The following is a 121,896-nucleotide window of genomic DNA, read 5'->3' on the forward strand; positions in this document are numbered from 1 at the left end:
AAATATGCACTATTTTATTGTTTTTCATGCAAATGAGCATATCTGCTATGACTCCTGCATTATTCAACACACTTGGTGTCTTGGCCCAAAATGTAAAAAGAATCACAAAGTGCAGAGGAAGACATTTTAGCTGGAGAACAGAATGTTTTCACTTGTGCCTCATAATCCTTTTGTGTTATATTTGACAGATAACACCGCCAGTAATACTGAAGATCAGGATGAAGTACTGGATCTGTTGTATGATCCCTGTTTGAATTGTTACTTTGATCCAAAAACAGGAAAATACTATGAACTGGCATGAGTCAAAGATTGAGGCCTTTGAAGCATGTTGCATGGCAACTGTTTGAATTTTTCTAAGACTGCAAGAGCATATTGCTTCAAAGAAAACCCTGGCAGTCATCATAAAATAGGAATACTCCAATCCAAAAGAAGGCTGAATGATGCAGAAATGAATGTATTCATCATCTGAGGTCTGCAGCAGCATTTCAGCATAAAAAAGTAAAGATTACCCTTTTTAATTACCAAACATTGTAACTGGACAGATTTCACAGTTCCATATGTTTCTTTTTCTAAATATGTTCTCAAATGCACGTTTATGTTTATGCATGCATGTGCCATGTAGTATGAACCATGTCTTATTTTGAAACCTATGAAATATAATTAGCATTTAAGAGGTACTGCATTATAACTAAATGTCAAATTTAAAAATTAACTTTGCAGATATTACTAGGGATAGAGAACTTTGAATCTTGTGTTTACAGTTGGTCAAACTCACATTGATACAGTACATGCATTGAATAAAGTACCTAACGTGGATTGTATGCTGTACTGGAGGGTGGTAACCTGATATATATGTGTATGAGAAATTGAGGATAACTTGTTGAACATTGAGTGTTTGAGGTTCATTCATATATATCTCAGCAAAAACTAATTTTTGGTGAATTGTGATGGTTCTTGGATATATATTTTACATCACTTTTTAAAGGAGAACTTTAAGTTGGCAAAACTATAAATTGAACCAAGAGAATTTTCCTCTAGATGGCGAAGTGTAAAATTAATTGGTTTTAATAATTACTTATATTTAGAAAAGGCCCACAAAAGAACTGGGTGGTGTATTAAACTGGAACACTGCCCCAGTTTTCCTCCTCGTGCTTAGTGGGCAAATACATCCTAAGATTAACCTCAGCCAAGGTTCCTCAGCCAAGGTTCCAGCTCTAGTCCAGTTACCCCTGCTGTAAAGCTTCCATGTGTAAACATAGGGGCTGTGAAACTGGCTTTAGTGTTGGAAACCGCTGCAAAATGGACATTGCCAAGTGAACAAACTTCCGATGACGTCTCCCGAGGCCCATTCAAAATTGGGCCTTCGGCCTCATCTGCATAAAACCAGCATGCTGCAGACACCAATTGGGTGCTTAGATGCAGCTCACTGGTCGGGGCCTGAAGAGATTTGGCGGACGCTGATGCTAAGCCATGTCCTGGAGGGAGAGGTGTATCAGAGAGGGTAAGCCCGGCCGACAGCTTCTCCAGACTCCATGGAAATTAAACTATAAAAAAGTTCACTTCCCTATTTGGGGTGGCCTCGAGCAGTGCCTTTAACGCCCGCTGGTTAGGTTGCTGAAGACCCAGATTAACTGGGTGGAGCATATGGGGTCCTAAAACAGGCACAAGGACCCTAATTTTCAAATTCAAGGTGCCTAGTTCCCAATTTAGGTCGTCACCCTGGACACTTGGAAGTCACCTGCCTCATAAAGCTTCTGCTACACTGCCCAACATTGCACCTAACACCAGTGTCAGGAAAGCAATCCTCACCATATCAGCGCTATCTTTCCACATCTTATAATGTGGTCTTAAGTAAGACTGCCAATTTAAATATGGATTTATGCAGAAATTTGAGCTGTTTTCTGTTGTGAACACTGGCAAAGAATACTGATTCAGAGCTGTCTAAACTCATTTCACTCAGGAGCCTTACAGCCCAGACAGAAGATAATTTCCCCATCAGTCTAAGTTAGATCTGAACTCAAGGCCCAGAGGTGAAAGGAAAGTGATTTTCCTCCTTTCGCCTGAAAGCTCCTACTTAGACTGGGATAGAATTACATGGATGCAATTCTTCAGTTGTGAGCCCAAACAGTGAGTATTAGCAGGTGTTCTGTGGCTGAAGCTGATCCTGTTGGTACCCTGGGAGACAAATTGGAGCTCATCGTGCCCACCTTTTGGGCAAAAAAGTGTTGGGAGGGAGGCAAATTTTTCTCTGGGAACTGCGCCGGCTGTCAAATTGGACAGCAAACTAGCTGCAAAAATTAAACACTCCTCCATTTTCTAGCACTGATTGGCATCCTTCATATTGTTAGGCAATAAAAAATGATAATTATTTTCTTTTCATTTTTTCTCCTTCATAGCCACTCGTTAGTAAGAAATATTATTTTCTATTGAAATTATGAGATCCATGAATGAGTTTGTTAGAGTTTCTATCCCACTGAATTCCCTTGCTCAGCAATTGCACTGTGGAAAAGCACTGATTGAAGCCATATACTTGGAATTAGAGGGTGAATGATTTAGAACTACATTAGTACGCCTACTTGTGACCAGTTCAGAGAATTAATTCATGCATCTCATCTAACAGCCAGAGGCCTGGGAGTAAAGATAGAAACATAGAAGATAGGAGCAGGAGTAGGCCATTCGGCCCCTCGAGTCTGTTCCGCCATTTAATGAGATCATGGCTGATCATCCAAATTCAGTACCCTGTCCCTGCATTCTCCCCATATCCCTTAATCCCTTTAGCCTTAAGAAATATATCTAACTCCTTCTTGAATATATTTAATGAATTGGCCTCAACTGCCTTCTGTGGTAGAGAATTCCACAGTTCACCACTCTCTGGGTGAAGAAATTCCTCCTCATCTCTGTCCTAAATGGCTTACCACTTATCTTTAGACTGTGACCCCTGGTTCTGGACTCCCCTGCCATTGGGAACATCCTTCCTGCATCTAGTCTGTCTAGTCCTGTTAGAATTTTATAAGTTTCAATGAGATGCCCTCTCATTCTTCTAAACTCCAGTGAGTATAAGCCCATTCGACCCAATCTCTCCTCATACGTCATTCCTGCCATCCCCGGTATCAGTCTGGTGAATCTTCGCTGCATTCCCTCCATGGCAAGTACATCCTTCCTCAGATAAGGCGATCAATACTGCACACAATACTCAAGGTGTGGTCTCACCAAGGCCCTGTACAACTGCAGCAAGACATTCTTGCTCCTGTACTCGAATCCTCTCACTACGAAGGCCAGCATACCATTTGCCTTCTTAACCGCCTGCTGCACCTACATGCTTACCTTCAGCGACTAGTGTACAAGGAGACCCAGGTCTCGTTGCACTTCCCCTTCTCCCAATCTATTGCCGTTCAGATAATAATCTGCCTTCCAGTTTTTTCCACCAATGTGGATAACTTCGCATTTATCCACATTGGCCCAGAAATTCGGGTCGGGGGCTTCCCGTGGGTGTAAACCCCCGATCTGCACTTACCTTGCGCGCCGGCCGTTGAGCTGTGGGCCCGCATGGGATTCCGATCCTGGGCCTGCTCCAGCATCCGGCACGCAGTGCTTGTGTATCCCAGGGGCGCAGTTAGTTCGATGCGTCCCCTGGGATCACGTGGGCCATGGGGAGCCAATCAGAGCAGGGAATGCTCTGCTCCATTCATAAGTTTGACAGGAAGAGCTGTCAAAACTTAGAAATACTACAGCCCCAAAACATCACTAAATCTTCAAATAATTTTTTTTTTAAATCACATTTTTAAAATAAACTATAAATTACATGAAATAACTATTTTAAACAATAATTTAAATTTAAAAAAATAATTATTTTATTTTCTAACGGGGCTAAAAATAAACTTACCTTTCTTTAAAGTATTTAAAATTATAAACCTGTGGAAAAAATGTTTTAATTTTATTAATTCACCACTTACCTTGTAAAAAGCAGGCCTTACACCTGCTTTTTAAATGTGTAACTGCTGCAGACTTACCCTCCTGGGAAAACCTGCAAAAAAAACGCAAGTTCGATGCGCACGCGCAGCCTCTCCTGTGCACGCGTTCGAACTCTGAACCCCTTCTTTCAGGGGAACGGAAGTGCCGGTTTCCCGCGCATGCGCAGTGCATGCAGGAAACCGGCACTTCCATTGGGCCTATGGGTGAGTACCCCGTGCGTACTCACCCGTGAGACCCGAATTTCTGCCCCAATATACTGCATTTGCCATGCATCTGCCCAATCACCCAACCTGTCCAAATCATACTGGAGTTTCTCGGCATCCTCCTCACAGCACACATGCCCACCCAGCTTTGTGTCATCTGCAAACTTGGAGATATTACATCTAGTTCCCTCGTCTAGATCATTTATATATATTGTGAATAGCTGGGGTCCTAGCACTGATCCCTGCGGTACCACACTAGTCACTGCCTGCTACTCGGAAAAAGACCCGTTTATTCCAACTCTTTGCTTCCTGTCTGCCAACCAGTTCTCTATCCAAGTCAGTACCTTACCCCCAATCCCATGTGCTTTAACTTTACATGCTGATCTCTCATGCGGGACCTTATCGAAAGCCTTCTGAAAGTCCAAATACACCACATCCACTGGTTCTCCCTTATCTATTCTACCAGTTACATCCTCAAAAATTTCCAGTAGATTAGTCAAGCATGATTTAGCTTTTGTAAATCCATGTTGACTTTGTCCGATCCTGTCACTGTTTTCCAATTACATCTTTTATAATGGACTCTAGCATTTTCCCCACTACCGATGTCAGCCTTACCGGACAGAACCAAAGTATGTATTTAATTGGTCTGCCATTTCTTTGTTCCCCATTATAAATTCCCCTGATTCTGACTGCAAGGGACCTATGCTTGACTTCACCAATCTTTTTCTCTTCACATACCTATAGAAGCTTTTACAGTCAGTTTTTATGTTCCCTGAAAGCTTACTCTCATACTCTATTTTCCCCCTCTTAATTAATCCCTTTGTCCTCCTTTGCTGAATCCTAAACTGCTCCCAATCCTCAGGTTTGCTGCTTTTTCTGGCCAAATTATATGTCCTCTCCTTGTATCTTATGCTATCCCTAATTTCCCTTGTTAACCATGGTTGAATCACCTTTTTTGTTTTATTTTTATGCCAAACAGGGAGGAACAAATTCTGTAGTTCATCCATGCGATCTTTAAATGTTTGCCATTGCCTATCCACCGTCAACCCTTTAAGTACCGTTCCCCAATCCATCCTAGCCAACTCGCGCCTCATACCATCATAGTTTCCTTTATTTAAATTCAGGACCCTAGTCTCTGAGTCAAATACTTTACTCGCCATCTTAATTCAAGAATTCTATCATATTATGATCGCTCCGCCCCAAGGGGCCTCGCACAACAAGATTGCTAATTAATCCTTTCACATTACATAATACCCAGTCTAAGATGGCCTGATCTCTGGTTGGTTCCTCGACATATTGGTCCAGGAAACCATCCCGTATACACTCCAGGAATTCCTCCTCGACAGTATTGTTACTAATTTGGTCAGCACAATCTATATGTTGATTAAAGTCACTCATGATAACTGCTGTGCCCTTATTGCGTCTCTAATTTCCCGTTTAATGCCATCCCCAACCTCAGCATTACTGTTTGGGGGTCTGTATACAACTCCCACTAACGTTTTCTGCCCCATGGTATTTCTCAGCTCTACCCATACAGATTCCACATCATCAAAGCTAATATCCTTCCTTACTATTGTGTTAATCTCTTCTTTAACCAGCAATGCTACCCCACCTCCTTTTCCTTTTTGCCTGTCTTTCCTGAATATTGAATACCCCTGGATGTTGAGTTCCCAGCCTTGGTCACCCTGGAGCCATGTCTCCGTAATCCCAATCATATCATATCCATTTACATCTATTTGCATCTATGAGTAGGTCATTTGCCAACGCTCTCGGCTCCAGTTAGTGTGTAGCTTATAGAAACCACAGAACAATTAGAAAAATTAAAGCTTTTCTTCCATCATGTCAAAAAAGTATCATTTATATAATGAAAGTATCACTTTCATTTTTCATATTTTTAATTCATTTTCTTGCTCCTTTTTTGGTTGTCGAGCATTGCTGCCTGACTGACATGCTGGGCAGGAAGCCTACTCGTAGGCTTAGACCATTCAGCCGCCAGCATTAGCAGATCTGTTAAGAGTACAATGGAATGATTTGCCCACGTGGAAGAGTCATGCCTCCTTTCAGCCGCTCAGTACTTATTGGTACGTGTACATGCTGTGCAACCCCACTGCTCAAAGCACTAGCTCTTTTATAAATGTCTTTTTTGTCTTTATAACCTTTCAGCTTCATATATTTCAGCTCTTTCAACTTCCTTGAAACCAATTCAGAATTTAATATTTGTTATTATGTTAATAACTCATGTCTTCTTCCTCAGTATATTTTTTAATTTGGCTTCCTTTCTATCTGTGTATTTGTTCATTCTTCCTCTCTTAGTATAAAAATGGCCTTCAGAAGGCAAAGCAGTCTTGCTATAAAGGAATGTCTTTTAATACAGAGTTAAGTGGCCTGTCTGGAAAATGTAGAGCCACCTGGAAGATTGCATTTATTTTATCACTTAAGCTTTATCCTTGTAATGCTCCACTTATTTCATGGTGATGTACTAAAACCAAATATTTCTACAGTTGGTGCAGACAGTTGGTTAAATTCAGTGCTATAAAAGAGCAGACCTGCTGATGTCAGAGCTGACGTTTTGTATCATTTGCTGCAGAAAATCTGAAACATAATTTGTGTTGAAAATGCTCCCAATATGGTTTCATGTAGTTTTGATTTATGATTTGAAATTAGAAGTTTTACTGTTGTAATCTGTTTTTTATAGTTCCTGGGGAAAAGTATACTGATTGTAGTATTCAATAAAGTCTTTTTATCCTTGTTAAAATGTGTTAAAGTTTTCTCTAAGGTTAGGGAAGGGTGGTTAGGACTTAGTATTGGTATGGATTTGATTGTCGTTAAATAACAGTCGTTATAGACCAGCAACAGTAATACCTCCATCTAATCCATTCTTTCTGATAGTTTTGATGATATCAGCCATTTTTTTCATTTGCTTAGCAAAAAATGCTGAGCACAGCTGATCAGGAAACACAATATCTATCAGTATGTGTGCAATTGCAGCATCCAATTCAGTCACAGCAGTCCTGTCGACACTTTATCCGTAGAGTAGCTTAGCCAACCCAATTTTGCCCTTCAATGTGCTATAAATTACATCTGAAAATTGGTGATAGTAAAGCTGGAAAACAGCAGTAAAACTTCAGTTTTCAATCACAGTACTATGTGAATTGTTTTTTGTATTGCTGAGATGCTAATAATTTTTTGCCAGAAGTAATTCAAAGTGCATGAGTTTTTCTTTATCATATTTGCTACAATGTGAACTTATTTGGAGCTAAAAGACTAGTTTCAATGTGAACATATTTCAGTCTATACCAAATGTCAACATTTGTTTTTTGAGTAAATTAACAAGTTACAGGCTAAAGATAATTAAATGACCTGAGATGGCAAATAAAATCTTCCAATAACTGCAATGTTTAATTTTTTTCTCTCCCATAAGAGTTTTATAACCGTCAAAACCTGATTTAATAGATTGATTTGATGGCTTGATTCTCATAATATAGTAAGCATCAAATATAAATGTGTCCTTAAATGATGCAGCAACAAGCTGCTGACAAACGATGGCAAACTCGTTAGCTGTCAGAGGGTATATACAAAAGGAAAAATGGATATTTACTATTATGTTGGCCTGCTACAAGGTAATAAATGGTAGATGCATTTTGAACAGTTTCACTTTTATGGCACAACAGGGTGCAGTGAAGGTGACTGTAATGAGGACAGATCTGTTACAAATTTGACCGATGGTTGCTGACCATCTAGAAAGACTTGGCAAATCAATAGTTTTGATGTCAACAGGAAACCCAGAGATTTCTATAGCTCAATGTGTGCTCCAACAACCCCAGTTTAGTAAGTTAACCCTGTTTTTAATGCTGTGTATAAGTAATAGATGATGCTGTGTGAAGAATAGGTCCACAGGCAGGAGACATGGTTGTGGTGTATGTGCCTTTAAGAGCAATTGTGGTGTATGTGCCTTTAAGAGCCCCAGGTGTGAGTAATGCCGGTAATTGCCACTTGGGCTACATAAGCCTGTGTATTGTGTATATCCTTTAGAACCCCCCCCCCAGACTTGCTTAGTAAATACCTATGAACCAACTCCTGTCTTCAGTGTCTTTATCTACACACGGACACTACAGTGGCGACGAAGTGGAAACGGACTTACCTGCAATTCGGCAGCACCTCAAGGACATCGATTCCTCCAGCGTCCAGAAGACTCAAGGAAGTAATAGAAACTGTGGTTTCACCAGCTGGCCAAGCTGGTGGCAGGTACTGCGCTAATCCTTCCTGGGCGTCAGGCTGGGGCTCCAGCGGCGAGCTCTGCAGCTGAGACAGGCAGCGAAATCGGAGGCAAGCAATAATGGACTGGGAGGGTGCACTCGGGAGACGGCCGGCGCGGCAAGCAGGTCAACGTTTAGACCTCCGTCGGGAATGAGTCTCCAACAGTGAATAAACGGAAACCACAGTAAAACAGCGTTGTTATCGATAGCAGCGGCGGGAAGCGCCATATCGTTGCTACAGAGAGAAAAAAAAAGCGCGGAAAGCGCCATATCTTTTTTTTTGAAATGCCTAAGTCTGGCAATATTGATGCTTTTGATAACGAAACAGAGCCTAACTTTGGCAATATTGATGTTTTTGATAACAACATAGAGGATTGGACCACATATGTAGAAAGAGTGGAGGTGTTTTGCACCGCAAATGGAATAGAAGATGAAAAAAAAGCTTCAGTGCTTCTGGATCTAATGGGCGCAGAAACATACAAGCTGTTACGCAACTTAATCACTCCAGCCGAACCGATGGACAAGAATTTTGAAGAGATTGTTGATACCCTACACTGCCAATTCGAGGCAGGACTGGCAGATTCTCTGCAAGACAAATTCATCTGCAATCCCCTAAGTGTAGAAACACTTCTGGAAAAGATTTAACACTGGACAAGGCTTTCAGTGCAATAGGAGCGGCAAAGATACAGCAAAGGCCACAGGACTTCGGCACCCATGAAATGACACGGGGTTTCGAGAGATGTTATCGCTGCGGCAGATCCAACCATGACCAGAGGGATTGCTGGTTCAAAGAAAAAGCATGCAGGCGATGCGGAAAGATGGGACACATTCCACGTGTATGCCGATCTGAAAATAAAAAATCCACTAACGGGAAAAGAATCAATAAGGAAAAGCACAGAAAGGTACAAATGATGACGGACAGTAGCTCCAAAGACCAGAAGAGCGATAGCGACTCCGGGAACAAGAGACTAAGCTCTCTCAAATTACATAATGTAATTGCCAATGAAGATTACCAGACCATTTGGGTTACCCTCATAATAGCAGGGTCCCCAGTTAAAATGGAGCTAGATACAGGATCAGCTCTAACCGTAATAAATCGACGAGATTACGAGAGGCTATTTTCGCATATACCTCTAAAAGACACATCCATTATCTTAAAAACATATACGGGGCAGAAAGTATACCCCAAAGGAAAAATAAAGGTGCCTGTGGTATACAACGGCAAAGAAATACAAAAGTTGTATTTATACATTCTACAAGATGGTGGTCCACCGTTGTTGGGACGTGAATGGATAAGGAAGATACGTTTAGACTGGCACTCCATTCAGGCACTGACGGTGACCAAGAAGGAAAAAAACAATGATGACATCATACCTGAACGATTAAAAGACATCTTGGCCAACGCCAAAGAAGTGTTTCAAGAGAAACTAGGAACCTTGAAAGGCATCACCGCCTCAATAAAAGTGGACGATACAGCAATTCCCAAATTTTTTAAGGCAAGACTGGTGCCATACGCAATACGTCCGGCAGTCGAGGCAGAGCTGGAGAATTTGGAAAAGTCAGGCGTATTATCCAAAATAGATTGGAGCGAATGGGCAACACTCATCGTTCCAGTCATGAAAAAAGCATTGAAAAATAACTCTGAGGAACAGAGAAAAATTCGCATCTGTGGGGACTTTAAGGTGACTGTAAACCCGGTCCTTCACACGGTACAGTATCCTCTTCCGAGGATAGAAGATATTTTCGCCTCACTATCCGGAGGGAAACGTTTCACAAAAATTGACTTGGCACAGGCATATCTACAGATGGAGGTTGAGGAGACCTCTAAAAAGTATCTCACAATAAACACACACAAAGGCCTGTACCAGTACAATCGACTGGTTTTTGGAGTAGCATCAGCTCCAGCTATCTGGCAAAGAGCTATGGAGCAAGTCCTGCAAGGGATTCCGGGGACTCAATGCTACCTAGACGACATCCTTATAACAGGAGAAAACGACAACGAGCACCTTGCCAATTTGGAGCAGGTGCTCACTAGGCTGAAAGAACGGGGCCTACGAGCAAATCGCCCCAAGTGCGAATTTTTCCAAAATCAGATATCATATTGTGGCCACATAATTAATAAGGAAGGGTTGCATAAGTCACCTGAAAAAATTGAAGCAGTTATAAAAGCCCCAGCACCTGAAAATGTTTCACAATTAAGGTCATTCCTGGGATTAATAAATTACTATCATAATTTTTTACCGAACTTATCAACTATTCTACACCCTCTTAATGATCTTCTACAGACAGGAGTGATTTGGAAATGGAACGAAGACTGTAAATGTGCCTTCCATAAATGTAAAGACTTAATCACATCCGAGAAAGTTTTGGCTCATTACAACCCATCACTACCAATCAGACTGGCGTGCGATGCATCCCCTTATGGCATAGGAGCAGTATTATCCCATAAATTCCCTGATGGCTCAGAACGGCCGATAGCTTTTGCGTCACGCTCATTAAACTCAGCTGAGCGTAACTATGCCCAAATAGACAGAGAAGCACTCAGCCTGGTATGGGGAGTGAAGAAATTCAACCATTACCTACACGGACAAAAATTTACCTTGCTGACTGACCATCAACCCCTCATCTCCATATTCAACCCTAAAAAAGGTGTTCCCGTTATGACAGCACAAAGATTACAGAGGTGGTCCCTTTTTCTAGGGGCACACCAATACAACATTGAATACAAAGGGTCAAAACAGCATGGGAATGCTGACGGTTTATCGCGCCTACCGTTGCCAACGATAGAAGAGGCACCTACAGTAGACCCAGTGGAGATATTCCACTCTACCATAGTGGAATGTCTACCGGTGACAAATTCTGCCATTGAAAGGGAGACAAGAAATGACCCTACTCTCTCACGGGTCTACGATTTAACAGTGAAGGGATGGCCAGCACATGGCGAGCCACTATTGCCAGCATTCTCGCAAAGAAGAGAACAACTGTCAGTGTGCCGAGGAACCTTGATGTGTGGATCCAGAGTGGTGATTCCACCCAAACTCCAGGATAAAGTACTAAAGGAGCTTCACGAGGGGCATCTGGGTGGAGTGAAAATGAAGAACCTAGCTAGAGCGTTTGTATGGTGGCCAGGTATCAATGGAGACATCAAAGACATGACCAAGAGCTGCCTAGGATGCCAGAAGGTCCAAAATGCTCCGCCACAGGCCCCTCTACATCCATGGGAGTGGTCCTCATCTCCCTGGCAAAGGATGCACATCGACTTTGCTGGTCCATTTATGGACTCAATGTTCTTAATCGCAGTTGATGCACACTCCAAGTGGCCGGAGGTAATAAAGATGTCCTCCATCACCACGGAAAAAACCATCACAGTATTAAGGACCATATTTGCCAGGAATGGGCTGCCGGAACAGATATGTTCTGATAATGGACCGCAATTTGTGTCCGAAGAATTCAGAAAGTTCTTAACGAACAATGGGGTAAAGCACTACACGTCCGCCCCATACCATCCCGCCACCAATGGATTGGCTGAAAGGTTTGTCCAGACCTTCAAGAAGGCCATAAAGGCCATGGGTAATGAAGACATAAAACTTCAGCACAAGGTGGATAACTTCTTATTTGCATATAGGAATGCAACACACATGGTTACCAACCAAACTCCCGCCATGATGTTCTGCAATAGAAACCTAAGATGCCGGCTGGATTTGGTCAAGCCCAACATCCGAAGGGACGTGGCGAACCGGCAGTTTCAGGGCATGAATGAAAGGCCAACTAGGGCCTTCCAGATAGGCCAACCGGTTTTGGCCCAGGACTACCGTACCGAGAAATGGCAGCCTGGAACTATCTGCACACGACTAGGACCACTGATGTATACCGTGGACATCGGAGAAAGCATAATAAGGTGCCATGCTGACCAAATCATCAAGTCATCCGAAAAGGGACAACCTACACCACCACTCTATACATCTAACGATGAAGTAGAGATACCCATATCTACCTCCGATCCGGTGATACTGGAACCCGATGAACCCGACACTGGCATTCAAGCCGAATCAGCCTTGCCAGAAGAACCTACTACACCACCAGAAACTACTACACCCCCGAGGCGTTATCCGGACCGAGTCAGGAAGCCTCCTGAGAGACTAACTTATAATTAATTAATACAGCAATGTATATTATTTTGCATATAACATGTAATTAATAATTACTTAAAAATATGATGTACTGGTTAACTAAAAGGGGAGCAATTGTGGTGTATGTGCCTTTAAGAGCCCCAGGTGTGAGTAATGCCGGTAATTGCCACTTGGGCTATATAAGCCTGTGTATTGTGTATATCCTTTAGAACCCCCCCCCCCAGACTTGCTTAGTAAATACCTATGAACCAACTCCTGTCTTCAGTGTCTTTATCTACACACGGACACTACAATGGTGGTTAAAGCTTCACTGTTGGTAATCCTTGCAGAATTTTTGGGTTGATGCAGAATGCTGAGGTGCAGCAACTTTTGTGTTTTGGCATGAATGTGGAAATCTACTTTACACACTGGTAACTCTTGTAACCTTGCTATAGTCATGTACCTGAAATTCTCGTGGGAGGTCTCCAACGGGAGATCGTCAGAGATCCTAGAGAAACAGCACAAATGGCCATTTACGCTGTTTCTCTGGAATTCCATTGATTTCCCATTGGAGTTATAGCAGGGTGTCAGGAGCATCACATGGAAATCGAAGGCAATGATGTTTTAGTGGACTGACAGGCTGACTAAATCTGTCTGATGTTGTACAGGAAGTACTCGGGCATGACTGGACTATTTCTGGTGCTAGAATTTGATTTATTTTTCCTCTGCAGCCAGCCAGAGGACTGCATTATTGCATCATAGGGTGACTACTCAATTTATAGAACACTGAAGTTGCTAAATGTGAGCATTCCCATTTTTCCGCTAGCTCTTTCATTGATTTTCACCATGTCCTTCCATAGTTTCAATCTGATTACCAATTCAAGGAAATTAATATTTGTAGAGTGCAGGTTGGTGAGAAACGTCATGATAAGTCTCTCGTGACAGTTTGTGACTTCATAGTGCTGAAGATAAAAAATGTTGTCCACAGTTCAATTTTTGCCTGTCTCTCTCCAGTTATCACTTGTCTTTCAGATTCGGAATGAACCACTTTGTAGAAGGTGGCATCATCAGCAATGAGATCATCATCACTTAAGTTTGTTGACAAATAAAATAAATCAAGCGGGGACAAGCGCACTTCCCTGAGTGACCCCTGCATAGAAATGAATATGTATTCATCAGGACCCAATGTTTGATATAATTCTCTTTCAAAGCCTCCAGAAAGGAGGGCTACTGTTCCAACTTAATACTAGTTAATGCGAGAGTCACTGGAGCTGATTTTAACCGGCCAGCAGGAGTAAGTGGGGCACTAGCAGCCTGAAAATGAAATAAAAACAGAAAATACTGGAAATACTCAGCAGGTCAGGCAGCATCTGTAGAGAGAGAGAAACAGAGTTAATGTTTCAGGTCGATGACCCTTTGTCAGAACCTGAAAATGTAATTGGGTCACTTACTGGCTTGTTTATGCAGACATTCTGACAGCCATCATCTTGATTAGGGCATTTAGATGGACAGCTGGAGTGCCTGCCTGTTTCAGACAGGAGGTCACTTTGAAATGCAATTCGGGGTCCTGTGGCAATTGAAATTTTGAGGTACAAATGGGAAGAGCATGTGGCAAAAATATTTTCATTCTTACTTTTGCGGAGCCAGGAGGAGCAGGAATAATGCTCCAACCCATACGGGCCGGCCCGAAATATCTGCCAACTTTGCGTAGGAGCTGCCGATTTCCCACCCACCCCAAATGGTGAGCTACCTCAGAGAGCCGGTTTAGCATGTATAGCTCACCAGATCCATGCAAGTGAGCTTGGGACTCATGGCTGCGACAGTGGGCAGGTGGTGGCCGAACTCTACCTGCCAACCGCCCACTTAGCACCGTGTTAAAATCGACCTCATTGTCAATCAAGAAAATTAAATTTAAAGCGTCCCACTTTGGCCAATTACACTGAGCCCATGTTAGGCCTGACTTACAACAGCAGTGATCATTTTGAAGGTTTTTGACAATGTACAGGCCTAGAAATTCGGTTGAGGCGCCAAAGTGGCGCCAAGTTCGCCTGGGCGCTGTTTTTTGCGCAGCGTTCGGAGTAATACCGCCAGAAATTCAGTTTCAGCGCCCCTAGAGGGAGACGGGGCGAGGCTCGAGGCGCTCCGCGTCCCTCTTAGGGCGTTGAAACTGAATATCGTAGCGCAAACTGCCGCAGCACCACACGCTGCGGTACTGCAGGCCTTCCTCCCATTGTTAAGGGGGAGGGGCCTGCAACAGCGCGATCCCCGATCGCGAGTGCCGGCAAAAGAGCCCGGCACCGAGGAGAAGTGCCGGGCTCTCGGGAAACAGCCGGCAATGCCACGGAGGGGGGGGATCAGGAGGCCGGGGACGGAGGTGCTGGCAGGCGGCCGCCGAAAAAAGCGGCTGCCCCGCACCTCCACCTTAACTTGTGCCACTGCCGGCACAGCAAGGCCCCGTGAACCGGGCGCGGGTAGCGAACGGCACTACAGCGGTGTTCGCTACCAAATATCATGATCGGGGCACTAATAATAATAATAATCAACTTTATTGTCATTGTTAGTGCACAAGTGCAGTACAACGAAATGTAGGCTTGCGGCTCCTGAGAGTGTACATTTAGATTAAGACATTTAAACATTCAACATTCATTTGGCTTGTAATACATTAACATAAACATAATAAAATGCATTGGCAGATGTGCAGGCTTTAGCGTTTATTTGTGGAGTTCAGTAGGATGACAGCCCTGGGAAAGAAACTGTTCCTAAATCTGGTCGTTCGGGTACGAATGCATCTGTAGCGCCTCCCAGATGGCAGGAGGGCGAACAGACTGTGGCTGGGGTGGGTAGGGTCTTTGATGATGGTCCGTGACCTCCGTAAACAGCATTTCTCGTATATGTGCTCTATGGTCGGTAGCCGGGTGCCGGTAATGCGTTGGGCAGTTTTGACGTCATCGGTGGCGGCGCAGCGCAACAGGCTAACGCCACCATTAGCGCCCCCGCTGAATATCGCGGGAGGCGCGGCCAGTGGCGCTACAGACACTGACTGCCCTCTTCAGGCGCTAACAGGTGGCGCTACATACCCAATTTCTCCCCCTATATTATGCTATTGGTTTTGCATTGATATGAAGTGGTTTTGGGTGCTCAGTGTAACTCAAGAGTCATTTGGTGTTTTTGACTCCTGAGCACACCAAAGAAAAATATGTGAGGCCACCTGCAATAAGTAGTTTCACACTGCTTGTACTGAATGTAGTGTGATTCCAGGGTAAGGAGAAGCCAATTTAAAAAAAATGATCTATTCAAACCCCCTGAGAACTTCATAAACCTACTTTTTAAACATTTTATTAAGAAACAAGCATTCCTATTGCCTAGTCTCTTAACATTAAAACATAACTGCCGAAAGAGTAGAGCTTTACACAGGTGTTTGATCATGTATATGCAAGAGATCCATTGCTTTTGAGCTCAGTGTCAGGAGTAACCGGTAGTTAACTTGCATCTGCTGGCCGTGTATTACACTATATGGATACCGATCTAAATGCAGTTACCATTTAACTGCAACCTAAAACTCAAAAAATAATTTCAGAGAAATGATGCTCCTAAACCGCATGGCAAGAGAGAAAGTGACATCAAGTGGTTCTGAAAAGAAATGCTTCTGTTTCAGTTGGCAGAAGACAGTGGATTACCTCATTACCTGTTCAAGGACAAATCCAACAACATGTTGACATCTGCATGTAGCCATGATATTTGGGGACATCTGAGATGAGGGTTTAGAAAGCTATTCAGTGATGTGGATTATACTATTTGAGCTGCTGATCACACAAAGGACATAAATCTCAAAATATGTGGCAAGAAAATGCAATAAATTCTCATGCAAATTCCTACAGTTTCATTATTTTAGAAGAGTGCTTGAAGCGCAAAAGGTCAGGATAATTACCAATTCTTCATGACCTTATTGATTCTATTATTAGCAAATAGTAAAGTAATAACTTGTGAAAAATATTGAACTGCTGAATAATAAAATTACAATCTTAAAAAGAAATTCACTGTCACCTTACATCAACTTGACAGGGAATAATAGGCCATGAGAGTGAACGAGTCCAAGTTTTATATTGCACAAAGAGTGAAAGGTTAATAGAAGTATTAGTATGCATCACTCAACAGTGAATTCTCTCAGTGAGTTTTGTTATTCCAATTTACTACTTTTAAATTATGGGTGTGTTGTGTTGCTTTTTTGATCCAATGATGTTTGGAGATATAAGCTGTGTTCTAGTTACCCTGCAACTTTGAATGCTTTGAACACCATCAAATACTTGATCCAATGCTGGATTGTAGCACCTTTTAGAATCGTGGATAATTTAGACAACATACACTCGTGGATAATTTTGATCAATATATGTATCATTGTAAACATAATTGGAAGATTATCTATTTTCTCTATTTCTAGCAAAATCTTAAAGCCATTCTTTTTTGAAGGAAAGTCATCTCCATATGTGTTAAAGTCAAAATATAAACACATAAGGAAGGAACCTTACAAAACAATCAATGGATTTAAAAAAAAAACATGGCGTATAACCCATCATATCTTAAAATGTTTATGTGTAAACTGACTGCAATTACATCACTCGCAAATAAAGCAGAAAAGGCTGAGAATACCCAGCAGGTCCATCCATATCTGTAAAGCGAAAAGCAAGTTAATGCTTTAGGTGGTGACCCTTTATCAAACCTGATTCAGTTTTTCTTTTCATCTCATAATCCGGCTTCAATTACATTTAGTGGAGAATTCTATCAATGACAACATAACATAATTCAGATATTCGCTAATGTTCAATATTTGACAGCTCATGGCTTCATACCAGATTCTGGAAGAAGAGTCATTGGGGCAGAGCTTAACTTCAGGCAGCTATTCAGCGGAGCAGGTCAGTCAGGTGCCCAAGCCAACAGGAGTCTCAGCCCATTTTCAGGGCCGGACCTCGTTCCTATATGGCCAGCGGGCTGCGGCTGACAAATGGGCACAACGGCTCCAAGATGGTGCAATATCGGGCGACCGAGAGGCCAACCTGGCCGGCATCAAGCTAGGGTGGGAGGGGGGCGAAGGCTGTTTGCAGACGGGGAATCTGGTGCAGCAGCAACCCACGTTATATTTGTCGAGCCCAAAGATGCTCTCTTGGCCCCACAAAAACAATTAAAAACACAGCTTTTTGCTTCCTTTTCGGCTGGACCACCCACCAGAATGGCTAATGGGGTTGTTTGTATGGCATAGAACCCAATCTGCAGCGTACAAGGGGCTTACCAACTGAACCAGGCTGGGATTCAAGCTGTCCTAGGTAGGTCCTTCCAAAGATTTTGTCGACTGAATCGAGAACGAGGAACAAAGCTTCTCCTCACCATTTTAGGTCTGCTAGCGCTCTAATTTCCACCCAGCGGCATCAGTGAAAATCTCCCCATCGACTCTAAACCAGAAATGAGTAAATCACAGTCGGCTGTTACCTTTGATTTTGTAACTGGAAGAACTGTCCAGATCATCCAATTCTCTCCAACTAGAGCTTGATGAAAGATTAAATAAAAGAGAGAGAATGCTCTGTGCTGGTGACATCTACAGTACCAGACTATAATCTTCTAACAGTCAACAAACGCTGTAGTAACACACAGTCGGTGTTCTTGCTCGGGCCAGCATCCCCAACATCGGGGCTTTGGCCGCGCTCAGTCGGCTCCGATGGACGCGTCACATTGTCCGCGTGCCTGATGCGAGACTCCCGGGACGGCCGCTCTGCTCGGAGCTCCGACATGGCGGGGGAGCCCCGGGTGGGTAGAGGGGGTGCTTCGGGGACATCCTCAAAACCTCCTTGAAGGGGTGTAGCATTCCCGCCAACACCTGGGAGTCCCTGGCCCAAGACCACACGGAGTGGGGCGGAAGCATTCGGGAAGGCGCCGAACACCTCGAGTCTCTTCGCCGGGAGCAAGCGGAAGCCAAGCGCAAACAGCAGAAGGAGCGCACGTCAACCCAAGCACCCCACCCACCCGCCCCTTCAACCACCGTCTGCCCCACCTGTGACAAAGACTATAGGTCCCGCATTGGACTCATCAGTCACCTCAGAACTCATTTTTAATGTGGAAGCAAGTCATCCTCGGTTCCGAGGGACTGCCTAAGAGAAGAAGGAACACACAAGCATATTGACACGTGCTTCATTGACAATATTGTCATCAAATTACGTGATCCATTCTTGAACAAATTGGACAAGAATGACATTTTATTTTAAAAGCTTTTTTATTGTTGGGTTATTCAAGCTTACATTATGGAGACTCCTTCAGAACTATTTATTATAGTGGAAAAACAAAGGTCAACATTTCCATGCAAGTCTTTAGTTTCCCTCGCTAATTGCCCTACATGACCTCTTTCTCACATTGTCAAGTTGTCTGAAGTACATTTTCTTCCAAATGATATATGATCTGATCTTTTGTTTGACCCATGTTCGCATAAGGTCCTTGCCTACCCTTTCTGGAATTCTCTTGATTTATTTCAACAAATTGCAGTTGCTGAGTGCCAGTAAAATGAAACTCATTGCTACATCAGTTCAACACTGAAATATATAGGTTGTTAATTATTCATTTGATTTTAAGTATGGTTATTGATGGTCTCAGCACACTTGTTGGCCTGTCTCTACATGTTGGGCGGCACTGACCTATTGCTAGCTGATATATTTAGAGAAAATGAAGCATATTATCATTGCAACTTCCTGCTCAGATAGTCTGGATAGTTTACTTTGATGATGAGGATTACTTTGGCATTAAACTTGTCAAGTAAGATCTGTCCTGGATCTGGACGAGTTGTGGCATTCCCACTGTTAGGCCCAGCATCCTCCCATTTACCTTCCTCTTCTGGAAGATGCTCTCAGGACTTTTAACCCCAATTTTTAACTATGGCTCTGGGGCTGTGGATGATCATCTCAGGTTGCCTAGTCCCATATGGTGATCTTATTAGACTGGGTTCTCCATATCCACCTACTCAGAATGCATTGAGTGAGGAGATGGTCTCATTTGATTTTTTGCTTTAATAATATTACTAAGTGGCTGTAATTCCTATCTTTTCTAATTTAGCCAAAAAAAAATTGAGTATGTAGTATTGAGAGAAAATGGCAACAGATCTGCTTTTGCAGATTTGGGGTGTGTCTGGTGGTACTCCTCCCTTGATTTTCTGGCATCAGGGTCATTGCCATAATTATGTCAAGCTTTGGGAACCTAGTCGCGTATCAGTGTTTGCTGACAGAACAGTGCACCTGGGCCCCCTCTGGCTTAAGCAGTGGATCAGGTCCCTGTCTACTCTTAATCTCACTACCAGCATTAATGGGTGGGATTTCTCCTTTGTAAGTTGTAACTCTTTTCAGAATAGGAGACAGGTGGAAGGAAGGGGATAGAGTGGAGATTTATTTTCAATTTGCTGTATCCACGCTCATAGGTTCTCACCCATTCAGCTAATTTGTTGCTTGTGCACCAACCACAGATGCCCTCTTTCTTAGGAGACAGCAATACATCAACTTTCTCATCGAGGCTGCCGATCTGGATGGGAGAGCTCTCGGATTTGCCCGCATCACTGGATTTCCTCAGGTGCAGGACATAATTGACTACATACACATTGCCCTGCGTTTATCCCTTCAAGAACCAGACATGTTTTATAACAGGAAAGCGTTCCACTCCCTGAATATGCAGCTGGTTTGTGTTGCTCCAGCTGGTTTGTACAGATAAGCTTAGACCTACATCCCAGCTCGTATCCTCTGCTGTTCTCTGTCTGAACTATTCTGCATGCCACACTTCCTCTGCTTAATCGGTGGCAGAGCAATCAATCGTGTAGTTCTCCACTCTGGGATTCTCCCCCTAAACCCCTCCACCTTGATTCATCTCTCCTTATCTTCAACAAGCTCCTCAAAACCAAACTCTTCAACATCATCTTTAGCTGCCCTCCCTTCTCCCAATCCCTAGTGTTCATTTTCCCTCTCTTGTGAGGTGCCTTTGGACATATCACTACATTAAAGATACTTTATTATTGTCAGTGTTGCTGTTACTTACATCTATAGACCTCTTAGGTTGTTCCTGGCACCCAATGAAACTTCTGGTCTGTAGTAACACAACTGGCTAAAATATTCAACATTTCAACATTTCGTGGACATCTTGCATTTTGAAATTCTGAGACTTCACCATAATCAAATTAAAGGCAGGAAAACACTATTTTACTGATTAGTTAATTAACTGCAAGCCAGTTAATTCTCTGTGCAATCTAGCTAAAAATGACTGAACTTTAAGAATGTAAGAACATAAGAATTAGGAGCAGGAGTAGGCCATTCGGCCCCTCACACCAGCTCCTCCATTCAATAAGATCATGGCTGAACTTCTACATCAAATCCACTTTCCCCTCCATCCCCATATCCCTCGATTCCCTTAGTGTCCAAGAAACTCAGTCTTAAATATACTCAACAACTGAGCATCCACAGCCCTCTGGGGTAGAGAAGTCCAAAGCTTCACAACCCTCTGAGTGAAGAAATTTCTCCTCATCTTAGTCCTAAAATGCCGACCCCTTATCCTGAGACTATGACCCGTAGCTCTAGATTCTCCAGCCAGGGGAAACAACCCCTCACCATCTACCCTGTCAAGCCCTCTAAGAATTTTGTACATTTCAATGACATCACCTCTCATTCTTCTAAACGCCATAGAATATCGGCCCATTCTACTCAATCTTTCCTCATAGGACACCACTCTCACCCCAGGAATCAATCTAGTGAACCTTTGTTGTACCACCTCTAAGGCAAGTATATCCTTAGGTAAAGAGACCAAAGCTTTTTTTTTATTCGTTTGAGATGTGAGCGTCGCTGGCAAGGCCAGCATTTATTGCCCTTGAGAAGCTGGTGGCGAGCCACCTTCTTGAACCGCTGCAGTCTGCGTGGTAACGGTACTCCCACAGTGCTGTTAGGGAGGGAGTTCCAGGATTTTGACCCAGCGACGATGAAGGATCGGCGATATACTTCTAAGTCAGGGTGGTGTGTGACTTGGAGGAGAAATTGGAGGTGGTGGTGTTCCCATGCACCTGCTGCCCTTGGCCTTCTAGCTGGAAGAGGTCACGGGTTTGGGAGGTGCTGCCGAAGAAGCCTTGGCGAGTTGCTGCAGTGCATCTTGTAGATGGTACACACTGCAGCCATGGTACGCCGGTGGTGGAGAGAATGAATGTTTAAGGTGGTGGATGGGGTGCCAATCAAGTGGGCTCCTTTGTCCTGGATGGTGTCGAGCTTCTTGAGTGTTGTTGGAGCTGCACTTATCCAGGCAAGTGGAGAGTATTCCATCACACTCCTTACTTGTGCCTTGTAGATGGTGGAAAGACTTTGGGGAGTCAGGAGGTAAGACATTCGCCGCAGAATACCTAGCATCTGACCTGTTCTTGTTGCCACAGAATTTATGTGGCTGGTCCAGTTAAGTTTCTGGTCAATGGTGACCCCCAGGATGTTGATGGTGGGGGATTCGGTGATGGTAATACCATTGAATATCAAGGAGAGGTGGTTAGACTCGCACTTGTTGGAGATAGTCATTGCCTGGCACTTCTGTGGCGCGAATGTTACCTGCCACTTATCAGCCCAAGCCTGAATGTTGTCCAGGTCTTGTTGCATGCGGGCATGGACTGCTTCATTATCTGAGGAGTTGTGACTGGCGCTGAACACTGAAACACATTTCTGACCTTATGTTGGAGGGAAGGTCATTGATGAAGTAGCTGAAAATGGTTGGGCCTAGGACACTGGCCTGAGAAACTCCTGCAGCGATGTCCTGAGGCTGTGATGATTGACCTTTAACCACCACAACCATCTTTCTTTGTGCTAGGTATGACTCCAGCCAGTGAAGAGTACCCCCCCCCCACCCCCGATTCCCATTGACTTCAGTTTATCTAGGGCTCCTTGATGCCAGACTCGGTCAAATGCTGCCTTGATGTCAAGGGCAGTCACTCTCACCTCACCTCTGGAATTCAGCTCCTTTGTCCATGTTTGGACCAAGGCTGTAATGAGGTTGGGAGCCGAGTGATCTTGGCGGAACCCAAACTGGGCATCAGTGAGCAGGTTATTGGTGAGTAAATGCCACTTGATAGCACTGTCAATGACACCTTCCATCACTTTGCTGATGATTGACAATAAACTGATGGGCGGTAATTGGCCAGGTTGGATTTGTCCGGTTTTTTGTGGACAGGACATACCTGGGCAGTTTTCCACATTGGCGGATAGATGCCAGTGTTGTAGCTGTACTGGAACAGCTTGGCTAGAGGCGCGGCTAGCTCTGGAGCACAAGTTTTCAACGCGATAGTCGGGATGTTGTCGGGGCCAATAGCCTTTGCTGTATCCAGTGCACTCAGCCATTTCTTGATATCACGTGGAGTGAATCAAATTGGCTGAAGACTGGCTTCTGTGATGGTGGGGACCTCAGGAGTAGGCCGATATGGATCATCCACTCGGCACTTCTGGCTGAAGATGGTTGCAAATGCTTCAACCTTGTCTTTTGCACAGTACACTGTACTCCTGGTGTGGTCTCACCAAGGCCCTATATAATTGCAGTAAGACTTCCTTATACTCCATACCCCCCTGCAATAAAGGCTAACATACCATTTGCATGTTAACTTTCTGTGATTTGTGTACAAGGACCCCCAAATCACTCTGAGTGTCAACATTTACTAGTCTCTCACCTTTTAAAAAATACTCTGCTTTTCAATTCTTCCTACCAAAGTGGATAATTTCACACTTCCCCACATTATACTCCATCTGCCATCTTCTTAATCAATGAACCAGTCTATATCCCTTTGCTATCCTCTTTGCGTCCTCCTCGTGCCACCTTTATGCATAAGGTTTAAAAAAAATCATATTAGCTAATGTTCTACTAATATGTTTTGAGGCTCAGTTTCTTGGATTTATTTTGTCTAATTTATATTTTATTGTTATTGACATCTTAGTACATGTATTAGTGATGACAATTCATAGTAATTAAATGGAGGTAAGAAGTGCAGAAATAAAGAAAATTGAACACAAATGCAGAATAGTCAAGGTAATTTTATTTCTGGAATAATTCTCAACAGGTAAACAAAGAAACAAGAGGTTTAACTATTTAGGTCAAGTCACAGTTCTGGGAATTCAAATTCATAGGTCGCGTTAACTGCCTATTTTTGCGGTGTAAATTGGGCCGCCAGTAACAAAAATGGATGAGGGTTCCATCCTACAGGAATTCTTGCCACTTTCCATCTTTGACATGGTATCTGCAGGACCAGCAGTAGTGGAAGTTCCCACCTCAACAAGTGAGTGCTCATTTAGATATTAATTTGGGGCCATGTCCATTCTGCACGTTATTCCTACTCATTCAAGCAAGTTGGTTGTTGGGTGTAAATTAAGCTCACTTTGGCAGACACTTAGTGCAAAGGCTTGTATGCCCAAAGGAAACTGGGACTGCAGACCCAATGGTAACACTAAGATGTGTGAATGCTCAACTAAGTACTTTTGGATGTACGCTGCCAGATGCTGCCAACCGTGTCTGTAGGTACATAGGAACAGGAGTAGGCCATTCAGCATTCAATGAGATCATGGCTGATCTGTGACCTAACTCCATTTATCCGTCTTTGGCCCATATCCCTTAATACCTTTGGTTAACAAAAATCTATCAATCTCAGATTTAAAATTAACAACTGACCTCGCATCAATTGCTGTTTGCAGAAGAGAGTTCCAAACTTCTACCTCCTTTTGCATGTAGAAGTGTTTCCAAACTTCACTCCTGAAAGATCTGGCTCTAATTTTAGACTATGCCCCCTAGTCCTAGACTCCCCAACCGGCGGAAATAGTTTATCTCTATCTACCCTGTCAGTTCACTTTAATATCTTGAAAACGTTGATCAAATCACCCCTTAACCTTCTAAATTCTAAGAAATACAATCCTATAGTTTGTGTAATCTCTCCTCGTAATTTAGCCCTTGGAGTCCAGGTATCATTCTGGTAAATCTACGCTGCACTCCCTCCAAGGCCAGTATATCCTTCCTAAGGTGTGGCGCCCAAAACTGCTCACAGAACTCCAGGTGTGGTTCAATCAGGGCACTGTATAGTTGTAGCTTAACTTCTACCCCCTTGTATTCTAGTCCTCTAGATATAAAGGCCAGCATTTAGGGCCTGGAATGCCTACTTTTACTGATTGTGAGAAACTGTCTTCACAGGGTCCTTGTTAGCAGAGAGCTAGATATAGAGCCATGCCATCTACTACAAGGACACTTGCAGCTACCATGCAGTTAGAGCTGACACATTTAGTGGCAGTAGTGATCAACTGTGGTCTAAAACATGGTCCGATCTCCTTGCAGATGTACCACAATGCTGACCTATAGTGATGGTGCTGTGCAGTGGCATGCAGGACCACTATCCTCTCAACCACCACATCTAGCGGCCATCAAATAAGGGGTTAGTGTTGGGCTGTTCTGTCACTTGCCTGAAGACTCATGTCTGTCCTGTGGGTTTCATTTCCCTTCATTTTTGCTTGTCATTTCATAATCCTCTGCCCCTTCAACCTTCACGAAGACTACTATTGGGCTGAGATGCCTTTTGGGGTTCTCCAAAGGCTTTCAGAATTTTTGTCACCCTATTCTGCTACTCCCCCTTAATTGCCCCCAGTCTTTTAAATTTCAGTACACGTAACTTTCTGCCACCAGAACTCGTATAATCCCACCCAAATCTGCACCTGAACAATAAAAAGCTGGCTTGGCTCAATTTAGTACAAGTAACGTATTTTAATTTGAATCTGTCTGAAACCCACCATTCAGATTTGAACTACACCAACGGTGGAATTTCTAGGTTACAATCTCTTAATTATGTTTTGTTTATTGAGCTTTAGCACAGATTGTAATTATAAAATCAGAATTTGACACCATCAGCACAGCCATCATTGTTTCAGCAAATTAAAGCAAAATCATTAACATTTAAGCTTAAGAAATATAAACATTTTGTGCGCCGCATTTAGTAAGATAATGCTTTTTTTCTTTGCAAATTACTCACTGAATAATTCACACCTCTCAGTTCTAACCATGTGGGTTTTGTCTTAATGTTTTCAATTTGGAATATTAAGCACAGTCTGGCAATTGACATGGAATTTTCACACTTCAAATATATATGTAAAGCACATCTGTGTCGGCATCCCGTTATCCGAACTTGGTATCAGCTGATGGCCACTATATTGGCAGTTCTTTATTTGAAAAAACATTCCAGTTGCTCCTATTGCTTGTGCTTTTCAGGTCAGAATGATTTTCGCCTTGCTTGCTCTGCAAAGTTTGAAAATATTATTTATCACCATAGCAAAATTCTTCTCTTTTCCCTATATAATCCTACATTTAACTGCTATCTTCAAAGACACTGGCCTCGAAGTTCGATGGCGCTGCGCCCATTTTTTGTGCCCAGTCGCCCACCCTCGCCCAGTCCCCTTTAATGACTTAACTGAGGGCCGCTGCCGACGACGCAGCGGCCCGATCTTCAATGCCTCTTCTCCGGCGAGCTGCCTGTGGATGCCTATTTGGTGTCCACAGCTCACCAGTTCAATGATAATGATGCCCAAGGCCTAATATTAGGTGTGCCTCGGGCCTATCCATTCAGGCACCCCCTGCCTGCTTGTTTTATGGTGCAAACATTTTTACTCCACTGCTCACATATAACAGATATTGTGCTTGACTCTTTGGATATGTTGCACCAGTTTTTATCCATGAGGCTCACTGACATATCTTTGTTTACTGGGAAAGCTATAAATATACCCACCAAGATATATGAGTCAAACCTGTGAAACTAAAGGAGTCATTATATGGTCTCAACTATAATCTAATTAATTTTCAGGATTCAGGAAATTTTGGGCCTCGTTTATTATTTCTTGGCAGGATAAATCTAGATTTATGATCTGGGCTTATAATGTCTCAGGATTTGTAAAATTAATTTGGAGGTTTTTTTCTAGAATTATGATGAAACCTTTCCAAAATTTTTCCATTGGGAAATTACCTTAGAAAGGTCAGAGGGTACACTCCATTTTCAAGTAACGCTAGTAGAGAGAGGTTTAAATCCTTTACTAATGGCCAGTTAAGTAATGAACTTTAGTACAATTTAATAAATTACTACCATTTCCTAATTTACTTTTCCTTACACCAGTTAGTTGGTTGACATGAACTTTTTGTGGCCTGAGCAGAACCTTGTGCACACATAAATATTCTTGTTAATAAAAATGCTTACTTCAACAAAAAAGTAATGGGTATATTGACCTGTAGTGCATTTTTGCTAATGTAAAAGGCCATGGTCAACATGACTGCACACAGAAAGCTGTCACCCAAACAAATCACTAGCAGTATTTCCATCCTAGCTGCTTTGATAGAAATGAAGTGCTGCGATATACAAAAATGCAATTCTAAGACAGTTGAGAAATGAAAGGGAGATGAGAAATGTGTTTAATCAAACTACTAAACAATGCTGACAAAATGAATACCCAATGCTAAAGAGCACTGATGTAGAAATTATTAAAAAGAAATTCTAAAATCGAAATATTTTGATAAATATAGAAAAGAGATAACGCTACTATTACAGGTATCAAGTTACGATAAGGCTCTTCTGTTAGTGTCTAACTAGCTGATCTCCAATGGCACTGCTGGCACCTACGCAGAGGCATGTCTCACTCTGCCACCGTAACCGTGGCGGAGGTTTGGCAGCTGTCCCGTTTACTTGCGTAAACAGAGTTTCGGTCGAACTTCTGCCAACCTTACGGCGATGGAGTGGGAGAAGCCCCAAAGAAATTTCCAGAGGCCATCTAGAGTTTGGAGCATGATTGATGTTTTGCTGCTAACCTGGTCTGTCCCTTTAAGACCCTGATTCAGGGACTCTGTGGCAAAGTGGTCTACATAGGTCCTGAGGTCAATCAGAGTTTAATTGCTGTTTGGTGAGGGAAGTTTGTAGAATGCTCGGTGCTTGTACATTTACAGCTCCAAGTTGGGAAAAAAACAGAATACCTTTAGTTCTCTCTCTTTTATACTTTTGACACTTCGACCTCTGGAGTGTTATGTGTGTTGTGTATGTAACCGTTCTACCTTTAAGAGAACTATTGTATGTAACCGTCCACCTTTAAGAGAACTATTTTAGGTGTTGCACTACTTTATTTTGGCAGCTGTATACTGTAATACCGGTGGTGACCACACCGGTATATAAGTGCTGTGTAATGAGTGATTGGGCAGATTCGCCCTGACCTTCGAATAGTAAAGTCCTGTTAAAGTTACTCTTGTAGTCTGTGTATTAATTCGCTATACAACACACAGACTTTACAGTGGCGACGAGTTCGATCTTACCCTGCGGCAACAATACTTCCGAAGCAGTTAACGAGCGTCGAGAAGAGGCACCCGCCCTCGTCGTTCTGCTGAGAGGAAACTCGAGTCTGCAGAGCAAGGAAGAAGGAAGAATTCAGACACGAAGCCTTCCATCAGCAACAGGCACTGATTGTCCCTTCTGCCACGGTGGTGAGTGAGCCGATCAGCACGAGAAGCAAGTCGGCCACGTTGACTGTGAGTAAGGGGAAAAATAAAAAAGAAACGGAGGAAAAGGGCGGTGAACTCGACCACGGCCAGGGGAAAGGAGCCGGACAGAAGTCGGGGCCAGAGGCGCTGAGACTGGGGCAGCGTAGGGCACGGCAGCCGCGGTGCAGGAAACGCAGCCGGTGTGAGAGACCGGACTACAAGCGGGAACGCAGCGGGTAAAAGGCCGGGCACCTACCGAGGCCGCGAGGCGCTGTGACCGGGATCATAAGGCGCAGAGGCAATAAATAAATAAATAAACCGCGAGGGACTCGGCCGCAGCCGGGGGAGGAAAGGACCGGACTGCGGGAGGTCTGGGAGAGCTGAGCGAGCGGGAGAGACGGAGCCCGAGAGAGAGAGCGAGCGAGACCGTGCCGGCGAGCGGGAGAGACAGAGCCCGAGCGAGGGGGGAGCGGGGCCGAGCGAGGTTCCGGCCAGCGGCTTACAGCGGCTGCCGTGAAGGTCCGGGAGCTGGAGCTGTCCGACGCCAACTGGTTGTCCCCAGCACCGGTTGCCCCTGCCGAAAAAGGGAACGCGATCGGCTGCCAGCGGCTTACAGCGGCTGCCGTGAAGGACCGAGAGCTGGAGCTGTCCGACGCCAACTGGTTGTCCCCAGCGCCGGTTGCCCCTGCCGAAAAAGGGAACGCGATCGGCTGTTCTCGCGCGCGCTTCAGAATAAACTGAAGCCGGCGCGCAGGCTGCAAACCCCGTAAACCAGCAGTCGTCGCCCGAGGGCAAAGCTTACCCCTCCCATCAGAGGAAGAAACGCGGGAAGCCGCCAGTTAGGCGGGGAAGAAGATCAGCGCAGGAAACCGCCATTTTAGAAAAAAAAAAGTTAAAGGAAAACTTCATTGTTGTTTCTTAGAAAGATTGGAAGATGCCTAAGCGTGGTAACATCAACGAATTCGATTCCGAGGTAGAAGATTGGGCCACGTATGTAGAACGCATCGAGATATATTGTGAGGCCAATAAAATAGAAGATGATGATAAAGCTATAACCTTACTAAACTCAATGGGGGCGAAGACATACGGGCTATTGAAGCATCTTCTATCACCGGCTAAACCGGCGGATCAGACGTTCGCTAATATTGTTGCTGTCCTGAAGGATCATTTGAACCCCACACCACTGATGTTGGCGGAACGATTCAAATTTTATGCGAGAACGCAACGGAAAGAGGAAAGCAACGCGGAATATTTGGTTGAACTACGTAGACTAGCGAAATACTGTCAGTTTGGGGAAAATCTGACAGAGGCATTGAGAGACAAGTTCGTGTGCGGGTTGTCGAAGGAAGGAACACAAAAGCGACTGCTTGAAGAGAACGATCTTACACTTGATAAGGCTGTCCTTATTGCAGCATCGCACGAAGCCGCAGCGAGAGGCATGGCGGAAATGCAGCTGAAGGCAGCGGTACTCAGCGTGGATCAAATGACTTCGGGTACAACGAAATGTTATCGTTGTGGGAAGACAACACACGACCAGAACCAATGCTGGTTTAAAAACCAGGAATGTAGAAAATGTGGCAAGATTGGTCACATAGCTAAAGTATGCCGGTCAGGCAAGAAGACCAGCAACAAAAAAAAGTCACCGCAGGAAAAGCACAGCAAGGTACACAAGGTGACTGAGAAGAGTTCAGATGAACAGAATTCGGATTCAGACTCCAACAGCCAAGAACTGGATAGTCTGAGAATTCACAATGCGAGTAAGGAAGTTGACCTACAAATTATCTGGGTCACACTCAAAATAGCCGGAGTCCCAGTGAAAATGGAATTGGACACAGGATCAGCCCTAACAGTCATAAACCGAAAGGACTACAAGAGGCTATTCTCACATATTCCCTTGAGAGATACCAAGATTGTATTGCAGACATACACGGGGCGAAGAGTATACCCCATCGGAAAGATAAAAGTCAAGGTGAGAGACAAGGGCAAAGAACACCAAGGAATGGACTTATATGTACTGCCGGAGGGGGGTCCACCACTTCTGGGACGGGAGTGGATCAGGAAAATAAATATGGACTGGCACTTCCTAAAAACCATAAAGAGTGAGAACTCGGTGAAGATAATCAGCCCAGACTCTGGAACTGATGATGGTAAGACCAACCCATGTGCAAAAGACAAGGCTAAAATGGACTTGCAGACTAATGTTGGAAAAACGAAGGAGTGCATAAATGCTTATGCTTTAGAGGAGAACAAAGTTTCAGAACAGAATTCCACTGAGCAACAACAACATAGTTTGACAGAGAATTCTGAGTCTGTTCAGCCTACAGACATGCACGCTTCTCAGGGACACCGGGCTCGAACTCAACTCCAATTCAAACTACAACAACAATTAGAACAAATGATTCGCCGTCTTGAGCAAGAGATGAATGCAACGAAAAAGTTCTTTGATACAGAGTGGGAGAATCTGGAAAGACAACAGAAGCAGCTGATGGAGAAAATGGAGCAGGAGCACACAAACCGTCTGCGCGAGGAGGCCAAACGAATCAAAGCTGATTCGGGTTCTGAAGGGGCGTGCCCTAATCTGGTGGAGCAAGATGTTCAGCAACTGAAGGCGCTTGTTAGCAGGTTGCAGGCAGAAAAGGTTGATTTGGTTGCCATGAATTCCGAGCTCCTACTGAAGTTGGGTGCAGCACCACCGAACGATTCATTTGTTGAAATTCGAATGGTGGAGGCTGCAGATGATGGAGAATTAGAAGCAGCAAAGGGACCCCAGTGCAAGGTTACCAACAGCCCTGTAGCCTATCCGTCAAAAACACAGGATGACGATACTGGGAAACGTCTGATGTCAGAAGGGTTAACGGTCAGTCAACTCCTTCATATGCTGAGGGACAAGACTCTGAAATGGGAAAAACTTGAACACGAGCTTCAATCTTCAAAGGAAAGGGTTTCGGAGCTCTCAAAAGTTATTGAAATAGCTGAGGTGACAACACAGACTGAGAAGACTGCAGCAGAGCAGCCCGTGGATGCCAAAAGTACGCTGACTCACATCAATGTAGAACAACAGAAGGCTGAAACAGCTGCTCCAGTAGAGGGATTGAATAGTCCGATCAATCAATCTCCGAATGAAGTTGAAGTATTGAAATCACAAATGAGGTCATTAGTAAAAGACTTGCAGAAAGCCCAGAAAAAGCTGGATGAAGCTGAACACATGAAGAAGTCTCTTCAGGAAAAATGTATGGATTTGGAACAAAAGCTGGCTAACGTCCAGCTGGGTATGGAGGAAATAGAAGACCCTCTCGCTGGCCTAGCTCAGGACGACACCGAATATTACCATGACCTGTTGGACGACACCGAATATTACGATGACCTGTTCTGCCCAGCTTGTGATGAAAACTCCCAAAGTGCAGAAACCATGAAGAATCACAAAAAGTCTAAGGAACACCGGGAGATGGTGGCGCTACTACGGAAAAAGGAGGAAGAGAAGGAGGAAATGTGCATGCAGCTGGCAGCTGACAGTGGAGCCCAGAGAGTCTCCAAGAAGCAGAAAAGGAAAAGTCGAAGCAGAAGATGACCATCTGAACCATTATCACCTGCCAGATCACACACGTGGTCCCTCCGAACGGAGCCAAATCAGTTCGGAAGTAGAAAAACTTTCCAAGGTACTCAAGCTTTTAGAAGTCAGCAATGCTGGTTCAGAAGTGACGGAAGTTCAAGCTGTTAAGTCCATTGAAGGACTATTGGATGACTCACTCCAGCAACGTGAACCGACTACACCACAGTGAACTGTTTCCGCAGAGACTGAATCTGTGAACTGTTTTCCGCAGAGACTACATCTGTGAACTGTTTTACATGAAGTTGGATATATGTTATGTTTAATGGGGAATAAGTATGTTGTAAGCTAAAAAGGGAGGATTGTTGTGTATGTAACCGTCCACCTTTAAGAGAACTATTTTAGGTGTTGCACTACTTTATTTTGGCAGCTGTATACTGTAATACCGGTGGTGACCACACCGGTATATAAGTGCTGTGTAATGAGTGATTGGGCAGATTCGCCCTGACCTTCGAATAGTAAAGTCCTGTTAAAGTTACTCTTGTAGTCTGTGTATTAATTCGCTATACAACACACAGACTTTACAATGTGTGCCCTCAAAATGTTATTTAGATAGACGAACAGATCACAATGAGTTAGAGGATACACTGTTTTATACCATTAGAAGTGTTGTCCCAAGTAATATACAATATATTATTAGAGTCACAGATTCATGGCAATCGAATGACATATTATTTTACATTATATGGTATTCTGGGATTTTTACTGACCTTTTGGAAAATGAATTCTGCAACTCTATACATCTTTCAGTGTAAACTGTAAAGGAGGGTCTTGATTGTTTTCTGTCCTTTTGGATGTACTCATTTTATCTCTTACCTTTGTATTAATACACAGGAAGATAGTAGGAAACATGCAGCAAACTGGAGATAGGTATATGGGATTCAGCAGAAGTCAGACTGTGGCTGGGCTCCAGGGACTGGTACCACTAAGGCAGGTACCAATTGTGGGAAAGAGGGTGGTGCAGGAGGTAGAAGTACTTGGCAGGTGGTAAAACACCGAGGAGGAGGTTCTAAATTGTGTTAAAACTGGGGGTCCAGGGTTAGCCAGCTCTAGGGCTCAATATGACTGCACTGAGGCAAAAATGAGCAGATTTCCTGTTGTGTTAGTGAATCAAGTGGGAAACCTGTGAGAAACCCACCCATAAGATTATAATGAGGCTCGGGAGTTAAAATATCCCAGGCCTGTTTTCTGCTGCAGTGGGTGAGTTTCTAAGTCATCTCGCTAGCCACCCACCATAAATTGCCTGGAGTTAAAATTAGGGCAATGGTATATTGAGTACAAAGTGCAGACTTAATAAACATTTGCACAAGTTGAGCACCTAGTGGATGCAAAGAAACAATCGAATTAATCGACTGTGGATTTGGACTTGGTAGACATTCTTCCCTTGACTGTTACAGAAAATGTTTCTAAATTAATTGGTATGAGATTGGTGAGCACAGCACATTAAAATTCGTTATGAAGCAAGCTAAGTATCTGTAGAAGTAAATCTGTCTAGTTACACGCAGAAATTTTGCTCAATAAATTTATAGTTTAGCTGTTATTTAAAATTAGATTTTTGAAGGCTTAGATAATTTCATGCAGATCTCCACAGTCATTCACAGAGATTCATTTGTTCAGCCTTCCAGTTGTCGGACATGAATTTATTAAAGCAGAAATCAGATTTATTGCTTTAGATTGGCACAGTATTAAATTATACTCAGTACTTCGAATATTCACTTTAACTTTTCAGAATATCAAGAATTGCAGTTGGTCATTCATGTGATCAATAACAATGGATCAATTATAAATTTTGTTATAATAGTTTCTAGATAATTTGGTTAAGTTTCATACTGCAAGGAAAGAATGATAGTAAATTAAAGCAGATTTTTCATTATGGTTGCATTTTATTTGACTGTTTGTATGTTGAGGCCACCACTAAAGTGTAAATTGGATATAAGCTGAAGGTTAAGTTGACATGTTCCACTGTGGAGCTCCTCTTATGAACCTTTATTATTCTAACCTTGAGCAACATTTAGATTGCTTTCCATAGAGCTAGCAGGCCGCTTACTCTCACACCAGCTTATTAAAGAACTTAGTGAAATAGTCGATCATCAGGTCAACTGGGATAAAAAGAAAAGCAAGATTCTGAACCACGAGCGCATCACGCCAGATGTGAATAGGTTCTCACTGCAAATGATTTTTAGATATTCTGACATATTGGACATTCAGATCACGTTAAGATAGCTGAAAAGGATTATAATACACTATTTGATAAGATCAGGCGGTCTTTGCTGGGTGAAATTCTCTACCACTATCTTTTTACATTACAGTATGATTGCAGTAAAATTATGTCATAGGTAAACTACCTTAACATGATTCCATTTGAGGCATTATTAATATTGTTCATAAAACATCTATTCAGTCCCTTTGATTCAGTTTGACTAAATCCCAGCAAGATAAGTGAAATGAGGATCTGAAATTACATATTGCCCTCTTATGGAACTTTGGGGATATAGGAGTAAATTCAGCATTCCAACAGGAAGCTGAGCTTGGAGGGAGAATCAGGCTATAGTGCTGTAGCTCTATCTCTACCTCCTTAATTATAGAGGTAAAAGCTCTTATTTGTAGAATTTACTATGCTCAAATTAAGAATGTGGATAGGTGCCATTTTGCTTTTGGAGTTTTCTACCCAATCGGAATTCATTAGCATTAACAAAAGGAAAAGAAGCTACAGGCGCCAATCAGGTGCCCCTCTCGGCAGTTCTGGAAGGGCGGAAAATTGGGCGGCTCCAATGCTTAGCTGGCCCAGCAGGTCAGGCCTTGGTGGGGAAGCAAACCCAGGAAGGCCTTGCATAGGCCAGCGATGTGCCAGAGGTTTTTGTGGGACTTGGAGTAAACCTCCTGACCCCACAAAAATTTCTTCAGTAGTTTTTTGCGCATCCTCCAGTGGTCCCTTTAAAGACTGGTGCAAATGGGTGGAGCATGCACAGTGCATGCTCTGCCCACTTGTACCTGAAAATTGCAATTAGATTCCTACAACCAGCATAGGGCACAGATTTCCACATTTAAGCAGCCTTCCGCCAGAAACAGGTGGGCATGCTGCTCGCCTATTTAAAGGCCCATCTGAAAATTGCATCAGTTGGGCCTTGGGTGTCAATGGTGCAGCCAAGTTGCCCCCTCCAATTTTCAATGGGCAGTCAGTAGTTGAAAGTCAGTGCCAATGTATTCAAGTCCTGGCCTGGGGCTTGAATTTTCAGCCTTCTCATTATCTTGATTTCAAGGATTTAACAGTTCTTAGCAACCAAAGTTTTTTTTGTAGGGTTACTTTCTTAAGCACATCTTAGTAGGGAAGCAAGTATGGAGTTGTGGTGAAAATCTGAAGAAAAGTCCATTCCCACTTTCTGCCAGTCTTGCTCATCAGTCTTGTTCACATGTTTTCAGTAAAATTAATGGAGAGAAAAATATGGCCTTTATTCCTCAAATTTGGTCACATATTGAGAACGTTCCTGCAATATGCCATTGACTCTCTCTGCTACCTGCATCCATGCAGCTTCACTGTAGTGTGCTCTCCAATTCCAACCAGTGCTACCCACCTTGGCTGCACCACATGCATGAACATCTTCCTGAAAAGGAATGTGTTGCTCACATTGGCCCTTGGCTTAACTTCCACAAAAGATTTCTTCAAATACATTAAAAATCACTGCTTTTTAAGAGTGAATAACAGCCTTTTAAGAGGCTGCCTTGCCAAAATTCCCACTTTACAGTCAATTGCACTTCTGTCCTTTTTCCAGGTGTTGGGAGCCTATTACAATTAGTGGGAGGGGCTACCCTCACAATTTTAAGTGAGGTCAGTCCTCTCCGCAGTTGATATGGGTGCACCCACATCTTGGGTGGTGCAGCCCCAAAATTGCCAACATTGTTGAAATGTGCTGTTGAAACAGAAATCAATTAGTCAAGGTTTCAAAGCACAAATATAAATTAGCAGTAAATAACAAGTTATCTCAACTGGAGCAAGCTCTATAAGCTGAATTTGTGTAGGCAAAATATCACAGCTGACTGATCAACTAAGATGTTGCAATCTTCAAACTGCTGATCTTACATAGAAACATAGAAGGTAGGAGCAGGAGTAGGCCATTCGGCCCCTTGAGCCTGCTCCACCATTCAATGAGATCATGGCTGATCATCCAAACTCAGTACCCTGTCCCTGCCTTCTCCCCATATCCCTTGATCCCTTTAGCCTGAAGAAATATATCTAACTCCTTCTTGAATATAATTGGCCTCAACTGCCTTCTGTGGTAGAGAATTCCACAGTTTCACCACTCTCTGGGTGAAGAAATTCCTCCTCATCTCTGTCCTAAGTGTAAGATTCGAAAATTTTCAGCAAAAATCAAGCAAGAAAACTGGATAAAATAAGACTGTTTATTGACCAAAGTAAGCTTGCACAGAAAAACCTTTGATAAAAGGGCATACAAAATGGCCGCCAGGCCCCGTGATCAGTTTCTGAACCAGTTTATTTCTGTTACTGCAAGCTAGACAGGCTTGTGGATTGAAGACAGTAAACCCGCGAAAGCCAGTATCTGGGAACCGAAACTCAGAGCAACAGCATACATATTCAATGGATTATAAGTACAGGATGGGGCCCATCAAGATATGGGCGGACAATGTAAAAACACTTATACCCATTTATTGTCCAAAGGAAAAACCGTTTAGCAGCCATCAAGGAAAATGTCCGGACCGATCAATATGCGAACCGAGCCGCGGTGACAATGCAAAGGACATTAACAGACATTATCGGCCAGGAAGGCCAGTTCAAGTTATCACCGGCTCCGTTACAAGACAAAGCGCCCCTGCAGAGATCTCTGCCCGCCAAAATTAATACAAAGACAGGACTATGATTTGGCGGGAGATAAGACTGTCCCAAAAGAGTATAACTATGGATTGAAAGTCCATCTAAGTTACTTCTTCACTGCTACGGCTTCTTGTTGGGCGACTTCAGGCTTCCATTTCTTCAAGAACTTTCTTCTACGAGGAACGAACGAAGGGCGGACGGTGCCCGGATCGGCGCCTCTTCCACTTCGGCAGATCGATGAAAACGTTTTCGTCTTTTTAAAGACGGACGGTTTCGGAAAAAGGACAACGTGGCCGGTGTTCAGCCAAACAAGGCTCGGCCACGACGAGAAGACGACAAGGGTGGCCCAGGTACTGGGGTCGGGAGATCATCGACGACCCAGGCTGACGGAGAAGAAACCCTCTGGAGAACCGGCGATCGATGCCACAAGATTCTCCCATGTGCATAACCTGCATCTAGGTCTACTCCACGAACAAAAATCCACGACAGGCCTAGTGGATCTCAACCTTGACGAGCGCTCATCGAGGCTGGGTCTACCCCACCGCCTCGAGGGAGGAGAGAATATCGACTGCGCCAGAAGCTTCCAATCCACGTGACGACGGGAAGCGGTGTCAAAAAGGCTGCGAACCCCTTTTCGCGATTTCGAGAGTGGTGAGCATGATCCCAAGTTCCCCAGGTCGAAACTTAGTTTAGGTATAGGGGAGGGAGTTAAGGGAAATCGTAATGTGTTTCCCCTTTTACGATGTGCCGTGTGTTCCCCATTTCCATAGAGTCAAGTTCATAAATTTGTGCATGATTGTAGTTACTTTAATCTGTGCCTATGACATGTATTTTGTAATGCTTCCAACTGTTCAAAAATAAAAGCATCCATTTTGTGCTATTCAGCCTGGTCTATTGAGTCCTCTTCTCTGCATTACTGTTCTCTGCATCTAAGTCCAAGGTCTAGAACCGTAGGGGGGGGTGGGTCGAACCACTCAAGGGTAATTCTTGCACGAAGCCTGGCAGGGGGCCAGAACGGGCAAGAGAGCAGGAAAAAAAAACCTACAGAAATGGCGACCGCGGCAGGACCTTGGCAGCAGGAAAGTAGTGTGTTAGATCAAGATCTGAATAAACGAAATGTGATGGATGAAAGAATAGCAGATTATGTTTTCGGAAAAGTCAACCTCACAAAACAATGGATATCTGATCTATTAAGGGATAGGCGCCCGCTAGACGCAGCCATCAGGTGGACAGCGGGTAAAGAGCATAAGAAATCTGTAGAAAAGGCGGTCTGGCTGATGTGCTACAAGAAGCAAGTCCAGCTTTTGGACCAGGTAGTTGCAGCACAGACAGTCCAGATCAACGGCTTGCTTAAAGACGTAGAGGAAAAGGTTGCGGGAGGTCAAAAACTGATTGAATCGCTTGACACGCTGAATCAGGAACGCCGCTCCGTAATTCGCTGCCACGAAACCCGGGTAGAATATTTAAAGTGTCAGGTCGTTGAGGCCAAGGCCAGTGAAGGTAGAATGAGAGAGAGGTGTTTCCGTCTAGCCAAACAAGTAGATGCCCAAGAGGAAAAGCTCCTGGGAGCCAGGGCAGCATATAAGATGGCCATGGAGGATAGATCTGAGAACACCGACCACAGCGCTTGCCGCCGGGAGCTAGAGGACCTGAGAAAGGCCCTAGCGAAGGCAAACGGGTTGGTGTGTCTCATAAATCCACCAGCGAGTCAGCTGTTGCTAGCCAAGGAATCCAAAAGACCGATTCCACAAGAGGCAGTTGGGGTACCAACCCCCGAACCCTCTGCGCCTCCTGCCTATGAGGAGTCTTGGACTCCGGGACAGGAGACGGAGGCGGTAGAGAAAGAGAGCCCTGAGGTAGAGCAACCCCAGACAGTAGAGTCGGGGCCGGCGCCGATGTGTCCAACGAGACACCGGAGGCTCGGTCCAAATGAAGAAAATGGCGATGACGGACCCCTTGAGAGTCAGATCATAATGCCTCATATAGCACGACAGCTAAGAGAGATGATAAGTCACATCCCAAAACTCTCCGAGTCAGGAGATCCCTCCGTGCATTTCAGGGACGTGGAGCAGACCGCAGCAGTCAATGACTGCGACGGGGTTGAACAGTCTAAAATGCTGCTGTTCTCCCTGGACAGTTCGCTCCTCCAGTGTCTCCCTGACGAGAGCAAGAGAGGGCACAGGGACTATGAGTTGCTACGGGATGAGATTCTGGAGATCATGGGAGAGGGGGACGGAACTCCGTTCCTCCGTTTAGAAAAGACAGTGCAGCTAGAGGGAGAACCCCCACGGGTTTTCGCCGACAGGTTGTGGCCAGTGTATCGGCGCAGCTGCCCGGGCGGGCCGGCCCGGGCCGGGCTGGATGGCGAACAAAGGGCTCACTGGCTTCGGTGCCTGGTAGCAGGTTGCCTGCCAGTAGTGAAGGAACAGGCCAAAGCATGGTTTGACCCCACTAACGCCCGCTCCACGGAGGAAGTAGTACTAGATCAGCTCACAATCAGTTATAGAAACAACAAGGGCAAGAAAACGCCTGTTGTGAAAGGAAAGGTGCATGAGGTGAGACCCGCAGCCTCTGCTAAAAAGGAATGGCGTCAGGAGGGAAATCGCCATCCCCAAGCCAATAGCAGTTGTTACGGGTGTGGGAAGGAGGGTCATTGGCGCAAGGACTGTAGGAATCCTTGGAAGGATAAGAGGGAGAGAGCGTTCGCCGCAGCCCAAGATCAAGCCCAAGCCCGAGTCGCCAACGGCCCGAGAGTTTACCCAACACCAGCACAACCACAAGTGCAGGCCGCTGCCCCAACACCAGTCCAGAACCCAACCGTAGCCTCTGCCCCGAATAAAGGGGGTGGTGCGGTTGTGGACCCCGCTGCGATCGAGTCAGTCTTGGAGACTATGCGGTCTCTGATGACCTGGCAGGGGAAGGTAGCGGTTGCTAACAGCCCTATCGCCCCCGAGACCCCAGCCGAAACACCTAAATGACTGATGCCCACGCAGCCCGTCTACTTGTGTCCGCTCCGCTATGACGCTTGGAGAAGACCTGTGGTGGAGATGGAGGTGGAGAAACAAAGGGGTAGTTACCTGTTGGATACGGGAGCTTCGTGTACCGTGATCCACACGGACAAACCTTTTGCCTCACCTCTGTCCGCCCAGGCTCCATATTTAGTAGCGGGTTTCACAGGTAGAGAACAGGCTGGCGCGTACTCCCTCCCACTCTCCATTCAGTTGGGAGCGCTCCACACCACATGGACGTGCATCCTATTGAAGTGGAATGAGGGGGGGGGGAAAGGCATCCTCGGGGCTGATTTCTTGGTGGAACACGGGATCCTCGTGGACCTGAGAAATCACTGTCTCTGGGGAGCCGAGGGCGGTTTAGGTAAGGTAGTTGTAATCCCGGGGAAGGAAGAAAAGGGGGCCCTGTGCACTATGAAGCCGTCAGGAGGTTACGATCTTGAGCTCATGGTAACAAACGTCCCAACGGACTTGCAGGCGCGTGTGTCAGAAAATCTGACCGCGTTCGCCACCCACAAGCACGACTGTGGGAGAGTCACTGGGTTTGAAGTCAGCGTAGACGGGGACCCCATGATCCGACCCCAAAAGCAGTATAATTTCCCCAAGGAGGCAGAACCCGACATGGAGACAGCAATATCTTCATTGGTACAGCAGGGCGTGTTGAGGACGATAGCCACCCACGTGAACTCCCCATTATGGCCGGTAAAGAAACCGGACAATTCGTGGAGAGCCACGGTGGACTACAGAGTCCTCAATAGTAATATCCCAGCCTGCGCGCCCACGGTAGCAGCAGTTGCAGACTTAATAGGGAGTATTCCAGCATCGGCGACCACATTCACGGTGCTGGACATCTCGAACGGTTTTTGGTCCATTCCGCTGCGGCGGGAGGACCAGTACAAGTTTGCCTTTACTTTCAAAGGGCAACAGTACACTTGGAACTGCTTACCACAGGGTTTTCACAACAGCCCCAGCATTTTCCATCAGTGCATGGCGGGGAGTTTGAAAGAGTTCAGCCAGCCCAACCAGATAGTGCAGTATGTGGACGACTTACTCCTGTTCACAGATACAAGGGAGCAGCACGGCCCACTGTTAGCCGAATTGTTGGAACTGTTAGAAAGGAAGGGTTTCAAAGTAAACCCAAAGAAAGCCCAGATCGGCCAGCAGGAAGTTAAATTCCTGGGTCTGGCCATCCGCGCTGGGGAAAGAGCCATAGATAAGGCCAGACGGGAATCTATACAAGATCTGCCGATTCCCAACACAGTAACGGGTGTAAGGTCCTTTTTGGGATTGACCGGGTACTGCAGAGATTTCAGCGAGGACTATGCTGCCACAGCGGCCCCGCTACTTCGACTCTTACACAAGGGAGTCGAGTGGTCTTGGGACGAGGGGTGCCAGGCAGCATTCGAGAAGTTGAAAAGAGATCTGCAGACCGCGCCAGCCCTAGGGGCCATAGATGGGGGAGAGGAGTTCTTTCTGGAGGTAGCCGCTAGTGGGGACAGCCTGAGCGCAGTGCTGCTCCAAGAGCGGCACGGCAAGCTAAGACCAGTAGTTTATTCCTCCAGGGTGCTCATGGATGTGGAGAGGAGTTTCTCCAATTGCGAACGGCATCTCCTGGCCACGCATTGGGCTGTGAACAGATCAGTGATCTTCACAGGGACCTCTCCCATTACGCTCCTCACCCATCACACCCCCACGAAGATGTTTCTGGACGGGAGGATTAAGGATGGGACCGTAAGCAGCGCTCGGATTGCGCGCTGGACCCTCCTCCTTTCCCAGATGGATCTCAAAGTTAAAGGCCTCTGCGCGCCAAGGCTCGCAGCCAATATGGCATATCCCGGGACAGCCCATCAATGTTCCGTAGAAGGGGTATGGGAAGTTAACATAGGTTTACGGGCCGGGATACATCCCACAGGCCGCGAGATCTACATAGACGGTTCTAGCACTGTAGCTGACGGCAAGCGACTCACAGGGTGTGGAGTTTATGACCCTGCGGCAAACATTGCCCTGGCAATTAAGCTCCCCAGCACTATGAGCGCGCAGCAGGCTGAACTGTCCGCGGTGGCGTACGTGGTTACCCACCCCGAGATTTTCCCAACCCCATACACGATTTGCTCAGACAGCATGTTCACGTGCAATTCGTGTACAGAGTACCTCGCCATCTGGTCCCGACGCGGGTACACCTCCGCGGACGGGCGGCCTTTAACAGTTAAGCCCTTGCTGGAGAAGATCCTAGCAGCTGTGGGGGAGAAAGGAGAGGTGTTCATCCATAAGGTGAAGGCTCACTCCACTACAGAACCCCGCAGTCAGGGCAACCAGCAGGCGGATGCGCTAGCCAGGGAGGGTGCCCGCAACGGCATTCTCTGGGACCCATACGAACCCGGACCCGTGGCGGCGATCCAAGGCAGGGAGGGAATTCCCGGGAACACAGGGGTGACACCGCCCCCAGACCTAAAGACCGTCCAAACCCTGGATCCCGCCCTAAAAGCAGTCCTAAAAGCCATCACAGAGGGCAAACAGGTAGAAGGTCCGTACAGTACGGCAGCCCTCACAGTCAAAGAAGGTATGCTGTTCCGAGAGGAGCGGTGGGTTGTGCCGCAGCAGCACCGAAGGGAATTCCTGCAATTGGCCCACGAGGGTCCAGGAGCGGGACACCCCGGACCTGAGGTCACCTGGCAACGGGTGGAGCAGGCGGGATGGTGGCCGGGACTTCGGGACGATGTCCGCGAGTTCTGCGCAAGCTGTCTTGTGTGTTCTGCTAACAACCCAGACCCCCACAAAAGGAAGGTGCCCATGGGGCACATCAGGAGGGTAGAGGGACCATGGCAGTCGATTCAGGTCGACTACATAGGGCCCCTGCCCGCCGCCCAGGGAGGCTATAAGTACTGCCTTGTCCTGGTAGATGTGTTCACCAAATGGGTAGAAGCCTTCCCGTGCAGAACAGCTACGGCACTGGGTACTGCTAAGATCTTGATTCGGGAAGTGTTCTCACGGTGGGGACTCCCCCGTTTTGTAGAGTCCGACCAAGGGAGTCAGTTCACCGGTCAAGTAATGCAGAACGCCCTCATGCTTTTAGGCATTGAGGGAAAGTGGCACGTAGCATACAATCCCCAGTCATCCGGGATTGTTGAGCGTATGAATCGGACCCTCAAGGAAAAGCTGAGGAAAGAGACAATGGGCTCGCCCCAGAAATGGGCGGAGGTCCTGCCTTTAGTCCTCATGGGGATCCGAGCCAGCCAGTCCAAAAGCACGGGGTATTCCCCGCACGAGTTAATGACTGGAAGGATCATGCGAACACCCACCCATGTGCTAGCCCCGGTGCTCACTGAGGGCCAGCTCCGAGAGGTGAAACGGGACAAATTCGCCCAAACCCTCTTGGAGCGCCTGAGACAGATTTATGGACAGGCGGCTGGGAACATGGGAAGACAGCACCAGGGAAATGAACTGTTGTTGGAACCTCGGAAACAACAAGAGTGGGTAGTCGGAGACCAGGTCATGGTCCGAAACTATGCCAGGGTAGGGAGTTTTGAACCACTGTACATGGGGCCATACAGCATTGTAGACAAGGCCAGCCCCATGGTTTATGCAGTGAAGACGCCCCGACGTACCAAATGGTTTCACATCAACCAGTGTAAACTGTTTAAACCGGGTACACAAGGGCCACCAAAGGGGACCAGGTCTGAGAACAAAGATCCTCAGCCTGTAACAGAGTCACAGACCACACAGGCTGGAGCAGTAGCCTGCGTGAAGGGAGAGGCCATCCCATTGGAGTGGGAGGTCTCATCTTTTGAATGGGATTTAGGCAGGGGAGAGGCCGAACAGCTCAACCTCGCTTTAGACCCAATCACGGAGGAGGAAGAGTCAGAGGACGGCAGTCCCGCCCTCGACTCAAGCTTGGGGGAGGTAGGGAGTGGGGGCGGAGACTCGTTACCTGTAGGGACAGGTGAGGTGGAGTCAGAAGCCACAGATCCCGACCCCAGGGGGGCGGAGCCTGAGGGAGGGGAGCTGGAGCCGGCAGCTGTGGAGGAACCACAGGCTGTAACGGTAACAGTCCCAACCCCCGGTCCATTGGCCCCGGGAGCCCAACCCAAAGCAGCCCCTCGTAGGTCGGCTCGAGCGCCCCAGCCCAGAAAAGTTTGGCCAGATTCTCCCCATCCTTCCCAACCACGGTTTAAAGCAGCCCCAGGAAGACATGATCCCCGTTCAGCAGTGACAGGCTGCGGGGGATCAAAGCCAAAGATCAATGCAGCCCCACCGCAGGGTGTGGCACACGACAGACCTCACAGGGATTCGGAAAGCCGCCCCACGGAGGGCGGCGCTGTACATAAGTTAAGTTAGGTAATTATGGTCATAGTTTAAGGAATGTAAAGTATATGGTGTTAAGAGTACAATTTTGAGGTCTGCCCGGTATGTGTGTTTGTTAGGGAGCGGGGTCCAGGAACCCGCGCGTCCAATTAATTTAGGCCAGCACCTATCGGGAGCCCGGCTACATCGTTTTGTTGGTTACAGAAACCTGGGATACGATGGAAAGGATTGTCGTCGCGTTCATGGCGATCGGGTGCGGGTGGGCCTACCGAGGCCGCACCAAGGACGTCATCATTTTCGGGTGCTCCGGGGACACGGCCCCCATCGCAACGGATGGGACGGGGGAGCGAGAGGTAGAGGAAACCGTCACCTACTTCCACCAAGGGAGATGGCCAGGTTGGCTGGGAACGAATTCTACGGAATATTCCATCAATTTCGGTTTTGCCTACCAAGAGACTTCATTAACGTGCCCTCGAGTGAGGATCCTAGCGCCCAGAGTCAGCGTTACCGTGGGAAAGAGGATTTGTCTGGTGTGCAATGGGAACGTACCACCAAGGCGATGGTGGTGGTTACGAAAGCTGGGAAAGGACATGAGAAACTCTACGGTCGAGTGGGAGCGACTGGGTAATAACACCCATCGGACTATTACGGGAACTCACGGACAATTACGTGTGTGTTGGGACAAATGGTGGGAACCAGATGAGGGAATATATGTCTGTATGTGGGGTTCGAGACACGTCTGCCCCAAGGGCGTGTCCATCTTCTTCCAGAGGCAGTGGCAGGATGAAGGGAAGGGGATGAGATGGGATGTTAGCACTCGAGCGTGCGGAGCCCCATACTCCCCTATTCCGGTGAACGCCACTGAACTCATCACCCGCCCACGCAAGCCCCTGCCCACGCTTCCGGTAGCACTAGCCCAGAAAGGAGGGTGCCCAACCACCACCAAGGGACCCGGGAACGGTTTAGTATTGGTACCCACCGGTCAGGTGCTGTACCAAGGGGTACACTACGCGGTGGCCTCAGTGATTTTAAATCTCACTGAGGTAAGATTGCCAGAGTGGTGTCCCAAAGAAATGGAACAATTATACCAGGTCCTGTTAACCCGTATGTTTAGACAATTTTATGAATTTGACTTTGCCGACATCGACAGAGACAAATTATACACCACACCGCCAGAAGTTTTGGATCGAGTCGGGAGGCAAAGAAGGGGTACTGTAAATGACATATTCACTGCTTTTAATACCGGGACATCTGTTGTCAACGCCCTAGATAACGTGGAGCTGCAGACACAGATCAACGGTTTAAAAGCCCAGTTAAGGAACATATTGACAGACGAAAACAAGGTAGTGGGTTCTGAGTTGCATGAGGACCAGGCCATGACACTACACTTTAAGGACATAATTGCTGAGCTGGAGAAACACGCGAGAACGGTAAATGCACTCATTAAGGAGGATCGGAATGCGTCCGATCAAGCTGCGCAAAACGAGGCCTGTGTGCTGTACGGGGCGTGGTTATTGGGCGAGGGCAGCAGTAATCTTGAGGATTTAAAACAGGGTTTGGTCCCGTCCTGGATCAGCAACAAGCACTTGCAAGCGCTCCACCCTTTTGAGAATGCATTAAGCCCGTGCCAGCTCAGGCTAGCCGCAGAAGCATACCCAGTTCCAGTGGACTGCGGACATTCGAATCACACTATTATGGGAATAGTAGTAAGAATGCCGGTGTTGGGTCCCACAGCAAAGCCCGCCCCGGTATACAGAGTAGAGAACATTGGAGTCATTCAGGGGGGCGCACACATTCGTTACGCAGTGGTCCCGCCTTACGTCATCAGATGGGAGCGTACGATGACAGGCACCGACCTCTCGGGATGTCGGAGCCGGGGAGCACACATCATCCTGTGTCCCCAGCACTTGAATGCCTTTTTGAAACCACAGTGCGGGTTCAGAACCGCTAGCGCGAAGCCGGTGAATTGCACCATGGAGGCAATGGCAGAGGACCATGTGCCCCCACAGGTAGCATATATCGGGGGTGGGACATACTGCGTCACCACTGCAGCGCCTCAGTACCGATATGGACAACACGAGTGGTGTTCGGTCGGTGATAGCAGTTTCTGTTTCAAACCCAGGGCCGAGGTTCAAGTGGCACAGCAACGAATTGTTCCCATTCCTGCGCCCTCCACCGTACACATCACTATCAAAGAGAATTTCACAGACTTACAACGATTTGTCGCGCATTTTGGTTATGTCATTCCCCCTCTTCCCGAACACCTCACCAAGATTTTAAAAGCCGTTATAATTTCGCAGAAACATTTCTACACACTGGAGCAGAAGACTTTAGAGATAGGAAAAGACATATTGGACATAACCATCCCACCATGGTGGGACTTGTTCACCAACATAGAAATCCCAGCCTGGATTAGAATAGCATCCCATATCCTAGTAGGATGTCAGGTTTTAATTGTGATATTTTTGCTCTTCGTGCATTGTAAGAGAGGCAAACGCCTCCAGAGGCACGAGAACGTGGGCGAATGGAAAGAACGCTATGTGCGAATGGGGGAAGAAGACACCCCACTTTAAGCTGCTAGTAGAAGATTAAGAGTCCATCCATTTTAAGATTTTTTTGGGGGGTTTTTGTTTCTCTTTTGAACATCCGTGTTTTCTTTTGCGTTTGGTTTGGGTTATAAGGAATTAAGTATTGTTATGTTATTAGTCGTTATTAAGTTTTGATTAATAAAAGGTGTATGCAGATGGCGCAAAAGGGTATCAACCCCTGCCCATCTGACAGGTGAAGGTGTTATAGTTTAAGATTTGCTGTCTATGATTCCAAATGTGCATGAGGTAATTTTCATTTTCTCCGGAAATGGGAACTGCATGTGTCGTGAGGGGCATAGATAGTTAAGTGCCAGGAATGTTTGGATGTGGGGAATCAGGGAAAATTTGCTCATCAAGGATTGATACTTTAAGCAAGCTATCAGTATCACAGGGGGGCCTGTAAGATTCGAAAATTTTCAGCAAAAATCAAGCAAGAAAACTGGATAAAATAAGACTGTTTATTGACCAAAGTAAGCTTGCACAGAAAAACCTTTGATAAAAGGGCATACAAAATGGCCGCCAGGCCCCGTGATCAGTTTCTGAACCAGTTTATTTCTGTTACTGCAAGCTAGACAGGCTTGTGGATTGAAGACAGTAAACCCGCGAAAGCCAGTATCTGGGAACCGAAACTCAGAGCAACAGCATACATATTCAATGGATTATAAGTACAGGATGGGGCCCATCAAGATATGGGCGGACAATGTAAAAACACTTATACCCATTTATTGTCCAAAGGAAAAACCGTTTAGCAGCCATCAAGGAAAATGTCCGGACCGATCAATATGCGAACCGAGCCGCGGTGACAATGCAAAGGACATTAACAGACATTATCGGCCAGGAAGGCCAGTTCAAGTTATCACCGGCTCCGTTACAAGACAAAGCGCCCCTGCAGAGATCTCTGCCCGCCAAAATTAATACAAAGACAGGACTATGATTTGGCGGGAGATAAGACTGTCCCAAAAGAGTATAACTATGGATTGAAAGTCCATCTAAGTTACTTCTTCACTGCTACGGCTTCTTGTTGGGCGACTTCAGGCTTCCATTTCTTCAAGAACTTTCTTCTACGAGGAACGAACGAAGGGCGGACGGTGCCCGGATCGGCGCCTCTTCCACTTCGGCAGATCGATGAAAACGTTTTCGTCTTTTTAAAGACGGACGGTTTCGGAAAAAGGACAACGTGGCCGGTGTTCAGCCAAACAAGGCTCGGCCACGACGAGAAGACGACAAGGGTGGCCCAGGTACTGGGGTCGGGAGATCATCGACGACCCAGGCCGACGGAGAAGAAACCCTCTGGAGAACCGGCGATCGATGCCACAAGATTCTCCCATGTGCATAACCTGCATCTAGGTCTACTCCACGAACAAAAATCCACGACAGGCCTAGTGGATCTCAACCTTGACGAGCGCTCATCGAGGCTGGGTCTACCCCACCGCCTCGAGGGAGGAGAGAATATCGACTGCGCCAGAAGCTTCCAATCCACGTGACGACGGGAAGCGGTGTCAAAAAGGCTGCGAACCCCTTTTCGCGATTTCGAGAGTGGTGAGCATGATCCCAAGTTCCCCAGGTCGAAACTTAGTTTAGGTATAGGGGAGGGAGTTAAGGGAAATCGTAATGTGTTTCCCCTTTTACGATGTGCCGTGTGTTCCCCATTTCCATAGAGTCAAGTTCATAAATTTGTGCATGATTGTAGTTACTTTAATCTGTGCCTATGACATGTATTTTGTAATGCTTCCAACTGTTCAAAAATAAAAAAATCCATTTCGTGCTATTCAGCCTGGTCTATTGAGTCCTCTTCTCTGCATTACTGTTCTCTGCATCTAAGTCCAAGGTCTAGAACCGTAGGGGGGGGTGGGTCGAACCACTCAAGGGTAATTCTTGCACGAAGCCTGGCAGGGGGCCAGAACGGGCAAGAGAGCAGGAAAAAAACCCCTACATAAGTGGCTTACCCCTTATCCTTAGACTGTGACCCCTGGCTCTGGACTCCCCCGCCATCGGGAACATCCTTCCTGCATCTAGTCTGTCTAGTCCTGTTAGAATTTTATAAGTTTCAATGAGATCCCCGCTCATTCTTCTAAACTCCAGTGAGTATAAGCCCAATCGACCCAATCTCTCCTCATACGTCATTCCTGCCATCCCAGGTATCAGTCTGGTGAATCTTCGCTGCACTTCCTCCATGGCAAGAACATCCTTCCTTAAATAGGGCGACCAAAACTGCACACAATACTCAAGGTGTGGTCTCACCAAGGCCCTGTACAACTGCAGCAAGACATCCTTGTTCCTGTACTTGAACCCTTTCACCAACATACCATTTGCCTTCTTAACCGCCTGCTGCACCTGCATGCTTACCTTCAGCGACTGGTGCACAAGGACACCCAGGTCTCGTTGCACTTCCCCTTCTCCCAATCTATTGCCGTTCAGATAATAATCCCCACGAGACTTATCTCTGGGCCTTGGCGTGGGTTGCAATTCCTAAGGCCCCAAAATGGCTAACTACATGCCTGATTGGTTCCCGCAGCTTACCTGATTTATTCTGATGAGGCCCGAAAATTAATTTACTTCGGGCCTCCGGCCTCTCCGTTCTAGCACTGCGTGCCACCGAAATCACGCCAGGTTTGAGATGCTAAGGAATTTAAGCCACATTATTTTTAACTTCGTATAGTGAGAAATGGATGTTGATAATTGCCTTCAGGTTAACTGGAAATCCAATTCATTTAAATGATCTGAAAATGTTGGGGGGTAAAATTCAACTTTGGCAGGGCCGGAGCAGCTGCCCGTTATACACCCCACCCGATTTTACCTTCTATTTAATGGAAAGGAAAATATGGTGGGGTGTATAACAGGCTGCCGGTCCACTACTGCCCACTTTTCACCTATGCCGAAGTTAACTTCCATCCCTGGGGGGGTGGAGAAAAAAGATTTTGAAACTGAGTTTTCATTCGCTTAAGTTCATATTCACTTATCAGTGTCAGTTGTGGCTCAGTTGGTCGCACCCTCGCCTCTGATTCAGAAGGTTGTGGGTTCAAGTCCCAGTCCATAGACTTGAGCACAAAAATCTAGGCTGACACTCCAGTGCAGTGCTGAGGGAGTGCTGCGCTGTCGGAGGTGCCGTCTTTCGGATGAGACATTAAACCGAGGCCCCGTCTGCTCTCTCAGGTGGACGTAAAAGATCCCATGGCACTATTTCGAAGAGCAGGGGAGTTATCCCTGGTGTCCTGGGCAATATTTATTCCTTAATCAACATCACTAAAACAGATTATCTGGTCATTATCACATTGTTGTTTGTGGGAGCTTGATGTATGTAAATTGGCTGCCGTGTTTCCTACATTACAACAGTGACTACACTCCAAAAGTACTTCATTGGCTGTAAAGCGCTTTATTGGCTGTAAAGTACTTCATTGGCTGTAAACGTCCGGTGATCATGAAAGGTGCTATATAAATGCAAGTCTTTTTTCTTTATCAGGTGTTCAATTAAATGGGCTTCATTGCATAATAATGTGATTCAGAAAGGCTAACTTAATTTTATAGCATCAACAATAAAAATCTTTATGCAACTAACTGGGAAATTTGATTAAATAGATCAAGATTTCACAAGACTTAACAAAAATGTTGAACAAATTGAAATGCCCTCTGTTGTTTCCCCTAAATGTTTTGCCTTGTATCTTGCAGACTAGAATTGTGAGCAATAAAATCCTAATCATTTTGTATGTAAATGATTCAGGGATTATGAGAAATATTAATACTTAACACAGTGGAAAGTAAAAAAAAAACAAGATGTTGATGTATGTAAGTGGGTTATGCACTTTCAGAAACATAATGCCAGTGCAAATTAATTGATTTTGAAGATTTAGATGCAAATTATAGTGGAGTGCAGAATAAAGATGGATTGCTAAGTGGGATCCATTGTATAATGAATGTTACAGCATGTATTATGCAGGAATACGAGACAAGGAACTGATTAAAAGCAAGTTGCAGGTAAGTGCTTTAATCAACTCAAGGGTTTCTTATTCAAGCATAAAACACACTGGAATATTCATTGTAACTAATAGTGGATAAGGCAATTTTGAAATCCTTTATTAGAATGTGACAATGAATAAAGTATTAACATCTCACACAGAATACCACAATGGTCACTTTAGGAATTCAGGCTTTTACTGTGAATTAATGTCTGCTCTCTCGATCATTTAGGTCACTTGATATGAATACTACTCATGTTACCTGAAAATCACAGGTGGTACTTACACTCAGTGATAGTTCACTTGTTCATTCCACACCTAACTGGTTTCAATATATGTAAGTGGGATTAGTAAGCTTCAAATAATCCCCTTTAGATAAGATTCTGTTATGTATCTACATATATCAGACCATCATGTTGGAGGGAGGAGAGAGATGAATTGTCACAAACTGACTGTTGTAGACCAAAACGATATGGCTCAGAAGAAGCTAGGTACAGGGAGCTCAAGTGATTGCAAATGTTATAGAATTGGCTCATTACCCTTATTTGACAATGTATACTTATTTAAAAGGTAATTTCAAAAATAAAGGTGGCCATTCTGAACTTATCCACTAAAAAGTCAATAATGAATTAAAAATTTGTGTACACCAGTTTAACCAATAGATGTACATTTTTGAGTTCATTACTTTTGCCAGATCCCACAAGTATTCACTTAACTGCAAGTAAAAAACAATTACTCTTATAGGCAGTTCTTATTAACTGTTTTAAAGATTAACTGTACAGCTCAAATTGTTTTCAAATGAAGAGTAAACTTACCTTGGAATTGTGTTGCATTAGCAATGAACAGAATCTTTATGCTGAGGACATAATTAACTTTCAAAAAATGGTATTCCTGTGAGTACGCGCAGGGTTTGCATATCAATTTAACATTTGATTATCCATACCTCTCAACTACCCCAATTTGGTCAGCACATCGGATTTTTCAGGTTAATTTCAGTCTTATTCTAACTTCACAATAGTAGTCCCAAATTTTTTAATGTTCTCCCGCCATTTGTTCCACGGGCTTCGTTTTCAGTTACAAGAATTGTGGAATAAAGCAAGTCTTATACTTAACATGTTTGTTTCAGACCTGAGAATCAGAGGGAATAACATCTTGTTGTATTGTACATGTGCTTAAGGTATGTACAATCAAAGTACAATAAGGTATTAATCTTACTGAAAAATGTCGGGGGGTTGGCTCTGGACCTAAACTTCTTTGATATATATATTGGAATTTGTAGAAAACATTACAAAGTATTAAACTCATTAGAACATATAGTAATAATAAGGGGTGAAATCAAAAAGGAAATTAGGAAAGCAAAGAGAAGGCATGAAAAAATATTGGCAAGTAAAATCAAGGAAAACCCAAAGATGTTTTATCAATACATTAAGAGCAAGAGGATAACTAAAGTAAGATTATGGCCTATTAGGGACCATAAAGGTAACCTGTGTGTGGAAGCGGAAGCCATGGGTACAGTTTTTAATGAATACTTGCTGTCTGTTTTCACAAAAGAGATGGACGATGCAGACATTGCAATCAGGGAGGAGGAGTGTAAAATATTAGATGAAATAAACATAGTGAAAGAGGAAATATTAAGGGGTTTAGCATCTTTGAATGTGGATAAATCCCCAGGCCTGGATGAAATGTATCCCAGACTGTTAAGAGAAGTAAGAGAGGAAATGGCAAATGCTCTGACCATCATTTTCCAATCCTCTCTGGCTACAGGTGTGGTGCCAGAGGACTGGCGGACTGCTAATGTGGTACCTGTTAGATCTGTGATTCTTTAAATAGGAGGTTTCCCCAAGAACTACACGGAGGCTGTAACTTAACAATCAACAGGTGTTTACTGGAGGCGAGTAGTCTCAAGACTGGGAGTATAGAGGCAGGCTCAAGGCTTATATACAGGTGTGGTCACTGCCGGTACTATAGTATACAGGAGCTGTAAAAGTAGTTCTCTCTTAAAGGTACATACACTACAATTCCTCCCCTTTTAGATTAACAGTACCCATAACATTCAAATAACAATTAACACTTTAACATGCACATTAAACAGAAATAATCCATTTATAAATTCAGTCTTTGGGGCGGCTTCCTGATCCTTTCTGGATAGCGCCTTTCCTGAGGTTCTTGTTCTTGGTGTGGAGGCGATTCTGGCCCCTTTCCATCGGTTCCCACTGCTACTGTTTCTGAGGTAGATGCTGCCGGTATGTCGGGTTCATTCCCAGGTACGCGAGACATGGGGTTGACTCGTTCCTGTGACGCTAAGATCTGGTCGACGTGGCGTCTCACAATGTTCTCCCCGACATCCACTGTGTACATTAATGGCCCCTGCCGTGTGCATATCGTTCCGGGTTACCATTTCTCTGTTCGGTAATCATGGGCCAAGACTGGTTGTCCTACATTGAAGCTCCTTGTCGGCTTCTCATTGATGTGCTGGAATTGTTTATCCTCGACATTTCTTCGCACATTTGGTCTGAGCAAATCCAAGCGAGATCTCAACCTTCAGTTAAAGAACATCATGGCCGGGGTCTGGTTGGTGATTGTATGTGTCGCATTTCTGTAGGCTAACAGGAAATTGTCCACCTTATGCTGCAGTGGAATGTCGTCATCGCACATGGCCCTTACTGCTTTTTTAAAGGTTTGTACAAACCTCTCAGCCAATCCATTGGTGGCTGGATGATATGGAGCGGAGGTGTAATGCCTTACCCCATTCCTTTTCATAAATCTTCGAAACTCTTCGGACACAAACTGTGGTCCGTTATCGGAGCAAATCTGCTCTGGCAAGCCGTTCCTGATGGTCCGTAGGACTGCAATAGTTTCCTCCGTGGTGGTGGAGGACATTTGGATCACCTCAGGCCATTTCGAGTGTGCATCCACAGCTATTAAAAACATTGAGTCCATGAATGGACCAGCAAAATCAATATGCACCCGTTACCATGGAGAGGAGGGCCACTCCCAAGGGTGTAGAGGGGCATGTGGTGGTGCATTTTGGACCTTCTGGCATCCTGAGCAGCTCTTAGTTAGGTCCTCGATTTGTTGATCAATCCCCGGCCACCACACATAAGCCCTAGCAAGGCTTTTCATTTTCACCCCTCCCAGATGACATTCGTGAAGCTCATTTAGCACTCTCTCCCTTAACTTGGGTGGAATTACCACTCGGGATCCACACATCACTGTCCCCTGGCATACTGACAGCTGTTCTCTTCTGGATGAGAATGCTGGCAACAGTGAGTCGCCATGTGTTGGCCATCCCCTCACCGTCAAATCATATACCCGAGACAGTGTCGAATCATTGCGGGTCTCCTTCTCTATATCCGCGTTAGTTACTGGCAATCGTTCAATTACTGACGAATAAAACATCTCGAAAGGGTCCACTGCTGGTGCTTCCTCCACCGTAGGCAGTGGCAAGCGTGATAGCCCATCAGCATTTCCGTGCTGTTTCGTGCCTTTATATTCTATTTCATATTGGTTCGCCCCTAGAAAAAGGGACCATCTTTGTAACCGTTGTGCAGTCATCACCGGAACGCCCTTCTTTGGATTAAAGATGGAGACAAGTGGTTGGTGGTCAGTCAGCAAGGTGAACTTCTGTCCATGCAGATAGTGGTTGAATTTTTTTACTCCCCATACTAGGCTGAGGGCCTCCCTGTCGATCTGGGCGTAGTTGCGCTCGGCTGAGGTTAGTGACCAAGACGCAAAGGCTACTGGCCTCTCCAACCCGTCCGGGAATTTGTGCGACAACACCGCTCCAATACCATAGGGTGATGTATCACATGCCAACCGGATTGGTAGTGCTGGGTTGAAATGTGCCAACACCTCTTTTGATGTGATCAAATCTTTGCACTTCTGGAAAGCTCGTTTACATTCGTCATTCCACTTCCATAGTACCCCCGTTTGCAGTAGGGTATTCAGTGGGTGTACTACTGTAGGCAAATTTGGTAAAACTTATGGTAGTAGTTCACCAACCCGAGGAACGACCTCCATTGTGACACATTTTCCGGTGCTGGAGCCTTGACTACTGCCTCAATCTTTTCAGGGGACTTATGTAACCCCTCTTCATCAATAATGTGGCCACAATACGAGATCTGCTTCTGGAAAAACTCGCACTTATGGCGATTAGCTCGTAGCCCATATTCCTTTAATCTAGCGAGCACCTTCTCCAGGTTGGCGAGGCGCTCACTGTCATTTTCGCCCGTGACCAGGATGTCGTCCAAATAACACTGGGTCCCTGGAATTCCTTGCAGGACTTGATCCATTGCCCTGTACCAAATAGCCGGAGCCGATGCTACCCCGAACACCAGTCGGTTGTATTGATAGAGACCTTTATGAGTGTTGATCGTGAGGTATTGTTTCGAGGCTTCTTCTACCTCCATTTGCAAATACGCCTTGGCCAGATCAATTTTGGTGAAGCGTTTACCCCCAGATAGCGAGGCGAAAATATCCTCAATCCGTGGAAGCGGATATTGTACCGTGTGAAGGACTGGGTTCACTGTCACCTTTAAATCCCCACAGATGCGGACCTTCTTTGGTTCCCCAGGCGTATTACTCAATGACCTCTTCATTACAGGGACGATGGGTGTAGCCCACTCGCTCCAGTCTGCTTTGGACAGTACTCCTGAACATTCCAACCCTTCCAGCTCTGCTTCAACGGCTGGTCGGATCGCATAAGGCACCGGTCTGGCCTTAAAAACTTTGGACTTGCATTTTCCTCTATTTTAATCGTTGCTGTTATGCCTTTTAGTGTTCCGAGTCCCTCCTGGAACACTTCTTGTGTGTCAGTTAGCATTTTTGACAGTCGTCCAGGTGTGGCGTCGTCATTCTTTTTGGCCTCAACCTTCAGTGCCTGTATGGAATGCCAATCTAGTTGTATCTTCTGGATCCATTCACGTCCTAGTAGTGGCGGTCCTCCATCTGGCAATACATATAGGTCCATTTTAGGTATTTCCTGGCCTTTGTATATCACTTTCACCCTTATTTTTCCTTTGGGGTAGACTTTTTGCCCCGTGTACGTCTTCAAGACAATCTCTGTAGCTTCCAAGGGTATATGTGGAAATAGCCACTTGTAGTCCCTTTGGTTTATGACTGTTAGGGCTGATCCAGTGTCCAATTCCATTTTCACTTGGACTCCGTCTATCTTGAGTGTGACCCAGATAGTCTGATGATCCTCCATTTTGGTTACCTTATGTAGTTTCAGACAACCCAGCTCCTTGCTTCTGGAGTCTGTATCACTTCGGCTTCTAAAAATGGCATCTCCCGCGCTCTCCCTTCTTCTTCGCGGCTCAATGGCGTCTCCCACGCTCTCCCTTCTTCTCCCCGCGGATGCGGTTCAGCCCTTGAGCCCTGGCTGTGCTCTGTGCGTTCTCCTGTGCGCCTTTCCCGTTGCCATCGCTCGGTCCTGAACCCGGCTGCTGCTTTACCCTCTCTCTCTCTCGCTACTTGTTTTTACCTCGACACCGCTCGGTTTTTAACTCCCGGCCGCGCCCTGTGCGCTTCACCCTCTCTCTTACCCCATCGACGCTGCTCGGCTTTTCTACGCCATCGGTCGGCTCCCGCCGCCGCTGTCCGGGAAGGGTGTGCGCTGCACCTGTTGCCAGTCTGTTGCTGGGTCGTCGTGGCTGGGGTACCAAGCCCAGCTCTCAACAGCCACTCCTGCAATGTTTACTTGCTGCCGGATGACTGGGTGGTTGTTCGTGGTCGACGCCCGTGCTTCTGGACTCGACTTTCTTCCACCGTCCTCCCGGAGCGACTCCTTGACGGGAAATGCAGAGTTGCAGGCAGATTCGAATCAACCTCGTCGCCACTGTTAAATCCGTGATTCTTTAAATAGGAGGTTTCCCCAAGAACCACACGGAGGCTGTAACTTAACAATCAACAGGTGTTTACTGGAGTAGAGTAGTCTCAAGACTGGGGGTACAGAGGCAGGCTCAAGGCTTATATACAGGTGTGGTCACTGCCGGTACTACAGTATACAGGAGCTGTAAAAGTAGTTCTCTCTTAAAGGTACATACACTACAGTACCATTGTTTAAAAAGGGGGAAAGGGATAGACCAAGTAATTACAGGCCAGTCAGCCTTACCTCGGTGGTGGGAAAATTATTGGAAAAAATTCTGAGGGACAGGATAAATCTTAATTTAGAAAGACACAGATTAATCAGAGACAGTCAGCATGGGTTTGTTAAGAGAAGGTCGTGTCTGTCTAACTTGATTGAATTTTTTGAGGAGGTAACAAGGAGGGTCGATTAGGGTGGTGCATTTTATGTAGTTTATATGAATTTTAGCAAGGCTTTTGATAAGGTCCCGCAAGGCAGACTGGTTACGAAAGTAAAAGCCCATGGGATCCAAGGCAAAGTGGCAAGTTGGATACAAAATTGGCTCAGAGGCAGGAAACAAAGGGTAATGGTTGATGGGTATTTTTGTGACTGGAAGGCTGTTTCCAGTGGGGTTCAGCAGGGCTCAGTACTGGGTCCTTTGCTTTTGTGGTATATATCAATGATTTGGACTTGAATGTAGGAAGTATGATTAAGAAGTTTGCAGATGATACAAAAATTGGCTGTGTGGTTGATACTGAAGAAGAAAGCTGCAGACTGCAGGAAGATATCAATGGAATCGTCAGGTGGGCAGAACAGTGGCAACTGGAGAAGTGTTGGGTAATGCATTTGGGGAGGATTAACAAGGCAAGTGCAGAAGATCAGAGGGACCTTGGAGTGCATGTCCACAGATCCCTGAAGGTAGCAGGACAGGTAGATAAGGTGGTTAAGAAGGCATATGGAATGCTTGCCTTTATTAGCCGAGGCATAGAATATAAGAGCAGAGAGGTTATGCTTGAATTGTATAAAACACTAGTTAGGCCGCAGCTAGAATACTGCATGCAGTTCTGGTCACCACATTACAGGAAGGATGTGATTGCACTAGAAGGGGTGCAAAGGAGATTTATGAGGATGTTGCCTGAGCTGGGGAATTTGAGCTATGAGGAAAGGTTGGATAGGCTGGGGTTGTTTTATTTGGAACAGAGGAGACTGAGGGGAGACCTAATTGAGGTGTATAAAATTATGAGGGGCCTAGATAGAGATAGAACAGTTCCCATGGATTGGAGGGTAGCTAATGTTACCCCACTATTCAAAAAAGGTGGTAGAGAGAAAACGGGGAATTATAGACCAGTAAGCCTGACATCGGTAGTGGGGAAAATGTTAGAGTCCATTAAAAAAGATGTAATAGCAGAGCACTTGGAAAACAGTGACAGGATCGGACAAAGTCAACATGGATTTACAAAAGGTAAATCGTGCTTGACTAATCTACTGGAATTTTTTGAGGATGTAACTGGTAAAATAGATAAGGGAGAGCCAGTGGATGTGGTGTATTTGGACTTTCAGAAGGCTTTCCATAAGGTCCCGCATAAGAGATTAGCATGTAAAGTTAAAGCACAAGGGATTGGGAGCAAGGTACTGACTTGGATAGAGAACTGGTTGGCAGACAGGAATCAAAGAGTTGGAATAAACAGGTCTTTTTCCGAGTGGCAGGCAGTGACTAGTGGGGTACCGCAGGGATCAGTGCTAGGACCCCAGCTATTCAAAATATATATTAATGATCTAGATGAGGGAACCAGATGTAATATCTCCAAGTTTGCAGACAACACAAAGCTGGGTGGGCGTGTGTGCTGTGAGGAGGATGCCGAGAAACTCCAGTATGATTTGGACAGGTTGGGTGATTGGGCAGATGCATGGCAGATGCAGTATAATGTGGATAAATGAGAGGTTATCCACTTTGGTTGCAAAAACAGGAAGGCAGATTATTATCTGAATGGCAATAGATTGGGAGAAAGGGAAGTGCAATGAGACCTGGGTGTCCTTGTGCACCAGTCGCTGAAGGTAAGCATGCAGGTGCAGGAGGCGGTTAAGAAGGCAAATGGTATGTTGGCCTTCATAGCGAGAGGATTCGAGTACAGGAACAAGGATGTCTTGCTGCAGTTGTACAGGGCCTTGGTGAGACCACACCTTGAGTATTGTGTGCAGTTTTGGTCACCTTATCTGAAGAAGGATGTTCTTGCCATGGAGTGAGTGCAGCGAAGATTCACCAGACTGATACCTGGGATGGCAGGAATGACATATGAGGAGAGATTGGGTCGATTGGGCTTATACTCACTGGAGTTTAGAAGAATGAGCGGGGTTCTCATTGAAACTTATAAAATTCTAACAGGACTAGACAGACTAGATGCAGGAAGGATGTTTCCGATGGCCGGGGAGTCCAGAACCAGGGGTCACAGTCTAAAGATAAGGGGTAAGCCATTTAGGACAGAGATGAGGAGGAATTTCTTCACCCAGAGAGTGATGAACCTGTGGAATTCTCTACCACAGAAGGCAGTTGAGGCCAATTCATTAAATATATTCAAGAAGGAGTTGGATATATTTCTTAAGGCTAAAGGGATCAAGGGATAGGGGGAGAAGGCAGGGACAGGGTACTGAGTTTGGATGATCAGCCATGATCTCATTGAATGGCGGAGCAGGCTCGAGAGGCCGAATGGCGTACTCCTGCTCCTATCTTTTATGTTTCTATGGATAGGAAGGACCTATTTCCCTTAGCAGAAGGGGCAATAACCAGGGGGCATAGGTTTAAAGTAATTGGTTGGAAGTTTAGAGGGTATTTGAGGAGAAATTATTTCACCCAGAGGGTGGTGGGGGTCTGGAACTCACTGCCTGAAAGGGTGGTAGAGGCAGAGACCCTCATCACATTTAAAAACTACTTGAATATGCAGTTGAAGTGCCGTAACCTACAAGGCTATGGACCAAGTGCTGGAAAGTGGGATTAGGGTGGATAGCTCTTTGTTGGCCGGCACGGACAAGATGGGTCAAATGACCTCCTTCTGTGCTGTAAATTTCTATGAGTCTATGAATAGTTCAAAAATATTAGGTTATTTTAATAATCATGCATTGTGAAATAAAATTTCCTTGATTCTACCCATTTGTACTTGACTTTTAGGATCTTCATCCCTGATTTTCAGATCTTCTGTTTGAAAGATGCAGAATGATTAAGCAATGATTTAATTCTCTGCAAGACAACGACCAGCCTGCAGGCAAAATCCAGCCTTCTACCTTTTCTTAGCCAGCCATAGGGCTCCAGCTTCACCCACCAGTAGAAACAGCTGATCCGCCGGGAGGTTGGAGGGAATTTGAAAAAGAAAATCTCAGGCAAGTGAGGCAATGCTATGGGTTGTGTCAGCGGGCACACCTCGAACTGATGTGCAGCTCGAGCTCCAGGCAGCCCCACACTCTGCCTTCAGTCAAGTCCTGTAGATGGAAGGAAGGCAAGGCTGCCGGAGAGAGTGAAGGTGGGGGAGAGGAATTCAAGTGAAGCAGCAGAAAGACTGAACTGAACCTGGAGAGGGAGATGAGAGCAATTTGGGAAGTATTTACAGTAGGATTTTAGCATCAGGGCAAAGCAATTTCTGTTTTTGCATCCTGACTAAAGTTATGGGGTAAATGCGCCATTAACCAGGTGTGGCTCACTGCTCCAGGTGAGCAGCTCAGGTACGTCATAGAGTCCGGAGGCATCAGCCAATCAGAAGGAATCTGTCAGTTGTTGCTGGGCAGATGCGGGGCTGGAAGAAACGAGCAGAGAAATGGCGCAGATAAGAGAGTGCGGCGCAGTGCTGCTAAATTTAATCTACTCAGTAACGTGGCTCTTTATTAAAGGCGCCAGCGCCATACAGGCGGCTTCGTACATAGACAGCGGGCTCGAGGTGTTAGAAAGCGCTGGGAAAAGGGCAGGGAAAAGCCCAGCGGGCAGCGCTGGCGTCTCAGTGGACTCTGCAACTCAGGTGAATGGATGTCTGCTGTCAGCACAGTCCCAGGCACGGCCTCACTCAGCTCGCTGACTTTAACCCAGGCTGGACCTCCTCCACTCTTCTGCAGATGCTAGTAACACTTACTATTAGTTGCTGTTGGCTGAGCATGATTTTGTTGTTTCCACTGTACTGACCCCAGCAAATCGCGAGGGTGCAAGATAATATTTTGCAAGAGGGGAAGGAAAATTGGCGATTGCAGGGATTAAACGGTATTAGGAATATAATTAAATATTAGAGCTATCTTTAGGAAAAGGGACACTGCAGAGATAATCCACAGTGCTTGTTTTTGTTGTTTAGATTTTCTAACGCACTGCCCTTCGCTGTCTCATTTAATCGTAATATTCAGTAAAAACAACTGAAAATCCATTGTCCAGCGAGCACTGCGCACGGACTGGAATTTCAAAAAGAGCTGAAGTTCACTGGTTACAAGTGACTCATTAATTAAAATACCTCAATCCAAATTTCAAGTGTCCGCCCACATGCTTAGATTGATCTCTCCACCACTGCCCTTAAACCCACAGCTGTCACTTGCTGCCTCTCCAAAAGATGAGACAAAACTTTTTGTAACTCAATAGTGGTAAAACTAAAGCCATGCTGTTCTGGCCTGACCCCCCTCCCATCCTGAATGCTCACTCAACCTAATGGCACATAACCGTCAACCTAAGCTACAAACCAGAACATCTAGTCCAAGGCTTTACTTCCACCTCTGAAATATTACCCATCTCTATCTCTGCCTCAACCTCACTGTTGCTGAAATCCTCATCCGTATATTTGTCATCACCAAAGTTGACTTTTTAAAACACCTTACACGTTGCCCTCCCAAACTCCACCCTATATAAACTGCATCAAGAACTCTGCTACCTGCACCACATTCTGCACAAAGTCCCACTCATTAATCCCCTTGTTCTTGCTAACTTCCGTTGGATCCCCGTTCCCTCGGTGCATCAACTTAGAAATCTTTGCCCTCTGTCTTATTTCATGTTACCTCCGCAACTCTTCAAGCTTTACATCTCTGCTTGCACAAATTCCATTGTACATTTCATCTCTTTCCCCCCCACCCTTCCTCTGTTTTACCATCTCTCCCCAAACCCATCTGCCTCGCTGTATGTCTCACCAACATCAAAGGCCTTTTTAACTGTACCTTCAGCTATCTCCCCTAACTCCCCCCTATTGCCTGTGTTTGATTTCCAACTGTGAAGTGTCTTGAGATGTTGTGCTACATTCACGGCACTATGTTGATGTACATTGTTCATAGAACAAATAGAATATATTGCACTACAAACAAATGTGGTATATTCACAATGTTAGTGCTGGTTTACTTTTCTGAAAACCTGGGGTTTGTACGGGGAAGGAAAGACTAAAGGAAATAATACCAAAACGGCAGTACTGTAACTCCCAACTAGTGTCTGAAAGATGGTCAATATTCCACATATAGCAGCAGAATAAGCCTAATGTTTCACACCTGCTGGCTTGTTCCATGATAAATAAATGTGACCTTTCAGACATGCACTTGCACAATATTTCATTTGCAGTCCTTCATGGGAATTCGTTTCATCTAAACTTGCCAGGAAATACATTGCCTACACTGCTAATATCATCTCTGATCTGTTTGACTCTTAACTACCTAAAATAAGCATTTGGAGACTTTAATAATCTCGCATGTTGAATGAATAATGCAAGCAAGCCCCTGTGGTGGTTTACAATATTTTTATCCTTCATGACTATGAATATTTTTAACAATCACTGCGACGTGTGTGCATTTTTTTCTAACATTATGGTCCATAAAATATTCAAATAAAATTTCTAGTTATCATTTTTGTGTCACAAAATGGTATACCCCTGTATACTTGGCCTAACAAAACTTAATGGTGGTTCAGATTTTCTCGCAATGATGAGATTAGTGATGTGTACCATGAATCTCGCCATCTGGTCATCAAACCTGCCTTTGATAACTTGCTCCAAATTTTGCTGGTTTTCTAGTTAGCATAGCGGCGAATCAGTCATTCAGCACCCATCTGAGAGCTGAGATAGCATCTTGCTGTAAAAATAACAGCGTGTTAACGATGCATGCCGTTATTAATGTGCAAATCAGCCAGCAAGTTCAGGGGATTAAGAAGTACGGCGTGAGTTGCCAATCTCCAGAACTTGCTGATCGATTTATGCTGCTCCGCCATTTGCTTCGCACAAACGGAATATCACCCTTTGGCTCCCCGTTATTTTTAAGAAGTCAGTGGATTTGTACATTAATTACTCATTAAACTAGTTAAGTCTGGTAATGAACAGCGTAAATACATTTTTAAAGATGTGATAATTGTTAATGCAATGCCAATCAACCTCTTTGGCCAAGAAATTGAACAGTTTAAACTATGGAGTCTCGTTCCTTCAGGTGGTAAATTGTTCTTGGAGATTTTAAAAATGTCAAATTTGAAAATAATTTTTTTAAACTTTTTTTTTCTCTCTGTTAATCCAATATTCTTTCCCTCTATTTCTCTTTCTCTACCTGATTTGACTCTAATTCGCCCACTCTAATTTACCTTCCCTCTCCGTTGTTCCACTGTTTCTTTCTCAATCCTTAAATCTCATTAGGTAAGGAGATACATTGTTGGTCCCACCAATCACGCAGGTCCCAGATGCCCTGTTGCCATCACCACACCGTTATCAGCTTGCACTTCCAGCAAGTTACAGGGCAAAAACACTTGAGTTGAGGGGTGCAGAAAAAATTCAAACGAACAGGCCCCACTCCAGCAAGATCCAGCCCAATGGCACATTCACCATGCAGAGCAGCGGGAGGGTTTAAGTGAGGGTTTAAGTAACTACGACGCCCTGAAATGCCAAGAGCTGACCATAAAGAAGAATACCCTCAGTCAACTAGTCCTGGGACTCAATAAAGTAACTAATAACAATACTAACAATAACCAGCCCCAGGACAGTGACAGGGTAACACAAAGAATTCGACCCAACACAATCGTCGCTAAGCAAAAGGAAAAATATCTGTCATATTGGGCAGAAACAACAAAAACCCAAAGCAAACTCAATTGCTACTTGGCCCTAAACAGACAATACAACATAGCTGATTACCTGACCATGGTAAAGGATAACAAACTGAGAAGAACCTTGACAAGGTACAGACTTAGCGAACATAGCCTAGCGATCGAAAAAGGCAGACACAGGCAGACCAGGCTGCCAAGAGAAGACAGGATATGCTCTCACTGCAGTCAGGGAGTAGTTGAGACCGAGATGCACTTCCTCACAGCCTGTGGAAAATATCAGGGCATCAGAGAGAATTTCTATCAAAAATTCTCACAAATATGCCCTGAATTCAGAAATCTGACTGACAACCAAAAACTCCCATTCCTACTGGGGGAGGAGAGAAGCTGTGTAACACTGGCGGCACACTATGTTACAGCTTGCCATGAACAGAGGGACAACCAGTAAACTAAGACAAGAGTATATATAAACAAGGCGAAAATATATTTATAAACTCAGGGATATACCTGTTTATACACTGTATGAATGGAACCGCGTTTATGTGTTCAACCATAAATGTATTTTGATGCTTTGGCAACATAAGATGTATCTTATCATGCCAATAAAGCGATTTGTATTGTATTGTATTGTATTGAATGGAAGGGTAACTTCTTAAATTAACTTTCATTTACATTTATTTTAAGCTGTAGTGTCCCTTTTCGACTTCCGAGTTTTTTTTTGTCTGTTTCACTGTTGTGTTATTGGCTTTCGTGAGGTCAAGCACTGTGAGAAAACAGAGAAGAGGTGATTTAAATTCTGAAAACGACCCCATGAATTGAATAGCATAGCAATATTAAAATTGAAACTCCTACATGCAGGGTGTGGATAATGAAAGATCCAAGTTGTTTAATCTTTGCAGCAGTAATATATTTTTAACAACTGGAGGTTTAAACCTGATCTTGGAGCAATAAAACACGCTGGTGCCAGGCCACTTAGATTATTATTTTTAAGTCCGAGTGGCAGATGCGTGAAAACTGACCTAAGTGCACGAAAATTGTGTTCGCCGTTGATTTTAATGGGGATGGAGCTATGATAATTATCGTCTTAACTGTTTTCAGCGAGGATAATGGAGAAGCTGCACAAAAGTCCCCATAAAATATGAAGTGGCATAATTATCATATTAAACTTTGAACATTCATAAATTAGTTAGTCACGGAAATATAAATCCTGCCAAAAAGATGACATTGATTTTTTTACAGTACTGTAACTTTTAGATATACGATGTTTGTGGAGAATACAGTGTTTAATTTGCTTTGCGATGAGTGATAGAACCTGGACATGTACATAAAACAGAAATCATGATCTAAGCTATGGTTACAAGGGGAGTCACAGTAGAGATTAAACATTTTCCCCACAGGAAATGTATGATAGCCAACAAGGACTAGGGAACACAGATTTAAGGTTTTGGGCAAGAGATACAGGGGGGATGTGAGGAAAAACTTTTTTACGCAGCGAGTGGTGAGGACCTGGAACTCGCTGCCGACGGAAGTGGTGGAAGCGGAGACACTCAGTGTTTTCAAGGGGCGACTGGATCGGCACTTGAGGGAAATAAACTTGCAGGGCTATGGGGATAGAGCGGGGGAATGGGACTGACTGGATTGCTCTACAGAGAGCCGGCACGGACTCGATGGGCCAAATGGCCTCCTTCTGTGCCATTATGACTGTAAGTGAGTGACCCCTGAGCTCTCTCTTGCTGCCCAACCTCTTTGGTTGAATAGCATGAGGTGTCTGGATTAACATGCACTTGAAGTGACAAACTTGCTTGAAGCATTTTGGGTTAATAACTGTGCCTGTTGACGTTAGTATAGCGACCACATGCTGGAGGACGAAGTAGCTCCTCAAAATTAATTCTCCCACAATTATGTTATGAGCAGCCATTGTGTAAATACAAATATTTTAAAAATAACCTTTCTAATTCTTTGCATGGTAGCACTCCCTTTTTTCCTAATGAAAATATCTATTCATCTATTTAAAAAGTGCAATGAATCAACAAATCAGCTGATACTATTAAGATAAAAACATGTTGGAAGGCTTCAAATTGACTGGCAAATGACTAGATGCTAGTGATGTTTTTGATTTTGTGGGTGTGAATGATGACAGTGTCCATGTTCTACAGTATCCAGTTTCAAATCTCTGAGGCTGCACGAATGGTCATTTTAAATGCATTTTTCACTAAAGTGGATATCATTTAGTGGATTTATTTTTGGTCAAAATGATTTCTATATGTCCAGGAACTGTATTAACATTAGAGGCTCACTATGTAACTGTTCTCTTAAGCTAGAGTAAAGGGCTTATCAGGAAGTAATAAATGTTGGCAGAGCATAACTGAATTCATGCCTTTCGATTTCTATTACCCCAGCCCATTTATTCTGAAGGGTCAGTCTCTGAATGTTTGGTCGTCAGCAAGTTAGTTAATTATACTGTTGCCATTATTTCCAGAGACCTGGAAATGACCTTCTGTTTCCCAAAGAATAAAAATGAATGCTATTATATGAAATGCTATAAAATCTCACTTCTTGATTTGTTCTTACTGTACCTTGGTAAATCAGGCATCCCTGTACTTTAAAGAGAGCTTAATCCTACACCACGTGATATTCTCTTTCTGTGACTGATGAATAACACCCCATGTGGTCTGTGTTTGCTTTTTATTCTTCTACCACTGCTGCCAGTCCCACTTACTCCTTCTGGAAGGAAAATATAGAGAATACTTTGTGAAGTTCCCTGGGTTGTGATTTATATCCCAGGAGCTGGCTGAACTGGTAACAGAGAGAAAACATTACAGCTGAGTTGTAATCTGCACCACAAGTGGGATTTAAATCATATCATAAAATGTTCTTCATGATCTGCCCTGTTTATACCACATGTTAAAATATTAACTAGGGCAAGTTAATTAGAGGGAAACATAGAAGATAGGAGCAGGAGTAAGCCATTCGGCCCCTCGAGCCTGCTCCGCCATTCAATGCGATCATGGCTGATCATCCAAGTTCAGTACCCGGTACCTGCTTTCTCCCCATACCCCTTGATCCCTTTAGCCTTAAGAAATATATCCAACTCCTTCTTGAATATATTTAATGAATTGGCCTCTACTGCCTTCTGTGGTAGAGAATTCCACAGGTTCACCACTCTCTGGGTGAAGAAATTCCTCCTCATTTCTGTCCTAAAAGGCCTACCCCTTATCCTTAGACTGTGACCCCTGGTTCTGGATTCCCTGACCATCGGGAACATCCTCCCTGCATCTAGTCTGTCCAGTCCTGTTAGAATTTTATAAGTTTCAATGAGATCCCCTCTCATTCTTCTAAACTCCAGTGAGTACAAGCCCAATCGACCCAATCTCTCCTCATACGTCATTCCTGCTATCCCAGGTATCAGCCTGGTGAATCTTCGCTGAACTCATTACATGGCAAGAATATCCTTCCTCAGATAAGGCGACCAAAACTGCACACAATACTCAAGATGTGGTCTCACCAAGGCCCTGTACAACTGAAGCAAGACATCCTTGTTCCTGTACTCAAACCCTCTCGCTGTGAAGGCCAGCATACCATTTGCCTTCTTAACCGCCTGCTGCACCTGCATGCTTACCTTCAGCGACTCGTGCACAAGGACACCCAGGTCTCGTTGCACTTCCCCTTCTCCCAATCTATTGCCATTCAGATAATAATCTGCCTTCCTGCTTTTGACACCAAAGTGGATAACCTCACATTTATCCACATTATATTGCATCTGCCATGCTTCTGCCCAGTCACCCAACCTGTCCAAATCATCCTGTAGTTCCTTGGCATCCTCCTCACAGCACACACGTCCACCCAGCTTTGTGTCATCTGCAAATTTGGAGATATTACATCTAGTTCCCTTGTCTAGATCATTAATATATATTGTGAATAGCTGGGGTCCAAGGACCGATCCCTGCGGTACCCCACTAGTCACTGCCTGCCACTCGGAAAAAGACCCGTTTATTCCAACTCTTTGCTTTCCATCTGCCAACCAGTTCTCTATCCATGTCAATACCTTGCCCCCAATCCCATGTGCCTTAACTTTACACGCTAATCTCTTATGTGGGACCTTATCGAAATCCTTCTGAAAGTCCAATTACACCACATCCACTGGTTCTCCCTTATCTATTTTACTAGTTACATCCTCTAAAAATTCCAGTAGATTAGTCGAGCACGATTTACCTTTTGTAAATCCATGTTGACTTTGTCCGATCTCGTCACTGTTTTCCAAGTGATCTGCTATTACATCTTTTATAATGGACTCTAGCATTTTCAGGCTTACCGGTCTGTAATTCCCCGTTTTCTCTCTACCACCTCTTTTGAATAGTGGGGTAACATTAGCTACCCTCCAATCCATGGGTTCTGTTCCAGATTCCATCGAATGTTGGAAGATGATCAGCAATGCATCTACTATTTCTAGGGCCACTTCCTTAAGTACCCTAGGATGTAGATTATCAGACCCTGGGGATTTATCAGCCTTCAATCCCATCAATTTCCCTAACACCATTTCCCTACAAATACTGATTTCTTTCAGTTCCTCCCTTTCATCAGACCCTATGTTCCCCAACATTTCTGGGAGGTTGTTTGTGTCCTCCTTTGTGAAGACAGAACCAAAATATGTATTTAATTGGTCTGCCATTTCTTTGTTCCCCATTATAAATTCCCCTGATTCTGACTGCAAGGGACCTACGCTTGACTTCACCAATCTTTTTCTCTTCACATATCTATAAATGCTTTTACAGTCAGTTTTTATGTTCCCTGCAAGCTTACTGTCATATTCTATTTTCCCTTTCTTAATTAATCCCTTTGTCCTCCTTTGTTGAATCCTAAACTGCTCCCAATCCTCTGGATTACTGCTTTTTCTGGCCAATTTATATGTCCTCTCGTTGGATCTTATGCTGTCCCTAATTTCCCTCGTTAGCCACGGTTGAGTCACCTTTTTTGTTTTATTTTTATGCCAAACTGGGATGAACAAATTCTGTAGTTCATCCATGCGGTCTTTGAATGTATGCCATTGCCTATCCACCGTTAACCCTTTGAATGATATTCCCCAATCAATCCTACCTAATTCGCGCCTCAGACCATCGTGGTTTCCTTTATTTAAATTCAGGACCCTAGTCTCTGAGTCAACTACTTCATTCTCCATCTTAATGAAGAATTCAATCATATTATGATCGCACCGACCCAAGGGGCCTCGTACAACAAGATTGCTAATTAATCCTTTCTCGTTACATAATATCCAGTCTAAGATGGCCTGATCTCTGGTTGGTTCCTCGACATATTGGTCCAGGAAACCATCCCGTAAACACTCCAGGAATTCCTCCTCCACAGTATGGTTACTAATTTGGTTAGCCCAATCTATATGTAGATTAAAGTCACCCATGATGACTGATGTGCCCTTTTTGCACGCTTCTCTAATTTCCCTTTTAATGCCATCCCCAACCTCCGCCTTACTGTTTGGAGGTCTATATACAACTCCCACTAACGTTTTCTGCCCCTTGGTATTTCTCAGTTCTACCCATACAGATTCCACATCATCAGAGGTAATATCCTTCCTTACAATTGTGTTAATCCCTTTAACCAGTAATGCTACCCCACCTCCCTTTCCTTTTTGCCTATCTTTCCTGAATATTGAATGCCCCTGGATGTTGAGTTCCCAGCCTTCGCCACCCTGGAGCCATGTTTCCGTAATCCCAATCAAATCATATTTGTTTACCTCTATTTGCGCAGCTAATTCATCCACCTCATTACGAATGCTCCTTGCAGCAAGACACAAAGCCTTCAGGCTTGTTTTTTTAATGCTCTTAGACCTATTCGAATTATTATTTACTGTGGCCATGTTTGATTTAAACCGTTGATTTCACTGACTGCCACTTTTGCTTTTCTCCTTCCTATCTTTTGCTTTTTTCCTCGTTTCCCTTTCTTCTGTCCCCCTGCTCAGGTTCCCAACCCCCTGCCATTTTAGTTTAAACCCTCCCCCAGAGCATGAGCAAACACTCCCCCTAGGACATCGGTCCCGGCCCTGCCCAGGTGCAAACCGTCCGGTTTGAACTGGTCCCACCTCCCCCAGAACCGGTTCCAATGTCCCAGGAATTTGAATCCCTCCCCCTGGCACCATTCCTCTAGCCACGTATTCATCTGAAATATTCTTCTATTTCTACTCTGACTAGCACGTGGCACTGGTAACAATCCTGAGATTACTACCTTTGAGGTCCTATTTTTTAATTTACCTCCTAACTTCCTATACTCAGCTTTTAGGACCTCATCACGTTTTTTACCTATATCGTTGGTACCTATATGCACCACGACAACTGGCTGTTCACCCTCCCCTTCCAAGATGTTCTGCAGCCGCTCTGAAACATCCTTGACCCTTGCACCAGGGAGGCAACACACCATCCTGGAGTCTCGTTTGCGGCCGCAGAAATGCCTATCTATTCCCCTTACAATAGAATCCCCTATTACTATAGCTCTACCCCTCTTTTCCTCCCGTCCTGTGCAGCAGAGCCACCCCTGGTGCCAGGAAGTTGGCTGCTGCTGCCTTCCCCTGGTAAGCCATCCCCCCCATCAGTATCCAAAGCGGTATATCTGTTTGAGAGGGGGATGGCCACAGGGGACCCCTGCACTACCTGCCTGCACCTACTACTCTGCCTGTTGGTCACCCGTTCCCTTTCTGCCTGTGCCACCTTTACCTGCGGTGTGACGAACTGATTAAATGTGCTATTCACGATGTCCTCAGCATCGCGAATGGTCCAGTATGTATCCACTCGCTGCTCCAGCACTGCAGTGCGGTCTGCCAGTAGCTGCAACTGGACACACTTCCTGCACACATGGTTGTCAGGGACACAGGAAGTGTCCCTGAGTTCCCACATAGCGTAGGAGGAGCATACCACGGCACCGGGCTCTCCTGCCATGACTTCCCCTTTAATTAATTTAAATTAAATTAAATCAAATCAATCCCACCAATTACACTACAGTTAAATGGTATATTTAAGGGCCCTGGTTTACAAACAGTCCCCGCTACACAACAGAGACTTTAAAAACTATAAACCACAGAGTTAAGGTTTAAAAAGAGAGAACTACTCACCAACCAATCACTTACCTGCTTTCTTGTGACGTCACACTTCGATTACTTTTTACTTCTCTCCTTCCCTCGGAGTTCGGAGACTGGTACGCCTACCTGGGTCTCTTGGCCTTTTATACAGCCACCGCTCCGCGATTCCCGCCGCCTCGCGCTCCACACTGAGGCCTACCTGGGTCTCTGGAGCCTTTTATACAGCCACCGCTCCACGATTCCCGCCGACTCTCGCGCCGCACTGAGGCCTACCTGGGTCTCTGGGCCTTTTATACAGCCACCGCTCCGCGATTCCTGCTGACTCTTGCGCCGCACTGAGGCCTACCTGGGTCTCTGGAGCCTTTTATACAGCCACCGCTCCGCGATTCCTGACAACTCTCGCGCCGCACTGAGGCCTACCTAGGTCTCTGGAGCCTTTTATACAGCCGCCGCTCCGCGATTCCCGCCGTCTCTTGCTCTGCACTGAGGCCTACCTGGGTCTCTTGGAGCCTTTTATACAGCCGCCGCTCCACGATTCCCGCCGACTCTCGCGCCGCACTGAGGCCTACCTGGGTCTCTGGGCCTTTTATACAGCCGCCGCTCCACGATTCCCGCCGCCTCTCGCGCCACACTGAGGCCTACCTGGGTCTCTGGAGCCTTTTATACAGCCACCGCTCCGCGATTCCCGCCGTCTCTCGCTCCGCACTGAGGCCTACCTGGGTCTCTGGAGCCTTTTATACAGCCGCCGCTCCACGATTCCCGCCGACTCGCGCTCTGCTCAAAAAAGGATGAATTCAGGGGTACATGCTGTTCCTTTGTGGTTTGGTTCTAGTACACCTGGGGACAACTTAACTGCAGATTTGGTGTCTATGGTGATGACCTAAGATGTTTGTGTTTTGAAAATTCTCTTCAAATACATTTTTAAAGGAAATCCATTTCAGTAATTAGGAAATGATGATACCTCCATATTTAATGGAAATAATCTCGGAGGTTAAAATGGCCCAAACTTTAGCAGTACCATGTCCAACTTTTGGCAAATGGACTTCAACATTTTGGGCCTCAGTCTGTGCCAACTACAGAAAGGATTTTTAGCTGTTTTATCGTTGTCAACATTGTGTCATGTAAAATATTGCAAATGATGACCCAGGCAGGCTGCATTGGTTTGAAGAGCTGATAACTTCCGGAATGGATGAAGAATGACCCCACCCTTTGCCCTTGCATGATTAAGACCAATGTATTTATTTTTGTCCCACAAAGGAAATGGTGGAGGCAGACTAGGAAGCAGACTGTGAACTCTGTGAGGTTACATTAATTCTGTATAGTGTGCTGAAACACTAGATCACTATTCAGATGCTTCAAATGGACTTGTACATACTTCCTTCCCCTTTCCGTTACTGATGGTACCAGATTGCAACTTAGGTTACATTTTTAACTTTTTAGGAATTAGATTGGCTTCAAATCTGTTTGTTAAAACTGGACAATTTCCTAAGAATCATAGTGAAATGTGTTTCGGCAATCTGAACTCTTACAGTATGAGGACTGAGGACTCAGAAAAGAAAGGCATTTGTGTTCCTATTTTAGCTAATGGCTGTTTAAAGGACAATAGTGTAGGTGCAGTAAATCTATACATAAATCTCCTAAAATCAGTTGTTTCTCCCTCTCCCTGTATGCAATCTTTTAATGATGGCATAGTATTAACAGAGCTCTAACGTGAAGTGCAGAATTGGGATTCCCTTGCTTCACATATGCTCAATATCATTGTAGCAATGCAATCTGTCTATTTATGGTCTATTCTTGCTCAGCTGTCTCTGCCACAGCCCATCCCCCTTGCCCACCAAACCAAACCTCCCCCCTGTCCTAGCCTTGAACCCATATCGTTTTCTAGTTTCTCTCCTATCTCCCTTCTTCCCCTTTAGTTCCGGTTGACCGAGACCCACCTCCTGCTTTCTTGACGCCATTCCTACTAAACTGCTGACTCCCCAACTTTCCTTCCTAGCCCCCATGCTAGCTAACATTGTAAATGGTTGCATCTCCTCAGATATTGTTCCTCTCCATTTCAAAACCCTAATCAACCCCCTACTCACAAACCCCGCCACCGACCCCTCTGTGATTGCAAACAACCACCCCGTCTCAACCTCCCTTTCCTCTCCGAGGTCCTTGAATGTGTTGTAGCCTTCCAAAGCCATGCCCAATTCCATATTTGAACCTCTCCGATCCGGTTTCTATCTGTCACAGCACTGAAATGACCCCAATCAAAGTCACAAATTACATCCCCTGAGACTATAACTCAAGGTGGTGCAATATCTCTCCTCATCCCTCTTGACCTCTTTGCAGTCTTTGACATGATTAACCCCACCATCCTCCTTCAGCCCCTCACCTTCATTGTCCAGCTCAGTGAGCCTACCTTTGCTCAGTTCCACTCTTACCTAGCCAATCGTAGCCAGAGAATATCCAGCGCCGTTACCTCTGGAGTCCTTGAAGGATCTATCCTTGGCTCCCTTCTCTTCCTTAGCTACATACTTCCCCATGGCGACATCATATGATGTAGGAGCAGGTTCCATGTGTACACTAACGCCACTCAGTTCTACCTCTCCATCACTTCTCTTGACTCCTCCACTGTCTCTGTGTTCTCAGATGGTTTGTCCAATATCTAATCCTGGATCAGCCCCTATTTCCTCAAATTGAACATTGGGTAGATCATAGTCATCGTCTTTGGCCCCTGCCATAAGCTCTGTACCCTCGCCACTGATTCCATCGCCCTCCCCAACCAGTGTCTTGGGTGGAACCACACTCTTCACATCCTTGACATCCTCTTTGTCCCTGAGCTGAGCTTCTGACCCATATCCTGTCCATCACAAAGACCGCCTGTACTATCCCTTTAGTATCCATCACCTCTGCTGTAGCCTCAACCCAAATCTGCTGAAATCCTCTTTCATGCCTTTGTCACTTCCAGACACAACTGTTCTAAATGCTTTCCATCCTCCGCCGTGCATAAACTTCAGCTAATCAAAAACTCTGCTGCCTGTATCCTATCCTGTACCAAGTCCCATTCACCCATCGCGTCTGACCTGCATTGGCTCCTTAAACACCTCAAGTTTAAACTTCTCATCCTCGTGTTTAAGTACCTTAATGGACTTGTCTTTCGTTACCTCTCCAATCCCGCAGCCCTTTGAGACTTTGGCCCCGATATTTATGGGAAGGTTGGGTGGGGGTCTCATAGCAGCTGGGAAACCTGGAAATGCGGGTAACACGGAGGTCCTGCCAAATTTAACAGCAGGACCTCATTTAATTTTTTTCTCCGTTCCCCCGCTGGCAGCCAGCCAGATTGAGAGGCTGGCCGTCTGTCGAGCGGGAAGGTCTATGCTGGTAGGCTGCAGCCGGGGAGCGAAGAGGAGGGAAGGAGGGAGGGATTGTTGAGTCGGGGAGGAGATCGTAGATGAAAGGTCGGGGGAGGCAGTGGGGGGAGATCGCATGGGGGGTGGGGGAGGGCGGTCCGATTGTGGGGAGGGAAGCAAGTTAGCTTGGGGGGCAGGGGGGAAGCACTCCTGCTGCTCCTGGCCCACAAGTAGTGCTGGAAAGGTATTCACTGGATGGACCCGGCCCTTCTCTTCAGAGACCTGGGAAACCCGGCTCGCAGTCGTTAAAAGTAAAACTCTGGTCGAATTTGAGTCTGCAGCCTCATTAACATATTTAAATAACTGACCCAGCTCTCGAGAGCAGGTTAGTTGGCCGCCTCCCAACCCGCCTCTGTTAAATCTGGGAATGGGGTCAGATTTCCGACTTTTGAAATTTTATGACACAAATTATTGAGTTAAAACTTTGCTGTAGTAGATATAGACTTGATGATCAAAAGAAGAAAAATTAATACTATTTTAACTGCAGGCTATAGAAAAGAAATTGCATTCTTAATTTCAATTATGATTAGTCAATCTGTTTTTGGATATTAGTATAACTTTTCCTTTTATTGAATTTGCAGGACCGGCCACACCCAGGCCTTATTGTAGCTGTAGTGATTGTTGCACTGCTGGCTTTCTTATCTGCAAGCTGTATTGTCAGAAAGTATTGCTTTCCCCAAAGGTAAGAACTTTTTCATTGATCATTTAAATTCATACGTAAACAACATTTGCTCCACCATTGCTGGCATTGCCGTCAATCTAGATCCCCCACTCTGAAATTCTCTCTCTAAAACCCTCCGCCTTTCCGCAACCCTCTCCCCCCCTTTATGATTCACCTTAAAATCCATCTCTTGATCAAGCTTCTGGTCACCCCTCTTACTATCTCCTGCCTTCGCTCAATGTCCATTTTTTGATTAGGCTGCTGTGAAATGCTTTAAGATGATTTTCTACATTAAAGGCGCTAAATAAATGCAAGTTATTGTTTTAAAGAAGAAAAGGAAGTGTTTGCATTTATATATCATCTTTCACGACCTTGGAATGTCCCAAAGTGCTTCACAGCCAACTTTCTTTTGAAGTGTAGTCATGCTGCCAATTTACACACAGCAAGATACCAGAAACAGCCATGAGATAAATGACCATATTATCTGTTTTAATAATGTTGCTTGAAGGATAAATATTGGCCAGGACTCCCTGTCTTCTTCGAATAATGCCATGGGATCTGTAACGTTCACCTGAGAGGGTAGGCGGGGCCTTGGTTTAACATCTCGTCTGAAAAACAATACCTCTGACAATGCAGAACTCCCTCAGTACTGTTTTAGAATAAAGGATAAAACTGACCATAAGTAATTATTATCTTTTATACCACTTCAGTTCACTTAGATCAGGAGGGATTTCCACAATTATTATTATTAGAGACATTTACATTTTGCTAAACTCTTCAGCCAGGGTCTAGTTGTGATAAAGGCATGAAGGACAGCTGCATCAAAATGCACTGCTGAAAAACCCTGCACATCTTGAAAATATGTTTTACAATAGTCATTTTCATAAAACACAAAAATAATGTATTGGATAAGAAAAGGAAAATGTGCATTATAAACTGATGTTAGAATATTATGTACTGAAATGTGATTGTATCATGCCCCCATGTGGCAGTGCTGAGTTGGTACATCCAGTGAAATTGTAAACTTGCTCATTATACACACAGTTATGATTTTGCTCTAAATAACAAACAGTGGAATTGTTCCCCATGGGGATTAAGTTTGTGTTCTCTGTTGTGTATGTACCTTTAAGAGAATAACTGGTCTCAGACTGCAGTACCGGCAGTGACCACCCCTGTATAAAAGGCGCCAGTGGGCCTCTGTTGTTTTCAGTTTCACTATTGACTTCCATCAGAAAAGACCTGTTTTGTTCAACTCCTGCTGTCCGTGTCTCAATCATTCACGGACGTAATACTGGCGACGAGCAGATACAAACCTACCTACAGTCTGCACCACCTCCTGGGATCCATTCCTACAGTGAAGTGAGCAGAGGTCGAGGCCAGAAAGAAAAGAAAGTAAGAGGCAGCAGAAACGGGCGTCGACCGTGGGCATCCGCCCCTGTGTTTGCGGAGTTGAACATTGCTGGAGAAGCTGTCAGAAGCGGGGCCTGGTTCCTGTCGACGGTGCTTCAGCTAATCAGGCTGGTGGCAGGTAGTGCACTGATCCTTCCTGGGCTGTGGCAGTCGCGAACTCGAGCGGGTGGTTTGCAACGGGGCCGAGCAGCGTTGTCGGGAAGAAGAGAGAGAGAGGGTGGAGCACACAGGGTGCGACCGGTGCTACGAAGCCGGGCTGCGTATAGACCCGCGAAGAGGGAGGCAAGAGTCCCACAGGGTTGTTCCACGACAGGAATATAATAAAAAAAGAAATATTAAACGCGCAAGAAACCGCAAGGAGCTGCAGGTTGCAACGGGAACCGCGGAAAGCAGCGCTAACAACAGCGGGGAAGAAGGCAAAGCGCGGGAGGCGCCATTTTAGATTTGCAAGATGCCGAAGACTGGCTGTATCACTTCTTTTGATAATACAATAGAGGACTGGACCACGTATGTGGAAAGAGTCGAGGTATATTTCGAGGCAAATGAAATAGCGGAGGAGAAAAAGGCATCGATATTGCTAAACTTAATGGGCGCTAGAACGTACGGCCTATTGCGGGACCTGATTACTCTAGCCAAACCAAAGGCGAAGAGTTTTAACGAAATTGTTGCTGTCCTACAGGAACACCTAAACCCTGCACCGCTGTTGATAGCAGAAAGATTTAAATTCCACAGGAGAACTCAGCATAAAGATGAGAGCAATGCTGAGTACCTTACGGAACTACGCAAGCTATCAAAGCACTGCCAGTTCGGAGCAGGACTGGCAGATACCCTACGGGACAAATTTATTTGTAGACTCCTGAGTGAAGGAACACAGAAGAAGTTACTCTCAGAGAAAGAGCTGACGCTAGATAAGGCTTTCAGCGTGGCAGTATCGTATGAAGCAGCAACCAGGGGAGCTGCAGAAATTCAACAAAAACCACAGGAATACGGCACCCACGAAGTGACACGGGGATTTGCAAAATGTTATCGCTGCGGCAGAACTAACCATGACCAGAAGGACTGCTGGTCCAAAGACAAAATATGCAGGCAATGTGGGAAGATGGGACACATTGCACGAGTTTGCAGGTCTGGGAAGAAGACCAGCGACAACAAAAAGGCTACTAAGGAACCGTACAAGAAAGTACAAAAGATGACGGACAGTAGTTCCGAAGACCAGATGAGCGATAGTGAATCCGAGAACAGGAGATTAAGCTGTCTCAAACTTCACAATGTAATCGCAAAAGAGGATCACCGAACCATTTGGGTCACCCTCACGGTAGCAGGGTCCCAAGTTAAAATGGAATTGGATACAGGATCAGCGCTAACCGTCATGAATCGACGACACTACGAGCGGTTATTTTCACACATACCCTTGAGAGAGACATCCATCGTCTTGACGACGTATACGGGGCAAAAAGTATACCCCAGAGGAAAAATAAGGGTGCTTGTCGAATACAATGGCAAGAAAATACGGAAATTGTATCTCTACATACTGCCAAATGGTGGACCACCGTTACTGGGACGGGAATGGATCAGGAAGATAAACTTAGATTGGCACTCCATTCATGCAATGACGGTGGACGGTAAAAAAGATGAAGACGTCACTCCTGGACGATTGTCAACAATCTTAGCTAACGCCAAAGAGGTATTTCAACAAGAACTGGGCACGCTTAAAGGCGTAACAGCCTCGATAAAAATAGAAGAGAATGCAGTTCCCAAGTTTTTCAAAGCAAGACCGGTACCATATGCAATTCGCCCAGCCGTCGAGGCAGAGCTGGAGAATCTGGAGAAGGCAGGCGTGTTGTCTAAGGTCGACTGGAGCGAGTGGGCGACACCCATCATTCCTGTCATGAAGAAAACGTTAAGCAATAAGTCCGGGGAGCCAAGGAAGATTCGCATCTGTGGGGATTTCAAGGTGACGGTGAACCCAGTCCTTCACACAGTACAATATCCTCTTCCAAGGATAGAAGACATCTTCGTCTCACTGTCTGGAGGGAAGCGTTTTACAAAAATTGACCTAGCACAAGCATATTTGCAGATGGAGGTTGAAGAGTCCTCTAGGAAGTATCTCACGATAAACACTCACAAAGGTCTTTACCAGTATCATCGATTGGTATTCGGAGTAGCATCGGCTCCGGCGATATGGCAAAGAGCGATGGAACAAGTCCTGCAAGGGATTCCGGGGACTCAGTGTTACTTGGACGACATCCTTGTGACAGGTGAAGATGACAGTGAACACCTTAACAACCTAGAAGAGGTGCTCACTAGACTACGGGAATATGGGCTGCGAGCCAACCGCCCCAAGTGCGAATTTTTTAAGAAACAGATATCGTATTGTGGCCACGTGATTGATGAAGAGGGGTTACATAAGTACCCTGACAAAATTGAAGCGGTTGTTAAGGCCCCAGCGCCTGAAAATGTGTCGCAACCGAAGTCATTCCTCGGATTGGTGAATTACTACCATAAGTTTTTGCCGAATTTGTCGACAATTCTGCACCCACTGAACGCCCTGCTACGAACTGGGGTAGCATGGAAATGGGGCGATGATTGTAAGCGGGCCTTTCAGAAGAGTAAGGACTTAATCACTTCAAGGGAAGTATTGGCTCACTACAACCCAGCACTGCCGATCAGACTGGCGTGTGATGCGTCTCCCTACGGCATTGGGGCGGTACTGTCACATAAATTCCTTGATGGTTTAGAGAGGCCGATAGCTTTTGCGTCACGCTCGTTAACTTCTGCCGAGCGTAACTATGGCCAGATTGACAGAGAGGCCCTCAGCCTAGTGTGGGGGGTGAAGAAGTTCAATCACTACCTGCACGGTCAAAAATTTACTCTACTAACCGATCATCAACCTCTTGTCTCCATTTTCAACCCTCAGAAGGGCGTACCGATAATGACAGCACAGCGGCTGCAGAGGTGGTCCCTTTTCCTAGGGGCACACCAATATGACCGAGTACAAAGGAACTAAACAGCATGGAAATGCTGATGGATTGTCACGCCTACCATTGCCGACGGTGGAAGAAGAAGACCTTGCAGTGGATGCAATGGAGTTATTCCACTCGACCATAGTCGAATGTCTCCCTGTGACGAATGCAAACATAGAAAAGGAAACACGGAATGACCCGACACTATCACGGGTCTATGATTTAACGGTGAAGGGATGGCCAGCACATGGCGAACCACTGCTGCCAGCATTCTCGCCGAGAAGAGAACAGCTGTCAGTGTGCAGAGGAACCTTGATGTGTGGATCCAGAGTAGTAATTCCACCTAAGTTGACGGATAGAGTGCTCAATGAGCTTCATGAGGGTCATCTGGGTGGGGTAAAAATGAAGAACTTAGCCAGAGCGTTTGTGTGGTGGCCGGGAATCGATAGAGAAATCGAAGAGATGACCAAGAGCTGTGCAGGATGCCAGAAGGTCCAAAATGCCCCACCACAAGCTCCTCTGCATCCATGGGAGTGGCCCTCATCTCCATGGCAAAGGGTGCACGTTGATTTTGCTGGTCCCTTCATGGACTCGATGTTTTTAATTGCGGTGGATGCACATTCAAAGTGGCCAGAGGTAATAAAAATGTCCTCAACCACCACGGAAAAAACTATCACAGTTTTACGAACCATATTCGCCAGGAATGGGCTGCCTGAACAGATTTGCTCTGACAATGGACCACAGTTTGTGTCTGAAGAGTTCCGGAGGTTCTTAAAGAACAATGGTGTTAAGCATTACACATCTGCCCCATATCATCCAGCCACTAATGGATTGGCCGAGAGGTTTGTCCAAACATTCAAGAAGGCTATCAAGGCAATGTGTAATGAAGATATACCCCTACAACACAAGGTGGACAACTTCTTGTTTGCCTACCGGAATGCGACACATGCGGTTACCAACCAAACTCCAGCCATGATGTTCTTCAATCGCAGACTACGATGCCGCTTGGATTTGGTTAAGCCAAACGTCCGAAGAGATGTGGAGAACAGGCAGTTTCAGAATATGAATGAAAGGCCGACCAGGAGTTTTAAGATAGGTCAACCAGTTTTGGCCCGGGACTACCGCACTGAGAAATGGCAGCCAGGAACGATTTGTACATGGCAAGGACCTCTCATGTATACTGTGGACGTTGGGGAGAGCATTGTAAGACGCCATGCTGACCAGATTCTAGAGTCACTGGAAAACGTCAACTCCACACCACGATCTGATACACCTGGTAATGAAATCGACGTTCCAATTGCAGCTACCGCAGAACCGGTAATATTGGAAGCAGATGAACCAAACAACGACATTGATCCCGACTTAACATTGCCAGAAGAACCTGATACCCCAAAGAGGTGTTACCCAGACAGAATCAGGAAGCCTCCTCAAAGACTGAACTTATGACTGCTTAAACTTAACCAATGTATCTAGCAACTGTAATTGTGATTGTAATTAGTTATCATTTAGTTGTTAAATGAATGTTATGTACTGTTTATCTAAAAGGGGAGGAATTGTTGTGTATGTACCTTTAAGAGAATAACTGGTCTCAGACTGCAGTACCAGCAGTGACCACCCCTGTATAAAAGGCGCTAGTGAGCCTCTGTTGTTTTCAGTTTCACTATTGACTTCCATCAGTAAAGACCTGTTTTGTTCAACTCCTGCTGTCCGTGTCTCAATCATTCACGGACGTAATATTCTCTACTGGGTATGTGACTTTCTCTGTACTTTCAGGACAGAAGGTGCCATTTGGCTCATTCTGATTTCCGTATGAACTTGCACCTTCAAAGGCGGCACGAGGACGTATTCACCGCAAATTCAGGGCCATTAAATTATCGGGGAACCGAGAAATATGTCGCCTGGTAACCCTCCAAAAATCTTTCCTTTTATTACCCCCACCCTTTTAGAATCCTCTGTACCATGTACCATGCACAAGTAACAGGGTGGATAGATGTCCTATTTCCATTTCTTTGTTATGCTGAATTTATTTCACCACTTAATGTGCAAGGGTGAAATTCCAGTTCACTCTCTGTGCTCAGTGCCTGCATCCTACAGAGGGCCTGGCTCAGACTAAGAACCATTTTGTGGGAAATCAAGCCCAACCAAGCATAATACCCAATTCTAGTAATCCAGAGGCAGTAAATTGGTATGCCAATATGTAACCCCTCATTGCTGGCAAAAATTTGGGCTAATTGCCCACCAACTGTGCATCAATTATGCTGGAAAATTTTACAGCTGGTGCAAACAGGCGCAGGAGCCTGTTTGCACAGCGTAAGCGGAGGAGGGATGAGAAAATTGCAATTTCAGGGCCATAGTAATTCATGTGTCATATATATAATGTTATAGAAACATAGAAGATAGGAGCAGGAGTAGGCCATTTGGCCCTTCGAGCCTGCTCCACCATTCAATGCGATCATGGCTGATCATCCAAATTCAGTATCCGGTCCCTGCTTTCTCCCCATACCCCTTGATCCCTTTAGCCTTAAGAAATATATCCAACTCCTTCTTGAATATATTTAATGAACTGGCCTCCACCGCCTTCTGTGGTAGAGAGTTCCACAGGTTCACAAGTCTCTGGGTGAGGAAATTCCTCCTCATTTCTGTCCTAAATGGCCTACCCTTTATCCTTAGACTGTGTCCCCTGGTTCTGGACTCTCCGACCATCGGGAACATCCTTCCTGCATCTAGTCTGTCCAGTCCTGTTAGAATTTTATAAGTTTCAATGAGATCCCCTCTCATTCTTCTAAACTCCAGCGAGTACAAGCCCAATCGACCCAATCTCTCCTCATACGTCATTCCTGCCATCCCAGGTATCAGCCTGGTGAATCTTCGCTGAACTCCTTCCATGGCAAGAACTTCCTTCCTCAGATAAGGCGACCAAAACTGCACACAATACTCAAGATGTGGTTTCACCAAGGCCATGTACAACTGCAGCAAGACATCCTTGTTCCTGTACTCAAACCCTCTCGCTACGAAGGCCAACATACCACTTGCCTTCTTAACTGCCTGCTACACCTGCATGCTTACCTTCAGCGACTGGTGCACAAGGACACCCAGGTCTCGTTGCACTTCCCCTTCTCCCAATCTATTGCCATTTAGATAATAATCTGCCTTCCTGTTTTTGCCACCTAAGTGGATAACCTCACATTTATCCACGTTATATTGCATCTGCCATGTTTCTGCCCAATCACCCAACATGTCCAAATCATCCTGGAGTTTCTCGACATCCTCCTCACAGCACACATGCCCACCCAGCTTTGTGTCATCTGCAAATTTGGAGATATTACATCTAGTTCCCTTGTCTAGATCATTAATATATATTGTGAATAGCTGGGGTCCAAGGACTGATCCCTGCGGTACCCCACTAGTCACTGCCTGCCACTCGGAAAAAGACCCGTTTATTCCAACTCTTTGCTTCCTGTCTGCCAACCAGTTCGCTATCCAAGTCAATACCTTGCCCCCAATCCCATGTGCCTTAACTTTACACGCTAATCTCTTATGTGGGACCTTATCGAAGGCCTTCTGAAAGTCCAGATATACCACATCCACTGGTTCTCCCTTATCTATTTTACCAGTTACATACTCAAAAAATTCCAGTAGATTAGTCAAGCACAATTTACCTTTTGTGAATCCATGTTGACTTTGTCCGATCCTGTCACTGTTTTCCAAGTGCTCTGCTATTACATCTTTGATAATGGACTCTAGCATTTCCCCGTTTTCTCTCAACCACCTTTTTGAAATAGTGGGGTAACATTAGCTACCCTCCAATCCATGGGTACTGTTCCAGATTCCATCGAATGTTGGAAGATGATCAGCAATGCATCTACTATTTCTAGGGCCACTTCCTTAAGTACCCTAGGATGTAGATTATCAGACCCTGGGGATTTATCGGCCTTCAATCCCATCAATTTCCCTAACGTCATTTCCCTACAAATACTGATTTTTTTCAATTCCTCCCTTTCATCAGATCCTATGTTCCCCGGCATCTCTGGGAGGTTATTTGTGTCCTCCTTTGTGAAGACAGAACCAAAATATGTATTTAATTGGTCTGCCATTTCTTTGTTTCCCATTATAAATTCCCCTGATTCTGACTGCAAGGGACCTACGCTTGACTTCACCAATCTTTTTCTCTTCACATATCTATAAAAGCTTTTACAGTCAGTTTTTATGTTCCCTGCAAGCTTACTCTCATATTCTGTTTTCCCTTTTTTAATTAATCCCTTTGTCCTCCTTTGTTGAATCCTAAACTGCTCCCAATCTTCAGGATTATTGCTTTTTTTGGCCAATTTATATGTCCTCTCCTTGGATCTTATGCTATCCCTAATTTCCCTTGTTAGCCACGGTTGAGTCACCTTTTTTGTTTTATTTTTATGCCAAACTGGGATGAACAAATTCTGTAGTTCATCCATGCGGTCTTTGAATGTATGCCATTGCCTATCCACCGTCAACCCTTTGAGTGACATTCCCTAATCAATCCTACCCAACTCGTGCCTCAGACCATCGTAGTTTCCTTTATTTAAGTTTAGGACCCTAGTCTCTGAGTCAACTACTTCATTCTCCATCTTAATGAAGAATTCAATCATATTATGATCGCTCCGACCCAAGGGGCCTCGTACAACAAGATTGCTAATTAATCCTATCTCGTTACATAATACCCAGTCTAAGATGGCCTGATCTCTGGTTGGTTCCTTGACATATTGGTCCAGGAAACCATCCTGTAAACACTCCAGGAATTCCTCCACCACAGTATTGTTACTAATTTGGTTAGCCCAATCTACATGTAGATTAAAGTCACCCATGATGACTGCTGTGCCCTTATTGCACGCTTCTTTAATTTCCCTTTTAATGCCATCCCCAACCTCTGCGTTACTGTTTGGAGGTCTATATACCACTCTCACTAACGTTTTCTGCCCCTTGGTATTTCTCAGTTCTACCCATACAGATTCCACATCATCAGAGCTAATATCCTTCCTTACAATTGTGTTAATCCCTTCTTTAACCAGTAATGCTACCCCTCCTCCCTTTCCTTTTTGCCTATCTTTCCTGAATATCGAATACCCTTGGATGTTGAGTTCCCAGTCTTGGCCGTCCTTGAGCCACGTTTCCGTAATCCCAACCAAATCATATTCGTTTTCCTCTATTTGCGCAGCCAATTCATCCACCTTATTACGAATGCTCCTCGCATTAAGACACAAAGCCTTCAGGCTTATTTTTTTAATGCTCTTAGACCTATTAGAATTATTATTTACTGTGGCCATGTTTGATTTAAACCGTTGATTTCTCTGATTGCCACTTTTGTTTTTCTCCTTCCTTTCTTTTGCTTTTATCCTTGTTTCCCTTTCCTCTGTCCCCCTGCTCAGGTTCCCAACCCCCTGCCATCTTAGTTTAACCCCCCCCCAGAGCACTAGCAAACACTCCCCCTAGGACATCGGTTCCAGCCCTGCCCAGGTGCAAACCGTCCGGTTTGAACTGGTCCCACCTCCTCCAGAACCGGTTCCAATGTCCCAGGAACTTGAATCCCTCCCCGTTGCACCATTCCTCTAGCCACGTATTCATCTGAAATATCCTTCTATTTCTACTCTGACTAGCACGTGGCACTGGTAGCAATCCTGAGATTACTACCTTTGAGGTCCTATTTTTTAATTTACCTCCTAACTCCCTATATTCAGCTTTTAGGACCTCATCCCGGTTTTTACCTATATCGTTGGTACCTATATGCACCACGACAACTGGCTGTTCACCCTCCCCTTCCAAAATGTTCTGCAGTTTATGGAGTCAAAATAAATTTCAACTTTTTGTCAGGTCATTTACAGATATATGGAAATGTATTGATGTAAGCTTGCATGAAAGCATGTTTTGAAAGTAAAATAAATCTAAGAATCAAGGCCAGCCAGTATTTATAGTGAGGCTGTCAGGTTGCTATGCTTAACTCTGCTGTATTAGTCAAACAGGACTTTCTATGTTTCCTGATTGGCTAGTGTAAAGTCCGCGCCTCAATAATACACGGACTTCGGGAGAACAGTTTAACAGGTACTTTACTGAACAAGAGGCAGCTTGAAACTGAAACTACAGAAGCCTGCTAGGGCCTTTTATACAGGGGTGGTCACTGCCGGTACTGCAGTCTAAGACCAGTTATTCCCTTAAAGGTACATACACAACAATTCCTCCCCTTTTAGATAAACAGTACATAGCATTCATTTAACAACTAAATAATAACTAATTACAATTACAATTTTCTCAGTAATATATACATCAACTGAAATAGTCATTTATAAGTTCAGTCTTTGAGGAAGCTTCCTGATCCGGACTGGATAGCGCCTTTCTCGAGTATCCTGTTCTGGCGATGGAGTCAATTCTGGCTCATTGTCATTGGTTGGTTCGTCAGCTTCCAATACCCCTGCTTCTGAGGTAGACGCAATCTGTACTTCGGGCTCATTACCAGGTGCACATGCTTGTGGTACAGGTTTGGCTTGTTCCTGTGACTCTAGAATCTGGTCAGCATGGCGTCTCACGATGCTCTCTCCAACGTCCACTGTGTACATTAGTGGTCCCTGCTGTGTGCATATCGTGCCTGGCTGCCATTTTTCTGTTCGGTAGTCGCAGGCCAAGACTGGTTGCCCTATCTTGAAGCTCCTGGTTGGCTTCTCATTTATGTGCTGGAACTGCTTATCCTCAACATCTCGTCTTATGTTTGGTTTGAGCAAATCCAAGCGACATCTTAGTCTCCGGTTGAAAAACAGTACGGCTGGAGTTTGGATGGTTACTGCATGTGTCGCATTCCGGTAAGCAAACAGGAAGTTATCCACCTTGTGTTGCAGTGGTATGTCGTCATTATACATTGCCTTTATGGCCTTTTTAAAGGTCTGAACAAACCTCTCAGCCAATCCATTTGTGGCTGGGTGATATGGGACAGATGTGTAATGTTTCACCCCATTATTCTTCAGGAACCTCCGGAAATCCTCAGACACAAACTGTGGGCCATTGTCGGAACAGATCTGTTCTGGCAACCCATTCCTGGCGAAGATGGTCTTTAGGACCGCAGTAGTTTTCTCCGTGGTGGTGGAGGACATTTTAATGACCTCTGGCCATTTCGAATGGGCGTCCACAGCGATTAGAAACATTGAGTCCATAAATGGACCAGCGAAATCAATGTGTACCCGTTGCCATGGAGATGAGGGCCACTCCCATGGGTGTAGCGAGGCCTGTGGTGGAGCGTTTTGGACCTTCTGGCATCCTGTGTATCTCTTGGTCATATCCTCGATTTCTTTATCGATTCCCGGCCACCACACACACGCCCTGGCTAGGCTCTTCATTTTTACCCCTCCCAGATGACCCTCGTGAAGCTCATTGAGTACTCTATCTCTCAACTTGGGTGGAATTACCACTCGGGATCCACACATCAAGGTTCCCCGGCACACTGACAGCTGTTCCCTCCTTGGCGAGAATGCTGGCAACAGTGAGTCGCCATATGCTGGCCATCCCTTCACCGTCAAATCATAGACCCGAGAGAGTGTCGGGTCATTTCGGGTTTCCTTCTCAATACTTGCGTTTGTAACAGGCAAACATTCGACTATGGTCGCATGGAATATCTCCACCGGGTCCACTGCAGGTGCTTCTTCCGCCGTAGGCAACGGTAGGTGCGACAGCCCATCAGCGTTTCCATGTTGTTTCGTACCTTTGTACTCTATGTCATGCTGATGTGCCCCTAGAAAAAGTGACCATTTTTGCAGCCGTTGCGCCGTCATCACTGGAACGCCCTTCTTTGGGTTAAAAATTGAGACCAGGGGTTGATGATCAGTCAGTAGGGTGAATTTCTGCCCGTGCAGATAGTGATTGAACTTCTTCACCCCCCACACCAGGCTGAGGGCCTCCCTGTCAATCTGGGCGTAGTTACGCTCGGCTGAGGTTAGCGAGCGCGATGCAAAGGCTATTGGCCTCTCTGAACCGTCACGGAATTTGTGTGACAGCACCGCTCCAATGCCGTAAGGTGACGCATCACATGCCAACCGAATCGGTAGTGTTGGGTTGTAGTGGGCCAATACTTCTTTTGAAGTGATTTGGCATTTACATTCCTGAAAGGCACGCTTACACTCATCACTCCATTTCCATGTTACACCAGTTTGAAGGAGGGCGTTCAGTGGGTGCAGAATTGTAGATAAATTCGGCAAGAACTTATGGTAGTAGTTCACCAACCCGAGGAACGACCTCAGTTGCGACACATTTTCTGGTGCTGGAGCCTTGACTACAGCCTCAATCTTGTCCGGCGACTTATGCAACACTTCCTCATCAATCATGTGGCCACAATACGAGATTTGTCTCCAGAAGAACTCGCATTTGGGACGGTTGGCTCGTAGCCCATATTCCTGCAATCTCGTGAGCACCTGTTCCAGTTTGGCAAGGCGTTCATTGTCATTTTCGCCCGTAACCAGGATGTCGTCCAAATAACACTGGGTCCCCGGGATCCCTTGCAGGACTTGTTCCATTGCCCTCTGCCACATAGCCGGGGCCGATGCTACCCCAAATACCAGTCGATTGTACTGGTAAAGACCTTCGTGAGTGTTTATCGTGAGGTATTTCCTAGATGCTTCTTCCACCTCCATTTGTAGATACGCTTGAGCCAGGTCAATCTTTGTAAAACGTTTCCCTCCAGATAGTGAGGCGAAAATATCTTCTATCCGCGGAAGCGGATACTGTACTGTGTACAGGACTGGGTTCACAGTCACCTTGAAGTCCCCACGGATGCGAACCTTCCTTGTCTCCCCAGGCGTGCTGCTCACTGCTTTCTTCATTACAGGAATGATGGGTGTGGCCCACTCGCTCCAGTCCACCTTAGACAGCACCCCCGAACGCTCCAGACTCTCCAGTTCAGCTTCCACAGCTGGGCGTATCGCATATGGCACCGGTCTGGCCTTGAAAAACTTTGGGGTTGCGTTATCCTCAATCTTTATGGTTGCCTTTACTCCTTTTAGAGTCCCAAGTCCTTGTTGGAACACCTCTTCCGCGTCAGATAGAATTTGTGACAGACGTCCAAGTGCGACGTCGTCATCTTTTTTGTCAGTCACAGTTAGTGCCAGAATGGAATGCCAATCCAATTGTAGTCTTCGGATCCATTCACGTCCCAATAATGGTGGTCCTCCATCTTGTAGTATATACATGTATAGTTTCTGTGTTTCCTTTCCTTTCCGTTATATTCAACTGGCAGCCTTATTTTTCCTCTGGGGTAGACCTTTTGCCCCGTGTATGTCTTCAATACAATGGACGTGTCCTTTAAGGGTATGTGTGAGAATAGCCGCTCATAGTCTCGTCGATTCATGACAGTTAGGGCTGATCCTGTGTCCAATTCCATCTTCACTGGGGACCCTGCTATCATGAGGGTGACCCAAATGGTTCGGTGATCTTCTTTTGCGATCACGTTGTGTAACTTTAAACAACTTAGTTGCCTGCTCCCGGAGTCCTTATCACTCTCCTGATCTTCGGAACTACTATGTCAGTTTCTTTACTTTCCTGTACTGTTCCTTAGTAGTTCTTGTCGTGTTGGTCTTCTTTCCCGACCTGCAGACTCTTGCTATATGTCCCATTTTCCCGCATTGCCTGCATATTTTGCCTTTAAACCAGCAGTCCTTCTGTTCATGGGTTGTTCTGCCGCAGCGATAGCACTTTTCGGCTCCATACGCCATTTCGTTAGCGCTGTATTCTTGTGGTTTCTGTTGTATTTCTGCAGCTCCCCGTGCTGCTGCTTCGTAGGATACTGCCACGCTGAAAGCCTGTTCTAGCGTCAGGTCCTTTTTTGAAAGTAGTCGTTTCTGGGTTCCTTCACTCTGGAGCCCGCAGACAAACTTATCCCGTAAGGTGTCTGCCAGTCTTGCTCCGAACTGGCAGTGCTTCGATAACTTGCATAGTTCCGTAAGATAGTTAGCATTGCTCTCATCTTTGTGCTGGTTTCTTTTATGGAACTTGAATCTTTCTGCTATCAGCAGTGGTGTAGGGCTTAGATGTTCCTGTAAGATATGAACAATCTCCTCAAAACTTTTCTCCATTGGTTTAGCTGGGGTAATTAAATTCCGCAATAGGCCGTACGTACTCGCACCCATCAGATTTAATAATACCGACGCCCTCTTTCCACCAGCCACCTCATTTGCCTTGCAGTACACTTCAATTCTTTGCACATACATGGTCCAGTCTTCTACCTCGTTGTCGAAAGCAGTGATACTGCCACTTTTCGGCATCTTGGGCGATTTAAAATGGCGCCTCCCGCGCTTTTGCTTCTTCCCCAATGGAATAAAATGGCGCCTCCCGCGCTTTTGCTTCTTCCCCTTACTGCCACGCTGCTCCTAGCATTCTACGGGGTAATGGCGGCGACCCGCAGCTTCGGCGCGTCTCGCTTTCCTTCCCCCCCGTTTAGTTTCTCTCCGCTGTCCTGTTCTCGAGCACCAACCGCGCCCTGTACGCTCCACCCTCTCTCTCTTGTTTTCTTTTCCCGGCGACGCTGCGCGGCCCGATTTGTCGAGCCGCTCGATCGAGCTTGAGCCCGCCGCAGTCCGGAAGGGTCAGCGCGCTACCTGCTACCAGCACGATTCGCTGGAACCACAGTCTCTCCCGCAATTCTCCAAACACCGATGGATTCTTTGGGCGGTTGCCCTCGGTCGACGCCCGTTGCTCAGACTACGACCTTCCAGGACCTTCCTTTAAGGCGAGATCCCCGTGAGATGATGCCACACTGCAGGTGAGTTCGAACTTACTCGTCGCCACTGTAAAGTCCGCGCCTCAATAATACACGGACTTCGGGAGAACAGTTTAACAGGTACTTTACTGAACAAGAGGCAGCTTGAAACTGAAACTACAGAAGCCTGCTAGGGCCTTTTATACAGGGGTGGTCACTGCCGGTACTGCAGTCTAAGACCAGTTATTCCCTTAAAGGTACATACACAACAGCTAGTGAAAGGAGCATCACCCACGCGATCCCAGGTACGCTTATGCACAGCGGTGCGCCCCTGTGATCCGTGGGCCACTACACTGCACACAACTTTGCACCATGTCAAAGCAAGTTTTCATTTGAGACCTCGCACCAGGTAAGTGCGGATTTTGTTCGGAGGTCGGCAGCATACGCTGCCAACCGCAATTTCAGGGCCATAGAGTTTATCCAGTAAGTAGCTGAGCCATATTGACCAAGAAGATCCCAGGTTCAATTTTGCAAGGTTCAAACCTGGTCCTTGGTTTGATTTTAATGGGAATTTTTTGACTTGCTTCTTGTACCACTGTGTAATTTCTTTGTGTTTCTGTTCTAATTGCACTCAGAATCAAATTGAGAGGCATTGGGGGTTATTTTGGTAAAAGGGTGAAAACAGGCGCTAAATGAATGTTGTGCTAATAAGACACACCTGTTTTAAAGTCTGGATTTAGCATGCAGTTTTGGTGCTAATTGCTGATTACCATAATTTGAATTTACCTGGAGGTGCTAAATAAGACACCTGCAGCTTTCGCACTCGAGCGCTGATTTTTTTAAATTTGTTTATGGGATGAGGGCGTCGCTGGCAAGGCTAGCATTTATTGCCCATCCCTAGTTGCTCTTGAGAAGGTGGTGGTGAGCCGCCTTCTTGAACCACTGCAGTCCGTGTGGTGAAGGTACTCCCATAGTGCGGTTAGGAAGGGAGTTCCAGGATTTTGACCCAGTGACGATGAAGGAACAGCGATATACTTCTAAGTCAGGATGGTGTGTGACTTGGAGGGGAACTTGGAGGTGGCGGTGTTCTCATGCACCTCCTGCCTTTGTCCTTCTAGGTGGTAGAGGTCACGGGTTTGGGAGGTGCTGCTGAAGAAGCCTTGGCGAGTTGCTGCAGTGCAGCTTGTAGATGGTACACACTGCAGCCACGGTACACCGGTGGTGGAGGGAGTGAATGTTTAAGGTGGTGGATGGGGTGCCAATCAAGCGGGCTCCTTTGTCTTGCATGGCATCGAGCTTCTTGAGTGTTGTTGGAGCTGCACTCATCCAGGCAAGTGTATTCCATCACACTCCTGACTTGTGCCTTGTAGATGGTGGAAAGGCTTTGGGGAGTCAGGAGGTGAGTCACTTGCTGCAGAATACCCAGCTTCTGACCTTCTCTTGTTGCCACAGTATTTATGTGACTGGTCCAGTTAAGTTTCTGGTCAATGGTGACCCCCAGGATGTTGATGGTAATGCCGCTGAATGTCAAGGGGAGGTGGTTAGACTCTCGCTTGTTGGGGACAGTCATTGCCTGGCACTTGGGATGAGAGGGCTGTCCTATGAAGAGAGATTGTGTAGATTGGGCCTATACTCTCTGGAGTTTAGAAAAATGAGAGGTGATTTCATTGAAACATATAAGATTCTGAAGGGGATTGACAGGGTTGATGCTGAGACGTTGTTTCTCCTGGCTGGAGAGTCTAGAACTAGGGGGCATAGTCTCAGGATAAGGGGTAGGCCATTTAAGACCGAGATGAGGAGGAATTTCTTCACTCAGAGGGTTGTGAATCTTTGGAATTCCCTACCCCAAAGGACTGTGGATGTTGAATCGTTGAGTATATTCAAGGCTGAGATAGATAGATTTTTGAACTCTAGGGGAATCGAGGGATATGGGGATAGTGCGGGAAAGTGGAGTTGAGGTCGAAGATCAACCATGATCTCCTTGAATGGCGGAGCAGGCTCGAGGGGCTGAATGGCCTATTCCTGCTCCTAATTCTTATGTTCTTATATTCTTGTATATCTTTAAGTAGTGCTCGAAGTCCTCTGCAACAATTTGTTGACTCCCAATCAACTGGTCGCTGTTAGGAGAGGGCATTGGGTTAAGCGCTATCCACCAGAATGCCGTGCAGCCTCCTTAATGAGAGCTAGCAGGCAGTTTCAGTGGCAGTTTCAGTGGCAATCAGCCGCTTAATTCTCCTCTGGGTGGCCGTTCCTAGTGCAAGTTTCAACTCCTTTACCGATGTGGCATCTTGCACTAAACGTGGGCTAAACCGTGTTTTAGCTCAAGACCCCATCTTGGCCACCTCGGAGGGTCTTTCGCGCCTGAAGTATCCGGGGAAAATCGCCCCATTTAACCATGTTACTGCTGTTTGCACTCTATTAAGACATCTAATGTAATTCCCCGGTTCATGGAATACCCCAGAATCTTGGAGCGATACTACTACTAAACTGGTTCTTAATGAGTCTCCTATGTTATATATTTTTTTGTTTTCATTATAAAAACATTTTTTCACTCCTCAATGTTTCAAATTGTCTTATTGTTTCTTTCTCTTTGTTTATTAACACTATTCCTCTTAACATTTGTTTGGTGGTATTTCTTTTCCCCATGCCATGCACCCTTCCTCTTCAGCCTTTGGTGTTGCTCCCTGACAGCACAACTGTGAGGGTTTAACTGACACCAATCTCTGCCAACTGTGAGTGTTTTGCACACCTGAACAGTTTGAGCTTACGACCTGCGGAAGTAGCTGTTGTACTGGGGGAATGACAGATTGTCCGAGATCTCTTTGGAACAAGGACATAAAAATTGAAGGCAGGGTACTTGTGCAGGAAATCTACAGGAACATCGATATCATCGCAGATGGTTTGCCAGAGAAGGGGAAGGTGGAATTTCAGAGGGCATGACCAGAGCTGTTAGGAGCAGTCTGACTTTACACAAAGATGAAATGTGAATTTGCACTGTAACTAAAATGCCTGATTGTGGCTAAACTTTACATTCAAGTTGGATTCAGTTTCAACACTGACTTCTCTTGTCATCAACCACGTAGTCAGTTATCTGAATTATTCACTTGTCCAATCAGGGTGTTTCTGGATCTGTTTGAATCAATGGCCACTTGCTGTAATGAGGTATACCATGTGAATCTTGCTATTAATGAGGAAAGTTTTAGCTTGTTGTATTTTAATTTATCATTGCTGAAAGTCACCATTCGTAGTACACATCGGGGGGTCAAGTTTCTACTTGTTTGCGCCAGTTATAACCGTGCAATCTGAGCCGAACCAGCTCAAAAGATCGGGAATTTTTAATGGTAAGTGAGTAAGCCCAAAACCACTTGCGTTTGTGTTTTTACACTAGTTCAAGATTCAATCTGTCCAAATCAGGCCCCGTCCACCAAACTAGGCATACCCCCAGGTCAAAATTGCGAGATTTAGCCGAATGTGCTGGTTTGGGAAGGGTCTTCAAATTTCGCTCATTTTCTTAGGCGTACAGGCACTAGTAGGCACGTTTTAAAAGTTTTGTCATATTAAAAAATATTTAATTTACTATGAAATTGCCTAGTGTGCACGAACCAAACTATTAAATGCTTCAGGATAGTTTTTTAAGTCATTTTCAGTGATTTTAAATCAGGTTACTCACAGTTGGAGGACTGGACACCCTTACGAAAAACGCTTATTTTTGTTGATAAGCCCATTTTCAGCTGTATTAATAAAACTGTGCCAGGTTACTACTCTTAAATACACCAAGAAACACTTTTTAATGGAAAAAAAAATTACATTTTGTTACGCTGCCCAATTGCGCAGGTTCATGGAAGATTTTGTGATTATGCAAATTAATTTTAGCAGAAACTTGAACTGTAACCTAACCAATGCAATTTCAAGCACATTCTGGGTGCAATTTCCCAATTGTGTCCAAAGTAGAAACTCTTACCCCCGGGTATTTATCCTGTCCCAAGTGGTTATCTGTCATTGATGTGGAATTAAGGTAACCACCCATCCAGTTTTGAATCAGACAGTCTGGTTTTGAGAGTGACCACTCGATAAATGTGACAACAGATGTCTCGTTTTCCAAAACTAGATTTGTGAATGCATAAAATGGGAGGGGGAATGATTGCATATGTGGGAAACGGTCCACTCACACACATGCATGAACATGATGTGGGCCTTTTTCAGGTGTCCCATACACAAGCAGTACATTTTGTGTATGTATGCATCCTTTTTTTAAATGCTGAGTCTGATTTTGGACTAAACAAAAGACAATCAACTATAGTTTAATGTATCATCAAATTATTTAATTTTGCAACAAACAACTTGTTGATTTACTATGTCTTATTACTATAATAAGTTTATTTAATTATGCACAGTTATTGATGTGTTTTGACCATTTGCAGCAATCAAACTTATAGGTATTCAACACTGAGGCGGCATGAGGAGCTGGGTATTTCAGAGGAGAATACCCTGTGCAGGCAGCATCTAGACAGTAATGACTCCGATGAGGTAAAATAATGAAATGGGTATTATTTTTGATAAGGCTATCTACATTGTCAGTAATTTAGTTCTTTTTTCCTTTAGTGTGATCGTAACATATTGTGGTTTTAGGTTGCAGCACCACACAATAACAAAATGGAAGAAAAACATAATTCATGGACAATTTTCAGGCCCCAATGGAATTCTCTTTCTCACTTGTCTATTTAGCGTTTTATTTTTGCATTCTGTTTATTTTGTGAAAGTCCACAGAAACGGCTTTTGGATTTTTTAATGCGGTTTTGTGCATGTCCTGATGTAGGATGGGGGAGCATTTATAACTTTGAATATTTAGTGTCAGTGTTAGGAATGCCAATGTCTCAGAAGAACATACCAGATGTATGATTTTTTTCCCCCTTTCTCATACCCAACCTCACTTCAACTGTTAACATTTTCTTTAGCTTAATGTAGCATCCTTTCAGATCCCATTAGCACTTAATGCCACTGGCTCTGATTCCATCAACCTCCCTGGCTGCTCTCAGCTTTGCTTTTTACTTCAAATCCCACATTTGGCCCATTGCAAAGAGTGCATTCCATCTCCAGAACGCTCTTTACCTCTGTTCACCCCTTCTGAAACCCTAGTCCATACCGCTAGGATTGATTTCTGAAGTGCTATCCTCATCAGTCTGTATGCTTCCACTCGTCACAAACTTGGATAATCTAAAGTTCATGTCTGCTCCTACACAAAGTCTCATGCGCACATCACCACTTGTCAAGCTTCACTGGCTCCCTGTGCCCAACCAATCAACCTTGCTGTACCTGAACAACGTTCTTCAAACATACATCTCTTGTCATACTCTTCACTCCTCTGACTCTGGATTTATGCTTGCTCTTCATTCCATCAGCTACCATCCAAAGCTGATCACTCATACGTTATGCTCCCATCCTTTGATATTATCTACCGTAACTCACTTTGCCTCACTACCTTTCGCCTTGTCTTCAGAAGCGTCCTAAAAATCCATCTTAGGCTTTGCTTTCTGTCTCTTTCCCTCCTCACCCCAAATTCCTATTCGTTACTCAGTTGCCGCCTTGTCAATTGCTCTGGAATGTTCTTGTGTGCTGTATAATTGCTGTTGATAATCAGATATGCTGTGTAAAAGGCCTACCTCCATTCCCCGTGGCCCGTATGTGTTTAATTATATGAGCAGGACAATATGAGAGGTATCGCTGACATTCAGGGAGGCCTGTGGAGAGCATCAGTAAGGATGGTTGGGGAAGAAGCAGTTACAGGAGTCAACAGTACTCTGACTCCCCCACCCCTCTCCCCCCCCCCCCCGCCCCAGTTAATTTGGAGCTCGATTTTAAATCGTGTTTTAGGATGAGATCAAATACAAAGTATTTACAGTACAGAAACAGGCCATTCGGTCAGACTGGTCTATGCCGGTGTTTATGCTCCACACGAGCCTCCTCCCACCCTTCTTCATCTAATAGCTGCTTCCATTTTTTGGAAACTCGGGGGTCACCTCTGCCAGGTTTCTTGGAAGCAACAGATGGTGATTGTATTGTGAGCTCCAGTCAATAACACAGCAGTTTAAGCCAGGATTTGTACTGAATTGCAAAATAAATGGTATCATTCCTTTGCCATGACAGGATCTGCTTACAGTGTGTGTCTATTTCAAATAACATTTTCTCCAAAATCAAAATTTCTGAACTGTATCAACTTTGTAAGAATCAACTTTGTCCAGCCATTTCATTTTCAGGGTCGATTTGCTCCATTTATCTATCTCTCTATATACATTTGATTATAATTTTAATAAATCCAATTTGGCCTTTCTCTTTCTGGTCAGGAAGAACATTTTTAGTTCCAGTGCTTAACCTGTTAGGTAAGATTTTACATTCATGTTTTGGGATTCGGTCATTGACTGTTAAATATCACTGTTGGATTCAAGAAGTACAAAAGTAACTAGATCACAATAATTAAGGGATAAATTATTTTCCATGCCTTGTTCTGTATTTGGAGAAGCAAGAGTTACATAGATTATTGCTGTTAGATGCCAGCCAGGTAGCCATGGGCTCGGTGCTTTTTATGATGTAAAAGTTTGGATGGCAGTTACCATGGCCGGAATTTCCTGGAGGGTCAGTGGGCGGGATCGGTGGTGGGTCAGGTGGGAAAGTGGTTTTATTTTACAGCGGGTTGGGACCCCGCTGTCAACCCGCCACCATGAGCCTTTCCCAATGTCGGGTCTGCCAGTGCTGAGCAGACCCGACAGGCAACAGCGTGGGACCCAAGTAAGTTCATTATTGCCTTGTTGACAGATCATTAACAGGCTTTTTTAACTTACCTTTTCACTTCATGGCCACGGGAACCACACTGTTCGGGGACCACGGCAGTCAACCTGAGGCGGGAGTTCAGTGGCCATTGCTCCAGCTGATTCCTTGACAGCTTCAAATGTACAGTAAAAGCTCCCACCTGACAGATCTTCACTTTCCTCAGCCACAAGCTGTTTCTCAGTCCATTTCCAGCACAGATTCTGCAGGCTTTCCACTTTCTATTCTCCATCCAGAATCACCTCTTTGGAAGAACTCGCTCACCATTGAGCGAATGCTTCTGTCATCTGTACTTCACCTGCCATCTATTCCATCAACATGGGTGCTCTTGAAAAAATCTTACCTTGGTCCTCAGTATCCGACCACGATGAGCCCCAACATCAGCAGCACCAGGCACACCAGCAGCACCAACAACAACACCACCAACCTTCTCCGCAATCACCTGGTGCTGCACAGAACACAAGGGCATCAGCACCCAAGCACATTGCTGCCTCCCATCAGAATTTGCAGCCTCCCAAAAAGAACACAATGTGCTTAAGGATATGGGCCTCACCATGGCCAGATTTACTTCACTTGGTGGAGTACACCCTGGCTGCCACATGATGCGCCAGGTTGGCACCACCCCACACCAACACCATAAAGCATCCCTACAATGCCCAAACCATTCCTTTCACACTCACCACCATTGCAGGGGGCACCGTTATGTCTCACCATTCACTGCAACTCACGAAGCCACTTCCAAAGGTGCACACAAATCTGTCCAAGAACGGAAAGTATTGAAAATAAAGGTTTCAATGTTTGACAGCACATTTAACAGAAACTTTACATGATCATTGGATAAAACACCCAAGTGTCTACCCTTGTGTGTTGTTAGTTGGTATGATTGCACTAGGATGAGGGTGAGTGTGAGGGGTAGCGAGTGAGATGATGATGTGATAATGTAGATAGAGAGAGAGGGATGGGTGGAGGTGCAAGGTAAGTTGGTGTGAGTAAGGATGTGCAGGAATAGGGTAGGGAAGGCAAAGTGTTGGGGATGTGAGTGAGGCACTGCAGGATTAAGGTGAGTGTGGCTTTGTACTAATGTTTTGTGATCTACTGAGATCATTGAAAGGTTTGCACCACTGCACTCAGGGTGGTCCTGCTTGTGCCCTCCTGTGCAATGTGCAACCAGGCTGTGTTGGTCTCCTGGGGAGGTCTCTTCCGCCCATGGGAAGGGAAGAGGACCTCCCTGCATGCTGTGACTCCATATGGAGGGAGTCATGGGGAGAGCCTGGGTACAGCCCTGCACCTCTGTGCAGTCATTGTCAGTGTTTGCAGCACTCCAATGCTGTAGAACACAGAGCACAAATGTCAAAATAAAGTTGGCCATGGTCCCTTTAAGGAAACCGGCTGATGACGCGTAATGAAATGACGTCACCAGACCCACTTCCTCTAATTGGCCCGGCAAACATGCTGGGCGAGCTTAACAAGCCCAATCAATGGAAAGTCATTTCACATAGCGGGATGGAGCCAGCAGCGGGGTCGGGACCCGCCACCGACGTCGCCCGCCCTGGACCCACCGAGGGAAGTAAAATTGCAGCCCATATCCTTAAGCACATTGTGTGCTTTTTGGGAGGCTGCAAATTCTGAAAGAACTTGCTAGGACCTTTCTCAATGTTGCCCTAAAAGGTTTATCATAACACTTCCTGAAAGTCATGGTTATTTGAGAAGCTCCCCTCATTTGCCATGTAAACCAAATACTATAAAATAATTCTCTTAATTTGCCTGTCAAGACTAACACTGACACTCCTCACTCTGAATGGTTTGTGTTGGATAAGTCCTTTACCCTTTTAACAGATTCATAGGACTATATCTTAACTCCCAAAAACGGGGGGGTTAGTGTCGGGTCAGAGGTTAAAAATTCAAAAAATCTGAATCAGGAGCCCAACACGTCTCGAACCCGCCCATTTCCGGTTTTAACAGAGGTGGGATGAGGGGCGGGTGACCAATCCACTTGCGGGAATCATGTTGGTTATTTAAACATTAAAATGAAGGCAGGCAGACTCATTTTAACAGTCATTCTATTTTTAACTCTTGTCGGCCAGGTTTCCCAGGCCTCGGGAAACCCGACAGCTGAAAGGAGGCGAGAAGGGCTGATTCCATAAGGTAAATGCCTGTACAGCACTGCTTGTGGGTCAGAAGGAGAAGGAGTGCTTCACCCAAGCCCAACAAGCTACCCTGTAAACTCAGCCCCCCCACCACCCACCCCGGTCTGTCTGCTACCACCCCCAACCACCTTCGTACACCCCCCCGACCATCATCGTACACCCCCCCCACCATCGTCGTACACCCCCCCGACCATCATCGTACACCCCCCCGACCATCATCGTACACCCCCCCGACCATCATCGCACACCCCCCCGACCATCATCGCACCCCCCCCCGACCATCGTCGTACACCCCCCCGACCATCATCGTACACCCCCCCGACCATCATCGAACACCCCCCCGACCATCATCGCACACCCCCCCGACCATCATCGCACACCCCCCCGACCATCATCGCACACCCCCCCGACCATCATCGCACACCCCCCCGACCATCATCGTACACCCCCCCGACCATCATCGTACACCCCCCCGACCATCATCGTACACCCCCCCGACCATCATCGTACACCCCCCCGACCATCATCGTACACCCCCCCGACCATCGTCGTACACCCCCCCGACCATCGTCGTACACCCCCCCGACCATCATCGTACACCCCCCCGACCATCATCGTACACCCCCCCGACCATCATCGTACCCCCCCCGACCATCATCGTACCCCCCCCCCGACCACCATCTGCTCCCCCCCCTCGACCACCATCGGACACCCTGCCTGACCACCATCGGACACCCCGACTGCCTTCTGCTCTCCTCCACCCCCGACCACCATCTTCTCCCCCCACGACCGCTATCTGCTTCCCCCGACTACCATCCCCAACCACCATTTGGACCCCCCCGCTACTGCCATTTGACCCCCCTCCCCGTGATTAAGACCCCCCACTGCAATCGGGACCCCCCCTGAAATCAGGACTCCCCCCTCCCCACCGCCCGCCCCCCCCCCGCAACGATCGGGACCCTCCAACCCCGTGATTGCGTCCCCGCCCACCCTGCGATCAGGACCCCCCACCCTGCGATCAGGACCCCCCACCCTGCGATCAGGACCCCACTCTTAGACCTGCCTGACCTCCTCATCCTCAGCTTCGGCCTTGTGAAGCTGACTTCCTGCCCAAAAGACCTCTAGCCTGTCAATCAGGCTGCCTGTGGCGGGAACCCGACAGAAAAAATTTAAAGGAGCCCTGCAGTTACAAACTGCAGGACATTCAGGAAACCCATTCTTTTACATTTCCTGACCTCACAACAGCCCCTCAGCATGGAACTCACCTCCATGCTAAAATCCAGCCCATAAAGTTAGAGAGTAATATGTGTAAGAAAAAATTGGCATCCCTTAGAACTGTCTGTTTAAAGGTTAGAAACTGACATCATATTTGTAACAGTTATGATTTATTTAAGCATAAGTGAGACTTAATACGTTACAGTATTTGAGCAGCAGTTTACAAAGTACAATTAAGAATCATATTACCCATTATAACTGTCCTTTTGGGTAGTAGGCATGGCCCATTCTTGGTTCCTTCTACTCGCATACACATTTGCACCAGTCTGGAGCGGTAACCTTCCTGACCCTTCTAGAGTGAGAATGACCCAAACTCACTAGGATATACTCCAAGACCCGGAACTACAGGAAGATCTATCCAATCATGTATCTGCCATACCCCTCATTCTACCCAATCAAGAGCCTGGCAAGGTCTATGACCAGCACATGCCTTGGGCCCTCCCTTATCTGAGCCCAGCACAAGCTTTTTCTGTTTCCATGGCGATGACATAACCCAGGACTTTGATGACAACGGCTTCTACTTCGAGTCTGGTTTTTAACATACTTTAACCTAATTCTAGCAGGAATAAGACCAAATTACCAAAACCATACTAACTAAATAAAAATTATAAACGCATTCTTAGTATTAAACTACAGTCTAGCAGATCTTAATACTGAAAATTAATAAAAGGAATTTAGCTGGTTATGCTTCAATGGCTCATTTTCCCACATAGAAGAACCAGATAAGAGATAAAACTGAAACAACTCAGAGCCTCCCTGTTCTCTTCCCTAGCCTTTCTAACAAAAACAAGGGCAATTCAGCCATAAATAAGGCCATCCAATGCACTCCCAGCACCTGCAATCTGCAAGCTGTGGATTTTGCAGTATAGCAGTTTAACTCTTTGCAATGCCTGATTCCTCAAAATACCCTCAAAATCCATATTCTTACATATGTCTGATAATTTACTTAATTTAAAATCATAGAATCATAGAATGGTTACAGCACAGAAGGAGGCCATTCAGCCCATCGAGCCCATGCTGGCAAATTTATTATTTACAAAACATTCATCTTAAACACCCTAGGCACCCTTACAGAGTAGTGCACATTAGTTTCACGTCTGACACTCGTGCGTGGATTTTAATGAGGCATCGTGAAGATGGCTTCTCCTAGCCTGTTCATGCCACCGGGCATCGAAGGTCTCTTTCTTCCTAACTAAGTAAAAACATGGCATCCCTTTTATACCATTTTCTTTCTGGCCTTCTTCCTTCTGGATGCAACGCTCATTAAAATATTTAAATAAGGGTGCTTTTGTAAAATTGATCTGCCCCAGTGCCTGACTCGCCACATGATAAACTTGCTCAGCAACTCGTGGCGCTAACGGGCAGCAAGGACCCTTCATCAGTGTTATTTAAAGGGCTCATCCACTACAAACAGGATAGTTGCTGGTTTTTCCTTTCAGGCCGCTGGTTAACTTATGAACCTTTTAGGCCTATATTCTGACCCCTACCACTGATTTCTGACTTCTGCTAAGAAGTTTTTGCTGGTATTGGACTGTTTTTGGCTGCCTTTGAAAGTTTCAATGCAGTCATGGGTGGTCTAGTCCGTCTGCCTTTGGGCTGTAGGACGAGAGGGAGCAGCTAAGAAGACAGGAGAGAGGAGGAGCAGCTTGGAGAAGATGGGGGAGGAGGAGAGCACTGCGCAGGAGGCCATGCCCACAGTGGGTCGTCAGGGACGACTTTTTCTACCTTAACTTCACTGAGGAGCAATGTGTTGGGCAGCTTCGCTTCACCAAGGAGACTGTCACCGAGCTTTGTTACCTGCTGCTGCCATGATTTGACCCACGTACCAGGGCATGGACAGCACTGCCTGTGGCTGTCAAGGTCACCGAGGCTTTTAACTTTTATGCAACAGGCTCCTTCTAGGTTGCAGCAGGTGACATCAGTGACATCTCCCAGTTTGCTGTTAACTGTTGCATTAAACATAGAAGATAGGAGCAGGAGTAGGCCATTCGGCCCCTTGAGCCCACTCCTCCATTTAATGAGACCATGGTTGATCAAACTCAGTACCCTGTCCCTGCTTTCTCCCCATATCCCTTGATTCCTTTAGCCTTAATAAATATATCTAACTCCTTCTTGAATATATTTAATGAATTGGCCTCAACTGCCCTGTGTGGCAGAGAATTCCACAGGTTCACCACTCTCTGGGTGAAGAAATTCCTCCTCATCTCTGTCCTAAATGGCTTAACCCTTATCCTTAGACTGTGACCCCTGGTTCTGGACTCCCCCGCCATCAGGAACATCCTTCCTGCATCTAGTCTGTCTAGTCCTGTTAGAATTTTATAAGTTTCAATGAGATCCCCTCTCATTCTTCTAAAATCTAGCGAATATAAGCCTAATCGACCCAATCTCTCCTCATACGTCATTCCTGCCATCCCAGGTATCAGTCTGGTGAATCTTCACTGCACTCTCTCCATGGCAAGTACATCCTTCCTCAGATAAGGCGACCAAAACTGCACACAATACTCGAGGTGTGGTCTCACCAAGGCCCTGTACAACTGCAGCAAGACATGCTTGCTCCTGTACTCAAATCCTCTCGCTATGAAGGCCAACATACCATTTGCCTTCTTAACCGCCTGCTGCACCTGCATGCTTACCTTCAGCGACTGGTGCACAAGGACACCCAGGTCTCATTGCACTTCCCCTTTTCCCAATCTCTTGCTGTTCAGATAATAATCTGTCTTCCTGTTTTTGCCACCGAAGTGGATAACCTCGCATTTAAGCACATTATACTGCATTTGCTATGCATCTGCCCAATCACCCAACCTGTCCAAATCGTACTGGAGTTTCTCTGCATCCTCCTCACAGCACACTCGCCCACCCAGCTTTGTGTCATCTGCAAACTTGGCGATATTACATCTAGTTCCCTCGTCTAGATTATTTATATATATTGTGAATAGCTGGGGTCCTAGCACCGATCCCTGCGGTATCCCACTAGTCACTGCCTGCCACTCGGAAAAAGACGCGTTTATTCCAACTCTTTGCTTCCTGTCTGCCAACCAGTTCTCTTATCCAAGTCAGTACCTTACCCCCAATCCCATGTGCTTTAACTTTACACGCTAATCTCTTATGCAGGACCTTATCGAAAGCCTTCTGAAAGTCCAAATACACCACACCCACTGGTTCTCCCTTATCTATTCTGCCAGTTACATCCTCAAAAAATTCCAGTAGATTAGTCAAGCATGATTTACCTTTTGTAAATCCATGTTGACTTTGTCCGATCCTGTCACTGTTTTCCAAGTGCTTTGCTATTACATCTTTTATAATGGACTCTAGCATTTTCCCCACTACTGATGTCAGGCTTACCGGTCTATAATTCCCCGTTTTCTCTCTACCACCCTTTTTAAATAATGGGGTTACATTAGCTCCCCTCCAATCCATGGGAACTGTTCCAGAGTCCATAGAATTTTGGAAGATGACCAGCAATGCATCTACTATTTCTAGGGCCACTTCCTTAAGTATCCTAGGATGTAGATTATCAGGCCCTGGGGATTTAACGGCCTTCAATACCGTCAATTTCCCTTACACCTTTTCCCTACAAATACTGATTTCATTCAATTCCTCCCTCTCATTGGACCCTATGTTCCCCGACATCCCTGGGAGGTTATTTGTGTCCTCCTTGGAGGTCACCGAGGCACTCTATGCCAAGAGGAACAGCTACATCTCTTTCCCAATGGACAAAGCGAAGCAGGATGGGAGAGCACGAGGCTTCGCCCACATTGCAGGCTTCCTCAGGGTGCAAGGTACCATAGTCTGCACACACATTGCTTTGCGTGCTCCCAATTAACCATCCTGGCATCTTTCTAAATAAAAAGCGATTCCACTCTCTCAATGTCCAACTTGTTTGTGACCACAGGGAGTTCATCTTGCAGGTCTGTGCCCGGTTTCCTGGCAGTCTTTCATTCATCCTGTGCCAGTCTTCTGTGTCACTTTTATTCCAACCAGGCCGTCGGGTCACAGGCTGGCTACTTAGTGACAAGTGATATCCTCTCCAGACATGGCTCATCACTCCAGTCAAGGGTCTGGGCCTACAATGAGGGCTATGCTATCACGAGAAACATTATTGATAGACAGTTGGCCTGCTCAAGCAACGATGTCGCTGCCTGGACCGTTCAGGAGGAGCTCTGCTGTACAGCCCTGATCGTGTATCCAGATTTGTGGTCATCTGCTGCATGCTGCATAACTTTATAATATTTAACAGGATTAATTAAGAATGCCTTTCTTCTGTGCTTCTTTGCCTATCCTAGTGCTTCTATGAAGTTTATCCCCAGGGGTGAGAGCTTGGGAGGTGAAAGGCTGCTGAGCTTCCACTGATGACACTTCAGATGGCCATGGCGGGTGACCTCCAGCAGCTCTGAGCTTTTAGGGCCCAGCTGCAGACTGCAGCATCTCGTCACGGACAGGAGCCATCTGGCCCAGCTGGTTGCACTAACGAGGGCACTGGCAGAGTGGGTGGCGGGGAGCAGGGCATGCTGCCATTCTGAGAGAGGAGAGGAGACCAGGTGCCTCTCCCACGGAGCCAAGGCCCCTTTGCAGGACTGCACCTCAGCACCGCTATGGCTCTGCGCGAGAACAGAGTGCAGGAGTGATGTGATGCTCTGAAAGCCTCTGTCAACACTGGTCCCTAGAGCCAATGTGGCACCTGACAGAGCTTCCAGTATGAGCCGCCAGGGAATCTGTCAGCAAAGGCTCCATCATGGTGGGTGCCACTGTTGCGTGCATGGAGGGAGTACAGTGAAGATTCACCAGACTGATACTTGGGATGGCAGGAGTGATGTATGAGGAGAGATTGGGTCGATTGGGCTTATATTCGCTGGAGTTTAGAAGAATGAGAGGGGATCTCATTGAAACTTATAAAATTCTAACAGGACTAGACAGACTAGATGCAGGAAGGATGTTCTCGATGGCGGGGGAGTCCAGAACCAGGGGTCACAGTCTAAGGATAAGGGGTAAGCCATTTAGGACAGAGATGAGGAGGAATTTCTTCACCCAGGGAGTGGTGAACCTGTGGAATTCTCTACCACAGAAGGCAGTTGAGGCCAATTCATTAAATATATTCAAGAAGGAGTTAGATATATTTCTTAAGGATAAAGGGATCAAGGGATATGGGGAGAAAGCAGGGACCAGGGTACTGAATTTGGATGATCAGCCATGATCGCATTGAATGGCGGAGCAGGCTCGAGGGGCCGAATGGCCTGATCCTGCTCCTATCTATTATGTTTCTATGTTTCCATGTTGGACAGAATGGCCTCCCTGCTCTGTGCGAAGCCCTGATACAAGTTGGAGCTGGATTTCCCATGCTCTGGGCCATTGCGCGCAAGCTCACTGTCAGACTGCTCAGTACACCTAGTATTTCCTGGTGTATGCCCATCAGCCTTTTTCGGTAGACTGAGCCCTCAAAGTCAGCATCTGATTCTGTTTCATTTATTTCCTTGACCTAAAAAAGGGTACAACTTGGAACCTTAGTTAAAAGGTGCCAATGTTCTCTTTCCAGATAAATAATCACAGGGAGTGGCTGTACTTCAGGGATCCTCTTGGCTAATATCACAAGGAAATGCACTTCTTGTTATCCACAGAGATGCTCAGTAAATGCAGCAACTTTTAGACAAATAAGATATGAAAAAATAATGAAATATCTGAGACACATCTTACCAAGAATATTTTATTTGTTGTACTTAGTCTGAGTTTTCTTCTCCTTTAAAGATGTATTGAAACAATTCAGTAAAGGGAGCATCTCACTAATCGAAGTTCCAATCTTTCATAATTGGAAGAAACCTTGCTAAGTGCTTGTGAGTTATGGACCTTCACTCTCCTTAAAGAACGTGGATTGCTTACTGTTACTGGATTGTGCATACAGCATTGCATTTTGATAGTTAATTTGAATTATTAGATTAAATCAAACAAGTGCATACTTATGCCCTTTTAACTTTTTTTCTGCTTGCAGGATCTTTTGGAATGAAACAGTTTATGATGGAACCAGAATGCAGACTGTGCTGAAATTCACTTTTGTTTTTTCAGTAAACCCAAAGTGCAGGCATTGAGCTGAATGAATTTTGCTTTCAGTGCTTCTGTTTTGTGTGTGCTTGTTTTTGTGGATTCTGTGTACATGGGATGAAAAGGAACAGAATGATATCTTATTTTGTCTCATTTGCACACAAATGGGAAATGACTGAGAAAACAAATGTAGCCATCATGGATATACTAAGCATCTACATAATCATATTTGCAAAAATACTAATGGTTACTAGTATGATCTGTTCATTTATTAGAAATTCTTACTATGGATTTCATTATTCAGTCTTACCATTAAATTCTACAGTAATTCAGCACTGTGATTGATTTAATATATTTGAGAAAGTCAGAATTTTCCAGTATTGCAAAAACTAAAATTAAATCCTAAGTAATAGTTATGTTGTGTCATTATAAAATGATTATGCAGAAAAAATAGCAGTTGATGATACTATGCACTGCAATAAGGATGTAATTAAGGTCTTTTCAATCCTTCAGTTTTAGTGATATATTTCAAAAAGTTATAATAGGGAATTTCACAGAACACAGCAGTTTTATTTCTTGTGCAGTATTATATTGAAACGAAAATGGTCTGTGTGTTCGAAATCACTCGCACCACTAATAATCTATCAAACTTCTGAAAAATTCGATTCAGATGCATTTGTAGATTGAGCTCTTTCATTGGCTTTTCTTTGGGGAATGCAGTTTCTATTACATTTTTGTTCGCTTGTGTGTGTCTACATCCTTCCTGTCACTCATCGTTACATCAGCTGCACCCTCCGATCCCATTGCACAATGAAATCAGGATTGTTAATAGGAAAGTATTCGGAGTGTGCTAGGCTGTCCTTTTTATTGATTTAGACATATAAAAACCCTTTTCTTTCTCCCGAGGTTCCCCAAGCTCTCTTGACTATAGAGTTCAGGTGGCATCGCACTTCTAGACCTCCACTAAAGCCATTTTGAGCTGGTATCAACTCTTGATGGCTGTAGTAGAGGTCTGGGAGTATTTTCAATTATCCTTTCTTCCTCTACCCTAGGAATATAGGAACAGGAGTAGGCCATTGAACTCCTTGAGCCTGTTCCACCATTCAATGAGATCATGGCTGATCTGTGACCTAACTCCATATATCCATCTTTGGTTAACAAAAATCTATCAATCTCAGATTTAAAATTAACAATTGACCCAGCATCAGCTGCCATTTGCAGAAGAGAGTTCCAAACTTCTTCCACCCTTTGTGTGTAGAAGTGTTTCCTAACTTCATTCCTGAAAGAAAATGGGGAGGCATCTAATCCCCTCATAGCAGCACGACTGACATCACATCCTCAATCCTGAATCTCCTGCCTCCTCATCCCCCCATAGCAGCACGACTGAGATCACACCCTCAATCCTGAAACTCCTACTTCCTCATCCCCCCCATAGCAGCACGACTAAGATCATATCCTCAATCCTGAATCTCCTGCCTCCTCATCCCCCCATAGCAGCACGACTGAGATCATATCCTCAATCCTGAATCTCCTGCCTCCTCATCCCCCCATAGCAGCACGACTGAGATCACACCCTGTAAGGGGTTTTGGTTTTGGTTTGGGGTTTTTGCCTGGTCAGTCAGCCGTGTGTCTGAGCTGTTCCAGCCCCGTGTGGTTCGAATCGCTTCCCCTTTGGTTCTGACCGCCGGACTTATTTCAGTAGCGATATAGACAAAACGAGACCAGTGGTTTGGTGCAAAGAGAACCAGTGTTTTATTGAACTAAAGAATTAATTGCGATACAGTGAAAACAATTATGAATACAGCACACTTTTACTTAACGGGGAGGAGAAGAAGACGGACACATCGAGGGAAAATTGACTAAAAATGACAATTTAACAAAATTCCCCTTTTAGTTCCCACCCCTTATGCCTATCTAGGTTGCCTTGTAATGGGCCAGAAAGTTTATGCTCACCAGTCTACGATGTTGAAATGCCTGCTCCGTGCCCTGCTGTCTGCCTTGGATTTTTCACCACCCGAAGTAGAGATACCCCAGTAATTCAAAAATAACTGCGGGTATTCCACTTTTATTGGGTGGGCTGTTACAATCTTCCTGAAGGCAGGGCACCGGAGGTGAGGCGGTAGAGAGAGAGAGAATGGCTTCCTGAGGGGCTACCTTTATACCCCATTGGGAGCCCTTCTCTTCGTGCCCAAATCTGGATGTATCTGGGTTACACAAAAGGGACCGATCTGTCCCCATTGACCGTAATGGGTTTGAATGCGTTTCTCATTCGTTTAACTGGTTTGTGAATGGAGCTGTCCCAGTTTGAAAAATGTCCTGTTGGTTTCTTGAGTGCTTGATAAACAGTACTTGAATGTTAGTGTAAACAATCCTTTGTCCTGTGAGTGCTCGGTAAACAGTACTTGAATGTTAGTGTAAACAATCCTTTGTTCTGTGGTTACAGCCTAACCGCAACTAAATTGGCAGCAATCACTTAAGCCCTTGAGTCAACACTGCTGAGGGCTTGTAAACAGAGTCCTTTGTTCCGTGTTGAAACTTCCTAACCGCAGTTGATTGACAGTTTCAAGTACCTTGCGTCAGCCAGTGTTAGGAGATCCTGTTTTTATATTCATACAGGCTGTCTTTCCCTTTTGCCATGAGGCCGGCTACAGCCATCTTTAATGTCCTGGGTTTTTAAAGCACATTCCAACCAGGTTTTCTTTAATCAAATAATCTTCGGGGGCTGCCGAAATTTAGTGAACCTTACAGTCCTCCCTTGGATAGATACTAAAACTTGCTTGCAGTATCCTATAAAGGTGAGCAAAAATTTCTGACCCCCCCCCCACAAACAACCTTCCCTTATACTTATCTATATCTATCTCTGATCCCTCGACACCTCCATCCCCCTTACTCAGAGAGAACCGCAGTGCACGGTCGGCATCTATCGATAGAAAAACATGATTAATACAATAATTCAAGCACGGAGGGGGTCCGATACCCCTGCACCACTTGTGACATCATAGAGCTTTATCATGATACAACATCTTTAATGAAATTAACACCAAGCCAAAACATATTTGTTAAAAATACAAACGGAAGAAAACGAGCTTCGCTTTTTTTTAAAAGAGAAAAAAAAACGAATCTGCCATCACTCATGATTAGTTTCAATTCGGTCTTATTAACCTCCGAAAAGTCAAATTTACAGAATTTCCGAAACATCTTTTCCTTGGGGTGACGATTTGTATCCTCAGGCACTGGAGGGAGGCCTCCCCATACGTGAAGCTGGTCTCACTAGAATACTGGGTTGAATTGGATCCCAGTCATCCTGGCCCGCTCCCCTTGTGGGCATCTGCCTCCCGCAGACCCCTCCCGTCATGGGCTAGGGGTGCTCCCTTCCCCGAGTATCCAAAGACACGATGGTCCTCCGCACCTTTCAAAACTCTGAAAAAGACTTTAAAAAAAAATCTAGCCAGGTTCCCTGGCTCGGGGGAATGTGATCGGGTCCCGCGACCTCGGCTCACATAGACAACACTCTGGAACGGTTCCATACTTAAAACTTATACTTTAATACTTTAAAACTACCGATTGCAATATAAAATTAAAATTAACACACTCTAACTTACTTGTACACATTATTAAGCTTAAACAAAGCTATATACAAGCGCCGCCCGTCTCCGGGTGGCTAGCTAATCTCTGTTAGGACTGTTGCAGGCTACTGCCTGCAGTGAAGCTGGACTGATCCCAACTTCTTGTCCCTCGCAGCTTATGGCTGCTGGTTGGGGATCTCTGTCTTTTGGCTTCGCCCTTTTCCACTGGAAAGCTGGTGACCATACTTTCCTGGGCTGGGGTACCCGCTGGTGGGGCTACCCTGGCGAGTGGACCCTTCGCTCGGGTCACAGTCCTTGCTGGCTGGGTACCTTCTCCCTCGGGCCCCTCCCTTCCCAAACCTGGGCTGGGGATGGGCAATCCCTTGCCACCGGCTGCCGGTGGCTGAGAGTCTTCCCCTTCAGGTTTAAAACCTGGTTCAGGCTCCTCCCCGGAGTCCCATAAGAGAGGGGGAATCGCTCGGGCCGAGTGCTGGGGAACTTCTCCTCTCACGCACATGACTGCACCTGCGTGTGCAGTCTGTGAGTGTACCCGATGCAGGCTGAGGATTTCTAACCTGAGGTACAATCCCAGCTGCCCGTTTCCCTGCCTCCGGCTTAAACAATTTACATTGTTTAATATAACTAGCAGCCTGCCAGTAACCCTGTTCTAAATTCTTTCTCCTTACCAGGGCGGCCTTAAAGGTGGAATCTTGGGCTTGGACCTGCTTTTGGTCCGGGGTCGAAGCTATCCCATGTGTGCCTCCCTTGTCCCGGATTGCTGCTACCGGGCCTGCTCTACAGGGGTCCCAGAACTCTCCTTCCCTGTCCCCCTGCTTGGCCACCTCGTCGGTCTTGTGGTTACCCTCCCACATGGTATGGAGGGATCCTAAACCTATGGTCAAAGGTTTTGACCTTTCCCCAGCCTGTTCATTCCCTGTGGATCCCATTAAGCTAAATTGGACCTTGTTAGACCAGGGTGAATTGGTCAGGTCTTCCGAATGGACCACCATGCTGGAAGCTCCGGTGTCCACCGAATATCTCCCCTGCACCATCTTCACCCCCATCCTAACATAGGGCCTGCTCCCCTCAGCGTTTTCGCGGGGACACAGGTCGACAAGCTGCGCTGGCTCTAGTCATTGCTGGGAGTGGGATGGGGCAGATGGGGTCAAAGCACCGGTGGTGGCTGCTACTCTTCCCTGGCTGGCCAGGAGGAGAGATCGTATCGACTCCATGATTAGCTCGATCGCAGCGGGAGGGATATCTGGCCCTGCCTTTTGGGCTGGGGCTGTGGGATTCTTTGCTTTATTGTCCTTCCAAGGATTTCTACAATCCTTGCGCCAGTGGCCGTCCTTCCCGCACCCGTAACAGTTTAACTTAGTCTGGGAGGGACGGGTCCCCTCCTGGTGCTGCTCTTTCTTATTCGGGCCCCCAGGTTTAACCTCATGGACTTTTCCCTTGGGTTGGTGCGTCTCGGTACCCCTCATGTTTCTAAATGCTACTGTGAGCCGGCGGATCACCGTTTCTTCGGTGGTCTGGGGGTTTCGGGGGTCAAACCAAGCCACGGCCTGGGCTTGGATCTGGGGCAGGCAGTTTGTCATAAGACAACGGAGCCAGTGAGTCAATTGGGCTGGGTTCAGTGCTGCCTGCCCTGGCATTCCCGGGCATGCGCTCCAGTAGACTGGCCACAGCCTGTCTGCGAACTCCTGCGGGGACTCCCCTGGGAGCTGTACCGTTCTTTCTACCCGGGCGAACGGACCACCATCATTGAGTCCCATGGCCTCCAATATCTCATTCCTCAAATCCTCGTATTATTTCTGCCCCCTTTTGCATTCGCCAGATAGGGTCTGGAGGAGATCACCTCCCAGGGAAAACAGCAGCATTTTAGCTTGCTCTGTGTCATCGCAGTCATTAACACAAGCTGCTTGTTCTATCTCCCTGAAGTGCAGAGAGGGGTCTCCCTTTTTAGTGAGCTTGGGGATGTGGCTAACCATGGCCCTGAGCTGTTGGGTGCCATAAGGCACCACAAACTGATTCTGGAGGGCCCCTGGGTCATCATCATCAACGGGCGGACCGTACCTCCGTTGTCGGAGGGGATACACGGGTCCTGGTCCCGGCCTATCTAGCGGGGCCTGCTGTGCTTCCTCTACCTTCTCATCCTCCACCCCCCCTTGCTGCCAGAGCACCTGAAAGCTCGGAGCTATGGGTGGCGGTCGTGGGACCTCTGATTTCCCAACCAACTTTGTTCTGGGTGTTGCCTGTGGGACGGTTCTATTTGGGTTGCCGGTAAAGTCCGACTGGCCAACTTCGGGCTGATAAGACATATCATTCCCTTTGCCCTCTTTAAAGCCATATTCAAGCTTTCTATCTCTTCCCTACAGGGGCCATGATCTCCTTCCTCGAGCCCTTGGTCGCAGGCCAGCTTATACGCTGCCTTTACCGCCCTAACCTTTTCTTCTTGCTCTCTTCTTGTATGAGGCGGGCATTCTCCTCCCGCACCCTCATCTCATTATTCTTGGCCTCTGTAACTAGGCACTTCAGGTACTCTAACTCGTGCCTCGTGTGGCTTTTGTCCTCATTAAACTGGTCCACCAGGCACTCTATTCTTCAATCTCCATTTCCTTATCCCAACTCTCTGCTTTAACTTCCCTAAGCTTGCGGGTACCTAACCGCAAACAGATCAGTGGTGTGATAAAAAGAAAACCAATAACTGCTGCTGCTCTCCAGACCCAGACCACTGTCTGCTACATCGCATACTGTCGCCGACGGTCCTGCCGCGGTCGCCATTTTATATGGGGTTTTGGTTTTGGTTTGGGGTTTTTGCCTGGTCAGTCAGCTGTGTGCCTGAGCTGTTCCAGCCCCGTGTGGTTCGAATCGCTTTCCCTTTGGTTCTGACTGCCGGACTTATTTCAGTAGCGATATAGACAAAACGAGACCAGTGGTTTGGTGCAAAGAGAACCAGTGTTTTATTGAACTCAAGAATTAATTGCGACACAGTGAAAACAATTATGAATACAGCACACTTTTACTTAACGGGGAGGAGAAGAAGACGGGCACATCGAGGGAAAATTGACTAAAAATGACAATTTAACAAAATTCCCTGTGAATGGAGCTGTCCCAGTTTGAAAAACATCCCGCTGGTTTCTTGAGTGCTTGATAAACAGTACTTGAATGTTAGTGTAAACAATCCTTTGTCCTGTGAGTGCTCGGTAAACAGCACTTGAATGTTAGTGTAAGCAATCCTTTGTTCTGTGGTTACAGCCTAACCGCAACTAGATTGACAGTAGTCACTTAAGCCCTTGAGTCAACACTGCTGAGGGCTTGTAAACAGAGACCTTTGTTCCGCGTTGAAACTTCCTAACCGCAGTTGATTGACAGTTTCAAGTACCTTGCGTCAGCCAATGTTGGGAGATCCTGTTTTTATATTCATACAGGCTGTCTTTCTCTTTTGCCACGAGGCCGGCTACAGCCATCTTTAATGTCCTGGGTTTTTAAAGCACATTCCAACCAGTTTTTCTTTAATCAAATAATCTTCGGGGGCTGCCGAAATTTTGTGAACCTTACAACCCTCAATCCTGAAACTCCTACCCCCTCATCCCCCCATAGCAGCACGACTGAGATCACATCCTCAATCCTTAATCTCCTACCCCCTCATTTCCTCTTAGCAGCATGACTGAGATTACATCATCAATCTTGAATTCCACCCCCCCCTCCCCCCACCAAAGATGTTGTGAGTTCGGCTCTTCTTTTCTGATTTACACTCTTAATCCAAAAACCTTTAACAGCAATTAAAACATATTTCTGTAGCCAGGTGTTAGCTCTGTCAGTTGATTACCTGCTTTATTTGTGTTGCCTTGAAGAATATTGTTCCAATGTTATAAGACAGACAGAAGTGGGCTGTGCTGGCAAATGGCACAGACACACCTACACCAGTAGCTTATGGGATGGGTCATGCTAAATTTGTGGTGGCAGTTGCTCCCCCTAATTTGAATAAGCTACTGACACGGGATGAGCTTGTCGAGAGAGTGTGAACTGCAGCACCCTTGGCTGAGGAGCAATGTTCCCGTTAACCCACGCAACGGTCTGGAGGTCCCACGCAGCCAGCTCACCGGCTTTTAAATGGAAAAATCGCGCATGGGCCGCAGAGCCCTTTAAAAGGGCCGCGCATCCAAAAAAAATTAGAGGGAATACTGCTGAGGAGCACAAAATACAGTGACGCAGCAGGTTTTAAAAGTCCGCAGCTTGTCATAAAAGGGGAAGTTATGGTGGTGGCAGAAAAGTGGGCTAATTGTTCCACTGGCCCAGTGGAGATTTGTGGGCAACATTGCTTCCTTTGGTGTTGTAGAGTTGATGGAGGTGCACAAAAGGAGGGTAACTCTATTTCGGGCTGAAAGCCACCCTCCAGTAAAAGTGTCAGGTGACAGAGGAAGCTCAATGACAGAGTCACGGCAGTGAGCCAGGCCCCTTGTACCTGATGGCAAATGAAGTAGTGTGCGGGTGTGCTCCTAAACATATAAATGCAAAACAACCCTTTAAGCAGAAACCATCATCTCTGTTTAAGAGGTATATTTGAGTAGGCCAGGACCTAGGACTGTGCCTAGTTTTTAAGGGTAGACCTCACCCGAAATTTGTTGGGGGATGATTAATTAGGGGACTTAATTGTTAAAATGATACCATAAATGCTAGTGTATGGTCTCAGATTTTGCACTGTAATTGTCCGTTAGAGAATTGGTCTTGCAAAATTGGGTGCCCAATTTTCCAACCATCGGTTGGTCAGGCCCTGTAAAATCAGGGCTTACAAATCCAGTTTATTTATTGTGTCTTGATCAAGTTTGCAGATGATACAAAAATGAGCCGTGTGGTTGATACTGAGGAAGATAGCTGTAGACTGCAGGAAGATATCAATGGACTGGTCAGGTGGACAGAAAAGTGGCAAATAGAATTCAATCCGGAGAAGCGTGAGGTAATACAGAGGAGATTTACAAGAATGTTGCCGGGAGTAGCTATGAGGAAAGACTGGATATGCTGAGTCTGTTTTCCTTGGAACAGAGGAGGCTGAGGGGAAACCTTATTGAGGTGTATAAAATTATGAGGGGCATAGATAAAGTGGATAGAAAGGACCTATTTCCCTTAGCAGAGGGGTCACAGATTTAAAGTCATTGGGGGAAGGTTTAGAGGGGATTTGAAGGGAAATTTCTTCACCCAGAGCGTTGTGGGGGTCTGGAACTCACTGCCTGAAAGGGTGGTAGAGGCAGGAATTCTAACCACATTTTAAAAAGTACTTGGATGTGCACTTGGGATGCTGCAACCTGCAGGGCTATGGACCAAGAGCTGGGAAGTGGGATTAGGCTGGATAGCTCTTTGTTGGCCGGCGCGGACACGATGTGCCGAAATGGCCTCCTTCTGTGCTGTAACTTTCTATGATTCTATTAATGCATTTGAGGAGGGCTAACAAGGCAAGTGACTGCATAATAAATGCCAACATATTGAGAAGTGTAGAGGAACAGAGGGACCTTGGCGTGCATGTCCACAGATCCCTGAAGGTAGCAGGACAGGTAGATAAGGTGGTTAAGAAGGCATATGGGATACTTTCCTTTATTAGCTGAGGCATAGAATATAAGAACAGGGAGGTTATGACAGAACTGTAAAAAAACACTTGTTAGGCCACAGCTAGAGTACTGTGTACAGTTATGGTCGCCACATTACAGGAAATATGTGATTGCACTAGAGAGGGTAGAGAGGAGATTTACGAGTATGTTGCCTGAACTGGGGAATTTTAGCTATGAGGAAAGATTGGATAGGCTGAGGTGGTTTTCTTTGGAACAGAGGAGGCTGAAGGGAGACTTGATTGAGGTGTATAAAATTATGAGGGGCCCAGCTAGAGTGGATAGGAAGGACCTATTTCCCTCAGCAGAGAGGTCTATAACCAGGGGGCTTGGTATTAAAGTAATTGGTAGAAGGATTAGAGGGAGTTGAGGAGAAATGTTTTCACCCAGAGGGTGGTGGGGGTCTGGAACTCACTGCCTGAAAGGGTGGTAGAGGCAGAAACCCTCATCATGTTTAAAAAGTACTTGGATATGCACTTGAAGTGCCGTAACTTGCAAGGCTACGGACCAAGAGCTGGAAAGTGAGATTGGGCTGGATAGCTCTTTTTCGGCCAGCACAGACACGATGGGCCAAATGGCCTCCTTCTGTGCTGTAAATTTCTATGATCAAGGTCCAGCATTTTGTTTCTTTGGGTGATTGAGTTTCCCAATTTTTACTATAATTGTTGCATTTGATACCTTCCTGACGATGATCAATCCATCAGCGTAAATGAATCGTTGCATGTTGATGGTCTGATTCCAACAGACTAGCACGGTGTTATTTGTGCTAATGAAACATGCAGGTCAAAATGATCTGGATATTCTATGGAAGAAAAATCAATCAAGCAGGTTATTTTTTCAAATGTTTGCTCTGGGAGGGAGGGGCACGAATATGAGATTCTATATCTGATGGATTACTGTGCATTCATTACAAGGTGTTCAAATACTGTTAAGTGTATCATTGTTGCTTTAAGATGACTTTATTGTTCATACTTAACTACAATACAGAAGCATTAAACAAAGCCGCTGTGATATCCGTAGCTGTTTTTGTAAGAGTGAATGTTTCTTTAAACCGATTGTTCACTCTATTGGTTAATAATTGAACTAAATTAGCTGCAAGTCCTCTTTATTCACTTGCGGCATGACAACCACACCTTTCAGTATGAACATTTATTTTACTGACATTCAGAAGGTATGGAAGTGTGTATGCCTCATTTATTTATTAGAGGAATTGTCCAAAAGAGTTACTGAAACACCTTTGTCAATTTTAGATTAGGAATTATGATTATGAAAGACCAGTATTGATTGGAGTTCATGTTATTTCCAGGAAATTTTCTTCCACTTGAAAAATTAAATTGCATAATGTTAAAAGAGACCATTCAATGGGGAACTACGTGAGTAACAGAATTTATTCCACTCGCAAGGAAAACCCAATAAATTAAATGTGGTAAATTCACAAATGGTTAACTCTTCTCTACAGATGGAATAAATTCTGAATTCTACAATCCCATTGAGTATTCTATTTGCAAAAATGCATTATTAAAATTTTATTTTGTAGTGATTGGATGGCAATTTGAAAATTCCCTTAGCAGGGGAATTCAATTCATAATATCATCTTGGCAAAAATAAATGAAATCTATCTTCCTGCCCCATTTTTAGTAATTGGAGCATAGTTGGAAGAGGAAAAACTCGTCTGTCAATAAGCTTTTGATATTCTGCAGCTGGGAAGTGCCTGGCAGCGTTGCAGGTTGATATGTCTGCCAGTCTTGCCTTTGCCTGTCATCTGCATATGATGGCTCAGTCGAGATTGATACTTATGTGTGGAATTGTAGGGATAACTCGACTTCCTCACTGCCCATGATGTAGCATGTTGCTGTTGGTCCATCAACATGCTGTATTGGTAAGCTGCTTCATTTGATTTTTTATCATGGTATTTGTTATACACCCACCCAGGACATGTCCTGACTATATTTTATCTACATGTCAGCTTGGTCCAGTGGTAGCACCCTTGCCTCTGAGTCAGAAAGTTGTGGGTTCAAGCCCCATTCCAGCACATAATCAAGGCTGTTACTTCAGTGGAGTGCTGAGGGACAGCGGCGTTGTTGGAGATGCTATTCTTCAAATGAGATATTAAACCAAGGCCCTGTCAGGTGGACGTAATAGATACCACGCCATTAATCGAAGATCATCAGGGGAATTTTCCCAGTGTCCTGGCCAACATTATCCCTCAACCCATGTCACCAAAACAGATTAACTGGACATTGCTGTTTGTGAGACCTTGTGTTGTGCAAATTGGCTGCCTATGAAACAACAGTGATTACATTTCAGCAATTCATTGGCTGTGAAGCACTTTGGGACATCCTGAGGTTGTGAAAGGCACTATCTAACTGCAAGTTTTGAAGAATTGGAATCTTTTTGTCAATTGTAACCGTTTATTTTGAAAAATAGTATTCTTTACACGGTGCATTAACTGATGCTGTGCGATTAGATTTTCTTTTATACTATATTATGTCATTGTTTCTATGAAAAAATGTATTGCTGTGATCTTGATGACTGATGGACGCATTAAAAACCAAGTTTGCACATGAAACTTGTGATCTCAGTTATTATTAATGTTACACATTTAGTCAATCTGTACATTAAGCAGAGTAGAGCTTAAAAATTCCCCTTAGCAACGAGCAATATATTTTCCATCTTATGTGGAACTGAAAAATGAAGGAGCCCTTCAGCAACTAACGTCACTCTGTCTAACACAGAATCTCTAGTCCTTTTTCTGCATCTTAACTTTTGTGGCCTCTTGCAGCTCATCCTCGCCTCACTGACTAGCTCATGGTCTGTATTGAAGTTCAGCTTTATTTTTATTTTTTTACAGGGTTTGTATTCTCTAGTTAGATATCTTTGGTGAGTTGAAAATAAAGCCTTCCTTTTATCAAATGAGAAATATGGGCCGGAATTTTGCCAACCTGGGCGGGTCCATTGCGGGCGGTTGACGTGGCGGGTCGTGACCCTGCTGCCGGCTCCATCCCGCTGCTGAAAATGACTTTCCCTTAATAGGGCCTATTGAGCCTGCCCTGCGCGTTACCCAACCCAATTAAATGGTGTGGGTCTGGTGACGTCATCAATGACGTGTTTTCAGCTGTGATCTTTAAAGGGACCATGGCCACATTGGATTTGAACGTTAACGTAACACAGTGCTGTCAGTGCACTACAGCATTGGAGTGCTGCAAACACTGACAATGACTGCACAGAGGCAGAGGGCTGCACCCAGGTTCTCCAATGACTCCTTCCATATGTTTATGGAGGAAGTCAGAGCACGCAGCGAGGTCCTTTTCCCTTCCAATGGGCAGAAGAGACCTCCTCAGGACACCAACACAGCCTGGTTGGAGACTGCAGAGGGGGTCACCAGCAGGGATGTGGGCAGGAGGACCTGGGTGCAACGCTGCAAACGTTTCAATTATCTCATTATATCAGGAAATGTGAGTACAAAGCCACACTCACCTTCATCCTGCTGTGCCTGTCATCACACCCCCATCACTCTGCCTTCCCAACCCTGCTCCTGCACATCCTTACTCAACCAACATACCTTGCACATCCACCCATCCCTCTCTATCTACATTATCACATCCCCATCTCACTAGCCACCCCTCACACTCACCCTCATTCTAATGCAATCATACCAACTAATAACACACAAGGAGGCCACTTGGCATTGGCACCCCACTCCATTATAGTCAATCTCTAAAGATTTAACCCATCCATTCCTTACACTCATTCCATCACTCTCACTCAACCTTCTCTTTACCTCCTTGCAGGAAAAGAGAGCCCAAAATATGAGGGGGAGAACCGGCGTTGGCCCTCCATCATTTACAAACCTTACAACAGCAGAGGAGGCTGCTTTAGAAATATCTGGAGTCGCCGAGTTGCTGGAGGTGGGAGATGAAGAGAGGGGGACATCTCAGCAACCAGGTGACAGAATTACATATTATACAGCTACATGGCGTACATCAGTCACTCATGGGCACTGATGTCAGCAGCCACTGAATGGTCTCTTTTTGCATAATGGTATCTGTACCCATTCTTCATATGACATATCTAACTCATCTCTTTACTATCCTGCAGGTCCATCAAGAGGCCCACCCACTGTCCAGGAGAAAGAGGAAGATGATTCCTCAGAGAAGCCTCCAGCCTCTGAGGGCGCACCATCACCAGACATAAACGCACCCAGCACCAACGCAGATACGCACATGGGACATGAGCACCACGGTGTCGCAGGCGATGGCGACTGTAGGCTCCTCCATGGATAGGATGGCCACCTGCATGGAGCAGCTAATGCACCACTCACAGGAGAACATGGTCTCTGTGGAGAATAGATAGCTATCTATGGAGGATAGATGGCAGACGCTCATAGACCTCCACTCTAGGAGGGATGTCAGGGTAAACGTGGGTCCTCATGGCCCCACTGATGTGCAGCAAGGTGCTCTCCAGCTCCTTGGCAGCTAGGAAGTGAGCAGGCAGCCTCTACCTCTGCTGAAGCCACAGGGCTAGCACCTCATAGAAGCATGCGGAAGAGAAAGATGACACACAAGTAGATTCACAAGGGTGTTTTATCAAATGTTTATGTAAGGTTTCCGTTAATGTGCTGTCAAACATAAAACTCTTTATTTTCAACACTTTCCCGTCTTGGACAGATTTGTGTGCACCTTTGCAAGTGGCTTAGTGAGTTGCAGTGAATCTTGAGACGTAATGGTACCTCCAGCAACAGTGGTGAGTGTGAAAGGAATGGCTTGGTCATTGTAGGGATGCTTTATGGTGTTGCTGAGGGGTGGTGCCAACCTGGCGCATCATGTGGCAGCCAGGGTGTACAGCGTCAAGTGAAGTAAATCTGTCTATGATGAGGCCACCCCTGGCCTCCCAGGCAGCAATGTGCTCGGGTGCTGATGCCCTCTGTCCTGTGCACCATCAGGTGATTGTGGAGAAGGTGGTGTTGTTGTTGGTGTTGCTGGTGTTGGGGCTCATCGTGGTCAGATTCTGAGGACCAAGGTGAGACAGTATAAATGAAATAGATGGCAGATGAAGTAGAGATGACCGAAGCAATCTGTCAATGGTGAGAGAGGTTCTTCCAATGAGGTGACACTGGATGGAGACTTTGCTGGAAAAGCTGCAGCCTGCAGAATCTGTGCTGGGAATGCAGTAAAAAAACTGCTTCTGCTGAGGAAAGTGCTCACCTGTCAGGTGGGAGCTTTTATAGTACATTTGATGCTGCCAACTAATCAGCTGGAGCAATGGCCACTGAACTCCCTCCCGCCTCAGGTTGACAGATGTGGTTCCCGAGCAGCGTGTTTCCCGTGGCATCCAGTTAAATTTAAAAGGTAGGGTTAAAACCATTCTTAAGGGTCTGACAACTAGCTACAAATAATTTAAATTGGGTCGCCCGCCTCTGCCGGTCGGGTCCGCGCTGACAGACGCGCCTGGGGGAAAGACATGAGGGAGCAGGATGACAGAGGGTTCCCGATCCACTCCAAAAGATAACAACTTTCTCACCCGACCTGCCTCCGATTGCACCACTACCACCCCAGAAAATTACGGCCATAGTTCCAAGTGTAGGATGGTGTTTGTTGATCCAGTGTGGCGTGTGGCCTGGTTAGTTGTTTAGTATCAGCAGTGGTACTTGACATTTTAAATGAATTGTTTTGATACGAAGTTCAGTAGGAAAATGTATGAACTGTGTTATCTGTTACCAATATGCCAACAATTAGCTCGTTCTGTGATAGTTAAGTGAGAAACTAAATAGAATAAAAGTTGTTTCCCAAAATGTTGTTTCCAGCAGATTGCTACAATCAAGGGAATTGTACAAGCTAAAGTTGTAAAGAAATTCTGTCACAGGAATGGTGACAAACCACTTTGTGTGTTGAGATCTGATACTGTAACTGAGCCCCAGGAGTACATGGTCAGAAAGTCCACATTAATTGCTCGATAGTTCCCAACAAGACACAGTTGAGGGGTAATGATAGTTTGGTACATACAATGGTGACTTTTTTGCTGCAACATCTGGAATAAAATGAATAAACAAATGTCTGGCTGGATTGATGAATGTTATTACCCCACTGGTTCTCTGAGCCAGTTGTGATTTTCTGAATGATGGATATGTGATACTTTGGAGGTGTGTTGCCTCTGGGGTCACATTTTCAGGTGCCATGCCTTTGAAAAACATGACACATTGGCACATTTTAGACGCAACACTTTTAATGATATGCCTATGGTTGTAGTGGTTTGTTTCCATAAAAAGTATACCTGACATCTGTGCTTTATATAAATGGCAAGATTAGTTGAGATTACAGAAATATTATTGGGCCAGTAATTCCTGTCCCAACGTGTGAGTACGGACGGGGTGCTCACGCGTCTGGCCGGAGGAAATGCCGGTTTTCAGCATGCACAGCGCATGCGGAGAAAACCGGCATTTCCAGTCCTCTGAACGAAGGGGTTCAGAAGCACAGCGCATGTGACTGCACAGGCAGCGCGTGCGCAGTGAACTTCGCCGATTTCATTCATGGATTCAGTGAGGTTAAGTCCTTACAAGTTACACTTGAAAAAAGCATGTGTAAAGTTGCTCCAGAGGCTGCGGAGGAAGATATATTTTATCGTGGAGCTTCTGAAAGGCATTTTTTTGTTTGGGAAAGGGAGGAAAGTTATTTTAAGAAATGCTGAGGTAAGTTTTAAAGTTTAAATTTTTTTTTTAAACGGGTTTTCAGTACTGTCGGCAGAAGGAGCAATTGTGGCTGTGTGAATTGAATGTGAAAATGAGTGTTCTAAAATGAGTAATGTAACATTTCCAACACTTTTAAGAAAGAAACTTTTCATCAGTAATAAGTAATTATGTATGTATGTCCGTATATATTCCTTTACGTATATGTATGTATGTTTTATATTCCTTTACTTATGTGTATGAATGTATGTTTTTAATTATGATTTTCCAATAAGTTACTTTCTCTGAAAGTCATAATTAAATACATACATTCATACACATAAGTAAAGGAACATATACATACACGCAAAGGAATATATACAGACA

The 121,896-nt window shown here is 45.5% G+C and overlaps 2 protein-coding genes across 2 annotated transcripts in view; both read left to right on the plus strand.

Moving 5' to 3' along the window:
- cfap20dc (CFAP20 domain containing) overlaps window positions 1-8,129 on the plus strand; it is a 721,404-nt gene extending 713,275 nt beyond the window's left edge. The window contains exon 16 of the mRNA XM_086001537.1: window positions 189-8,129. Coding sequence (XP_085857663.1) covers window positions 189-301 — 113 coding nt within the window. The 3' untranslated portion in view covers window positions 302-8,129. The remainder of the gene's footprint in view (window positions 1-188) is intronic.
- Window positions 8,130-59,969: 51,840 nt separating this feature from the next.
- LOC147111062 (uncharacterized) lies at window positions 59,970-106,642 on the plus strand. Its single transcript, XM_086002289.1, has 4 exons — window positions 59,970-60,182; window positions 74,254-74,354; window positions 93,827-93,932; window positions 105,630-106,642. The coding sequence occupies exons 1-4, from the start codon at window positions 59,985-59,987 to the stop codon at window positions 105,642-105,644; spliced, it is 420 nt and encodes a 139-aa protein (XP_085858415.1). The 5' UTR covers window positions 59,970-59,984; the 3' UTR covers window positions 105,645-106,642.
- Window positions 106,643-121,896: the final 15,254 nt, after the last annotated feature.

Source organism: Somniosus microcephalus, chromosome 11 (assembly GCF_052327205.1).
Source record: "Somniosus microcephalus isolate GS21.2 chromosome 11, FLI_Smic_1.0, whole genome shotgun sequence".
NCBI lineage: Eukaryota > Metazoa > Chordata > Chondrichthyes > Squaliformes > Somniosidae > Somniosus > Somniosus microcephalus.

Coding starts and splice junctions, on each gene's coding strand:
- LOC147111062 (XM_086002289.1), top strand. CDS start 59,985: ATGGCGCAGATAAGAGAGTGCGGCGCAGTGCTGCTAAATTTAATCTAC. Junction 60,183..74,253: donor CAGTGGACTCTGCAACTCAG/GTGAATGGATGT, acceptor TTGAATTTGCAG/GACCGGCCACACCCAGGCCT. Junction 74,355..93,826: donor AAGTATTGCTTTCCCCAAAG/GTAAGAACTTTT, acceptor GACCATTTGCAG/CAATCAAACTTATAGGTATT.